The sequence below is a fragment of the Mytilus edulis genome, chromosome 2 (assembly GCF_963676685.1).
Source record: "Mytilus edulis chromosome 2, xbMytEdul2.2, whole genome shotgun sequence".
Taxonomy (NCBI): Eukaryota; Metazoa; Mollusca; class Bivalvia; order Mytilida; family Mytilidae; genus Mytilus; species Mytilus edulis.
The window spans coordinates 6,847,939-6,984,530 of NC_092345.1; the positions used below are offsets into that span (position 1 = coordinate 6,847,939).

General features: G+C 32.9%; 5 protein-coding genes across 6 annotated transcripts; 4 read left to right on the plus strand and 1 right to left on the minus strand.

Annotated features, from left to right (window-relative positions):
• Positions 1–4,037: 4,037 nt before the first annotated feature.
• Positions 4,038–81,173, minus strand: LOC139511315 (dynein beta chain, ciliary-like). The gene is made up of 49 exons (XM_071297956.1): positions 80,699–81,173; positions 78,160–78,347; positions 77,014–77,200; positions 76,113–76,212; positions 69,092–69,303; positions 68,587–68,820; positions 63,033–63,200; positions 61,649–61,765; positions 60,681–61,015; positions 59,946–60,328; positions 59,369–59,613; positions 58,757–58,942; positions 57,930–58,331; positions 56,112–56,281; positions 55,300–55,522; positions 54,882–55,085; positions 53,758–54,159; positions 52,675–52,920; positions 51,219–51,443; positions 50,278–50,496; positions 47,925–48,077; positions 45,425–45,658; positions 43,585–43,877; positions 42,734–42,890; positions 41,136–41,630; positions 40,143–40,337; positions 39,562–39,772; positions 37,763–38,039; positions 36,855–37,137; positions 32,808–32,981; positions 32,245–32,550; positions 31,668–31,835; positions 30,898–31,137; positions 29,707–29,868; positions 24,933–25,556; positions 24,540–24,701; positions 20,350–20,583; positions 19,473–19,733; positions 18,485–18,631; positions 15,636–17,096; positions 14,133–14,303; positions 12,028–12,150; positions 11,389–11,582; positions 10,212–10,488; positions 8,881–9,108; positions 7,902–8,213; positions 6,582–6,824; positions 5,110–5,298; positions 4,038–4,658 (listed from the first exon to the last, which is right to left on the minus strand). Exons 1-49 carry the CDS (start codon positions 81,053–81,055, stop codon positions 4,041–4,043), a joined length of 13,395 nt encoding a protein of 4,464 aa, XP_071154057.1. The 5' UTR covers positions 81,056–81,173; the 3' UTR covers positions 4,038–4,040.
• A 2,700-nt stretch (positions 81,174–83,873) lies between these two features.
• LOC139510424 (fibroleukin-like) lies at positions 83,874–84,854 on the plus strand. Its single transcript, XM_071297007.1, has one exon. It carries the CDS (start codon positions 83,874–83,876, stop codon positions 84,852–84,854), a length of 981 nt encoding a protein of 326 aa, XP_071153108.1.
• A 5,381-nt stretch (positions 84,855–90,235) lies between these two features.
• On the plus strand, positions 90,236–111,279 carry LOC139511351 (anaphase-promoting complex subunit 2-like). Of its 2 annotated transcripts, none has more exons than XM_071297998.1 (12): positions 90,236–90,339; positions 92,898–93,342; positions 93,713–93,818; positions 94,712–94,844; positions 95,563–95,845; positions 98,674–98,791; positions 99,764–99,939; positions 100,282–100,568; positions 101,745–101,907; positions 102,330–102,425; positions 106,246–106,475; positions 111,006–111,279. In XM_071297998.1, the coding sequence occupies exons 1-12, from the start codon at positions 90,265–90,267 to the stop codon at positions 111,213–111,215; spliced, it is 2,322 nt and encodes a 773-aa protein (XP_071154099.1). In that variant the 5' UTR covers positions 90,236–90,264; the 3' UTR covers positions 111,216–111,279. The 2 variants fall into 2 exon arrangements, with proteins under 2 accessions (XP_071154099.1, XP_071154101.1); XM_071298000.1 differs by lacking the exon at positions 90,236–90,339 and adding an exon at positions 90,470–90,507.
• A 14,445-nt stretch (positions 111,280–125,724) lies between these two features.
• On the plus strand, positions 125,725–128,163 carry LOC139510425 (uncharacterized). The gene has a single exon (XM_071297008.1). The coding sequence runs from the start codon at positions 125,725–125,727 to the stop codon at positions 128,161–128,163; it is 2,439 nt and encodes an 812-aa protein (XP_071153109.1).
• A 208-nt stretch (positions 128,164–128,371) lies between these two features.
• Positions 128,372–132,487, plus strand: LOC139511316 (sterile alpha motif domain-containing protein 3-like). Its single transcript, XM_071297957.1, has 6 exons — positions 128,372–128,726; positions 128,987–129,139; positions 129,415–129,514; positions 129,870–130,241; positions 130,570–130,756; positions 131,077–132,487. Exons 1-6 carry the CDS (start codon positions 128,398–128,400, stop codon positions 131,460–131,462), a joined length of 1,527 nt encoding a protein of 508 aa, XP_071154058.1. The 5' UTR covers positions 128,372–128,397; the 3' UTR covers positions 131,463–132,487.
• The last annotated feature ends 4,105 nt before the right edge of the window (positions 132,488–136,592 follow it).

The window sequence follows — 136,592 nt, forward strand, 5'->3', positions numbered from 1 at the left end:
AAAAGGCATACTATATATTGGTACATAAACTTTGGCAACCATTTGGTCATGCATGGTCTAGAAATGGAATTGATTAGCAATGGTGCTGTTAGTCAAATTGTCTTTTATTCTGTGTAGACATGTTGAACATAAGTCAACAGTTTATAGTATGGAAAGGCTGAAAGTTTTTCTTAGCGAGTTGCTCTTCATCAAGTTCTCATTACTTTTACCCTTATTTTCCTATTACTTTTCTAAAAAAATCTTTTGAAACTGACAGCACTCATTATAGAAGTTTATCTGGTTCATATATAGATTGTTTACTATGAAGTTTTGTGAATTTTATCAACCAACAAGACCTTTATGGCTAAATATAGAACATCAGTTTAAACTGCAGTGTTTATACGACCGCCAATTTTTTTTTGTTATGTTAATCTCAGTCTTATATGTCTTATTATGAGTAATAGGATAACTATATTTGTTATGTGCGTACTTTGCAAGGTCCTCATGCCCATCCAACAGTTTTCATTTGACCACAACCTCATTTCATGGATCACTGAACTAGGTAAAGTTTTGATGTCAAGTCCATATCTCAGATACTATAAGCAACAGGTCTAGTATATTTGGTGTATGGAAGGATTGTAAGGTGTACATGTCCAACTGGCAATTTTTTTTTTTTTTTATCTTATAATGGTATAATGTTGTCTGCATCGTTGTCTGAAGACCCATTTGGTTTAAGGACAATAGCTTCAGTTAGAGTTCATGGATCTCCATGAATTTTTTTGAAAAGGTTCAATACCACAGAAGGAAGGTTGGGATTGATGGTCCCAATGGTTTAGGAATTAGGGGCCCAAAACAAGTGTTTTCTAGTTTCAGGATAACTTGTAAGTATGCTCTGAAATTGTTTCACAATGTTTAATACCACAAGTAGAAGGTTGGGATTCAATTTTTGGGTTATGTTGCCAACAGTATAGGAATTAAGGGGACAAAAAGAAGCATGACAAAATGTTTTTTTTTGGATCATATAATGGTATTATGGCATCTTCGTCTGTGTTGTTGTCCGAAGACACATTTGGTTTCTGGATAAAAACTTTAGTGAAATTGAATGGATCTCGAAATTTTTTAAGGTTCAATACCACAAAAGGAAGGTTGGGATTGATTTTGGGGATGATGGTCCAAACCGTTTAAGAATTGGGGGCCCAAAACAAGCATTTTTCTAGTTTCAGGATAATAACGTGTATTAGTATTTCGATTTATTCTGAAATTGTACCACACTGTTTAAAAATACCACAAGTAGAAGGTTGGGATTCATTTAAGGGACCAATAGTTTATGAATTAAGGGCCAAAAAAAGCACTTTTGTAGTCTGTGGACAATTACTGGTGTTTAATTGAATGGATCTCTCCGACATTGTACCACAAGGTTCCATATCACAAAAGGAAGGCTGGGACAGTATTGCTCAATAGATTTGTAAGGTCTTTGATAACATTTATTCTGTCAGAAACCTATATTATGTCAAAAATTTGATCCCAATCCAAATTCATACAGTATCAAGCTTGAATATTGTGTCCAAGTTTGCCCCTTATTTTGTGTCAGAAACCTAAATTATGTCAAAAATTAGATCCCAATCCATATTCAGACAGAATCAAGCTTGAATAATGTGTCCAAATTTGCCCCTTATTTTGTGTTTGAAACCTATATTATGTCAAAAATTTGACCACAATCCAAATTCACAGTATAAAGCTTGAATATTGTGTCCAAATTTGCCCCAACTGTTCAGGGTTCGAACTATGCGGTTGTATCAGGCTGTGCTTAACAAAGCATTTTATTGTAGTTTCTAGACGATATCTCGTGTGTGAATGTAGGGATCTCTTGGACATTGTTCCACAAGGTTCCTTATCACAAAGGGAAGTCTGGGATTCAGTTTGGGGGTAATTTCTCAAACATTCAGGAATAAGAGGCCAATATATTTAATTCATGATATGTTTGTAAGCTGTACATGTGTGCCTGGTATGATACATCTGACCTTGACTTAATTTTCATAGTTCATTGGTCAATATTTATTTTTTGTCGAGACTGCAACAGCTTGACATAGGGATAGTGACCAGCGGCGGCGTTAGCTTACTCCTTAAAAGCTTTATATTTTAAAAGGTGGAATACCTAGATGCTTCATACTGTGTATATGGATGCCTTATGTTACGAAGTTTCTGTCTGTCGCATGTCCAATGTCCTTGAACTCATTTTCATGGTTCAGTGACTACTTGGAAAAAAAAAAGATTTTCTGTTATGTTAAATTATCTCTTATAAGTGATAGTTTAACCATATTTGGTTTGTGCGTACCTTGCAAGGTCATCATGCCCATCAGACAGTTTTCACTTGACCTCAACCTCATTTCATCGATCAGTGAACAAGGTTAAGTTTTGGTGGTCAAGTCCATATCTGACATACTATAAGCAATAGGTCTAGTATATTTGGTGTACAAAACTGGCAGGTGTCATCTGACCTTGACCTCAATTTCATAGTTCAGTGGTTATAGTTAAGTTTTTGTGTTTTGGTCTGTTTTTCTTATACTGTATGCAATAGGTCTACTATATTTGGTGTATGGAATGATTGAAAGGTGTAAATGTCTAACTGGCAAGTATCATCTCACCTTGACCATTCAGTGGTAAAAGTTAAGTTTTTGAGTTTTAGTCTTTTTTTCTAATTCTATATGCAATAGGTCAACTACATTTGTTGTATGGAAGAATTGTTAGCTGTACATGCCTGTCTAGCATGGTGGTTCATCTGACCTTGACCTCATTTTCATGGTTCATTGGTCAATGATTAGTTTTCTTGGTTAATGTTTAGTTTTTATGACAGTTGTAATAAAGCTTAATATTTAGATCAACATAATATCAATGACTAGTAAAGAAGGCGAGACATTTCAGTGTGTGAACTCTTGTTCTTGGTTAAATCTGCACCTTGGAAACTATAAGCAATAGGTCATCTATATTTAGTTTATTGAATGATTGTAAGATGTACATGTATTTCCTTTCGGTTTATACATCCTTGACTTAATTTTTTTGGATCATGTTAAGGTTGTAAAGCTTTCAATTCAATGGTTAGTAAAGAAGGTGAGACATTTCAGTCTGTTTTGTTTCTGTTGGATAGTTGTCTCACTGCCAATCAACCATGTCTCATTATTTTCTATGGATTTAGACACAACAATTAAATATAAGAAAGACAATTTTTAAACCATATTTCAGTTTCGAGATTGTGACACAGTGATGACTGCTGTACCCATATTTTGACTATTTTACCTATTATGTCTGTTTTGTCCACATATCGTGAAAAAAAAGAGGAATTTGATGCGACTGTCATACAAATGAGAGGTTTAGCGCTATAAAACCAGGTTCAATCCACCATTTCTACATTTGAAAGTGCCTGTACTAAGTCAGGAATATGACAGTTGTTGTCCATTGATTTGATGTGTTATATCATTTGATTTTGACATTTGATTGGGGACTTCATGTTTTGAATCTTCCTCGGAGTTCAGTATTTTTGTGATTTTACTTTTTTTTTAGGATATCAATACTTTCCCCAAAAACATAACAGCTATATCTATGCCAATACATGGGAATTTGGCCAGATGAGAATATATATCAAACATGTGTATATTTATTTATTAACATATTTAATATAAAAAATATTTACTTTTAAACAACTTAAATTCAACTGGTAAACAAATGTATATGAACACATCAGGAAAACATTCCAAAAACTGTAAACATAGAACTCCAAATAAATATGTAAATATTCTATTAATACTAGTAACTATTTGGCAATTTTGGAAACATATTCAATAAATAATGAGAAAATTAAATATAACAAATAATAAATACTGTTGAATAGCACCATTTTATATGGTTAATAGCAGTAAAAAAAATATATTGCATGCATGTGCAAACAAAGCAAAATTAAATTTATTTCCACTAAAATGATCCTAAAATTGACTATATAGAGTGGTAGTTTAACTCTAGTCAAGTGCTCAACATTCTGTCAACATTTGTATTTTTGTACATAGTGTTTAAACTTGAAGTAACAGAGCTACTCCTCCTAATGTCCATTTACTTGCTTTCTCCTTTGATTTGAGGTTGAATGTCCAAACATAAGTTGGTCCTCGGCTTTTTGTCTTGTATACTGGACATTCATATACATTTCTGGCATCCATACGATCTACTGGAATAGCTTTTATAAATATGACTGGCATTGGTGATGCCAATTCCTTCAAACGAGCCTCAGCTATCATTCCTGTCTGTAGGTCCCACCTGGCTCCTTCCATAAACAATCCATGTACATATGCTCCTTCACGAGGAGGACCAGCCATATCTTCACGATTCTTCTTAGTAACATCACACTGCAAAGCCATACGATCTAGTGGCCATTCATTCTTTCTTGCCATTTGCTGCATAATAGCTGTGAGGAATGATTGTGGGTTAAAGAATCCTCCAAGCCACACAGCAGCAGGTAATTGGAAGTCGGCAACCCAATTCTCTAATTCTTTAATTCTCAGCAACAGATCAACATACCAGGCAGTCAGACCAAACAGTGATGGGTAGGCTCTCTTGGCCCAGCTGGCTGGGATAGAATCCAAAAATAACGCATTACCAATATCTTCCATGGCAGCAGTTATTGTCAATTCTCCCTAAAATATATTAATTTGTTAACTTCCTTTTATATTTATACCTCAGTAATCAGTTTCTATATAAAAATAAAACAAAAACAAAAATAGGACAACAATTTAATCAAGAGACTCTGTTTTTAAACTAAAAAATATAAAATTATTTAGTACATGAAAACTGAAATATAAATAGAACCGTTGCAAAACATCCTGTCTGATGAGGTCAAACTGCCTATGTAAAGAATTGCAACAATCCAGCCTCTTTTTTTTTATCTGTAATCTTGCTTTTAATTTGTTTTTCCTCCACTATAAAGTTAAATTATAATCTGTGCATTTCATTTAATAATGGATTGCCATATATTGTGTAAAGAGATTAAAATGGGCTGCTGCTTAATTGATGTCTATCCCACATGCACTTTCAATCATTGGATACATAAATGAAAATAAGTTAATTCTATTGATGCCTAATGATTACCTTCAAACCAAGATTCAGTTCCTTTAATGATCTTCTAAGTTCACTACTGAGTACATTCATCCTTTCACATTCTTGGAAAGCAACAACAATGTATGGAGTTCTTTCTTCAACAGGAACTTTAGCCATTAATTCCAAAAGATTAAACTCCTCTGGTAACTTATCTAATATTTCATCCAGAATTCCTTTAATCTGTAAGTACACAATAAGAGATATAGCAATATGAAACTGTTCCTTGACTAGCATCATGGTGTACAAAAGACCAGGATATAAAAACGCAATTCTGTTAACTACTTCAGTAAACTTTTGAGATCAATCATGTTTTGAAACACAAGATGATTTTTATATTTAGAATTAGATGATTGATTGAATGGTGGTTGCTTATTGTCAAGTTTCAAATATTTCATGTATGTTCAGGGCGATTGAATTAGATGGAATGACTATATATTATAATGGTTGTAATTGGATACTGTTTGGAGGATGCAGTAAATAAAGCACTGATTTGTAAGTCAAGTGGAACTTCCAGTTATTCATTCAACATTCTGCCAAATGAATTTCCTCAGACATTATAAACAGGTTTCAGAAAATATGTCAGAGAGTGAATTTATACAAGAAGTCTTGAGTGATAAAAGTAAATACTTTGTCATCAGGCCATTAACTGAAAACATTTGTTTGGCAAATAGCCTATCTAACACTGTCCCAGGTTAGGGGGAGGGTTGGGATCCCGCTAACATGTTTAACCCCGCCACATTATTTATGTATGTGCCTGTCCCAAGTCAGGAGCCTGTAATTCAGTGGTGGTCGTTTGTTAGTGTGTTACATATTTGTTTTTCGTTCATTTTTTATATAAATAAGGCTGTTAGTTTTCTCGTTTGAATTGATTTACATTGTCATATCAGGGCCTTTTATAGCTGACTATGCGGTATGGGCTTTGCTCATTGTTGAAGGTTGTACGGTGACCTATAGTTGTTAATGTCTGTGTCATTTTGGTCTCTTGTGGACAGTTGTCTCATTGGCAATCATAATAGTAATACAGCCATAACTCCTTGATTGGGGGTATACAATGTACAATGCCAAAAGTTATTCAGAATTTGCTGAAAACTTCTACGAAATCCTATATCTGATTTAGGAGGAGTGCATATGGTTAAACAAAAGAGAAAATGAATACAACATTCACCACAAATCCTCTCTTTATTTAGCATGGGTATAACAGTTCTTAAGTAATTTCTTACTTTACCCGCTCTACTGACACCTGCTCCCCTCAATCTTCCTCCTCGGAACTTTTAAATAGCACCATGGAAATAAACATAGTACTGTTTCCAAAAAATATAGCACCATTCTATTATAAAATCATCCAAGATAGCACCAGGGTACCACAGTGCTTTAAGGCCCAGGGGAGAACACTGGATCCCCTTGTGCATTCCTTATGTTCTTTCTTTATTGACACCTGTTCCCCTTTAGATCCTATTTCTTACCTTCTCTTCTCTACTGACACCTGCTCCTGCTCCCGCTCCAGCATCTCTGGGTTGCATCTCAAACACAGTCCTAAACATGTTCTCAGATAAAGTTGTGAGAAACTCTATTTCTGCATTAGGATGAAGGCCATACAAGTATGGGCTCTCAGGTGGTAAACATTCATCTATGTAAGCATGGTAACCTTTATAATCAGTATTTGGTGGTGATGGAAATCCAGGAGCTAAAAATAACTCACCATCAAGCTAAAAAAAAAAAAAGGACAATGATAAGAATATACAACCATAAGACACCTTACCACACACACACTATACAATGTCAATGTTTAGTGAAACCTCAAATCAGGGTAAGATTAGCAATTTTAAAAATTCATCTCAAAACAAACAAGTGTATAGTACATTTCAATTTGACATTAAAAAAACATCATGGTTAACTACCTGAACCTAAATCTTAATAGAACCTGTGAATATACCTATTTCCCACAAACATTTCTATGTTCAGTAAACCTTGTTATGAAGGCAAAACTGTAATGTGGCATTAAAAACATTCAGACATATATTCACATAATAATGAACATGCATGTGTACAAATTTCAAGATGATGAACCTGGACCTTAATGGTAAATCCCTGTACCTGATATGGGATGCTTAGATAAGAAAGAAAACAAGAATCTGTCCATAGTACACAGATACCCAAATCGCACTATCATTTGCTATGTTCAGTGGACCGTGAAACTGGTGTCAAAACTATAATTTGGCATTAAAATTAGAAAGATCATATCAAAGGAAACATGTGTACTAAGTTTCAAGTTGATTATAAACTACCTTGACCAAAAACTTTAACCTGAAGCGGGAAGGACAAACGGATGCAGACCAGAAAACATAATGCCCATAAATGGGGCATAAAAACAATCCATTCATCAAAGTTATGTGTTATCTATAAAAGTACTAATGATAAAAAAGTTTTACAGAATATTGGTAGTAAGCATGATAATGGCCTGCAGTTCTTTTCACAGAATATATTACTATAATAAGTCAAAGTCAAATACATTCTTGTAAAACTTAAATACAATCAAATTTATTGTAAATATTTTTTTTGTGAAATGAATAGCTAGCTAGCTGATCATATCTTTACATTTGTATAATTTCTATGTTTTACTATGACTGATATTTTTCTATAAAAAAAACATAATCTAAGTCTATAAACTTATTTAAAGCTATTATACATACAATAAAAAATATCCAACATACATCTATTTATGATGAAAAATTCATGTTGTGTGTAAAATTCTTCTATGTCTCAGGCATTACTATTGTACTTACCATGATGGGATGCATATAGACCTCTAGATATGTCTTATCAAGTCGTCGATCCCAGTCATCTGTGATGTGACCACCATACATAATCTCACCAAACAAATACCTCAAATCTTCCCATGGCACTTTAGAATTGGCTTCTAAATAATTATACAGGACCATAGCACTAATGGTTAGATCTCCATTATTGAATGGATATGACCTGTTCCAGCCTTGCGGTCCAAACTTTCTCCTTTCACAGACAACAGCATGGAAATAACATAGGGAGAATAAAATAACCTTGAATTCTGTCTCTTTTGAACACATTTCCAAGCTTTCCTGTAAATAATTTTTAAAATCACTAAATATAAACAAAATCAAAACTGATGTTAAAAATTCAAACATTCAGGTCATTACCTAGATTGTTGAATTCCCTGCATGTTGTAAAATGTCAGCAAAAAAAACCCATTTTGATTAACAGCGTCAAAATCCAAAAATATGCTTACAATTTTAAGTCTCTTGTGCTTTTAAAAGTAAGATTGTGATCTTCAACACAAAACTGATCTACATTTTAGAGAACAAAATGAAAATAAAATTTCTCCTTATATACTTCTCTTTTTCAACAGTAGGAGTCTGAAAAACTAGAAATTAAAATTTGGTGCAGCCTACATTTTGTTACGTTTGACGTTCCTTTCTTGTTTCCTACCTCATTGTACTTATATGACACTTATGAAATCTTTTACAACAATGAATTGTGTTAACATTACATGGACTGATACAAATACATGTACAACCAGAAAAATTTATAAGGAAATTTATAAGGCATTAAGAAGGAGCTTTATCAATTCTGACATAATTATTTTTACCTTAATTTCAGTTTGCAATTACATATATATAAAAACATCTTTTTTGCATTCAATACAATATACAGGAAATTTCAACACACAATTAATTTTGATAGTAATCTTCCTAAAAAATCATATAAAATGCTGATGAAACTTTATACCTGATTAAAGTTATCTAAAGCTTTGTGAAGATTAGCAAACATTCCTGTTGGAGGTTCATTGGTGATTTTGATAGCACTCTCCAGTATTCCTTGTGGCATAATGTGAGATTCTGGTGTGCCCGCAGGTTCTGCACTAATAAACACACGATAATCAGGATGACTATTTTCACTATACTTCTCTATTTTCTTTTCTAAAGTAGGCAGCCACTTGGCAACTAAATGTACATTCTGAAAAGAAGTTTTTCAAAATAAAAATGTCACAAAAAAATGGAAAACAACATGTTTAACAATTTATTGTGTCCGAAGCGAATAATTGACAAATTGTTTTCAAGCATGTGTGACCAAGGATATTTTTTACAGTTTTAATCATTTTGAAATTACCTGAAAGGTAGGCTCCTTTTTTTTAAACTGTAGAATTCATACAAGATTCAAGTTATTAACAAAGATATATAAATATTGACACACTTGTAAATATGCACGAGTCAACTTCCACATACAGATGCAGGATTCATGTAGTTAGACTGTTTTAAGATGACATTTATTGTGTGTAACAGGTCCAAGAACACAATTATTTCGTAGTGCATATAAAAAAAATCCCACCTGCGCTTTCTCAAAGAAACTTTTACAGTGTTTTGTACTACTTTTGGGACAAATTATATCAAAATTATAGAAAACTTCATCGGCTCTAACTCAAAATATGGACAATTTTATGTTTAGGGCGTCTTTAAATCTTTTGACAGCTTCCGAAGTGCTAATTTTCAATCTTTTTCAGCTGGACCAAATCCCTACTTTCCTTTAAAATTCTGGACCCAATGTTTTTTACAGTGTAATTTCACCCCCCTACTTGCAATTTGAGGCATTAAACATGGAAAAATAAATTTGGAAGGGGTATAAAAATTAATGGCAAGTAACCCACTGTCAACACTAGGGACTATATTCGTGAACAACGAAAATCAAGGGACGACAATTGTGGTCTCGGACCAACACTGTAAGTTTCATAACATTTTGTTGAGGCACACTTAAGTTACAGAACAGATATAACAGATTTAGCAATTTTTCAATTAATAAAGTGGCATAATTCATTAAAGGTAAATGTGACACCACACAATTTCAAACTTGATCTTAAAGTAAGCATTGTGTATAAGTTTCATAACATTTGGTTGAGGCTTACTTAAGTTAGAGAAAGGAAAAAAAATTCAGCAATATTTATACTTATAAAGAATAACTCATGAACTTTATAGATGTGTCTTGTGGCACATGAAAGAAGCATTGTGTATAAGTTTTAAAATTCAGTGAAATCCATCCAGTTTATTTCAAACACTACAACTCACCTCTAAGACAACCCAATGCCCCTTTTCTGCGGAAAGATCCATAAATTTCTCTGCAACAACCTCTTGACCTTGTCCAAGGGAGATAATATGAAAGTTTTCATTATCTTCCATCCATCCAATCTTTTTCCCATGCATTTCTACATCTTTCAGTGGATTTACACCAGCAGATAAGATGAAGAACATTGGTGTAGCTGGACCCGATTCTTCAAATGACTTGGCAAACTCCACTCCAGCACCACTGGTGTATTTTCCTCCAAGTTTTTCTTCAACAAATGTTCTGTAAATACCAGTTTTATTAAATATATATTTTACATAATAATGTTCTTAATTTGATAATTTTGATATGAGCGTCACTGATGAGTCTTATGTAGACGAAACACGTCTGGCGTACTAAATTATAATCCTGGTACCTTTGATAACTACTTAATTGGCAAACATCAAATTTAGGAACGACTTGCAACAGCACATGTGGTCTATGCGGGATTGTCAAATATTACAAAAGTAATCAGTATGGATACAAATATTTTAGATCTGACTCTGAGCAATATGGATAACGTTTCACAGGGACATTTTACAGAATTGTGCATATTGGTTTGTGCATGGAAGCCTCAAGATCATTTTGCCAAATGGTATATAGTACAATTACTTGTTCTTCAGTATATATATATTTCAATAAACCTGTATATGCAAGTTCCCATACCTAACACTAATGAAAAATATTCAATTTCCATTATCACATTTTTCAATAAAATTGAACTTGTGCAAGCTTTTGATAAGACTAATCCTTCATTCAAATTTGATGGGTTTAAAAGATGAAAGGAAAGTGCTATCCTGGGAACAAACATAATTTGATAATATTTGTACAAGTCCCCTTTCCCTCAATTGCATCAACTCATGTCCAGTTATACTAATATTTGGTCTCATCTGAATTTGCCAAGATTTTAATGTTTCTGTATAATTGAGTAGTATTATTATACATGGATGAAGGCTCTTATATTATATTCAGATCCATGCAAATTTTTCGTCTGGTGTAATCCCTTTAAATAACTTGTCACTGAATTCAATCTAAACAGTTTAGAACCTAGCAATATTCATTAACTTTGACAAGGAGATTTTTTATTTAGTTCCCACTGTATCACTGAATTTTCATTTGCAGAGAATATAGTTCAATACATACGTAACCGCATAAGTCATTCTGTCAGGTCGTAAAGCCCTCATCATACATAGTTTCTGTAGAGATGTTTTATTTTTCCACTCCTGGGGGAACTTCTCCTTCTCTGGAGCTTCACTCTCTACAAACTTCTTCCATCTTTTAGCAGATCCTTCGATATCACGGTCTAAGTTGCGGAAATCATCCATTCCAGACATAGCCTTTACAAATATAAATAATAATCATTTCAGCACAACATGTCAATAGTGAGAACCCCTGTTCAATGCTTCATGTGGTTTCCAACACACCTTCACATTTTTTCCTGGAATAGTCCTTACTTAATCCAATGAATATGAAAAATATCATAAGAAATTCTTTTGACATCAATGTGCATATTGGATATAATATTTAGTTTTAAAGTTCATGTTGAAGTGATAACTGTTTATTGACATGGAAGTTGCAAAACTTCAGAATTCATTTTTATATCAATAACAGTTAATGTGTGTATCAAGTATTAAAAAAAAAGGTTGAACATAGTGATCAGTGAGTATTTTGGATTTAAGCATATTTATGCAACCAGTGCCAACAAAGTTTATATTTACTTATATTCTAATAATGAAAGATAACTTTGTCTTTTAGTAATTTGTAGTTGTAGAAATAACTCACTTTAATTCCTCCCCAACTGTTGTTACTCATGAAATCAACTGGTGATGTCACATTAGGAACAGCTGGAAATCTAAGAAGAAAGTCCAGCTCCGAAGTGCTTATTTCTTTACTGGCCAATAAAATCTATCAATAAATACATAAAAATCTCATAATCAGTACCGGTAATATTTAAAATATAAAGATAACCGACCAATTAGTTTTGAAATAAAAATAATAAACTTAAACTGGTCTCTGCTTGTAAAAAACATACAGAGGCGCAAGACCAAATATACTGAATGGCTTTAAAAACACAACACTCATTTTGTCGATTTTTTTTTACCAAATCATCTTTGATCCTTATACAACTACTATTCATGCTTATCATACTTCTTTCTCTTTTGAAAATATCAACATCTGACTTACCTATGGTTATTAAACCTACCGAATTATTGAGATTGCACAAATTTCAGAAAGCGAAATTTCGAACCAAAAAAAGATTTTTTCATTATTTTTTCTTTGTGAAACAGTTCTTTCAATCCTTGACCACACTTAAATCAGTTAAAAAATTTTGCATCGCCATATTGCAAAGACTGACGAATAAAAAACTGGATTAACTCATTAGAATACTGCAAACAGGAAAACGTGAACATGCTGCAACCAGACAATCTGAAGTCAGAAACTCTTCTTACTGTCCTCTCGACAATGATACTGGTAGAAGGGATTTGTTGAAGATCATCAATGACCAGATCAACATGTAGTGACAATGAAACGTCATTTGCAAGACAGACCTACGACCACAATGTCAACTGCTAATCAAATTGCTGAATGCCATTTTGCACAGATTAATGCCATAAATGTTTCCCATTAACTGAACTGCCAATGAATCAACTACAGAAAAACATTTAAAGCCTTTAAAAAAGATTCAACCGCATAATTGCCAAAACCCATTGTACTGGGTGGAACATCGGTAAAATCAGAAGGTGAAAAACAGAACCCAAAAAGTGCCGAACAGAATTTGTTAACCTTTCTGATAATCATTTTGGCGTTTGTTACAGGCAGTCATTGCTTTTGATGGTTACACATTCATTAGTAAGGGAAAAACCAGGGTTTCAGTGTATACCACAATAATTGAACGTTGAAAATGACGTAATCAATTCAACTTTTGACCTGGCATTTTTTTTAAACATTGAAGTAATGAAAGAACTTTCTGTTCATAAGTTTGTTTACAAAAAATTGAATATTTGAAAATTAGAATTACAAAAAATAATCTAGTGTTGCGTTTCTAAAGTTGGTCAGTATATATTTACTGAACAAATATTTTGCAATTATGAGATAAAACTTGTTTATTTTTCATATCCAAAAAGATTTATTCCCAAATGGAAGAAATGTGCAAAACCTTTGATTCAGTGAGTATACCTCTTATAGCAAAGATTAAAATCATTAGAAATGTCACACATAATATGGATGTTTGACATAATTTACCTCCACAAAAGTTGCAAGAAATCATATTAATTTATGTTATTTTTTACTGAAAGGTAAAAGTCTATTGCACTAGGTCAGATAATATGTATAATTTTTAAAATCAAAGCTGTTACTTTGTTATAAATCATTCAAGCCTTCAATTATCTATTACTTTTAAGTTTTATTGGTAGGGTGCAGTTTTATAAGAAATATAAATGATACTGGTATGAGGAAATTTGAGCAACATAACCGGGGCCAAATGTGGAGCAAGATCTGCTTACCCTTCCAGAGCACCTGAGATCACCCCCAGTTTTTTGGTGGGTTTGTGCTGCTCAGTCTTCAGTTTTCTATGTTGTGTTTTGTGTACTATTGTTGGGTTTTTATTGGTTACTTGGTTTTTTCTTTTCTTTCTCAGCTATGTTTATGTCAGTTTATTTTCAACTTATGAGTTTGAATGTCCCTCTGGTTTCATTCACCTCTCTTTGAAATAACTTTTTAAAAAGAAATTTGTTTTTATCCAAATTTGCATGGTTGTTTGGTCTCAAAAGCATCGGCCTGTAAATCCCTGAAAATTTTTCTATTTTTGCTGCAGAAAATCAAAGTCCATATTATAAGGTCAGATGTATTTGAAACTTAATTTTGGTAATCATGGATCAATTAATTACCTGGAAATTCATCTGAGCTGTAAAAATTATTTTATCTTTTTCAAATAATCCTCTTGCTGTATACAGGAAGACACAATGTGTAATACAATCTATCAAGTTGTCAACCCTGCCTTTAACCTCCTCATGTGGTTCTGCCTTATCTATGGCTTTCTCGAACACCACACTGAATGCCTGTTAAAATATAATATTATGATTTATTAAATGATATGAGCAAATAAGCCCAGATACATATAAATCTGTATGTGCAATACTGATGACATTCCACTGTCGATATAAATCCAGAGTTTATGTTGCTTTTTGAACGAATAGGGCCACTATGGGACGTTCACTTCTGGTTTCAATTTTTCTTAGGCCATTACTTAACTTTGGTGGTATCGTTATGCATAAAAACATTTGTATTATATTTTTTTAATCAAAATCACAAAATAAACAGATTAAATGATGCGCAATGTTTTGTAACGTCTTAAACGGAAAAAACAAGGCCAATATAGGAAAAAGCTGTATTGGCCAAGCTAATACAGAACGTTCTCTTCCGGTTTTTAATTTTCTTATAATCATTTAATAAAAGTGTTATCAACTGGCTGTTTCTGTATTGGCCCTGTTATAGATTCTCGATCAGCTGTATCGGCCAACAATACAGGTAACCTTGAATCTATAACAAGACCAATACAGAAACAGCCACTCAATAACACTATAGTCCTATAGGGAAAAAGTCAATTGAAAATCTGTGTTCCACAGAAACAAGGGGTATTTATAAAGTTTCCTAGTTGTAGTTAAACAGCTTCTAATATTGTCTTATATTGTGTCATAGTCTGATAGATCAAATTTATTCATTCAGTGTATGTTTACTTGTTTTTGTAAAAATGTCTTTTTGATTGAGTTCAGCAATTTTAATTGATATTTTATAGTGTGTCTTTATATGTTGTAAAATTGCTCTACTATTTCAGGAAAGGGTGAAGGTTGGCGCCTGTTTAATGTAAAACATTTAAACTTGCTGCATTTGTTTTGCACCTGTCCTAAGTCAGGAACCTGTTGTTCAGTGGTTCATAATTGTTTTCTAGTTTTTTATATAGATTAGATGGTTGGTTTTCCTGTTTGAATTATTATGCACTAATTATTTTGGGACCCTTTATACTTTGCTGTTTGGTGTAAGCCAATGATTTATGTTGAAGGTAGTACTTTGGCATATAGTTGTTAACTTTTTACACATTGTGATTTGGATTGAGAGCTGTCTCATTGGCACTCACAGCACATCTTCTTATTTCTATTTGCATTTATAAATTAATTCAGTGGAGATTCTTAGATATTACTATTTTGATAAATGGAAATTAGGTTAAAGATAAATAGCTAAGGGTATAGTTCTCTTTTTAAATAAACCTACACCCTTATATGTTTTATAATGATAACTAGTGCATTGGAGTGGATTCAGAAAGCACTGGTTTATGGAATAGATTTTAGAGTACCTTCAACTGGAACTAGTATATGGAATGGATTTAAGATTACCTTCAGTGAGAACTGGTACATAGGGTGTATTTTGTTGAGATCATTAAGTATGAAGTAGAGAAGAGATGCTCTAGCAGCAGCTGGTCTGTAATGTTCTCTAGCTGTGTTGATTTCTACTTCAGTCTTTTTAGCCTGAGCTGCCTTTATTTCAATCTCTGCTGCAGTTCTCTTAGTTGTTTCTAAATTCTCCACTAAAGCATAATCTCCAAGAAAGTTGCCTTCAGCTGCTGACAAACGAGCCAGTAACGAATCTTCTAATTCTTTGATGGTAATCTTAAACTGGTTCTGTTGCCTGGTAAGATCTGCTTTCAGCTTCTCTAAATCAGGTCTCTCCTTTCCAACAACAACAGCCAACAGCTGATCTTCTAATCCATCTTTGGTCACAGTAAAATTAATAAGTGTTGTCTGAGCTTGCATTTCTGGCTGATAATGTGGGTTAGCAAGTTTAGTCTGGATGACAAGTTTAAAGTCGGGATGATATTCAACCTCCTTGTCACCCATTTTAATAGCTCGTCCTTTTTTAATGGTGTTCCTACCAATGAGAGGATCCAAAACAGGATCAACAGTTTCTCCAATATTTTCTAGAAAAACAACATCTCCTGATGAAACAGCTCTTTCTAAGGCATCCAAATAACCTTTCTGGCCAAGACGTATGATTTTCAAGTTTGCTCCATACTTTGTTTTGATCCAGTTTGCTCCTTGAAGCTGAGGATCAATCATCAGAGGCCAACGTTCACAGTTGGATAGAATTGTGGCATTTTCTGATGACATTCTGTCACTGGGTAGACCTTCATTATTCCATGTAGCTACCTGTGCATCATCAGTCAGAAGACTTAGTGGGTCCAACCCTTCTGAGATAGGTATAGGGATTTCTAAGCTGTTTAAGAATGGGATCCAGTGACCATCCATTAAATCTAATCTGTACTGTTTAGTAAAACATCCAAAGTATGATACAAAAGCTGTGGTCAACAAAACATCCCCAGGCAATGTTTTCTCCTGTTCTCTATATTCACTTATAGATTCAGCCCATCTTACATTTTCAGATGCTAGACCTCCAACTAATCTGTTAGCTAAATCAATAGTCTTGCCTGTCAATTCAGCCTCTTGTTGACATCTTAGTTTCTCATTTGTTGCTTTCTCAAACTCGTCCGTCAACTTTTTAAGATCAGCCTCCAATTGATTGATTTTAGCTGTAATATGTTTAAGTTTTTCCTTTGCAGCATTTAATTCGGCATTGGCTTGAGCAAGGGCCATACGCTTAGGCTCTACAGTGCAATATACATTGTAATAAGTTACAATGTTGATGACCCAGGAGCAAAGACCAGCAGCAGCACCAGACTTAGATCTTATAAAATCAGGATTAAACTCAGGATCTTTCAGGTAAGGATCAACTGCTTTTAGACAATTCTCGTGAATGTTATCTTTGTCATAATTAATCAGGTTATCCAGGAAAGCATCAATCTGTAAAATAAAGAATAACAAGAATGTGTCCCAAGTACACGGATGCCCCATCCGCACTATCATTTTCTATGTTCAGTGGACCATGAAAATGGGATGAAATCTCTAATTTGGCATTAAAATTAGAAAGATCATATTATAGGGAACATGTTTACTAAGTTTCATGTTGATCGGATTTCAACTTCATCAAAAACTACCTCGACCAAAAACTTTAACCTGAAATGGGACGAACTGACGGAAGGACGAACAGACGAACAAATGAACGGACGCAAAGACCAGAAAACATAATGCCCATAAATGGGACATAAAAATGATTTAAACAGTCATGCTTCATATAAGTTAACATAAAACAAAAGCTAACAATAAAGAAAACTTAGATGTAATCAATAAAAAAAATCAGTGATTTTTTCACATTTCTAAAGAAACATTTGATGTCAAGTTTAGGTTGTTTTCTGTTGTATAATTGTATGAAATGGTGAGGATCTATGGACAACAATTTACCTTACATATCAGATCATGTACAGGTCTGCATATACACTCTTTTAACAAAGTTCTTAAAATATGGCACACTAAGAGCAAACTCTCAAAATCAAAGGGAATTCCCGTCATCCATCCAAAAACTGTATAGAACATACTATTTTAGACCGAGTCAAAATAAAAACTTATCATCCTGTTGATTCATTTATTTTCATGGATGAGGGAACTAGCATTTTCTTGGATATTTGATTTGTGGTTTTGTCAAAGTCTGCATACAAACCTATAGAAAATTATAATTTATTGAACATTTGAATTTGTTGTCCACCTGTACCCAAGAAATCAACAAAATTGGTGTCTAACAAATATTGATGAATCAACAGTATATCAAAATAAAATAAATGGAGAATGTGTTTATGGGCCACAGATGACCCCCTTGTAAATATGTACAAGTCAACTTCCACATACTGATGCAGGTTTCACGTAGTTAATACCAGTTTCAAAACATTTGGTGTGGTAAACTAAAGTTGAAAATGGAAAAGACAGATTTAGCAATTTTTCCATTTTTAAAGGGATGTAACTCAAGAACTGTAAAAGTGATACCACCAAGTTTCGAAACTTGATATGTAGTAATAAGCATTGTTTATACATTTTATAACATTTGGTTGAGGCAAACTAAAATTGGTGAACAGAAACTAATCTAAAAGACCTACAAATGGATGGGGTGGACAATGTTTACACTTTATGCTATGGCAGGGGCATAAAAAATGACTGAGCATGCCACCAAGAACAAAGCTATGCATATGTGCTACCATTTACTTTTGCAAATTATTCTTTAACCCAACATTTACCTTTAATACAGCTTTTTAGCCAAATGAAACAAAAATCTTCAAACTGACAGACTAACGATTACTTACCTTGTTCATAATAGAGCTTTTAGCTGCTTTCCAACTCTTGTCTTTTGGAATTTTCCCATTGGTAAATAACAAACACATGCAAGCTGAGGCTACATTAATTACAGCACCAGGTGGAGATCCAAAAGACTTCAATTCTGTCAAATTGGCCTGTCAAAAAAGAATTCATATGTTGAATCATTCTATCATAACTATCAAAGTTAGCTGTAAATAATGGTGTAGTTCATTGTACCTTCTTTCACGATGGAAAAAACTGTGACATAAAATCTGGATCACAATTTTAATTTTGTAATACTTTAAATTGTGCACATTGTAATGCACATGTGTACCAAGTTTCAAGTTAATGTGTGTGATCTGAACTTCATGTTAAACTACCTTTAACCAAATTTTACATCTGACCATGAACTGTGAAAATCTGAGTAAAAACTCCCATTTGGCATAAATTTTTAAAGTTATCATTGTAAACTAACATGCCCCATTTGATGATGCCATAACATGTGAAACTGATGATACCCCCACCAAAATACTTTACTGTAAATAGGAGTTTGTTGAGCATCACACAGTATCGCTGCCTGAAACCAAATTTCAGAAATCCTTGTAATGTTGTTCCTGATAATGAAAATATTCCACTTGGATGTCATGAGTAAAATAATGTAAATTTTCAGTTAACAGGAAGTTGCTGAGTGATGAATCTGAAAATGCATCCCACGTTTAGCTGACTTATATAAACTTGGATACCAAATTTCAGAAATCCTTGAAAGGTAGTTTCTGAGAAAGATGTGCAAAAATATTCATGGCACAGATAGAGTGACTGATGGACAGATAAGACAAAAGTAAAACAGTATACCCCAACTTTTTTTGAAGCGGGGGTATAATAAATATCTGTTGAAACTGTTATGATAGAAATGTCATACCACATTTTTTGTTCCTACAAAAGTAGTTTTAAAAACAGATTTTGTGAAACATTATACAAACAATTCATTAATTTTACCTTGTTCAAAGTATTTAGAGCTTCTACGGCAGCAGCTAGAGCAGGTTCAGCTTTGGACAGGTCAGCCAAACAATCAGTTTGTTTTTTGGACACTTCTTCATTGATTTTTGAAACCTTCTTTTCTTCACCATCAGCAATGGCCTTTTCTGCAGACACCTTTTCTGTTTCTGCTCCAACCACAGAAATTAGTTTGTTGGCATCTTCATTTTTCTGGGCAAGCTCTACTTCTTGTGAAGCCAATTTAGATTTTAAATCATCTACCTAAAGAGACATGAATATAAAAAACTGTTAAAACAAATGTTATAAAGATATAGTTAAGATACTTAGTAAAAGATCTACAAAATTGTTTAACTATTAGAACAGTTCTAAAATAGAGGATTTTTTTTTCTTCAAAAGGACCCCTTAAAAGAGTATATTTCTTGTAGGATGACCATGGTGAACTTTTGAACGAATGAATTCATTACCAAGTTAAAGACATCCCTAATCAGCAACTACAGGTTGTATTTAAAATACAATATAGTTTGGGGAAGTTTTATGACAATGTTAACATTAAAGAATGCAGTAATTTAATGGAGAGGAAAATGGTACATTTGGTATGGTAGTCAATTTCTCTGGATCCTATTTCATTTTGGGCCTTTCAGTCACATATTATGTTAGGAAGTTAGGAATGGTTTAGATCAGTAATGTGTCATCTGCACAAAATATGAACATAGTACCCTGACCATACATTTCTAGCAAATTGAAAAAGTAAAAAATATATGTGGTCTAATTTCATTTACTAAATTCTCACATAAGAAAGACTAAGCATATGCCTGGGAATACTTTTCAACCTTCAGTTTAAAACAATCCCCATCTCAGAAATCCTGTATCAACTTACTTGTTGGGCAGTACTCCTCAATTTTTCTAAACCATTTTCAAGCCTGACAATCTTGGCTTGTAGTTCAAGATTTTTCTTCTTCAGTAAATTTTGGTAGAGTTTAATCTGTTCCAGGAAACTTTTTGGTGTGGTATAATTATATCTTCTTTCATTCTGTAGGTAAGTCTGACTCATTGCATTCACAGAATTATGTACAAAACCCATGAACTTAGATATTGAAGTTCTCATATCAGGCTGAAATAATAAAATAAAATATAATGCAAAGAGCATTCAATGGAGAAACAGACTTATCACAATGTTTTCAATTTATCAAATAACCTTAAGGAAGGAATACATAATTAAGGCTTTTGCATAAATTAAACATACATGGTACCTAAGGAAGAAACTCTAGAAAAAGGTTTAAAACTACTCATAGAAGTAGTTTAAGAGACCTGTATACTCTTTTAACGTGTTGTCATTACCAAGTTGCCTTCCCTTGGTCTGATGTAAAATAAAATCATGGAACAGCAATTATATAAAATTGAAAGTTTGATCTTTTATTAAATGATTGAGTAATCAATGTAAGAAACTTTTATTAAATGCTTGAGTAACCAGTGTAAGAATCTTTTATTAAATTCTTGAGTAATCAGTGAAGAATCTTTTAAGTTCTTGACTGTTAAATGCTTGAGTAATCAGTGTAAGAAACTTTTATTAAATGCTTGAGTAATCAGTGTAAGAATCTTTTATTAAATGCTTGAGTAATCAGTGTAAGAATCTTTGATGAAATGCTTGAGTAATCAGTGTAAGAATCTTTGATTAAATGGTCGAGTAATCAGTGTAAGAATCTTTTATTTAATGCTTGAGTAATCAGTGTAAGAATCTTTTATTAAATGCTTGAGTAATCAGTGTAAGAAACTTATTAAATGCTTGAGTAATCAGTGTAAGAATATTTTATTAACTGTTTGAGTAATCAGTGTAAGAATCTTTTATTAACTGTTTGAGTAATCAGTGTAAGAAACTTTTATTAAATCCTTGAGTAATCAGTGTAAGAAACTTTTATTAAATGCTTGAGTAATCAGTGTAAGAAACTTTTATTAAATGCTTGAGTAATCAGTGTAAGAATATTTTATTAACTGTTTGAGTAATCAGTGTAAGAATCTTTTATTAAATGCTTGAGTAATCAGTGTAAGAAACTTTTATTAAATGCTTGAGTAATCAGTGTAAGAATATTTTATTAACTGTTTGAGTAATCAGAGTAAGAATCTTTTATTAAATGCTTGAGTAATCAGTGTAAGAATCTTTTATTAAATGCTTGAGTAATCAGTGTAAGAAACATTTATTAAATGCTTGAGTAATCAGTGTAAGAATCTTTTATTAAATGCTTGAGTAATCAGTGTAAGAATCTTTTATTAAATGCTTGAGTAATCAGTGTAAGAAACTTTTATTAAATGCTTGAGTAATCAGTGTAGGAAACTTATTAAATGCCTGAGTAATCAGTGTAGGAAACTTTTATTAAATGCTTGAGTAATCAGTGTAGGAAACTTATTAAATGCCTGAGTAATCAGTGTAAGCAACTTTTATTAAATGCTTGAGTAATCAGTGTAAGAATATTTTATTAACTGTTTGAGTAATCAGTGTAAGAATATTTTATTAACTGTTTGAGTAATCAGTGTAAGAATCTTTTATTAAATGCTTGAGTAATCAGTAAGAATCTTTTATTAAATGCTTGAGTAATCAGTGTAAGAATCTTTTATTAAATGCTTGAGTAATCAGTGTAAGAAACTTTTATTAAATGCTTGAGTAATCAGTGTAAGAATATTTTATTAAATGCTTGAGTAATTAGTGTAAGAAACTTGTATTAAATGCTTGAGTAATCAGTGTAAGAATCTTTTATTAAATGCTTGAGTAATCAGTGTAAGAATCTTTTATTAAATGCTTGAGTAATCAGTGTAAGAAACTTTTATTAAATGCTTTGAGTAATCAGAGTAAGAATCTTTTATTAAATGCTTGAGTATTCAGTGTAAGAATCTTTTATTAAATGCTTGAGTAATCAGTGTAAGAATCTTTTATTACATGCTTGAGTAATTAGTGTAAGAAACTTTTATTAAATGCTTGAGTAATTAGTGTAAGAAACTTTTATTAAATGCTTGAGTAATCAGTGTAAGAATCTTTTATTAAATGCTTGAGTAATCAGTGTAAGAATCTTTTATTAAATGCTTGAGTAATTAGTGTAAGAATCTTTTATTAAATGCTTGAGTAATCAGTGTAAGAATCTTTTATTAAATGCTTGAGTAATCAGTGTAAGAATCTTTTATTAAATGCTTGAGTAATCAGTGTAAGAATGAAATTTGATGGCAGCATATTTGGTCATAAGACATTTTGTGGTTGTTGCTATTTCTTGTTTAGTAACAACAAGTTTTAAGGATATTAGAGATTTTCAAGATAGGCTGAGGTGGGAATGATCTTGAGAATGTATTTCTTTGGCTACATAGTTTTTTTGTGGCTATCTAGTGCAAACTGTGATTTTTTTTGCTTTGGTAACATGATTTGTATTGGCTTCCTTGTTTTTGCAGTAATATTTTTATCTTTGTTAAAATATATTGAGCAATTTTCATAATGTTTGATGTAATAATATAATTTTTGTTCAAATGAGTTTTTTAAGTACTATATTATCTCTAAAACCTTTACCATTTTCCATGCATTTATTACTGTATCTGTAAATTGAGGAGGAAAAGAATTTGTAATTCTATTTGAGGAAAAGCTGCATAAGTATACTGTAATCAAAGATTTAAAATTTTTACTACTACTACTACCTTTCTATTGATCTCAATAATAAAATGCTACCTTTCTATTGATTTCAATAATAAAATGCTACCTTTCTGTTGATCTCAATAATAAAGCGCTACCTTTCTGTTGATCTCAATAATAAAATGCTACCTTTCTGTTGATCTCAATAATAAAACACCATCTTCTGAGTATTCTTTTTTGACACATTAAAATCTATCATAAATTTGAACCTTTAATTTTGTTTCTTTTTTATGAAAAACAAATTTACCAATCAATGACAAATGGGATGCAATTTTGTTTGTGTACCAAGGTCACACGTACAATTCATTTGTATATTTTGAACCTATCAAATTACATTAAATAAAATGCTTTGCTGAGCGCAGCCAGATAGGACCGCAGAGGTCTAACCATGAACAGTTTGGGCAGATTTGGAACCAATATTCAAGCTTGATACTGACTAAATTTGGATTGTGATAAAATTTTTGACTTACAATAGGTTTCTGACAACAACAAAAATGTGGTCAAAGATTTTACAATTTATTGAGCAATAAATCCAAAACTCAATACCAGCCTTTCCTTTGTAGTATGGAACCTTGTAGTACAATTTCAAAGAGATCTATCCACTAAAACACAAGTTATTGTCTGGAAACTAGAAAAATGCTTGTTTTTTGCCCTTTTTACTACACATTTGGGGCATTTAACCCCAAACTCAATATCAGGCTTGCCTTTGTTATATGAAACCTTGTGGTACAATTTTAGAGAGATCCTATTAGTTATCTTGGTGTAATCAGGGGTGTACAGAATTTTCAACAACGGTGTAAAATTCTGTACACCCCTGATTCAGTGATTACACCAAGATAACGAATTTATTTCTTATGAACAATTCCTTTACTCATTTTGAAACCAGGATGTAAAATTGTAAAAATGATGATGAAAAATTACCAGCGTAATATTTTTTCAATGTCCATGTTGCTGCACATTGTCAAATACTTTTTTACTTTATTTTTTAATAAAAATCAGAAAATGTTTGTGTCTTTTTGAGTTTTCATAAAAAAAAAAAAAATATTTAAAAAAAAAAATGATTTTTTTTTTCTTTTTTTTAGCATTTTCTTCTTCTTAATTATTATCTTTTTGAAATTCTATTTTTTTTTCTTTATTTTTTTTTTTTAAATTTTGGCAAAATTTTCCCAACCTTTCTTTTGTGGTATTGAACTTTCTTAAAAAATTTCATGCAGATTCATTCACTTAAACTAAGGATCTTATCCGGAAACCAATGTGTCTTCGGACAACAATGCAGACGACATCATACCATTATACGATCCAAAAAAAAATGTTTTCGGCTGTATAAAAATATACAAATAAAAATCATATTTGTAATGAGAAAAACAGCAAAAAGACTTATCTATGAATACATATATACATACTGAAAGCAGTTCTACTTCCTGTAAGAATCTTTGAGATACAGAATTCAGAGCTTCTACTGGCCATTCGTGGAACCAATCTATACATGTACAATTTGTTACAGCTGGAAACTTACGACTTCTCACCCTCAATGTTGACCCAACAGGGGAGAAACATAAAACCACCTAAAATAGACAGAAAAGTTATCTGTAAAGTAAAAGTATATATATACAATGAAAGAAGTTCAAAATTAATTTAAACTTTTTGGATTCATGCAACATTTATGAATCTTTTGTAGACAAAACATATTCAAAATACCCAGCCCATCGATATATTCATAAATATTAGTTCAATGTTTTTATTTATTTAGGTCTCATTTTTGTTTAATCAAATCTTGTAATCATATTGAATAATACCTTGAGAGTTTTTCTGACTTTATCAATGAAGAATTTCCAGCAGTTTTCCTTTGAATCTTCCATTCCAGTAGCTCGTACTTCATTCCTCATCCCATTGATAATATTCTCAATCTCATCATCTGGGAGAAGATCTGGAATCTCACCAGAAGCCAGCAAGTCGTTTATTAATACTAAAAACTTCTCGTCAGCAACTTGAGCATCAGTCATTAAGAACATCATACCAACGTTTTTCAGGCCTGTTTTAATATATAACTGAGCTATATCCACTTTAAGATCAGCAATACTATAACCCTTCCTCAGTGTAATCTGGAACACATCCAGACTACTTATAAAAGCTGCGAGTCTGGATAAACTTTGCTTTCCACTGCCACCAACACCTATCAACAAAGCATTACCTCGAGGAGATTCTAAGATTCTGTTGATCTTACATACATGGGACATTGCATCTTCAAACATAACCAGATTCATGATTGCATTCAGTTCATTATAATTATCTAAAGCTTCTGTTAATAACTTATTTAACTCTGGCCATCCTTCTACGGGCATGTACTTTGGATCTCCAATTCCTGTGGCAAAATGACAGAAAATATTGGGTTTCCTAAATAAGATCTCTTCATTCGTATCCTAAAAATATATGAATCATAATTTCATTGAACTCAGAATCATTATTTTTACAAATACAACATTTGTCTTCCAATGCAATTTAACACACAAGAAAGACTTAAGATAATTTTAAGTACATGTTTTTTTTTAAATATTTAAGGTTATTTTATAAAAGAAAGATTTATATTATCAACAGCAGAAAAAATAATAGGAAACTTGGTAATAAACATTTTGTACTTCAGATTTGTATTTTAGTTATCTGTGGATTGGATAGCAATCTCATGGACATTTACCACAAATTTCCTTTAATTCATTTACACTCCATGCTATTTTTCACAATTTGTGCATGAATACCAGAGCAAGGCTTCCAAAACGGTCATATATTCCAGACCATTGTATTATGTTCGGTAAAAGTCAGGCTGGGCAAAGCATGAAACGGTCATGCACTTTTTAGTTTTCAAGGCTTTCTTAAGAGGCCAACAAATTAACATAATTCACGATCTTTTGCTTTTAACAGCCACACATTTCTGGTCATAAAAGTGACATGATGATAAGTTACTATCGAAACAACCCCTACTGCAATACTTTCTAATTTTAATCAAGGCTAATAAGTTGTTGGACAGCTGAAATCTACTTGTTCATGTGACAGGTAAACTATTTTTTATTACCGGACATCGTATAAATTGATTGGTCTATTCAAAGTTATTTTCTTACATTTCAGCGGTTTTTATCTACAAATTGATTTAGTCCAAAAGATAAAAATTATAAGAAATAGGTTTTTAAACATGATTTGATAAAAAAAATCAAAAAGATTTAAATGAAAAATCGTCAGAACTACATTAGAGATGAACTAGAACACATGTGTGCATGTGCACAGGTGGGACATTTAATTATTCATCCTACAATTCTTCAAAAATGCTAAAATTATCATTGATACCTGCATATAACGTTCATTTCAAGTATTTTGTTGAAGAAATAACGTAAGCATACTCAGATTTTACGTATCCGTTTCTGGTCCATGTTTTACCATTGTCAAGTCAACATTCGGTATTAGGAAAATGTATTTTTAAAAACGAAAGTTAAGTTTTTGACAATGTCATTTTGCACAAATAAAGAGTATAATGCAGATATGAGCATGCTGATGTGCACACTTGCAAATGATGCACTGCCAATTTAACAGTTTACGTCAATTCATATCAAAGTAAAATTTAATATATTAATATAGTTTTTATTTAATCTAATGCCATGCAATCACTGGGATGGCCATCTGATTACCATACTTGCCTTTTGTGACTAAGTCTTAAGAGATTAAAATCGGGATTAGATATACAACAGGGGTCAAAATTAACTTATGAAGGCCAGTAGCCACCTGGGCTACTAGACTTGAAAATCAGTTAGCCCAGACAAAAAGTCAGTAGCCCACATAATTTTACTATCACCGGTGAAGCCCGCAAAGCGGGCTGAACTTCCTAGGTAGGGCTTGGGGGCATGCCCCCTAAGAAAATTTTGAAATTTCAGACTCAAAATCCTGCATTCTGAGCATACCACGAGGTGATTTAAATGCCTGGGAAAAAGTTATTTTTTTATTATCTTTGTTGCTGACTTCAATCAAATTTCATTAAAAAAAAAAATCATTTGCAAAATGGGAATCTTCATGCCCTGTGTACAAGAATTTTTTTACATATCTTTTAAAGACAACTAAAGAATTCTCTGTTCTGGAATACATGTAGATGATAGATGAAATATTTCATTTTATTTCTATAATAATCTTATTTATTAAATATCTTGGTCGATTCATTTTGCGTATTAAACTACGTACATTTGTAAACAAATGAACCCCCCCTTTTTTCGCGACTATTTCATGTATTCCAAAAGCGTTGTCATGAACTCGATATCTTCTCTGATTTTCTTTTTTTTTGTAAACTGTTCAGTTAGTAAGAAACATAAATCATTTTTAACTATAAATGTTATTTATTGTGGTCGACAATACTCTTCTTTCGTTTTTGAGCTTCATTCTCTGTACACCACGTGGGCTTTGAAAATTTAACTACAAAAGGTACTGTTTTCCCGATTCTTAGCAGCATTATATATATCATACTTTCTTTTATTTGACTGATATTACTTCATGACATGCTATTGTCATCTTCCCTGGCTTTCTTCGCTTTCTTGAAGCCAAAACCGTGATTGCTTTATATTGTTAATGACCATCGGAACACCTCTCTTGTTATCCTTGCAAGCATACGATACATTCCGACTTTAAATAGACGACCAATCAGTGACCTGAATTAACGTGAACTATATTTAGTCACAGGTAAACACTGATTTGACATCCTTGTTTATCGCGACCGCGACTTTGATGCAATACATTTTAAAAAGATTTTTCTTTTTGAATTTACATTTTTGTCCGTGAAGTAGCCAGTACTTGGAGTCACGGTAAATGGCGAATTTCAGTCAGTCAAGAACTTGTTTTCAATTCGCCACCTGGGCTACCACAACTGAGTAAAAAGATCGCCCAGGTCAATTTCTGGTCGCCATTGGCGACTGGGCGACCGTTAATTTTTTCCCCTGTACAATGTTCGGTTGGCTCAAATATTTTTTGTAAGCCCTGTAACAGAGTGAAATTATATAAATTGTATTTCTATAATTCCTATGAAAATTGAATAATATTATTGGTTAATATTTACTGTGTCAGAGGATACCCTGCTTGATTAGTATCTATATGCCTCCCATTCCTTGCACTTAACACAATATTAATTTTGCTGCATCAATAAATTGCCTACTTAAAACACAACATCTGAACAGTTGGGACAACATCCCTAATGCGCCTCGAAATGAGGAACTCAAAAGTCACGTGTAAAGAAAAAATCTCTGTGTAGTGATATTGGACATGTTTCTATTTTTAACAAATGACTGAACTTAATTATTTGTGGTGATTAGGAAAGTAGAGGAACATAGAATAAATGTGTAAAAACTATGGAGCTATTGAATGTGTTCAAAGTATTAAATTTTCAAAGAACTTATTGTGTTAAAAAGGGGATATTTTACCACAAGGAGCAGCATCACAAAAGGATGTTCGGGTTTGCTAATTTACGGAAAAAGTAATCTCACTTCGTACCCCGAAAATTTAATCACATTTGTGAAAATGTCATAGCTTCGAAACGAGCTATCATACATATCCAAGTTTACGATATGGACTGAGCTACAGGAAAAAACGTTACCATTACCGCCTATGTAAAAACAATTAAAGATATTGAGCCAGTTAATAAACAGCTGCGCCATGAGCGCATGATACGCCCGACGTCTTGTGCGGAAGTTTTATGCAATAATCATAAATAGTTTCTGAGAAAGTTTTAAGCAATAACCATTTATTGTTTTTGAGACACAGCGGGACATGTGAAACCCCCCACCCTGTTTTTTTTTTACAAATATCACTAAAATAAAATTTTGAATCAAACCAAAAAGTATACAGATCTTTAGATTAATATAATGAAGAAGTGTGTAAAGTTTTAAGCAATAATCATAAATCGTTTTTTAGATACAGCGCGACATGTAAAAAAAACCTCCCCCTTTTTTACAAAATACTCAAGAACTCAAAAATGAAATTTTGAATCATCATCAAAAAGTATACAGATATTAAGATTAATATAACTAAGAAGTGTGTAAAGTTTTAAGCAATAATCAAGAATCGTTTTTGAGATACGGTGCAACATGTGAAAAAAAAACACACCCCTGTTTTAGTTACAAAGTGCCGTAACTCAAAAAGTTTAAATCTTATTTTCACCAAAAAGTATACACATCATTTGACCATCTTAAAAAACAACTATATATAAGTTTCATGAAATTTAGATAAGTCATTCTCAAGTTACGGTGCAACATGTTTACGCCGGACAGACAGACGGACACTGGACATTTGTATACCATAATACGTCCCTTCAAAATTTGGACGGGCGTATAAAAAATCCAGTCAATGAAACGTAAGTGAAGCAAAGGAAATGAAATGAAAGTTAAATATGATATTTTGATACAATTGAAAGAGATTGACCAAAAGAAAGTGGTTTTTAATACACTGCTAGCATAAAGTAAATTTATGCACTTGTTGTTCAATGTTGATACTGTCAATAGAAAAGTGATACCTAACTATTTACATTTTAGCAACAATGCTATACTATACCTCAAAAGATCTTTTACAGATGTCTTTAATGAGTTTGTCAAATATTTCAATATCATTTTCATCTGCAAGCTTATCACCGTAGACACGTCCTGCTTCATGCATCCACAGACGAATCAGATCAATGTTTGTCTTTGCACAATCTGGCATAGCAAACAACAGACCCTGAAAAGTAATAGAAGTTAAAAGGCATTATAAAATTTTATTTCACTTTTTTTCATATGGAAATTAAATATGATGAATATAAAATAAGAAAATAGTAGGAATAAGGCTAATATGCAGTTTTTCATTTGTATTTCCAATTAGGCATATTTGTTTCTTCAGTCATTCAATTCCAGAGAAAACCAACTAGAGTAGTTTAACTGAAGAAGTATATTCTGTGACAAAAGAGGAAATAACGCCCCTTTGAAACTATTAAATAGAGAAGAAAGCCAAATTCTGAAAACTGTACATAAGCAGTCACAATAGAAAGTTTATATTGCTTGTGCAAGAGAGTGCAATTTTCATTTAAAAAAGACAAAATTCTGGTATTAACCTGCATACATTATGCCCGTCTTAAGGATGTACTACCTATAATGGTTTACTTTTTAAATTGTTATTTGTATGGAGAGTTGTCTCATTGGCACTCACACCACATCTTCCTATATCTAATTAATAAATCAAGAATTCAAAATTGATACTTTAAGCTGGAAGAGTATTAGTTAAGGATTAAAGTAAGCTAAAAATATTGATAGGTCATGGAGCTCCTTTTCGATATTTGATTTATAAAATATGGCGGGAAAAGGCTGACTCGGACTTTTACCTTATATTAGCATTGAAACTATTTGGGTTTCAAAAAAAAAAAAGAAAGAAAATCAAGAATCTGCTTAAATTTTGTCAAATGACCTTTTATGAGCTATTTAGTCTTATGTTAAAAGATAAGTAGGTGTTATGGGGCAAAATATTTTACCTTGTATCGTATGGAAAAAAATGAAGTGGTCTGAACATTTGACATCTATTCCAAAACCTCACCTAAGTACATCCTTAAGTCAAAACCCTGTCTTTCAGTGGTTGACTTATGTGTCTGTCTGTCTACTAAAATCTACTGCATTTAAACTCTGTTGGAGGGTCGACTCATTGGCAATCATACAACATCACCTTATTTTCTACTTAAAACATTGATCTATGAACTAATTTCATTTTTTAGGTACTCACTTGAAATATATTAGAAAGGTCTCTTAGATTGAAGACATAGTGAAATTTGATGGCTGTTGGTAAGAAAGTTGTTGAAACTTTTGCATGAAGTGCCAATGCTCCATTAACCAACAAAGTTGAGTATTTCTGAACAGCTGCTGGGAATCCACTGATATTCAGATGTTGAGACAGAATACTGGTGTAGATGGTTTGTAGAGCTTCAACATTCGGAAAGTTGACGGAAAATACACAAAAATGTCTCTGCAATAAAAAACAAATTTTCTAGTTTTCTTTACTAAGATTATAATGATCTTAAATGTAACACACATGTAAATAAAATAGTTCTGTAAATAATTTGCTATTTTGAAAGGTCATTACAAGAGAAAAAAAAAAGACCTATTTTGAAAGGTCATTATAAGAGAAAAATAAAAATCAACATAAAATAATGTCGTGCACACTGAATAACACGCTACACAGGTTATTTAAAGAGTGCACCACATTTTTTATGTTATTTCGAATAGACAGAAAACATATTACAGTCATTCCTTATAATTTAATTTAAAAAACATTGATGACGTCACGGTCACACGACAAAATTATGTCTATGAGCTGATCGACAAACACTGTCAGCCAATCAGAAGACATGTTACATCCAAAATTAAATTATTGCTAAACAACTATAGGTGCCATTTTTTTTATATTTTGTTTAGTTAATTTATCAGGATATGTTTTCAACTTTTTAAAACATCTTATCATATCTCAAAGATACATATCAATTACATATGCTATACCTGTAGCCTTGAATCTATTGTAAAGCTACCAGCTGTAGGATTCATACAAGCAACATACTGTGTGTTATGAATTTCCTTCAAAGTAAGCTTGGCTCTGTCATACCAATGACCATGGTCAATGTGTTGTCTTATCAAGGTGTGAGGCTGTACAGTAAAATAAACATCAACCTGAAAACAACCAAATATTATACAGTCAATGATAAATCTCATATCTTACAGGAACTTTTTATTAAAATCTCAAATATAGGTGAGTGTCAAGTACAACTGGAAAAGTAAATTCAAAATTTGTCTTTATTGTTGGTTCCTCTATTTTAAATATTTCTGTTTTCATTCTCAATTCTTATGTTAACTATCTTCTTAAAGTTAATCAAATATCTTCATGGAAATGATATGTGTCAATATTTATACAATTACATATCATTTAACATTAATTAACGGTGCATAAGTGGTTCACCTGAAACTGACCAAAATACAAACTATTAACAATTTGTGGTTGGTGCTTTTAAGACCAACTTTTTTGTGCCAGGCAAGACAATATATCTTCTTTTTTTTTTGTAAATATCTTATAAAACTTTACCTCAGGCATATTCATATCATCTACAAAGTAAATCAACCTCCTTGTTCCAGGTGGACCATAGTTCCTACCAGCTTTCTTCTCTAATGGCTTTTCTAATATTCCCTGCAACATAGCTGAGGTTGTGTAGAAATTGAAAGGGACATTAGCCACCATAAATTCATCTGGCAAGCTTGATAGTTTAGCCTGCATTAATACAGTCTTGCCTGTACCAGCTGTTCCAACAAGCATGACTGGCCTCTTTTTCTCAATCAACATATCTAAGAAAAACTTGACTCTGGTAGTTTCTGCTGTGTGGACTAAGGCAGCCTGGTCAAAGTAAAATATTGCATATTAGTTAAATATTTTTTCATAGATCTTGAAAAACCACTTGTTTCAAAATTAGGATGCCAGAAAAAAATTACTTCCCAGAAAAAGTAGTTGTTTTTGTCATTTTCTCTCTTTTGAGTTAACAAAATGAAAAAAAGTTGTAAGAATTACCTTTGTGAATGACTTATCTTATTTCAATACAGAAAGAGTAAACAAGTCTCTTGTAACTTTTTTTATAAACAGTAATCATATATTACCTGTAAGGGCAATTCTGGATCCAATTCAAACTTCACAACCTTTTTGGTCCATGGTTCAAATTTGTGTGTTTCTGCATCTATATAATAATCAAACACAGTTCCATGGCCAGGAAACTTAATGTGTTTGAACTCAGTCACCCACCATTTAGTGAATTCTACTCTATAGTCAACAAGCTGTGAAAAAAAGTTGATAGCTATTATCATAACATAAGTACCGATCCAGTTGTAGATATTGAAAATTTATGGAATGGGCGGAGTCAATATTCATGAGATTGCGACAATTTAGACTTCTATGGGTTCTGATTGGTTAAAATTCTGCGTTCTTTCGAGTGTCTCTAGAATTTAAATCAGGTACAAGCAATGAAAGTGAAAAATTATGATGAAAAAAGTGACAAAATGGCAGATAATAGATGGAAATAGAAACATTGTAGCAAAACTGTGAACAGAAGACTTTTAAAGTGAAAACTATAGGGATTCCCCATACCATGTTCGAAATGGATGACATGAAACTGGATTTGCAATGTTTATCATTGCGCTTTTCTACTGACATCAAAATAATAAAAGATCCGAACTTTAACTTTGTCAAGATTATTCTTTTATGAAAGCTATACCAATGAACTTGTTGTATAAATATATATGTACATGGTAGTAAAAGTTTGGGCAGTGAAAGTCGGAAGGAAAATACCGGAAAATTGTTGCATAAAAAAAGGCTGTTGTTCCAAGAAGAAACTATTTCCCTTTGATAATCACGGTAGAACTAGTTCATAAAAGAGATTTTTAACTACAATTGTTCAATTCTGAAGTCATGGATACTTTTGTAAAGTTTTTACATTAATGGATTCGTTAATAAAACATGAAAAACAAGAATGTGTCCACAGTACACGGATGCCCCACTCGCACTATCATTTTCTATGTTTAGTGGATGGACTGTGAAATTGGAATAAATTCTCTAATTTGGCATTAAAATTAGAATGATCTTATCAAAAGGAACATGTATACTAAGTTTCAAGTTGATTGGACTTCTACTTCATCAAAAACTACCTTGACCAAAAACTTTAACCTGAAATTTGCACTATCATTTTCTATGTTCAGTGAACCGTAAAATTGGGGTCAAAACTCTAATTTGGCATTTAAATTAGAAAGATCAGATCATAGGGCACATGTATACTAAGTTTCAAGTTGATTGGACTTCACCTTCATCAAAAACTACCTTGACCAAAAACTTTAACCTGAAGCGGGACAGACGGACGGACGGACGGACGGACGAACGAACGGACGCACAGACCAGAAAACATAATGCCCCTCTACTATCGTAGGTGGGGCATAAAAATCAAGTTTACCTTTGTTTACCTCTATTTACACCTGTACAGTTAATAAATGACCAGAGACTCACACAAAAATAAAATAAATAAAAAATTCAGAATTTAACAAAACTTTTTTATTTAACTTTTATTGATGAATATTAAATTTTTACATAGATATAGCATATGTTAGTAAACATGTTTATTTCATCAGTGATTAAAATTTTATTCAGCAATACACAAAAGTACAAAAGAAATGAATGCAGTAGTCAAAGGGTTAAGTCTTAATTTTCTACGATAGCAAGGTACACATTTTCCTAGTAAACCAACAGATTTTTTTTTGTACATTGATTAGGCCGTTAGTTTTCTCTTTTGAATTGTTTTTACATTTTTCATTTCAGGGCCTTTTATAGCTGACTATGCTGTATGTTCTTTGCTCATTGTTGAAGGTGGTGTGGTGACCTGTTGTTGTTAATTTCTGTGTCATTTGGTCTCTTATGAAGAGTTGTCTTATTGGCACATCATCTTTTTATACTTACCATTGATATCGATGATTCGTATTACTTTCATTAATAAATATGGATATGTATTCCTATTAAGATACAATATCCCTTCCTCATTAGGTCTTTCCACTTTTCTGTGGAAAGGCCAATGTATTTCTTCTGATTATTATCAAGTCTTTCCACTTTTCTGTGGAAAGACTAATTGTACTCTTCTGATTATTATTAGGTCTTTCCACTTTTCTGTGATATCGAACAGTTTATGCGCTTTTCAAATTTACCCTGCGTAACCGAATACTTTTCTTTGTAGGAGTTATCTCCCCAAACACTGTGTTCTTGTGTCCACTACTCCTTCGCAACCGTATAAGATTACTACAAATTTATTTTATAAAATTGCTCGTTATATTCTTTGCATGATTTGTCCTATTTTGACCGAAGCAATATGAACGCTCCATATGAGAGTTATTTCCCCTTATGCATTTGATATAAGTGATGTGCATTTCTATCTTGTAAACCATAAGTGATAGAGACCTAGGATCTTTTGATTTGAGGTCCTTGGTCCAAAAATTGAAAATTAGGTAAAGGTCAAAGTCATATTCTAATTTTTGAATTTGGCTTATTTTTTAACTTATTCCCAAAAACTGTACAAGATATCAACAAATATTTTTACTAAATTGTTAGTTGCGACATGTCGTAACACGTTAATTTTGATTGCAAGGGTACATTGAACAAAAAAGGGAGTTTTCTCTCCTCATTGTATTTAAAAATATGCGTATGGTGATAAAACTCATTCACCAAATATAATTAAGACCTATGCCATGGTCTTTTGATTTGAGGTCCTTGGTTTATGACCTTGAAATTGATATCAAGGTCATAGCTTAATTTGACGTTCCAGATTTTAACCTTTGCTTTTACCTCATATGTATACATGATAAAGCCATGAGACTTTTGGCAAAAGGTATCAAACCATTTAGCCTTGAAAAAAACAACCGGAAGTGACCTTGTATAAACCAGAAGTAGCTATTTTTTGTACTTTATTAATATAAAAGTATATAGAACCAGATATTTTTGGAATCAGTGTCAAGTAACAATTCAAATACTATCGGAAGTAGCATTTTTCAAACCGGAAGTAACGATTTATCTCCCTTATTTAAAAAATATTGAATAGAAACCATATATTTTTGGAATCCGAGTACAATTAGCTATCATTTGACGATTGAAATAACATTTTAAACTTAATATTATCACTTTCATATCAAAATCCATTGTTTTTGGTGGAAAGGCCTTCAATTGTTCTCTGAACAATTGGTTTAGAGAACAATTGGTTTTGAATTACTTTTTTTTTTCTTCCGCCTAATTTTGTTCTTGCGATAAATATTTGTTTCGCAATATGTCGCTTAGATATTTGGTATATGATATTGAACAGTTTATGTTTATCTTGTAAACAATCAGTGATAGAGACCTAGGATCTTTTGATTTGAGATCCTTGGCCCAACAAAATGAAAATTAGGTCAAGGTCAAATTATAAATTTTGAATTTGGCCTATTTTCACTTATTTCCAAAAACAATATAAGATATAGACAAATTATTTTTATAAAATTGATAGTTGTGACATGTTCTCACACGTAAATTTTGATTGCAAGGGTACGTTGAACATAGAAGGGAGTTTTCTCCCCTCTTGTTTTTTAAAAATACATGTATGGTGATATAACTCATTAATTAAGACTTATGGTCTTTTTACTTGAAAGTCCTTGATTGATGACCTTGAAATTGATCTCAAGGTCATAGCTTAATTTGACATTCTAGATTTTGACCTTTGCTTTTACCTCATATGTATACATGATAAACCCATGAGACTTTTTGCCATAGGTTTCAAACCATTTAACCTTGAAAAAAGTGACCTTGTGTGAACAGGAAGTAGCTATCTTTTGTACTTTATTAATATAAAAGTATATAGAACCAGATATTTTTGGAATAAGTGTCAAGTAAATATTCAAATAGTATTGGAAGTAACATTTTTCAAACCGGAAGTAACAAATTATCTCCCTTATCTAAAAGATATTGTATAAACACCATATATTTTTGAAATCAATGTACAATAATCTACCATTTGACGATTAAAATGACATTTTAAACCTAATTTTACTACTTTCATATTAAAATACAGGGCTTTTGGTGGAAAGACCTTCAATTTTTCTCTGAACAATTGGTTTTTAATTATCTAATTAGTACCGTCTTAATGTTACCTGATCCTGGAACATGACACTTCCAAATGCCCATACACAAGCAAACACAAAATACAGCTCATACACTTCTTTATGGCAGTCGGGTGGAGTGTTTTCGGGTGTCAGTAGACATTCCAACAGATAACAAAGCATCTGAACCTGACTGATCTCTGGGACTGGCGTCACCTTCTTAAACCTTACACGAAGGGTATCTAGGCAAACTGGTACATACTTGTCAAACAAGATAGTCAGGTTAGCTCTCTCTGACTGGACCTCTCTTGTATCAATCCAACTTTGAACATACCTAGTTTTTGTTTATAAAAATGAATATTGATTAAATAAATAATAAATTCAATATTGTACTATTTTGTACTAAAAATAACAATTAATAAAATGCGAAGTTGATGATTACCCAGACATGCACCTGAACTGTGAAAACTACCTCATGATCATTTTAATTGTTGATACATTCTTATAATATAGTGTTGGTTTATTATTAGCAGAAATCCATGAAAACATGATCTCGGTCTGATTAAAATGACAACAAAGGAATGTAGTTAATTGCTAAGATACTACCTTTTTGTCAAAAATATTTGACTCATGTCAATATCTCTTGTAACCAGTAATATTTTTCAGATATTTTTTCAGAGCAGCACTTTTCAATTGATTGAAAAAAACTTTGAAGGCAGAAAATTTGTAGTCAAAATTCAAACAAATCATAACTGAACCAGGGTCAGGATGTTGTGTTAGCATCTGACGGATGATATTTGATTAACTTGATGAATGTTGATTTCAAATTCAAGGGACAAAAAAGTTGACCTTTATATCCTGTTCTTTTTTTTTGAGTTCTAAGATTTTACAACCAAAACAAATAAAGGAATGTTATAACGCGTAAGTTTAATGGTAGTATTTCTAACTACACTACTTACGGATTCCAGCCAACATCAGCTGCATTGATAAACAAGATTCCTGCCCTTGACACAGTGGCTGGTGTTGCAGTCTTTAAGTGACTTATCTCAAATAGAAGTCTCATGCTTGGAGTCAATGTAATTCTTTCATTACTGGCTAACGTCAATATTTTGTTGTCATCCATTACTGTATTGAGTGATTCAATCCACATTGGATCAATGTCTCCATCAAGTACGATCCACTTAGGATTGTCTGATGGCATGTTAGCAAGATCTCTCATAAGCACAGAAAATAAACCTATAAATAAAGGATACAGGTGAGATCTCCACATAACTTTCATTTTTATACAAATTTAAAATCAAATGTTAGAACTAGGTCTGAACACTTTCACATACATTGCCAAAATAACTGTGTACTTGAATACATTTGAATCTTTTTTTGACTGATTAGGATCTGGGACATCCAAAAATTCTTTAAAGCACCATAAAAAAATGAAACCACCGCATTTCTCTGAAAAACTAGTGTTCCGATCTGAACCCTTTCGCCGATGAGTCCCGGTTTACCGGGATTCACGCTTCAGACAGCTGACGATGAGTCCCGTTTTACCGGGATCGGAATACCTCTTGTATGTTTCCCGCTTAAAACAGTGCAAACATGAGTTATCTTTCTTTGATGAATACCCGGATGAAAGTGTAAACACTGCGCTTCCGTTTGTTGAAAACCGTGTCAAAATCAGAGGAAATTTACGGAATTTACGAGAATTTGAAATGAGGGAACATTTTTTTTGAAAGAATATGGAAGAATTGAAGCCAAATTAGTATACTTTTTTAACATAAAATGTCGTTTTAAGTACAAAACACTTGGAATGGACATCGTTCAGTGTGAGGAATTTGTACAGCCTCATAATTTTTTTCAAAATTTTGCCGTTTTGGGTTAGAAAATTACGATTTGGGGTCAAAGAGCAGAATTTTGAGAATTTCACCTAGAAAATGCCGAAAATTTGAAAATTTGAATATTTTAAGAAGAAAAAATTATTAAAACATGAATAAAACTGTGAACATGGTGTTAGTGAATGAAATAAATACACAAATAACTACAAACAAGATTTTATTGACATTTATTATGAAGATTTCCCACTTGAGTAATAGAAGCCAGGGAAGCCATCGTCTCAGAGTAGCTTCTGTCTGGGCAGCAATCGGTGAAAGGGTTAATGTAGATTTTAAATTTTGACTTCTTCTTAACTCTTAAAACATTTTTATTTAGGGGCCAACTTAAGTCTGCAGGAATTTCTTGCTGTGTCGAAGATTCATTGGTGGCCTTGAACTGTTTTCTGCTCCTTAGTCAGGTTGCTGTCTCTTTCATACAATCCCCATTTTCATACTCAATTTCTTTAAGAAGGGTGTCTTGTTTCAAGTTTTTAAATGCCATTTTCATTTCTATAGATCTCATTAATTTTCTTCATTACAACTACACTTTTAAAGAAAGAAAAAACAAGAATGTGTCCTAAGTACATGGATGCCCCATCCACACTATCATTTTCTATGTTCAGTGGACCGTGAAAATGAGCTAAAATCTCTAATTTGGCATTAACATTAGAAAGATCATATCATAAGGAACATGTGTACTAAGTTTCAAGTTGATTGAACTTCAACTTCATCCAAAACTTCCTTGACCAAAAATTTTAACTTGAAGTTGGACGAACAAATGGACTAACAGACAATCGAACGAACAGATGGACGAAAGGATGCAGACCAGAAAACATAATACCCATAAATGGGGCATAAAAAATGAATGAAACAAACTTAAACAAAGAACTTACCATCTTTCCATTCCCTAGTAGCTGGGTTGATAATACCAAACAGTTCATCATTTGTCACAGATTTTGGGTCCAGATCTAAAGCTGTTGGTTTCTTCCCCTGATTTCTGTAGGTTTTAAACAATGATCCCCAAACTTTACTTTTTCCAACACCTGCTGCTCCTAAGTCAAACACAGAATGACGGACCTCAAATAACTCCTGCAGTTGTACCACCTTATCAAAATAAAACATTTGCAATTATTATAATATCAGGTCAAATGAAAGTAGTTATGTTACATATTGTGAATGTTTGATTAAGTTCATTTAATAACACAATATTTGATCTCAAATTTTGATTAGGAGTTACTTTTTTCTTTTTTCTTGTGTAGATTTATTTGATTTTCACATTTTATCTGAAAATTGTAAGGATTGTTTTTCTTAGTGTACATTATTGTGATTTTTTCTTGCCCTATGGGTAACTGGTTTGGTGGTTAATTGGGATATTCAGTGTGTATGCAATTCTCATTTTCGTTTCTACATATATTGTATAATCAGTAACATCCTGATACTTTAGCTAGAATCTGTGTATAAATCTAATATGAACCTTGAGGATGAAGTTCTCCTCAGGTTGTAACTTCTGATCAGTAATAGCTTTACGGATTTCTTTTTCAAATTCAGGATCTCTTTTTCTTGGCACATTGAGAGCTGGAAACAAGTCTCCAATCAGACCCATGAAGATTGGTACATCATCAGTGACAATCTTAGGAATGTTGAAATCTCTAAGTGCTCTCATCAACACCTGTAAAATGGAATTAAAGGCATTGTTGCAAAATAATCAAACTTTCTGTATAAATGCAAATGTTTACTGTTTCGAGACTTTTATTATTATTTGAACTCCAAGTTTGAATAAACTGATCTTGGAGACTTGTTTTAAGAGTATATTTAGCCAATCATAATTGTAAAAGTTTTGATAAGTCCATATAAAAGAAAGACCACATTCATTAAAAATGTTGTAAATATGATTGAGCCATGAAGATCTTTTAAAAGTTGAATCACTTTCTCATTTCAGCAATAGATTAAACAAAATGTAGCATAGTTTTTTCATGTTTGCCTTTCAATATTCTTACCCAATATGATATCATTCTAATTTTGATATCAATATTGAGAGGGTATCGACCGAATTCTTCATTTAAATAATGTAAACTCCTTCTCCATTTAAAATCCACTACACCTAGCTATGTTATAAATGAACTTTTTCCAGGATGTCAATGCTTATATTTCCCCATATTTCAAAGCCATATAAAAGATTTGGTTTAACGAGTTTGTCAAAAAGTTGACAGCTAATAGAGATTATGTTTTCTTCCTTTTCCTTAGACATTGTACATTGCTTTATAAGCCTTTTTTGCAACATGAAACTCCCAGAGAAACATACCCATAAATAATTAAAGTCTATAACAATATCAATATTTCAGATATTGTATTTAAATATCAAATTCTCTTGTACTAAAGTATTGAAGTCCCAAAATGTAATGGATGGACATTTATGATATAGAAATGCTGCAAGGCATGGACAGTTTATTGAATTACAAGTAGATACCTGATCTTCTGGCCTACCAGGATCTCCTCTCTTCAATGAACCAGCGACTACCAAGACAGATTTAATAGCTCTTAATCCCCAATCATAATGGTCTTGTTTAGACAACAGTTCTTTACATAAACTGTACAATGTAATGAACTTTCTGGCTAAAAGTCTAGCTTCCAGAAAACCTTCTGCTACCAACATGATTTCACAGATTAGTTCAAAGTCAGGAACACACATGGCACAAGGTCTGAACAAGGCTTTCAAGTTTTCTGGTAGTTCTGTTCTTCCAGCATAACCTGGGTTCATGGTTATGAACAACCCAACAGTCCATTTAATACTAATGTTCTCTCCTTGGAAGTTAAACCTCAGTTTCTTTTCTTTGATAGCATCCTGAATGCTCTTAACCTGAACAGCAATGACGGACAGGACTTCTACTGCAATACGGTTAAACTCATCAAAACATCCCCAAGCACCAGACTGGGCCAAACCTTTGTATATGTTACCAACAGACTGAAAATACATATTACATTTGGAAAATGCTGTGAAAATTTCCAGTTAAGGAGGCTCGAGGGTATAAAAATTTCAGAAAAAAATCAAACATTTGTTTTTCATTACAAATTTTATTTATTTCATTTTGTAGTTGTTACTTTATCATATGGTACAAAAATCATTCAAAACAATCAATTTGTGTTGGCCCCAGATGACTTTCAAAATGTATACATCATTGAAAAAGTTCCAAATTATCTCCCTTTGGTGGAAAAATGCCATTTTTTGGCTCTAAAATTGAAATATCTTTTTCAACTCATCGGTGAGCTATCTTTTTTAATATAATTTCCATATAAGCTGTACTTAAACTAAATTATTGTAAAATTTTAGCGATTTCTGTAATAAATTTCTTTTTTTATTTCGATATTACCTTTATTTCTCCTATTACTTCAACAGAAAAAACACCTTTACAAAAATGTATGCCTCTTTCGAAGGCAGATTGTGAGCGCAAATGAACGGTGACCCCACTTTTTTATTTTATTTTTCTATTAACTATAAGATAAAGTTCATTTATAGAAAAATATAGAGAAATCCTATATAAATGATTTAGACCCGCGAACCCCCTTAAAAAAAAAGAGTTAAATATTCATTCAAATGATACTCTTTTTCTATACCTCCCTCCAAGCAAAATACAAAGAGTTTATTTATACAAACAAATTAGATACAAGAAATAATAAAAACAATTTCAAAGTTAGTTGCATTTCCAGATAGGTTTAGTGAACATCTTTGGTGTGTTTAAAGGCATCGTCACTTCCTTCCCATGTTGAATATGATGCTATATTGCACAAACTATTTCTCAACTTAAATGCTTATAATTGATAATCTACACGGCTGTCATTTATAGGGAATTGTGATTAAGAACCTATTTTAAGAAACAGATATTATTTCTAGTACACCCTGCATAATGTTTATCACAAAGACTCTTGATGAACTTAAATAGTGCAAATAAATTATTTGATGGCTATCCTACATCTTTCATCAAAGATCTTGAGAATTACAAATGTTATGATAATAGGACAAAACTGCCTACATAAATACTGAAGGGTTATTGTTATTTACACAATTACCTTGTAGTCCATTTGTTCTGAGCAGTTGAAGACATAAACCATTATACCAAGAGCTCTCCCTAAATCTTTTGTGGTTTCAGTTTTACCAGTTCCTGCAGGACCTGCAGGGGCACCACTCATCACCAAATGAAGGGATTGTGTTAATGTTATGTAACATCTACAATTAAAAGAAATAACTTTTTGGGCATGTATATAAAAACAAAAGTGCATAAACTGAGGATTCTGAGAAATAATATACAGTAAATTCAGAAATTATTGCGATTTTGTCATTTTGGACTAAATTGTGATTTTACTTTTTGATATATTGAGTACAAGAATGTGTCCCCAGTACACGAATGCCCCACTCCCACTATCATTTTCTATGTTTAGTGGACCGTGAAATTGGGGTAAACTCTCTAATTTGGCATTAAAATTAAAAAGATCATATCATAGGGAACATGTATACTAAGTTTGAAGTCGATTGGACTTCAACTTCATCAAAAACTACCTTGACCAAAAACTTTAACCTGAAGCGGGACAGACGGAAGAAGGAACGGACGGACGGACGAACGAACGGACGCACAGACCAGAAAACATAATGCCCCTCTACTATCGTAGGTGGGGCATAAAAATGAGAAGTTAAATTATTGTGAGTATACTAGCTCCTGTCACATTTTTTGCAATAATGAAAACTTTGCAAAAATTTCTGAATTTACAATAGGCTAGATTTAAATTTTGACTTTAATATATACTTATACAAGAATAACATTCATTTGTCCTGGGCTATCACACAATATGATGCCCTGAATTTTAGGTACACTTACATGCTGAAAATTAGATCAAATACAAATCCTAGTAAAATTGTATCTTACCTATCTGTCAATGGTGTGATGACAAGTCGGGGAGTGTTGCCTAAATATTCATGGGAGTATCTAAACTGAGCATCACAGATGTTAGCAAAGCAATCTTTCTCATTGTCATCCCAACGATGACGTAACTGCGACAGCCAGGCAAATGATTGAGAACTGTCCACCTTGTTGGCTATCATTTTTGTTATAACATCTCGAGCATGTACATCAATAGTACAGATAGTCATAATTTTCTGACGATCACCTTGGGACAGGTTTCCAATTAACATGGTTATGAGATTGTTTAGCTGAGCAATCTGCAATTAAAGTACATACAATTATAGTTTTAAAAAAACTCAATGCTTGTGTGTAATTATTTAAAATTTATAAATACTGGATACTACATATTGGAAAAACAATGTATATTACTGTAAATTCAAAAATTATTGCGATTTTGTAATTTTAAACTTAAATACGATTTTATTTTTTGCGACATTGAGAAAAATCATGTTTAATTTATATAAAACAAGAATGTGTCCTCAGTACACGAATGCCCCACCCTCACTATCATTTTCTATGTTCAGTGGACCGTGAAATTGGGGTAAAATCTCTAATTTGGCATTCAAATTAGAAAGATCATATCATAGGGAACATGTGTACTAAGTTTGAAGTGGATTGGACTTCAACTTCATCAAAAACTACCTTGACCAAAAACTTTAACCTGAAGCGGGACAGACGGACGAACGAACGGACAGACGGACGAACGGACGCACAGACCAAAAAACATAATGCCCCTCTACTATCGTAGGTGGGGGCATAAAAATATGAAATGAGAGTTTAAATTATTGCTATTATAACCCTGTCGCATTTTTCGCAATAATAAAAACATTGCAATAATTTCTGAATTGACAGTATTCTGATGGCTCAAGGAGTTGGTTGCAAAAAGAGATCTGATTTGCAGAGGTAACAAAATCTGTCATTATGAAATGTTATGCAACAATTAGGTTTCAGAACACAAGTGTTTTTCAGGTATCTGCCAAAATAATATGTGACAGAAATAATAAGAATGCAATTAATAATATTACAAGTCAGACAGATCCTATGTTACAAATAACAAGAATGTGTCCTAAGTACACAAATGCTCGATCCACACTATCATTTTCTATGTTCAGTTGACCCTGAAAATGAGGTAAAATCTTTAATTTGGCATTAAAATAAGAAAGATCATATCATAAGGAACATGTGTACTAAGTTTCAAGTTGATTTGACTTCAACTTCATCAAAAACTACCTTGACCAAAAACTTTAACCTGAAGCGGGAGGAACGGATGGACAGACGAACGAACAGAAGGACGCACAGACCAGAAAACATAATGCCCATAAATGGGGCATAAAAATGGAATGCAACTTAGATCAAATACTACCCAATTACTTAATATACCAAAGGCAAGAACAAACACATTTAGAAGATCTTTTTCATATTCTGGCCCAACTTTATGGAATAAACTACCAGAAGCACTAAGACACATGTCAAACATAAATACTATTATTATCATTATTATTATTAAAATCATGAAATTCTGACAAAGACATGTTGGTTTTATAGATAAATGAATAAGATATATGGGCATTGTCAGTTATAACTCACCTTTGAAGTAAATAATTTATTTAAAGAACCAATAAGTTTACATGGATCTATATGAATTTACAAGCTCTATGTCTATGAACAACATCAACTTAGAAACTTTATAAGAATCCATTATCTAATTTAATAATAAGGACTTAGGTATCGTCAGAATCAGCCAAACTTCCAAACCATTCATTTAATCTATAAAAGGATTTACAAAAGATTTAAAGTTTTATACCTGTTTCTTGCTATAGTCTTTCAAAGCATTTTCATATCCCTCTTCCAACCTGGCAAATGATATGTTGACTTCTGTTGTCCACCAAATTTGAGTGCCACATAATGCCACTTGAGCTGGAAAGTCAAATAACCACTGGTCTCTTGGTTTTTCCTCATATGATGAAACAGATTCACACATTTCATACATAATAGTGCTACACATTGAATTCAACAATCTCATTAACCATGCTTCTACCTGAAAATTGAATTGATCTTCATATAAAAATGTTCTTGCCAAAAATAAAACTGATATGTTGTTCACTATTAAATGGTTAAATATTTTTTTCAACCTATCAATTTCTTTATTTTCTTTGTTTAATTGTAAAAGACCAGACTTTTCAGAAATTTCATAGATGCCAAATGGAAGTAAGGTCATGGATAGTAAAATTTGCAACAATAAAAGTCAACTAGAAAAGAGGAAGGACATTGCTAGACAATTTTGTGTGCGTCAGCAAAGATATTTACGATAGTACAAATCAATATAATACAAAGTAATAAATGTTCATGGGGTACCGATTTTCGTAAATTTTACACCAAGAATTAATTCAGGATAAGTCCTATGTATATATCAAGGGTCATAATTTAAGCAAACCAAATTTTTCTATGTATGGCTGACAAATAATGATGTGCTACTGGGAATCAATTTAGAAGAAGCAAATTTTACCCAAGTATTACAGTCAATTCCACTTAATTGCATACCGCTTAATAGCATACTTTTCTCCTGCACAAAACCATTTCCCATTCATCTAATGTTAAATTGTCCGGTTATATGCATAGCCTTACAAGTAGCATTTGGTTAATTGCATAGAAAACAAGAATGTGTCCCCAGTACACGAATGCCCCACTCGCACTATCATTTTCTATGTTCAGTGGACCGTGAAATTGGGGTAAACCCTCTAATTTGGCATTAAAATTTAAAAGATCATATCATAGGGAACATGTATACTAAGTTTGAAGTCGATTGGACTTCAACTTCATCAAAAACTACCTCGACCAAAAACTTTAACCTGAAGGGGGACAGACGGACGAACGGACTAACGAACGAACAGACGGACGGACGCACAGACCAGAAAACATAATGCCCCTCTACTATCGTAGGTGGGGCATAAAAATCGCCAGCTAGATATGCTTACTTAAAACTGAAAAGATTTTTGACCGAAAACAGTAATTTGGTAAATAAATTTTTCTTGAATGCATCATAATTTTCGTTATTATTTCACATTTACTTCAGTATTATTTAAATAAAGTTTTAAAACAGTTTCTTTCGTGCTATATGATTATAAAAAAGGCCTCGATGTGTACACAGGTAAAGTTTCCCATATTCTATTTTAAGCCTCGAGGTCATAAAAATGTCAATCAGCTGATTGTTGTAAAAACACAACCATTATATGATCGTCTATCTCAAAAGGTGTTAATTATTAATTGGATTTCAAACATTGTTCATAGATCACATTTTTGGTGAATTTGTAAAACAATAACGCCTGCTAATTATCGATCATTATCCAATGTGTAATCTTGTAATTCGGCTAGGGTGATCTACATTTATGTTTAATATTACAGGGCATTTATATATGGTTGAAGAATTTTATACATCAATCTTTCATTTTTAATATATTTTTAAAAGAACATTAACTTCTAATTATTATATTTTCTCACTTTCAACACTCATGTCCAGCAAATAACCCGTGCAGGGCCTCATTATCTGTTAACTGCTTTGCATATACGAAACTAACGAGGTTAAAGTAACAGTGTTACATCACTGTGTAATCGGAAAATACTGCATATCAAAAGCAGTCAATTACAGATTTATTGTTTAAAATGATTATAAACTGTGTAGTATTGTTAATTAAACAGTTTGTTTAAATCAAAGCGTAACAATGTTATTTGTACATCCGGGTCATAGAAACAAATCTATATTTAGAACAATTTTATTTTCGTATCTCAGGTAAAGGAAAAGTCGGCACATAAATAAACTAAAACAAAATGTGTATTAATAAACTTTATTGAAAGAATACACAATGAAATAAAATGTATGACACTAGAAAAATAGCTTTTATTAGAATAAATAAGCATTCAATATGTTGTAAGTGGATTATGGACGTTCATCTTTCTTCAGGGATTTCCTTTACTGATCTGCACTATCGATGTTATTTAACTCCGTAATTTGGCATTTTGGATAATAGCATACTCCGCTTTATTGCAATATTTCGTCTGACAAATAGGCTATGCAAATAACCGGAATGTACTGTACTGTAATAGTTGTTAAAATCCTAGCAAAACAGATGTTTCTTAGAAATGTTTTTTTCAACAAAGATTTTACAGCATTCTGGGAGAATACAAGTTTTTACAGTACCCATTCATAACTGTGAAACAGCACACATTTATTTATATTTCAATTGAATAAAATCACATTCAAAGATCTGACAACAGTGTTAAATCAGTCAATTTTTTAAGTTTCTTACCTGTCCATTTAAATCACAAGTTTTATCCAGAGTAACATATTCTCCATCTTTACTATACATCCCTACAGCCATCTTCAGAACATTTCCTTTGTCATCCTTCTCAAATTCTAACTTTGACATGCTATCAAATAATTTAGTCAAATGACGGGAAACCTGCAATAGAAATATACAAATAAAGACATGATTTATTTTATTATTAGAAACTAGAGGTATCCACTCGTTTTTACCCTACCACACAATTACCATATCAGGTGTTGGTTCACTTGAAAGAATTACAATTAGAGACTATTTCAAAATTAATGTATCTAAACCACAAGTTTTAAGTACTGCAAGACATATTAGTCAGTAATAATAAAAGAAACTAGAGGCTCTCAAGAGCCTGTGTCGCTCACCTTAGTCTATGTGCATACTAAACATTGGACACAGATAAAGTCATGACAAATTGTGTTTTGGTGATGGTGATGTGTTTGTGATCTTACTTTACTGAACATTCTTGTTGCTACAATTATCTATATCTATAATGAACTTTGCCCAGTAATTACAGTGGAAAATATTTTCTAAAAATTTACAAAAATTTACAAAAATTTATGAAAATTGTAAAAAAATTACTATAAAGGGCGATAACTCCTTAAAGGGTCATTTGAAAATTTTGGTTATGTTGACTTAATTGTAGACCTTTTTTGCTGAACATTATTGCTGTTTACAGTTCATCTCTATCTATAATATTCAAGATAATAACCAAAAACGGCAAAATTTTATTTAAAATTACTATTTTGGGGGCAGAAACCCAACAAGGGATTGTCTGATTTGTTTGAAAATTTCAGGGCAGAAAGATCTTGATCTGATAAAAACAATTTTTTTCCTTGACAGATTTGCTCTAAATGCAAAATGGTTTCAGTGATATAAGCCAAAATCTACATGTCACCCCTATGTACTATTTTTAGCCATGGCAACCATCTTGGTTGGTTGGCCAGGTCACGCCAAACATTTTTCAAACCAGATACCCCAATTATGATTGTGGCCAAGTTTGGTTAAATTTGGCCCAGTAGTTTCAGGAGAAGATTTTTTAAAAAGAATACTAAAATTTTTGAAAAATGGTTAAAAATTGACTATAAAGGGCAATAACTCCTTAATTAACCCTTTCCTCCATAGAATTTTTTTTTTACATACTTGATTCGCATAGGATGGTTTCAATAAAAAAAAATCATCAAGTTTAAAGTCTTAATGCATTGGGAAAACAAATATTTCATCCATGAAATTCCAGTCGTATATTCTCATGAATATCCTTTTTATATTAGATACAGATTTTTATTAAGTCTGATACAGATTTTTCGTAGGAGAATGTTTTAACTGATGCATTACACAGGCGTCAAAAGGCGTCATTATGGAGTAAAGGGGGTGGCGTCAAAGGCGTCATTGTGGAGGAAAGGGTTAAGGGGTCAACTGACAATTTTGGTCATGTTGACTTTTTTGTAGATCTTACTTTGCTGAACATTATTGCTGTTTACAGTTTATCTCTATCCATAATAATATTCAAGATAATAACCAAAAACAGCAAAATTTCCTTAAAATTACCAATTCAGGGGCAGCAACCCAACAAAAGGTTGTCGATTCATCTGAAAATTTTAGGGCAGATAAATCTTGACCTGATTAACAATTATACCCATGTCAGATTTGCTCTAAATGCTTTGGCTATTGAGTTATAAGCCAAAAACTGCAAAATTTTCCTTAAAATTACTAATTTGATGGCAGCAACCCAACAACAGGTTGTCTGATTGGTCTGAAAATTTCAGGCCAGATAGATCTAGACCTAATAAACAATTTTACCCAGTGTCAGTTTGCTCTAAATGCTTTGGTTTCAGAGTTATAAGCCAAAATCTACATTTTACCCCTATGTTCTATTTTTAGCCATGGTGGCCATCTTGGTTGGTTGGCCGGGTCACGCCACACATTTTTAAAAATAGATACGCCAATGATGATTGTGACAAAGTTTGGTTAAATTTGGCCCAGTAGTTTCAGAGGAGAAGATTTTTGTAAAAGTTAACGACGCCGGACGACGATGGACGCAAAGTGATGAGAAAATCTCACTTGGCCCTTCCGTCCAGGTGAGCTAAAAGGGAGACTGAATAAGAAATGGTAGAACATCATTGCTTAGTTTCTTATTATATGTTCCTTATATTTTGCATTTTCTCATATTAAACATGTTTTGACATAATAGAAGATGTTTTAACAACATGAACAAGTAGCCTATTGTATATCTTGATGTAACAAGTCATTAATAAATAGATATTGAGTGATAAGAATTTTATATAATTCTAATTTATGGTGAAAATTTAATATACAATGTACTAACCACTGGTGGATTGTTTCCATTAGAGAGAATATCTAATAGATCAGCTGATGACACAAAGTAAAACCTTGGGAATGCAAGTCTCTTAGTTTCTAAATACTCGGCCAAGGCTTTCTCACACAGGATCAGATTTTCTTGCAAAGTCTCAAGTTTTTCATATAAATTAGGTTGGTTAGTTGCCTCTACTGTATTCTTAGTAGTTTCCATTTTTTTCACCAGTTCCTAGAAATAAAATCAACATGCCATAAAATACAAACTAGTACTTATAAATCATGATCAGATTATATAAATGTAAAACATTCTTAATATTTCTTTTCATGTTATAACAAATCAATTGTGGTATCAGGGGCGGATCCAGCCATTTAAAAAAGGGGGAGTTCCTAACCCAGGACAAAAGGGGGGTTCCAATTACATGTCCCCATTCAAATGCATTGATCGTCCAAAAAAAAGGGGGGGTTCCAACCCCCTGAACCCCTCCTCTGGATCCGCGCCTGGGTATAAAGAAAAAAGTTTTATTTTCACTTAGTTATGCTAAATATCATTTTTCTCAGCTCTATAGAATATGGTCTTTAAAAAAGTGCCTCCCAACCCCCATACAATTACTGAATTAGTTATCGAACATCCATGAACCAATGATCCATGAAAATAAGGTCAATGAGAGCTCACCTTTCAATCATCAACACTCAAAATATAGTTTATAATGTGACTGACAAAAGGATCTATTCATGAAAGGCTTTTTTTTTTGCATTGAAAATAGGGCCAATAATGGTCTGTAAAAATAGCAATGAGGTATATCCATTCACACCAAAAGTAATTTTTCAATGGTTTCCTACTAATTGCTTGTATGTTTTTTTTTCTAAATTAGGTGGAATTTTCAAACTTGTAGGGCTACCATAAAGTCAATGATATTAGTCATACACTCATAATCAGTAAATCATACACACCTTAAAATCAGTATCAATACCATCAAATCTTGCTGAATCTTCTGGCAGTTGACTTCTTATATCTTCTGAACCAATAAAAATACTTTCTAAATGAGACCATGTTCTTTGTACTTCCATCCAAACAGAAATCACTTGATCAGCTGTTGATAACTTCTTCTGCCATGTTGATACTTCTGTGAGGAAATGGGCTATATACTTTGACGACAACATGTTCTGTAACTGGACCTGTTATGGCAATGAGGATAATTAATTGAGTGTTTAAGATTACAAGGAAATTTAACAGTAACTTGGACAGATTATTAGCTTAACTTAATATTTTAGGAGTGCTTTATATTTTTTAATTAATGGAACATGCAAAACTGTATTACAGGTGTAAGGTGTGGGGTTTGTTAATCAAAACCTGGTTTGACTTAACTAAGTCTGTTAAAAAGCTTAGTTGCTCCAACAGTTTACAGTTTCCTAAACATTAAAAGGCCTTCCTCCTAGAAGTCATCACAATATTAACCCTTGTTGTGCGGGGGCCGTAATATTACGGCCGTACCCAGACCACCGTTATTTTGGCATCAATGGCTCTCCATACATTTGGAGGTCATTGTAATCAAATGCCATTTAATTCGTAGTGTATGCACGTTTCCTCGATCTGACACTATTAATTGTCATGCTTCTCACTTTAAATATTAATTTTGAGCTCAAATACAACCTTCAAAATTTGATATCAGAAAAAAATGTTTTTTTTGGAGGGGTGTGCTTACCTTCGAGGTCTGAAACACGGAGTTAAGAGGACTGAAACCTTGACAAATACTGTTAACCTAAAGGCACATAAAAACTGATCATGTTTATTATCAAAATACGCCAAGGAAACGACTACTTCTGGTTGCAAGTCCAGTTGAAGTTCAAAATCGGAAAAAATCAGAAATTTTGTGAATTTTGGTGCACTTTACACTGATGAACCCAGATCAGTTTCACTCCGAACTAACAACTGTTGTGTTAAATGTGTTCACTGGGGTCCACTCTACATGAAAAATGAATGCATCTATTAGCATCTCTCGGACTTACAGGTCGAGAAAAAGAACGAAAAAACATCAAAATTGACGCTTTTTTGCACCTGAGGACCAACTTTGTTCAGTTGACCATGAAATTAGGGTCAAAACTCTTATTTGGCATTAAAATTAGAAAGATCATATCATAGGGCACATGTGTACTAAGTTTTAAGTTGATTGGACTTCAACTTCATCAAAAACTACCTCTACTGTCGTAGGTGGGGCATAAAAACGTTCCATAATTGTTGTACTACTAAACACAGGAATAACAGAAAGACATTGTAAATAGGCTTCAGATCAAATGTAAGACAACAAGTGAAGTATTTTATGTATTTTTTATATCATATATGATTGTTTATCATACTTTCCAAATATCCCATTTTTATTATTTTAAAGTTCAATTAACCTATTTGTACCTGATTATCCTCGAGAGTTTCTATGAGTTCTTCACTTGTCTTCAGCATTGTGATTCCCGTCCTTGGATGAGCATCATGTTCAAATTCCATGGTAGTCCACGTGACATCTAATTCTTTCAACACCTTCTCCATACTCATTTCTTTAACTGCCTTATCTACAATACCTCTTACTTCATCTTCATAATTGTGTAGGTTTAAAGACAGTAGATCTGCCAGAGTAGTTTTCTCATCCATTGAAAATCTCACCTAAAATAGATATTACAACTAAAGAGATTGATTCATAACATCTTAAAGTTGAACAAACATTCAAATGTTTATTCTTACTAGGTAAGTGCTGTGAGGCAAAAAGTAAGCAAACTGTAAGAATATTTTGAAAATGTGTGATTTTTCAAGGAAGATATACGTTGCCTGCCATCCCAAAACTATACAAGCAGAAATGGCTCAGGCAATGTTTTGGTAAGGAATACCTAAAAATCACTCAATTCTAATTAACTAATTGCAGGTGCAACTTTACACGTCCTGCAGAAAAAAGATTGGTGGAACTCTCACCCATTGCTTTTGAATCTCTTTTTTACTTGTATGTAAATCTTTTAACAAACTAATGGTGTAACTCTCCTTTTAACACAGCACAGCGATTTTTGTCTGTATCAACACGAATCAAACAGGAATGCATATTTGATTCTGAATATTATAATTTAAATTAGGTTTGAACCAGGGACCTCTGGCTACAAAGTACATTTCTCATACAGTAATATCTTTTCAAAAGCTCCTACATAAAGCTACAACTACAATTTTTAAATCAAGTTTGATGCAACATAAATAAAAAAATTTACCTAGCAATGAATATGAAAATGTATAGAAGGGACTGATTTTTTTTTCATTTTAACATTCAAGTCCAAGCCATCAGTTTATACTGTTACTGGGTGTAAGAGCAGCAGCCCCTTTTGTGGCTTAAAAATTCATTTTTATCTTTTCAACAATTAATAAGAATTGTCATTAGCAATTAAAAATCAAACAGATCAAAATTATTTCAGACGTGTAGGTTTTTTTCATATGCAAAACAACATATTTCAAAATTCTAACCTTAGTAGCAGACATAAGCTGCTGCCAATGACGTTCTCTGATGGCAGGATTTTGCAATTCACCAACAGCTCTGAGAGAGGTCAACATATTCTTCACATTGTCTTCCACACCTGAGTAGGAGTCCCAGGCTCTCATTTCTTTGTCCAAGGTACGAATGTCTTTAGAGAATTTCTTGCAGTCAATATCCATCTGCTCAACATTGATGTCTTTCCATTGAGTAGTCTTCCAATCATCGAAGCAGCTTTTTACAATGATGATGTAATCCCAAAGAGTTTTTAACATAATCAGTTCTTTTCTACACTGTTTGAGCTGCTTAAAATCTGGTATATGGACTTCAAACAAACCTGCAGAATCTGTCAGTTGAGACATTTCTAATTCCATAGCAGCAAGAACTTCATTGTACTGTAAAAAGAACAAAGAATATTAAAATAACTCTCACTAATAAATTCTTCTTTGACCAAAATAATAAGAGAGTAGTTTTAATTTATAACAAATATCAATGGAACCCTAATTTCAAAAACAGCAGCAGAGGATTTTGAATTTATTTAACATTTATGAAGTGTTTATCATTTTGTTTTTCCCTCCACTCTAATTCAATAAAATAATTTAAATAATTTTGACTGCAGCTCAAAAATGTCAACTTTTGGTTGAAGTATACCTAATGAAGGTTATTCAACAAATGTTTTTTCCATACTTCAATCAGTAGCATATACTTATATGTTTCATGCAACTTTTTTATTCAATTCCTTATCAGATAGACAGAAAAATTCAGTGTCCATAAAACCAACAATATTACATGTGTTGTGTTGTTTTGTTAAGTAAGTAGATATCGTAGATATGGTATGAGTGACAATGCTCTTCCAAATGTAACATTTAGATAATTTTTCTGTATATTTTTGCCTTAAATTAATGAAAGTATGCGTACAAGTTTTACTGTAACTGGTTACTGCTATCTTAAAACTGGTGTTATTCTAATCTTTATCCTGTATAAGCTCACTTGAAGTTGAATATATCAGAATTTGTAAATAGATCAATGGAAATCATTTTTTTCTAAATTTAATTATGGGTATTTGTTTTTGTGGTTTTTGTTTATCAGATTGTTTGCTATATTAAGCCTTAGTTACCTCATTTAGGATAATGTAAGGCTGTTCACATGCATATCTAAATGGACCTATTCCTCTGAAACTTTCTCTAAACTTGTGTTGGGTAACATCAAATGAAGCAGTATGACGCCTGATATTTGCCACTTCTGTGGCCTGCAGTGGTGCCACTTGTTGCTTGACTGTAATGGAAATTTTCTTTGTGTTGTTCCACTGTTCTGGCAGCTCCTAAAACAATTAAGATTAATAAACAGATATAAGGTACTTGTTTTAGGAATATTTTGATAATAAATATAGTTTCAGCAGCTTATATTCTTCAAATATATATTCAATACATATACAAGACATGGAATAAAAGTCAATGAGACAGCAACCAAAGAATAATAAGCATCAATAACAAACATCAACCAATGACACACATAAATCTAAAAAAAAAGCTGACCTGTAATTGGAGATGAACCTCCTCTGGCAGTTCTTGCTCAAATGTTTTTAGTAGTTCAATGGTTTGTTTAAGTGGCTCAAACATTTCATCAGTAGCCTGCTGTCTTTCCTTAACAGCATACAGATAACCCATACAATCTACCATTCCATTGTAGTCTCCTTCTTCTATAGGAGTAAGTAAGCCTGAATCAGTGCTTTGTATAAACTTAGATAATTCCTTCAAACTGAAATATAAAAATAGCTATATTTTTAGAAAAATATAAACATAAGGAGTTATGGTATGATTGCCTGAGAGACTAATAGAAACCTAGGACAAGGATGTTAACCACCATAGGTCATCACACAGTTCTCAACATAAGCGAAACTCATAACATATAGCGAGCTTTCAAAGGGACAAGCATGCAAATGTTTATATAGAGAACAGAGTGTACAATGTAGAAGTTAAAAATACAAGTATGGTCTTGTATTTTTTCCTTCTCTTTTAGATGTGCATAAGTTTCATTAAAACAGGCCGTGTGGTAACCTTGATTGTACTACAAACATTTAAAGATAGGAACAAAATTCAAAAGATGCTTTGAACAAAAACAAGAGATTTATATTTGCTATAGGCATGCAGAGTAATCTATTATATTTCAAAAAGGTATGCGGTATGGGCTTTCCTCATTGTTTAAGGTCATACAGTGACCTATAGTTGTTAATTTCTGTGTCATTTTGGTCTCTCGTGCAGAGTTGTCTCATTGGCAATCATAACAAATCTTCTTTTTTATATTCCCATTTGACAAGTTTATTTAACAAAGATAACATATGACATACCTGTTTGTTACATGATCTATCAAGTGCTGTTTAAACATGTAACTCCATCTTTTAATTGTGTTCAGCAAAGCTTGTTTGAATGGTTTGGAGTTAACTCTAAACCAGGAATCAAATAACTCAGTTGATTCAATCTCTTGAGCTTCTTGGTAGATGTTCTCAAAATTGTCAATCTGGAAAATAAAGAGAACCAATACACTAGGACTTAATAAGTTGGACTGAGCTTATAGTTAAATAGCCACTATATGTATTCGTTAAACAGGAAGTGGATTAGCAATGAGTGTCAAAATGCATCATATGGTATAGCATGCTGATTCAAATAATAGAAAAACAAAGGATATGGGGTGTCCGTCTATGACAAAAATCAGTACATGCAAAGCAAAACACACAAAAAGCAAAAGAACAGTGCTTTTATTGCTATTTTCATTATAAGGTCACAGCGTAAAAAAAAAACACTGTTCAAAGCTAGATAACAAATCTGAGGAAGCACTGATTTGTAGTTAACCCTTTCACCGATTGCTGCCCAGACAGAAGCTACTCTGAGACGATGGCTTCCCTGGCTACTATTACTCAAGTGGGAGATCTTCATAATAAATGTCAATAAAAACTTGTTTGTAGTTATTTGTGTATTTATTTCATTCACTAACGCCATGTTCACAGTTTTGTTCATGTTTTGATAATTTTTTCTTCATAAAATATTCAAATTTTCAGTATTTTCTAGGTGAAATTCTAAAAATTCTGCTCTTTGACCCCAAATAGTAATTTTTTAACCCAAAACGGCAAAATTTTGAAATTTTTATGAGGCTGTACAAATTCCTCACATTGAACGATGTCCATTTCAAGTGTTTTGAACATAAAACGACATTTTATGTCAAAAAAGTATACTAGTTTGGCTTCAATTCTTCCATATTCTTTCAAAAAAAATGTTTCCATTTCAAATTCTCGTAAATTCCATAAATTTCCTCTGATTTTGACATGGTTTTCAACAAACGGAAGCGCCATGTTTACACTTTCATCCGGGTATTCATCAAAGAAAGATAACTCATGTTTGCACTGTTTTGAGCGGGAAATATAACAAAGGTATTCCGATCCCCGTAAAACGGGACTCATCGTCAGCTGTCTGAAGCGTGAATCCCGGTAAACTGGGACTCATCGGCGAAAGGGTTAATGAGAAAAATACGACAAAAATTTCAAAAATAGCCCTTGTGTGTATGAATAAACAAGTATTCCTTGAACACAATGTTGACACAGAACATTGATTTGTTAAAAAGAAGGGGGATTAATGTAAAAACATATCATATGGTAGAACCTGCTCACATAAATGTAAACTGTGGATTCATTTGTTTTTGTGGATACCTATTTCAGTGGATTGAGGAAAAAATATTTTCTCATCAAGTTCTAATTTCTAGGGACATATGGACCAACAATAGATCAACAGAAATGTCCAATTAAAGATTTTGAAGAATATGTATGTAATAGCATGCACTAGATCACAGAAATATTGTTTTAAACATATTTATTTATAGTGGATTGGGAAACAAGTTTTGTAACTTATATTAATCCCTTTCCACTTTGCGGGTGCGAGTGCTGCCTTGTAGCGGCATTAGCCTACTCTTTTTTCAAAATCTACAAGGGAGTCTTTTATGTGCAAGAGATATTGCTCTATCTTAACACGGGTCAGCCATTTATCGTCCCCTGTTGCATTTTTGCTCCTTAATCTGTTATAGTGCTGGTATAATTATATGTAAGAAATCATAAAAATGCAATATCTCTGGTACATTGATTTAATTATTGATGATGATTAAGGAAATACTACTTTACCTGTTCCTTGAACTGTTTTAGAGTAGGTGGTGATTCAGGGATACTTTCTTCCCCAGCTGCCTCTATCTCCTCTGGTGTCAACACATGATTATACAATAAAAACTGCTTCATAAATTCATTCCTATCATCAACCCATAGGTATGCATAAACATCAAATGAGTTTCTGTACTCTATGGCTTTACTCATAACACTATTCATCCTCTCCATCAACTCATTTCTCATGTCTGATAGGTCAACCATTTGTTCAAGATCCATTTGGTAATCTTCTCTGCCAGTATGAAGAGCTAAACGGGGAATCAATGCTGCTTGTCTGTAAATATCTGTAACAAGTCCTTCTACAAGCTCATAGAATCCACCCTCTGTATTATAATCTAGTGATGGTTTAAATATCAATTCTGGAACCTATCAAAACACATATCTAATTGTCAAAGATATTTTGCTACGAACAGATATGTTGAGCACTCACACACATATCTAACCCTGTCACATTCTTTATGTGCCTGTTACAAGTCTGGAGCCTGCTTGACAGTGGTTCGTTATATTTGTTTTTTGTAAATCATTTTGTTAAAAATTAGGCCATTAGTTTTATTTTGGATATTTCAGATTGGCAGAAAGTTGTTTGTCTATCAGCATATATACATAATTTTGTCATCTACATTTTTAATGATTTACTCCTCAAAATTGGAATTAGGAATCAAATTATAAACAATGAGGGACATTTTTTTTATCTGTCTATTTGAAACAACTTCAAAAATGTGGTGCATACATTTAAAAACAATTGTTAAATATTTCAGATAAATCATCAGCTTTAAGTCTAATTTTCATACCTCTAGTTCTAGCTGAGCTTGAAATAAAGGACCAATGTTGTTCTTTGGATCAGTATTATCCAGTAGGAAATTCATGCTACAATAAATAGTACTGACAAATCCCTCCACTATCATATCATCAACATATTCTACATACAGTTCCCAAACATCAGAGTCAGAATCAACTTTGAAATATTCCTTGTTTTGCTGAAATAAATGGAAGAGAAAACATTGTCATTTTCAAATGTTTACTCAACATTAGATGTATATCAATTTGCCAAGTTCTTCAGAATTTATAGTATAGGCACTGCAGAAATTATAGTATTATAGCTTTTTGGTGCACACAAAACATCTGACCCCTAATATATGAACATTTTATTTGGTAAAAACATGAGATTTTTGGCCAGATAAGCTTCAAATGAATAAATGGTAATTTGTATATGTGACTAACATGCAAATTCAGGATGATAACATGTTAATGAAAATTAATATAACCTGTATTAGACTAGACTTAATTATAAAGTGGTATCTGATCAAATGCATCACCTAATCCACATAAGACCAGCAGTATATTACTACTAGCAGGGTTAGTTTTACTTTTATGACAATTTTTGCACTTAACAATTGATATACCTGCAACAACTGGTGTATTTTGGTTCCAATGTCAGATATATTAGCGTATCTTTTTTCAAGTCTGTCTTTTCTATCATCAAGATTAAGTAGTGTTTCATGCTTGTTTTCATAGCGTGCAAACAAAGGTGTCTTACTCCATGATGACATCAAATTATTAATTTCTTCAATATTATTCTTTGCCTTATGTACAGAAGATTCTAATTCATTGACATGATCTCTGGTCATCTGAATATATTCCCAAACTCCTGCAAGAAAGAGAAAAAATAAAGTATTCTGTGGCATGTTCTAATGAAGTTATTTAGAAAACCTAGAAATACATTCACATTTTCTTATTTGATTAATCTAGCCTCATTTAACAACTGTTGATTCATAAATGTGGTTCTTAAGGTATTACAGAAATATATTAAAAGGTAATTCTATCAACCTGTGATGTTTTTACTGTAATAAAAACAATGTATTACTTTGTCCAGAATATTTAGCAAAAATCACTTTCAAACAATAAAAAAAACTCTATGACCTCCCTTTACAATCAGTCTTCCCCTGTAAAGACTACTTTGTTTATATTATTAACACAAACCTTCACTTTCCCATGTTAAAGTTGTTTCGGCTTGTTGAAGTATAACATCTAGTTGTTTTAACTGGCCTTCAATCAATGGGTATTCTACTCCCAAGACTTTATTACGAACTTTGTTGTAAAGATGAACAATTAAATCTAGATTGGTGACATATTTCCAAAACATATCGTTCTGCTTAAACAGATCTCTTGCTGACTCTGGAATTTCCTCCACATCAGCCACTTTTAAGTACTTCACCTCTCTTAAAATGGCTGTTAACTTGGCATCAAAGTTCACGGAAATCAGGTCTGTATTTTGATTACGAAGGAGAAGTGGCTGACTCATATTGTGTGAACAGGATGCCCCAACATTCTGTGCCCAGTCTTCATAAATTTCTTGATTCCATCTGAAAAAGAAGAAAAATCTTCCCTATCTCTTATGGTGTGTCATTTTGACTGATAAGTATTTTTTTCCATACTGCTAATTTTTGCAATTTTTTTTCTCTCTCATTTCTATTATAATTTTCAATATAGTTAACAAAACTGTAACTTCAGAATTGTCAATGTTCAATGCACTGTGAAATCAGGGTCAAAATCTAAATTTGGCATAAAATTCAAAATGTTGGGACTCACATTGAACAATAAAAAAAAGAATATACTAAATGTGACCACAACTTCATGATACAGTACTTTATTTAGTTTACCACTTTAACTTGACACTGGACAGACTGAGTTAACTTAATAAATAAAGCTACATACCCACTTATAAGATTAAGCATTTCTTCAAACTTAGTAAACACAAGTTTTGCTGCTCCCCCTTGCATGCAGGGATGCTCCAATTTTTTAAACTCGTGCATTGGTGCAGTAATTCTCTTCCTGAGTTCCTTGGCCCATCTTAAGCTTCCAGCAATTTTGGGCATGTTCTTATGTAATGTGACATGTCCTTGCTCCTTCATCTTTGCTATCTGTTCATCATAGATCCCCTTAGCAACATCTAATTCTTTCATCACTGTTTCAACTATTATAGGATATTTCCCATCAAAATTACATTTGATATCATTTCTCTCCAGAAGACCTCCCATTATTTCTAACAACTATTAAAAACAAATGCAATAAGAGTATTAACAAATATTTTTTTCTCAATAAAAACAATTGAATTATTTATATTACAGCTTTTCAACACATTAAAATCATGAAAAATTATGTAGTGTGTCTTACCAATCGTCCTCTACATGTCTTATCTGACTTAAATTATATTTCCCAAGCAATGTCTCTTTTATTGTTTCTGTATCACAACTTCCAGTCCAACAACTGTTTTCCAAAATACTTTTCAATGCGATTACCTATAACTACTATTTTCTCAAATGTGTTTAATCCATACATTTTGGTAAGTTCTCATGTGAAAAGAAATTTAAAAGCTAAAAAGACTTGCTTCCTATGTTTACTGTTACATGATTGTCTAAAGAACGGAAGACATTGACATAACAACAAGTAAAAGAGACCTAACTACTTGATTCAAGAAAACCTGTATGAAACGTCACAGAAATTATTTGAAGTTTGAAAAACAGATAGATACCTAGTCTCTAAGAAATGCTTCATGATAAGAAAAATAAAGTTCTGTGAAAAATATAATGAGAATGAATATAACTGGACAAATAGTTTATATTATCCAAGAAAATTGATAAGTAGCCAAATGTGATAGACACAATTCTTATGCACACTTCTACCTTAAACATGGCTTCTGAAGTACAACAATCATCAAATGCTTGGCACAGTATTGTTCCTAATCTTTTATCAAAATCTGTAATTCGGTTGAGGAAACTTTTGTAATCATTCATGAATGCCTATAAAAGAATAATACAAGGTAAAGTCTATCTATCAGTCATACATAGTGCATTTTATTAAATCAATTCAATTTTATTTTTACATACTTAAATACATAATTATGCAAACTAAGCTTGCAATGTGATTCTAATCTTGTCCCACTTGTGTAATACTTGTAAGTTGTCAAGGTCAGTTTCCTCTGTTCTCAAAGGCGACTATAAAATATATCTCTAAATGTTTTTTTTGTTAGCTTGATTTCCAGTTAAACATAAAGTAGTAAAATATTAAAAATAATGCATTACAACTCCCGACAGTTCCTTAAATATCTTACGTATTCTCCATCCCTAAAATATTGAACATTACCTTGTCATCTTCCTGTAAAAATAAGTAAATATACATGTATACACACATATAGAAGAAATTGAAATTCAATTAAATGGATTACAGAAAACATTATAATAAGAAGTGGTGTACATGCAGTTCAACGGAGACATAGACTTCATGTTTGTTTTGATCTGATGATCGATTTGCAAGTCTAAAGATTAATCCTGTGTTTTCTTGGCTTTGAAAACTAAAAGAAAAGTTAATTTTTGAAACTTTGCTACAAGCTTTTCATGTAGCTTGCTTTTAAATTTTGAGCTCAGAAGAAAGTTGCATACTTTTACCATGAAAATTGTAATCAACAATCCTTAGACAAACTAGAATCTTCTATAGAGTTCTTTTATCAAAAGAGATCTTAACATTAATTTGGTTTGTACCTTATGAACAGGGGGAGGGTTTGACCCCTCCATGCTGATCCCAAATCAAGAGCATGTAATTCAGTACTTGTCATTTGTTGCTGTACATCATATTTGATGATGGAAGTTTTTAACGACCTTGACTGGCTATACAACCCTTGCATTGTCGATCATCATAATTTTTTTTGTTCAATATTTTATACTAAATTCAGACAGTTAGTTTTCTTGTTAGAATTGTTTTACATATGTCTATTCTGTTATTTTTTTTTTAGCTGAATGACTATGTGGTATAGGTTATGCTCATTGTTGAAGGCCACACAGTGACCCATGATTGTAAATTTCTATGTCATAAATTGGTTTCTTGTGTGGAGATTATCTCACTGGCAATTATACCACATCTTCTTAATTTTATATCATATTACTGAAATATACAGCAAAATTAGAAATGCAATCTTTAACCTAAAACTAAATTAAGAATTGAAAAGTGCAATATTAATTGTTAAAAATATATATATATAATATATATACCGTAATTGTTACTACAACTCACTGTGTTATTTGGATCCATAGGATCATAACTTCTCTCTGCAAAGACTTTAAAAACATCATTAAATTCTTCATATATAGTAACAACATACTGACTAAGCTGTCTCCCCTTTATGTTACCAATTTCAACCTTTTCAAGCTTCAGGAATTCTACAGCGGTTTCCATTAATTCCTTAAAGAAGAAAAACATAATTTCCTCTAGACTATGCATGAGAATGATGATAGGCACAAATCTTTGAACATTCTTTAAAATAAATTACAAACGAAAGTGAACCAACGCCTGGTGAGTCTGTAGTACGGTAGAGTCCATAAAGTGGATACCTCGCCGGGTATGCAGGGTCGTTATGATAAAAAAAAACATAAAATGTAGAGAGTCTTATAACAACAACACTTTAGGGACTGCTGCAGAAAATTTATTGATCGACATGTTTCAGTGCCTAGGGCACCGTCATCAGGATAAAAACAATACATAAAATCATGCTAAATAACAAAATCGGGTTGTTAAAATTTAAACGTCACAATGTTACAATGATAAGTAACGTTATTAATACATTTTTTAGCAACTGAAAGTGAAAGTGAAAGTGAAAGTTCATTGTAAGTATGTAAGTAAACTATAACTAGAGGCTCTAAAGAGCCTGTGTCGCTCACCTTGGTCTATGTGCATATTAAACAAAGGACACAAATGGATTCATGACAAAATTGTATTTTGGTGATGGTGATGTGTTTGAAGTTCTTACTTTACTGAACGATTTTGCTTCTTACAATTATATCTATAATGAACTTTGCCCATTAGTAACAGAGAACTATATTTGGTAAAAATTTACATAAATTTACCAAATTAATGAAAATTGTTAAAAATTGACTATAAAGGGCAATAACTCCTTAAGGGGTCAATTGACCATTTAGGTCATATTGACTTATTTGTAGATCTTAGTTTGCTGAACATTATTGCTGTTTACAGTTTATCGCTATCTATAATAGTTTTCAAGATAACCAAAAACGGCAAAATTTCTTTAAAAATTACCAATTGGAGGGAAGCAACCCAACAACCAGTTGTCCAATTCATCTGAAAAATTCAGGGCAGATAGATATTGACTTGATTAACAGTTTAACTTCTTGTCAGATTTGCTCTAGATGCTTTGGTTTCATAGTTATAAGCCAAAAACTGCATTTTACCCCTATGTTCTATTTTTAGCCGTGGCGGCCATCTTGGTTGAATGGCCAGGTCATCGGACACATTTTTCAAACTAGATACCCCAAAGATGATTGTGGCCTAGTAGTTTCAGTGGAGATTTTGTAAAAGATTACTTAGATTTATGAAAAATGGTTAAAGATTGACTATAAAGGGCAATAACTCCTAAAGGGGTCAACTGACCATTTTGGTCATGTTGACTTATTTGTAGATCTTACTTTGCTGAATATTATTGCTGTTTACAATTTATCTCTATCTATAATAATATTCAAGATAATAACCAAAAACAGCAAAATTTCCTCAAAATTACCAACTCAGGGGCAGCAACCCAACAACCAATTGACCGATTCATCTGAAAATTTCAGGGCAGATAGATCTTGACCTGATAAACATTTTTATCCCATGTCAGATTTCCTCAAAATGCTTTGGTTTTTGAGTTATAAGCCAAAAACTGCATTTTACCCCTATGTTCTATTTTTAGCGGTGGCAGCCATCTTGGTTGGTTGACCAGGTCAAGCCACACATTTTTTAAACTAGATACCCCAAAGATGATTGTGGCCAAGTTTGGATTAATTTGGCCTAGTAGTTTCAGAGGAGGAGATTTTTGTAAAAGATTACTTTAATTTACGAAAAATGGTTAAAAATTGACTATAAAGGGCAATAACTCCTAAACGGGTCAACTGACCATTTTGGTCATGTTGACTTATTTGTAGATCTTACTTTGCTGAACATTATTGCTGTTTACAGCTTATCCCTATCTATAATAATATTCAAGATAATAACCAAAAACAGCAAAATTTCCTCAAAATTACCAATTCAGGGGCAGCAACCCAACAACCGATTGACCGATTCATCTGAAAATTTCAGGGCGGATAGATCTTGACCTGATAAACATTTTTATCCCATGTCAGATTTCCTCAAAATGCTTTGGTTTTTGAGTTATAAGCCAAAAACTGCATTTTACCCCTATGTTCTATTTTTAGCCGTGGCGGCCATCTTGGTTGGTTGACCGGGTCACGCCACACATTTTTTAAACTAGATACCCCAATGATGATTGTGGCCAAGTTTGGATTAATTTGGCCCAGTAGTTTCAGAGGAGAAGATTTTTGTAAAAGATTACTTTAATTTACGAAAAATGGTTAAAAATTGACTATAAAGGGCAATAACTCCTAAACGGGTCAACTGACCATTTTGGTCATGTTGACTTATTTGTAGATCTTACTTTGCTGAACATTATTGCTGTGTACAGTTTATCTCTATCAATAATAATATTCAAGATAATAACCAAAAACAGCAAAATTTCCTCAAAATTACCAATTCAGGGGCAGCAACCCAACAACCGATTGACCGATTCATCTGAAAATTTCAGGGCAGATAGATCTTGACCTGATAAACATTTTTATCCCATGTCAGATTCCTCAAAATGCTTTGGTTTTTGAGTTATAAGCCAAAAACTGCATTTTACCCCTTTGTTCTATTTTTAGCCGTGGCGGCCATCTTGGTTGGTTGACCAGGTCAAGCCACACATTTTTAAAACTAAATACCCCAAAGATGATTGTGGCCAAGTTTGGATTAATTTGGCCTAGTAGTTTCAGAGGAGAAGATTTTTGTAAAAGATTACTTTAATTTACGAAAAATGGTTAAAAATTGACTATAAAGGGCAATAACTCCTAAACGGGTCAACTGACCATTTTGGTCATGTTGACTTATTTGTAGATCTTACTTTGCTGAACATTATTGCTGTTTACAGTTTATCCCTATCTATAATAATATTCAAGATAATAACCAAAAACAGCAAAATTTCCTCAAAATTACCAATTCAGGGGCAGCAACCCAACAACCGATTGACCGATTCATCTGAAAATTTCAGGGCGGATAGATCTTGACCTGATAAACATTTTTATCCCATGTCAGATTTCCTCAAAATGCTTTGGTTTTTGAGTTATAAGCCAAAAACTGCATTTTACCCCTTTGTTCTATTTTAAGCCGTGGCGCCCATCTTGGTTGGTTGACCAGGTCATGCCACACATTTTTTTAACTAGATACCCCAAAGATGATTGTGGCCAAGTTTGGATTAATTTAGCCCAGTAGTTTCAGAGGAGAAGATTTTTGTAAAAGATTACTTTAATTTACGAAAAATGGTTAAAAATTGACTATAAAGAACAATAACTCCTAAACGGGTCAACTGACCATTTTGGTCATGTTGACTTATTTGTAGATCTTACTTTGCTGAACATTATTGCTGTTTACAGTTTATCTCTATCTATAATAATATTCAAGATAATAACCAAAAACAGCAAAATTTCCTCAAAATTACCAATTCAGGGGCAGCAACCCAACAACCGATTGACCGATTCATCTGAAAATTTCAGGGCAGATAGATCTTGACCTGATAAACATTTTTATCCCATGTCAGATTCCTCAAAATGCTTTGGTTTTTGAGTTATAAGCCAAAAACTGCATTTTACCCCTTTGTTCTATTTTTAGCCGTGGCGGCCATCTTGGTTGGTTGACCAGGTCATGCCACACATTTTTTAAACTAGATACCCCAAAGATGATTGTGGCCAAGTTTGGAATAATTTGGCCCAGTAGTTTCAGAGGAGAAGATTTTTGTAAAAGATTACTTTAATTAACGAAAAATGGTTAAAAATTGACTATAAAGGGCAATAACTCCTAAACGGGTCAACTGACCATTTTGGTCATGTTGACTTATTTGTAGATCTTACTTTGCTGAACATTATTGCTGTTTACAGTTTATCTCTATCTATAATAATATTCAAGATAATAACCAAAAACAGCAAAATTTCCTCAAAATTACCAATTCAGGGGCAGCAACCCAACAACAGATTGACCGATTCATCTGAAAATGTCAGGGCAGATAGATCTTGACCTGATAAACATTTTTACCCCTGTCATATTTTCTCTTAATGCTTTGGTTTTTGAGTTATAAGCCAAAAACTGCATTTTACCCCTATGTTCTATTTTTAGCTGTGGCGGCCATCTTGGTTGGTTGACCGGGTCACGCCACACATTTTTTAAACTAGATACCCCAATGATGATTGTGGCCAAGTTTGGTTTGATTTGGCCCAGTAGTTTCAGAGGAGAAGATTTTTGTAAAAGCTAACGCCGGACGACGACGGACGCTGGACCCAAAGTGATGAGAAAAGCTCACTTGGCCCTTTGGGCCAGGTGAGCTAAAAAGAAATTAAAATAAAATGATTTTGTTGTGAAAATGTTTGTTAAAATTATTCTGCCAACATGTGTTTGTCCTCTTGCATCGTGGAAAGAATAATACAATAAGTTGTCAGGCTGTGTATAGACTGTATAGGTTGTGTGGTCTGAATCTTCATTTAACTTTCTTCCCCAAAATAGACGACATTTTATCAGCACTTGCGTACCATTTCGACTGGCTTCCCTTGGCCAGAGGTACTGCTTCCAATCGCGTCAGGAAAGCTGTAAAATGTAGACTAGTGATATTTATACATTGTCCTTTACTCTCGGCGACCGAAACATTTTACAGCTTTCCTGACGCGATTGGAAGCAGTACATCTGGCCAAGGGAAGCCAGTCGAAATGGTACGGAAGTGCTGATAAGATGTCGTCTATTTTTGGGAAGAAAGTTAAATGAAGATTCAGACCACACAACCTATACAGTCTATACACAGCCTGACAACTTATTGTATTATTCTTTCCACGATGCAAGAGGACAAACACATGTTGGCAGAATAATTTTAACAAACATTTTCACAACAAAAACATTTTATTTTAATTTCTTTTTATAGTTTACTTACATACTTACAATGAACTTTCACTTTCATTTTCACTTTCAGTTGCTAAAAAATGTATTAATAACGTTACTTACCATTGTAACATTGTGACGTTTAAATTTTAACAACCCGATTTTGTTCTTTAGCATGATTTTATGTATTGTTTTTATCCTGATGACGGTGCCCTAGGCACTGAAACATGTCGATCAATAAATTTTCTGCAGCAGCCTCTAAAGTGTTGTTGTTATAAGACTCTCTACATTTAATTCTTTAAAATAGTTTGTAAATGACCTTAAGATGAAGAACAGCATATCTAAAGGAAATCCAATAGTAAACATTACCTCCTATAAACAGGTGCCATTGTTATGAACGCTGATTTTGTAAAAAGCTTTTGTAACACTTTTGATTTAATGTTAAAAGTAAGTTTCAGTTTGTGTAAGAAAAACATATATAATAAATAATAGATGCTCCTTAACCAGGCAAAGAAACAAATGCAATCAATGTCTTTTTTAAACACTTTAATACTATAGACCTTCAATTTTTAGATTAAAAAAAAAAAGTGTCTTGGCCTTTTTATTTTTGTTCAGATTAAATTATTACCAGTATAGTCACAGCCCTCTCTGTAAACTTGTCATATCTTGCAAAAACCAATTTGGGAGCAAACTCCCATTCTCTGACTTCCATATTTCCACTAAAGTAGGTCTTCATTTTATCTCTGTGGTCTTCATAAGCTTCTCTGTATGAGTGGAGTATGTGTACAGTTTTCTTTATTTTATCAATACTTTCTTCCAGTTCTCCTTTAAATATTTCTGCTGGATCTAAATAATTCCTTGCCTGAAATATGCAATTACATTGTCTTATAGTTATTGTCTATTAAAATCTGTCCTTACAAAGCAGAAAGAAGTTGATCAAAGCAGATTTTATCAATTAAAAAAAATCCTTCCTGGTTTGTCTACCGTACACTGATAGATGGGTGTTTTGTTTTAAATGAAAAAAAAAATTGGAAAAGGGTGATGTACAAAATTCAGAATCAAAATCATACATGTAAATATTAACATGCAGCACAATCGAAGCCATGATAGTATGAATACAATCATAACAATACCTGGTTTATGATCATATTACACATTTCTTGTAATAAGACAATAATCCTCGCTGGAGTGTTGTAGTATTGTGAATGTGTCCATATGAGACAGACAGTATGCATTAATGGTGCCAAGTAGGGCTCACATTCATCAAATTCTGCCTGTTCAAAATCTTCAAACTGATGTCTTATTGGTCTAAGGTACATGTTGATGTCTCTAGCTTCTTCCAAAGCTGAAAGGAAAAAGAAATCAAACCATTGTCAGTGTTGTCATCCAGCCATTTTTAAGCTACACTCAGACAATTTTTTTTTTTTTTTTAATCTCATATCAATATTTGTTTCTTAAAACTAGCTTTTGTAAGACATTAGGAGACAACCATCACAACTTCGGATAAGTAATTTTAGCCTAAAAATGACTTGCGTTTAAAATATAAAATGTCTCAGGTGCATAGCTCCCTGTACACCAACAAGCAGTTGCATGCACATTGGTATGCTGAAAAAAAATGGGCCCCAAAAAATATGAATGAAATGTTTAAAGCAAACACATATATATGTTGTCATTTTTTAATTGATGAAATGACATTAAATTATAACGGCATTTGGATTTAAAAAAGAGAGTTATATTTACATTGAGATTGAGAGATCATGGAGATGACAAAGCTATTAAAAGATTTGAAATTATTATAGCTCTTGTAGTTTCAAAGCACATTTTACAGAGCACAGTGTATCTGTTGAATTACAGTCAAACCTGAGTAAACCGGACCCTGAATAAACCAGTTTCCTGTCCATTCCGAACGATAATTTAAAAGTCCCATTTTTTCCCCTTCTAAGTCTTTGTTAAAATACCCTTTGTAAACCAGCCCCTGTGTATTCCGAATTCTGGTCTTATGATGCAGTCCCAATACTCTTAATTACATCAATTATTACCTGTCAAAACCGGTTTGTCTAATTAATTTCAAATGTTCAATATGCAATCAAAACATATTTGTTAATACAATTAGCCAGGTGTTAAAATGTGAACTTACAATCGTACAGTAGTGATTATTAAAACACTATAAACATGTGAAATAAACTAAAAGACATGCCGAATATATCTCAGATTGAACTTGCATTGTAACTTGGATTAATTTTTTTTTCAAATCGAGGAGTAAGAAATTTAAATCATGTTTGCAAAATCCTGTGTTTCCTGTTGTAAACACCTAAACCAATGACCCTGATAATGAAGAACACCCGGATGACAACAATCAATGGGCATTGTACACTGAACGACACTGTTTCAATTGTGATGAAATTTTGTTTGATAATATTCTGGCTTTTTAATCAGTCATTCTGAAGTCGGAAATTAACGATCATGGAAGTAATCAAAGAGCAGATTGCTCTGAGTGATACGATTGCCACTGTTTTCATTGATACATGTATTAGTATTATTTTCATAAACAAATTCAACTGCACGGGTACAAAGCTTGTAAAATGTAATTTACGTAATCTGAATAGTTATTCAACTTTAAAAGTAGCCAATCCTTGATACAAGTGTATGAACAATGTACCTAATGAATGTTTTATTTTTGTACTATCAATTCCAAGTTTACTTTCCACAGCAGTCACTGAGAGTGAGAGAAGGTATTTCACTTCGTATCTTATCACCTATTTTCCTACGTGAATTCTAGGTGGAACCCCATTCCTAACTCTTTAAATATTTAATTTCCTTTGGGTCAGTGGGCATGACTCCTTTCCTTACACATTCCTCTGTTTAAATTGCGATCGGTTTTAATATAATACGATGTCTATCGACGGAACGAGTTAATTTTTCTCGATGTATTGACGTTTGATGAAAGTTACTTACGGAAGGGAGACAACTCGAAGCGATAACATGGAAGACTCCATTTTGGCTGAAGGGGTGTTCTAGTTACACCTTTACATTGTCGACTACATTTATTTTAATCTAAATGATGCATATGATTTAAAATTATGCAACAACAATAACCCTCAATAGCAGACAGACATAGAAGCATCTCGTGAGTTCTTCAGTGATTTTCCTGGTGTTTAGGGGAAGGGTCCTGGGGCCCATGCAATAGGGAAAAAAATTATGGTTTGGGAAAAATATGATTGGTCTTTACAACGGCGGGCACACGGCATAAGCCGTGTGCGCCTTGCTAGGGGGGTTTGGGGACGACATGCCCCCCCAAGAAAATTTTGAAAAATAGGTGCAAAATCCTGCATTCTGAGAAGGATTAACTGCATGAATTGTCTACAAAATAAGCTATCTTTTTAAGGAAAAGGATTAAAAATAAAAGTTGAATGTGTCTGAGGACACATTTGCATGCACTCAAGCTTTGTAACTTTACTCTTGAAAGGTAAAATTCAACCTATCCCTTCTGATTCTATTTATAATGATGAGAATCTATAGAAATTTAAAAAGACACATTTGAAATCTGAAGCATTTATTTTTTTGTTTTATTTAAAATTCCAAGTTTTCCTTCATGTTTGTTTTTAAACATGTCAACTAGTTGTTCCAGTTCTGTATCTGAGAGTCGGTCTTTTCCTTCTTTCACTTGTTTCATCAGAAGGAAGTAGAAACGACTTGTTGAATCCAAAAGCTTCCAGTTTCCGGCATTTATTACCGTCCGCCGCCTTTAGCTTCTTTGTGTAATATTTGGAATTATGAGACATGATCTACGTTCATTTTGTTTACATTATGTCTCATTTTTTTGCTTTGTCATTGAATTATTCATTCGGATGTTTCAAGCGCAAACGTGACCAGAATATCGTAGATTGCAATGCAATCCTAAAAAGATTGCAAACCAATCATCGTCTTAAGTGAACGATAATGATAACTCCCGAAATACCCCGAACGCTCAGAGATTTGTCAACAAAATAATACACGATACGGAGATACGACAATAACAAAATCTCGCGACGATGTCCATATACGATTGGGAATTTTAGAGCTGAAAATTGGGAAAAAAAGAGCATATTTCTCTTTGGGAATGGGGCCGAAATTCGGCCCCAAAATGAGGGTTGGAAAATCACTGATTCTTAATTAATCAATGGAGTGGGGAACCCAGAGCAACCATTCAATCTGATACCCCTTCAAGTCAAAAAAACTATATGCATGCGCATACTTACCTAAACAAACCCTAGACTTGTGATTTGTAGCAAGGATGTATATTAAATGTTAATTAAACGACCTCCATTTCTTCATGGAAGTACAATATCAAATATCAGTTTCATAACGGTGACATATAAGAAAACTCCACTTCAGTTCTTATATGACAGAAATAGATTTATTGATCGGAATTCAGAGAACTCTCGCATGTTATATAATGTATATGTTTGCATTTTGTTTGATTTCTCATGATGAGGGCCTCAGGGAAGATTAATTATATAGCTAACTGTGTAACCCTCTTAAAATAAAGTATTGTTGTTGTTGTTATCAAAACTGGGGAATTCCCTCTGACATGTTTCTAAATTTATAAAAACACTAAATATAAATACTGCTTATTTCTGATTTTCCGTGTTGTTAAAAACATGCATACAAGTCAAGGGAAATATCGAAACGTGAAGATTATGAGAAGAACATTATAGGACAGTTGTTTAAATTCAATCCTTTTGTTTTTTATACCATTTAAAGCAAGACAATCTCAAGAATCTGAGATGTTCCTTGATGTTTACAATAAAACGGTTGACGTGAGGGCATGGCCCTGAGTCAATGGTATAAGTCTACAGATTGCTTAAAAGCAATCGTATCCCAAAAACGAAACTCTCTTGTCTCAATCCAAACAACGCGAGTATAATGATGCAATTGAAAACAATGAAAAACAAAGTAAACGTGAAATTAATAAGTCGGAGACTGATGCTTTTGAGGTCTCTTTGACATACAAGAATATGTAAAACACGGTTAAAATATTATTTTCTTTAATTTAAGGAACAACCCGTTTCTTAAACTTTTATAGCTAATGAATATGAAGATTCAAAATAACAATCATACCAAGTTATTATGTTATTGCATTTTGTATATTAATTTATCAGTTTATAATTTACAATCAGACAGAACTTTAACATGCAATACTTGTATATGGGACGTAACAAGTCAATTACTTCAGGTCAAAACGGAAACCTGAATAAACTGGCTCACTGTCCAAACCGGCCTTTTTTCATAGTCCGGGCTGGTTTATACAGGTTTAACTGTACCTGCAAGATATTGAAAGGGGTCTGTTGGATGCTACAAAAAAATGTAGAACTGTTATTGAGCTGAACGAAGTGATAAATCTGTTTGGAATAAAATGTACCAATTTGAATCAGATTTATCCGACCTGAAAATATGCCGAGGCAATGAGGTCAACAGACCACAAGAGCCAATCTGTAAATCACCCTCCAAACACACCAAAACAGTATTGGAAAGCTTTTAAGTTTTAAAAAATTATATTTTGCGTTTATAGCAGGGCTTCCAAAAAGTATTTGAGCCAGCCGGACATTTTATATCTGATCCCGATTTTAATCCCTTAAGACTTAGTCACAAAAGGCAATTGTGGTAATCAGATGGCCATTCCAATGATTGACATTACATTAAAAAAAAAAGATTTTAAACTTTACTTTGATATGATATGAATTTGATGTTCGGATGTTACTGTTAAATTGGCAGTGCATCATTCAAAGTGTGCACATCAGCGTGCTCATATCTGCCTTAGACTTTTTATTTGTGCAAAAAGACATTGTCAAAAACTTAACTTTCGTTTTCAACCGTATGTTGACTTGACAATGGTAAAACATAGACCATAAACGGATACGTAAAATCCGTGTACGTTTACAAAGCACGACTGAGAGAAGAAGCTCTTTCAACGTTATTTCTTCAACAAAATACTTGAATTGAACGTTAGATACAGGTATCAATGATAATTTTAGCATTTTTAAAGAAATGTAGGATGCATTATTAAATTTCCCACCTGTGCACATGCGCACACATGTTCTAGTTCATACGACGTAGTTCTGACGAATTTTTTTTAAAAACCTTTTTAAATTTTTCATCAAATCATGTTGATAAACTAATTTCTAATAATTTTAATCTTTTGGACTAAATCAATTAGATACAAACCGCTGAAATGTAAGAAAATAATTGTGAATAAACCGATTCACCTGTCACCTGAACAGGTAGATTTCAGCTGTCCAACTACTAATTAGCCTTGATTAAAATTAGGAAGTATTGAAGTAGGTGTTGTTTTGATAGTAATTAATCATCATGTCACACTTATGACCGGAAATGTGTTGATGTTAAAGGCAAAAGGTTGGGTCAAAAAGATCGTGAATTATGTAAAAATGACCGAAAAAGTCTTGAAAACTAAAAAGTATATGACCGTTTCATGCTTTGCCCAGCCGAACTTTTACCGGACATTATATAAATGACCAGAATATATGACCGTTTTGGAAGCCCTGGTTTATAGACCAGATGATAATGTGATCTTATTTCATCTTAAAATTCCAGTTCAAGTTTTAATAAAGAGCTGCGCTTCAGTGCATGATATGCCCGTTGCTCTTTTAACTTGTCTTTTATGCTCTAAATGAATTTATATGATCAACTAGAAATATATATACAAATCAAAAGGGATGTTACATTAATATATTCACCAAAGTTTCATAAAATCCCCCTTTTTTAAGTATAAAAATTCATTACTTAAGAAAACGTAAAATCTAAAATTTATAAAAATGGAAAGGGAGCTTATGTCAATAGATATAAACAATTTATCAAAGTTGCATAAAATTTTGTGAAAGTGTTAGTTATTGTCCCAAAATTGGAAAATCCCCCCTTTTTTAAGCATAAAAATTCATAACAAGGAAATGTAAAATCTGAAAGGAGTAGGTCCGGTAAGGACCAATTTTGGCCTCAAATTTCAGGTTCAGAAGCATTCTACTGTCCAATAAATAACTAAAAGTTTACATTTTAACAACTTTGTAAAACTGCTATATTTTGGGGCCAAAAAGGGGTCTTACTGAACCTACTCCTTTATAAAAGTTGAAAGGGAGCTTACATCAATAGATATAAACAATTCACCAAAGTTTCATGGACATTGGTGAAAGCCTTTTTGAGTTATTGTCCGAAGTGTTGAAAATCCCCCTTTTTTTATGAATAAAGCCCCATAAATCCAAAACTTAAAATCTGAATTTTATAAAAATTGAAAGGGAGCTTACATCAATAGATATAAACAATTCACCAAAGTTTCATGGACATTGGTGAAAGCCTTTTTGAGTTATTGTCCGAAGTGTTGAAAATCCCCCTTTTTTTATGAATAAAGCCCCATAAATCCAAAACTTAAAATCTGAAATTTAAAAAAATTGAAAGGGAGCTTACATCAATAGATATAAACAATTCACCAAAGTTTCATGGACATTGGTGAAAGCCTTTTTGAGTTATTGTCCGAAGTGTTGAAAATCCCCCTTTTTTTATGAATAAAGCCCCATAAATCCAAAACTTAAAATCTGAAATTTATAAAAATTGAAAGGGAGCTAACATAAATAGATATAAACAATTCACCAAAGTTTCATGGACATTGGTGAAAGCCTTTTTGAGTTATTGTCCGAAGTGTTGAAAATCCCCCTTTTTTTATGAATAAAGCCCCATAAATCCAAAACTTAAAATCTGAAATTTATAAAAATTAAAAGGGAGCTTACATCAATAGATATAAACAATTCACCAAAGTTTCATGGACATTGGTGAAAGCCTTTTTGAGTTATTGTCCGAAGTGTTGAAAATCCCCCCTTTTTTATGAATAAAGCCCCATAAATCCAAAACTTAAAATCTGAAATTAAAAAAAAACGAAAGGGAGCTTACGTCAATAGATATAAACAATTCACTTAAGTTTCAGGGAAATTGGTGAAAGTGTTTTTGAGTTATTGTCCAAGTGTTGACGACGGACAATGGTATACCATAATACGTCCCGTCTAAAAGACGAAGGGCGTATAAAAAGCAATTGACAAGTGAAAGATTTTTTCATTTAAACAACTACTGGCAGATCCTTATACAAGCTCGAAAAATTTGTTATATCCTTACCTGCAATTACATCCCTAAATATATCTTTAAATACTGGATAATAACTGCTTTTTATCTTTTCTAAGAGCTCTGCCATCTTTCTAACTTTTGGTTCTTTCAGCTAAAAATGTAACATCCATAAAAATTTAATGTATGTTTAGTCAGTTTAAATCTTACATGAACATATTTGGATTTTAGAATCTGAATCATGTCTTTATACTGGTATTGGATTGATTTTTTTTTAAATACCAACATATCCAATAGAACATCTTTCTAATTCATTATTACAAACTACTATTGTTTTTGACTCAGTAAGGGGCAACAGAATTTCATTTTAAGTTGTGATTAAAAATATGCATTTTATGTGTACACATGTTTTTGGTTTGAATTTGTTTATTTGAAGCTAGAGAGAACAGCTGGTGTTAGCTGATCTCTAAAGTTGTCAACAGTGGTGGTTTCCATAACAGTATGTGGTAGTAAGTTCAATTGAATAATTGTTGGCGGGAAGTATGCCCATTTGTATGTTTCCTTGGAAGTTTGAATGTGTCTGTATGTCTGAGTATGGTTTTGTCTTGTTCTACTGTCTGTTTTATCAAGAATATGCGATGGAATGGCTACAAGACAGTGTATTACTTTATAAAATAAAAGAAGTCTGGTTTTTAAGCGTCTCACAGCTCAAAAATTGAATCCCAGATTGCATCTAAATGTTATCTGCAAAATCAACAAAGTTTCTTATTGATAAAATATGGAAAAATGACAAACAATAGTTTCCAAATTTTGCATCGGACAATATTTCTTAATCACAAAAAGCTTCTGGCATAGTTTTATAAAATTTTAGGTACTTTTGTTAAAGTAATAAATCTCTGAAAGAACAAAAGAAACCCCAGGCAATATCAAAATATTCAAAACAACTAAGTCTAACCTGATCATAAATACATTCCAAGTTTGTTGCCTTAGTTTTCCAGAACTCTATCTCAACAAATGGTGTTGGATTAAGACCTTCCAGGAGAGGTTGAGCTGAATCTCTCTTTAAAACATCTCTTATCTGGTGTGTCCAATCAATGACCATGGATTCAATAGAATGAATCAGTAATCTATCAGACTCAATTCTGTTTAATAAAACAAAAGGAAATGAAACATTTCATTCATGTTCTGTAAAATTTGGTATTATTAATATTATCAAAATGGTAAACTGCTTAACCTTTTGAGTTTGAACTATTGGTTAATTCATTGGATCTAGTTTTTTTTCAATTTTGGTAAATGCAATTCATTTTTTACTTATACTTATTTGAGTTAGAAATGCAAGCTATTATCCACTGAGACCAATCATTTATGTAAAATTGCAAATTAGTTTGATTATTATTTGGACACCTGAAACTGGACATTAACAAAACTTTTCTAAGCATCAGCGATGAAACCTGTTTTGAGAAGTAGAGAGAATACTTTTAGATTTTATTTCTCAGAACGGCATAGTAATTGCTCACCAATTTCGTTATTGAATCATTTCGGCTGGGAAGTTTGTTCAAATTGGAAAACCCAAACAAATATGTGATGTCTTTTCTTGGACATGTTGTTTGCTTTCCTAATACACTGTGAATATTGTCCTTTTAGTTTTACTAGTACTGTCATACATACTAATTTATAAGTCAGAGAAACAAAAGCCTGAATTTATATGTACAAACATGACAAATGATCACTTCCAAGACAGTAATTGACTTTGCCTCCATTAACTAGAAATGTTATGCTGATGTGATGTTGAAAACCTAAATGAAATGCTTCAAAATAACATATATACCTTAATAAACATTGCAAACCAGTCTGCACCAAAAACTTTTTCAACTACTAGACCGAAGACCAATATTCTGACATTTTTCTTATTGGGTCAAACAAAGTTTTGCAAAAGCTTACTAGTCTGAATGAAATTTTACTAGTCTGGGGCATCGGACTAGTGGCTAACTGTGCAGACTGGCAAACAGATACAAAACACACAAATATATGCATCCTTGGCAGAAGACTGAAAGTACAAATGTATGTACATGTAAAGCTAAAACTCTTACTACAAACTTACTTTTGGTCATCAGCCTCTTCAATCTTTTCAGCACCAACAGGTAAAGGTAACAATGTTTTGCCTTTGGTCTGACCAGTTATAACATACACATCTGTTTTTAAAGTATGAACATGTCGTACAACATCGTCTGATACTACTTTGGGCCATGATTCATGATTCCTTTCATTTGATAACAATGGAAACAACACCTGCAATAGTAAACATTTGTTTAAATATTTTCAACAAATTTAGGTAACTGAATCCCCAAAAATGTAATCTCTTATCAATCAATAACTAATATGGTATTAAAGGCATTAGGGCTGTAAACCATTTAGGCTACAATGTATGTCTTCCCCACCCTGAAACATGGTTTTAGTGATGGGTATGTATTTTCTTTTGGTTTACCAATGAAAAAGCCATTTAACATGTTTAAGTTTTGAACTGTCACATGATGCAGATTGTCTTTGAATTATTTTTGTACTTGGGTTGCTGTCACAAATCTTTTAATTCATGTCTGCATAGTCGCTAGATACCACAAAGCAGATTATTTTAGCTTGTGTAAAACTTTGGGATTTTCATTGAATAAGTTATACAAGATATTTTGGCAGTAATAATTTTGGTGTATCCAAAAATTTCATCTATACCTTTGCATGTGCACTTTAAGTTGGCAGAATTAATTTGGGCGATTTTGTTACATGCACGAAAACAAGCGAAAATTTACACCACACTAAAATAACCGGCTATACAGTATACGTAGTTCACTGGATATTCAATTTTCTTTTTAAAAAATAACTACAGAAGCCCTTAGGAAATGGTATGCTAGCTGAACCTAATATCAATTTTTAAAGTCAATAAACCTTGCATCAGTCATCCTTAAGGCCATGGAAAATTAATTGTTGGTTTCCCCATACATGGGAAAATTTTAAAGACCCGGCAGGCAGGCTTTTTTTTTTTTTTGGTAATCATGCATAATTATCTGTGCATTGGAATTCAATGAACTTGTTCCCAAAGTTAACAATATCTCCGACACACATCCCTCCTTTAACTTGGAATGGTTGCAATTCAAGACTCACTTATTTCGAACTGCTGTTAAGGATTTCTTGTAGGTTTTATATAATTTTAATTGACTGCATTAGTGTTAAACTGTATTGTATATTTTAGGGTACATGCATTAAAAATTAAAACAAGAATGTGTCCTCAGTACACGAATGCCCCACTCGCACTATCATTTTCCATGTTCAGTGGACCGTGAAATTGGGATAAAAACTCTAATTTGGCATTAAAATTAGAAAGATCATATCATAGGGGACATGTGTACTAAGTTTGAAGTCGATTGGACTTAAACTTCATCAAAAACTACCTTGACCAAAAACTTTAACCTGAAGCGGGACAGACGGACGGACGCACAGACCAGAAAACATAATGCCCCTCTACTATCGTAGGTGGGGCATAAAAAATTAAATGACCCAGCGGTAAAAAAATGACCCGGTCAGTTTGGGGAAACATTCAATTATTTTTCAATGGCCTAATCTAATAAGTATATAAAATAAATCAATTCATACAATTTCATATCATAAAAAAAAATCTATTGGCTTATGATTCATGTGATTAGAATTTAGAAGCATCAAATTATCTTTGATTTGAATTCAAAACAATTATGATTGCATCATATAACATATCAAAGTCATGTTGGTTGAAATATGATTTGCCACTAATCTTATCGGTTTAGTATGAGTTGGCAAAGTAATAAATTCAAGAACCATGATACTATTATATAAAAGTGTCTCTGCTTATAGTGAGTTATACATAAAAAGAAATTGGTTTATAATTACAAAAAAAAAACTTTTTACATGGCTATGTGTAATCCCAAGATTGCTGGTTTTAGATCCATTCACGCCCAATATACTTTCACACCTCAAATGTTCGCCCCCTAGAAAGGTTTGCAACCAATTTTTATTCAAATTCCTGTTGAATTATTAGACCTTTTTTTTTTTTTTATATGTATTGTATTTTAGTACTAAAAAAAATATTTTCCTAAGTAAACATTGGTGATTAACTACAAATGTTAATTAAATTGTTTTGAACAACTTGGTCCCTTTAATTGTTCCCACTTTATTTTGAAACATTGAAAAATATAGCAATACACTAATCAAAACGTAGTTTTAAGACTAATTCAGTACAACTTTGCCACAAGAAAAACATCAGAATCTAGCTATATTTTGAAACAATAAAAAAAGAAAACTATTTACAGCGATACACTTCACTAAAATCGATTACAAAACTATTAATTAAACAGGAAACCCATCGGTCAAAAGGGTGCAAACGTGTATGGTGGGAACAGACTTTGGGTGCAAACATGTATGATGCAAACATTAGGGCCTGAAAGTGGGCAAATGTGAATAGGCAAGAACGCATTTTTGGGCAAAAAGACCCAGGTTTGATATTGCTCTGTCAAGTCAAACTTCCGACGGTTGTTTTGCCAGACACTGAAACAGCTTTTGGACGTCAGAGAAATCCGGACTATAGGCCAAGTGGCATAAGATATACATGGAAGAGATACCTCATCTACAAAGGCTGATAACTGTTCTAAAGGAGAATATGATATATCTCCATACAAAAGGTTATTTCTCAGGTTTGCATCTTTTCCAAGGCTTTCCTTGTTTTTCTTCACAAAATAGCAAGCCTTTCCTCTTGGTTTTCCAGGAAATTCAACCAGCGCATTAAGTGCACCAGAAGGCTGGGCAATGACTAATATTCTGTTGTCTGCTTTGTCAAAGAAATCTATGAACAATTGTTTTGTTTCTTCCAAACTGAACAATTTGGAAATTTTGTCAGGCTTGATGTTTAAAGACTTTAAAGCATATTCCGCTTGGAATTCTATGCGAACATCGTTCAGGCCGAGATCTTTAACAGACATGACTATAATTCTTCAGTCACTATCTGACGCTTTCTAATTTTGACGGGCTTTCCACTTATTCATTTCTTTTCCACATTCGTTTAACCCCGCGTTCATTTCTGTCGTCTGCTATTGTAGGTGGCGCTATGGGTGGAACAAAAGAATGCGCGATGAATCTGGGATCGTGCCAGAGAACGCAGGATTAAAAAAAAAGAAATATATAAATAATATAGCCGATAAAACACCTTTTTTATTCTAAAAGAAATGACATTGGAATTGAAATTCTTGAAAAATATCAATATGTAGGGTTTTTTTTAATAAATGATTAAATAATATTAGAAAATTCAACTTGACTACTAAAAAATGATAGGCCGAGTTCACTTGAAACTCTAGAGTTAACTTAACTTACTCGGGTTTCAACAATACGATTTTACTTGAATCACTCGAGTTAACCCCTCGTACTCTAGTTCCAACCCTCATCGAGCCAGGGTTAAACTCGAGAAACTCTTGAATGACGTCAAATCAATGAGAATATTTTATTTTTTTATGCTTGGTCAGGGCCTTAATTACCCTAGAGTTACTTAGAGTTATTCCGAATATCAACTCTTGTGCGTTCACGTGATAATCTATCTGAGACTACTATAACGTTATAGTAGTCTCAGTAATCTATTAACTCTGAAGTCGATTGTAGAGTTTCAAGAGTGAGCTCGGCCTATAATATTAGACCCTTTTTAATCACGTGTCATATCGTTCTGAAATTAGACTTTTGCACTTAATGTACCTGAAAAGATACTACTTCGTTTAAACTACATGCACACAGAGACACACGGTATATATGTAAAGCAAAATATTGTCCTTTGGCTTCATGAAATATTGTCTGTCGGACAAAATTTCATATAAAATATTGTCCACTGACAGTATTTTATAATGAAATATTGTCCTTGGCAATATTTTATTATGAAATATATATAGTGTCCTTGTCCATGGCCTGAAATTTTGTCACCTCCTTCAGGACAATATTTCACTATGGAATTCTGTTCATGACAATACTTCACTATGAAAATTTGAAGAATACTGGCTTTGAAATCTTTTTTAATCGATTTTTTACACAATTAGAAAAAGTACACAAGCATGCATCATGCACATTTCTAGATTTATAATTAACTAAAATGGTTTTGTATAGTTAGATATTTATATTAATACTAATATATAGTGAGTTTCAAATTTGCATAGATACTTTACAAATGGTTTATTATAGAATAAAGAATTGTCAAATTGAAATAGATATAGGAAGATGTAGTATGAGTGCAATGAGACAACTCTCCATCGTATGATTGTATTATATTATACTGTACAAATACATGTATAAGTAATGTACCGACAATCACTTTTTTTGTAAATATATACATAAAAATTCCTATAGACCTTCTCTAACATGAGTATATATTGATAACCTCCCCTTTATGAGACAAAATTCCATGACAATCTGTCTATGAAATATTGTCTCAATACTCACAAGATGTATATAACCAAAATATAACATCCCTTTAACAGGACAACATTTCATAGTATTCATCGTACATGTGAAATATTGCCTCAATTCACACAAAATATAACCTCCCTTTAACAAGACAAAATTCCACAGTATTCATCTGTGAAAATTGAAAATTTGTCCTTCTGTGAACATTTTTCCATAGCCGAGGACAATATTTCATGATACATAGTTATGAAATATTGTCTTGTGGTACAATATTTCATAGGACAATATTTTGCTTTACATATATATGTCTCTGTGTGTATGTAGTTTAAACGAAGTAGTACTGAGTCCAACAGAGATCATGATGCTAAATCATATTCCTGACAGACTAATTTTCTTAATAAATCAATTAAAATAGTTCTGGTATAAATCTGTCGCCAACTTTCGTTGTATTCAGTTTTATCAATTCTTATATGTTAGGAGTTTCTATTATTCACTTTGAAAATATCATTGTCATTCAGACTCTCTCTGGATTTGAAATGTTAAATTGAGGTACTTCCATAATATATAGAGGAGGTGCAACATTTAAACAACACCTCGATTTGGCAAAAACATTTAACAAAAAATGCAAAAATGCTGATAACAGTTAACAAAGCGGGTTGAAAACAGATAACAGTTTAAATTGATATTAGATAACAGTTAACAACACCTTGAAAAGGCCAAAACAGGTTAACATAAAAAGGTATTGCCCCCCCCCCCTTCCCCATCTATATACAAAGCGGGATATTTTGAAAGATCAAATATTTATCATTAAGAAGAAGATTGCCGAATTATATATAATCATATGACAATGGCAATATTTTCCAATGAAATTACCACTCGTTATAACATCTATTTCATTCGTTTAACAATAAAATAATATTATTTTGTACATGTTGAATCCATTATAGCTATATGATAATAATTATATACGTTATGCAATGACTCTAATAGTATGTCCGCCTTTTATTGTTATTCTCTACATGAATCCTTTAGAAGATATATATATTGCCTTTCTGATTGATTTTTAATGATAATTGAAATATTTACTATCAACCATAACTAACGATGAATGAATTCGGAAATGGACATGTTGTGGTGATAATGAAACTGCAATATGCTGATAATGTTTATTTTAATTTTAAATTCATTGTATCAACATTATGATATAGTTACGATTTATTCAGATAATAAATTATATGATCAATGTTTCCCCAAGTAACATAATGATTCGAATATGTTATTCTTATCATAGTTAATGTAAAATACGTTTCATTTGCAAACTGCAAAAACAAAATTTGTATCATAATATCAGTGAAAATTATGTCTTATATAACGACAGCATCAACCTTTGCACTGTTTATACATTTTGTGGCAAGCTTTGAATTGAATTCACAAAAATTTGACAAAGAAACAAACACACGAATAATTGCAAGTGGCCCATCAATGGTGACAAAAAAAGCGAAATCTGGATTCGAATGTGCTATCGTGTGTACAAATGATGGTAACTGCTGTTCCTGTAGCTATAACGAAGACTTAGAACAATGTCAGCTTTCTTGTTCATGCAGTCCTACAATGGAACTCCATAACGGATCATTTACATTTATAAAGACTCCTCGACCAGTTTTCAGTGCTCCCGTAGCGGACTGCAGTGAACTGCCAGCTGGAACAAATAGTGGAGTGTATTGTATTCAGCCTGATTTGAAGGGACATGAAATGGCGGTTTACTGTGAAATGGACATTGATGGTGGGGGATGGACTACAATTCAGAGAAGATATGATGGCACTGTGGACTTTGATCGGTTTTGGGAGGATTACAAATCTGGATTCGGGGACATAGCTGGTGAACATTGGCTTGGGAATGATAATTTGAATGTCATTCTTCGACAAGCATACTTCCAAGTGCGATTTGACCTTGAAGACTTTACAGGAGATACATCGTATGCTGTGTATGATGCAATAGATGTTGGGGATGGGAGTACAAACTACAGCCTCTTTCTGGTAGATTACAGTGGGGGGCAAGCAGGTAATGCAATGGCGGATTTGAACCCCACATGGGATCATATGTTTACAACTCGTGACAGGGACAACGATTTAAGCTCAGACTTTAACTGTGGTATTAGAAAAAAAAGTGGTTGGTGGCATACTGCATGTACCTCTGCCAATATCAATGGTGGATATGGAGAGATGTATAATAATACTTCGAGCATGCACTGGAAAACATGGAAAACAAATGCGCTTAAAAAAACAAGAATGATGATAAAACCAAGTGAAGCATCTAATGGATTAATTGGTATTGGTTAATAGAAAAACTTACAGAATCAGACTTTTTTTATGGGATAATTTGGTTTGCTTTCAATTTGATTGATTAGTATTTGCCGCATTTATGGCAGATCTCCGGTCTAAATTGGTAGTGCATTTTCATTTTAATAGACCGATTCCACTTCCCCCCCTGTGTGATATATCTGTTTATAATCAATCAATAAAACTCGTTGCTTTAAATATTATACTGAAGTGATTTTGTTATTCTAAATTGAAAACTACGTTCAAACCAATGATTGCGTTGGATAAAAACCGCAATTCAGTTATACGTGTGCATGTAAAACATATTTCGTTGTAGAAGGGTCTAAAAACAGCACCGAAACAACATTTTCCAAAAGACCAAAAAAGTGAAAAAGTATATTTAAACAAAACGCATTTGACTAACAGGTAGAACAACTGATGTTCTTTAACCCTGCTAACTGCCATTGGCGATTGCCAAATAAAATTGATCACAAGAGTAACAAAATGGATCTTAATATAAATTTAATACTAAACAGAAAAAAATTACCTTGCGGCCACGATGTTATGCCACAAACATACGGTGTCAATATTTTTGTTAGTACACGAGATCCGGATTTCGACAATAAATGTCTCTTCAGTGATGTTAGGGATCGAAACGGTATTTGGAAGTCCATATAAAAAGTACCCTCATTTTTAGATATACTGTATATATATATATACACACGAGTCTAAATTGAAAACTACGTTCAAACCTATGATTGCGTTGGATAAAAACCGCAATTTTTATACGTGTGCATATAAAACAAATTTCGTTGTAGAAGGGTCTAAAAACAGCACAAACAACATTTTCCAAAAGACCAAAAAGTGAAATATACTGCTGTAGGTACATTTATAGATAGCTATATATATATATATATATATAGGAGAATGGTATGAGTGACAATGATAAAACTCATTAGTTAAATCAATATCAAAATTTGCATAGCTTCAAACAATCTGTATTCCTTTTTAGCTCACCCATCTTAGCTTTTCCCATCACTTTGCGTCCGGCGTCCGTCGTCGTCCGTCGTCGTCCGTCTTCGTCCGTCGTCCGTCGTCGTTAACTTTTACAAAAATCTTCTCCTCTGAAACTGCTGGGCCAAATTAAACCAAACTTGGCCACAATCATCATTGGGGTATCTAGTTTAAAAATGTGTGGCGTGACTCCGCCAACCAACCAAGATGGCCGCCATGGCTAAAAATAGAACATAGGGGTAAAATGCAGTTTTTGGCTTATAACTCAAAAACCAAAGCATTTAGAGCAAATCTGACGGGGTAAAATTGTTTATCAGGTCAAGATCTATCTGCCCTGAAATTTTCAGATAAATCAGACAACCCGTTGTTGGGTTGCTGCCCCAAAATAGGTCATTTTTAGGAAATTTCACCGTTTTTGGTTATTATCTTGAATATAATTATAGATAGAGATAAACTGTAAATAGCAATAATGTTCAGCAAAGTAAGATCTACAAAAAAGTCAACATGACCAAAATGGTCAGTTGACCCCTTAAGGAGTTATTGCCCTTTATAGTCATTTTTTGACAATTTTTCGTGAAGTTTTGTTATCTTGTACAAAAATCTTCTCCTCTGAAACTACCGAGACAAATTTAACCAAACTTGTCCACAATCATCATTAGGGTATCTAGTTTAAAAAATGTGTGGCGTGACCCGGCCAACCAACCAAGATGGCCGCCACAGCTAAAAATAGAACATAGGGGTAAAATGCAGTTTTTGGCTCATGACTCAAAAACCAAAGCATTTAGAGCAAATCTGATAGGAATAAAATTGATTATCAGGTCAAGATCTATCTGCCCTGAAATTTTCAGATGAATCGGACAACCTGTTGTTGGGTTGCTGCCCCTGAATTGGTAATTTTAAGGAAATTTTGCTGTTTTTGGTTATTATCTTGAATATTATTATAGATAGAGATAAACTGTAAACAGCAATAATGTTGAGCAAAGTAAGATTTACAAATAAGTCAACATGATTGAAATGATCAGTTAACCCCTTTAGGAGTTATTGCCCTTTATAGTCAATTTTTAACCATTTTTCGTAAATCTTAGTTATCTTTTACAAAAATCTTCTCCTCTGAAACTACTGGGCCAAGTTCATTATCAGGGGCGGATGCAGGAATTTTCGAAAGGGGGGGGGGTGCTAACCCAGGGAACCCAGGGAACCCAGGGCAAAGGGGGGGGGGGGGGGTTCAAAACATATGTCCCGATACAAATGCATTGATCGGCAAAAATAAGGGGGGGTGCGCACCCCCGGAACCCCCCCTCCCCCTGGATCCGCCACTGATTATAAATAGAGATAATTGTAAGCAGTAAGAATGTTCAGTAAAGTAAGATGTACAAACACATCACCATCACAAAAACACAATTTTGTCATGAATCCATCTGCGTCCTTTGTTTAATACTCACATAGACCAAGGTGAGCGACACAGGCTCTTTAGAGCCTCTAGTTTTTGTTGCTGTGCAAGCAACTGACTCTTTACAGCGGTAGAAACCAGATCATGGCAGTCACTTATCATGACAAGTTAGAAAAATGTATTGCGGCGGGTTATATAATTATTTTTTATCGCCAAAACGACATAAATAAATGAAATAAAGTTAGTCTGCAATCTTTTTTAAAACAAGTTGGATCTTTTGCTAATTGATCTTTATCAAAACTATTCCAGAGATCACATAAAGGTTGACATTTGTCAGAATATAACATGTCAAGGTTAAAATTACCAAGCTCATTATCACATTTAAAAATGATAACATCTTATACAGTAATTAAAAAAAACTATTCGGAAAAAGTATTTGCAGGCGTGCACTAAAGGTTAATACACTACCAACTATTTATTATGATTTAAGTTCACCTCTATTGTCTTACATGTTATCTGCTGGACGGAATATCTGTTGTTTATATGATGGAAAGAAGACCAACGCCGCCGGAATTTCTATTAGTCGTCGATAAAGTTTATACCAATCAGCTTCAAATATAGCCTGGGGTCCTGGCTAATCTTGTCAGTATGACGCGCAGCTAGATTGGGCCGGATCCCAGGCTACTTCAAATAAACTATCATAACACGATATATAAAAAAGAAGATGTGGTATGATTGCCAATTAGACAACTCTCCACAAGCGACCGAATAACACTGAAATTAACAACCATTGGTCACCGTACAGCATTCAACAATGAGCAAGGTCCATACTGCATAGTCAGCTATAAAAGGCTCCGAAATGACTATGTAAAATAATTCAAACGAGAAACTAACGGCCTAATTTATGTACAAAAAATATATAACACATAAACAAACGACATGTACAACCACTGAATTACAGGTTCCTGACTTGGGACAGGCACATACATACATAATGTGGCGGGGTTAAACATGTTAGCGCCGGGGATCCCAATCCTCTTCTAACATGGGACAGTGGTGTAACAGTACAACATAAGAACGAACTATAAAAATCAGTTGAAAAAGGCTTAACTCATCAGATGAATAAAAATACAAATACTACAAATACAAGTTAGCATTACAATGACAATTCCGACCCATATATACCTGGCAGTTCTTTCTCTTGCGAGTACAGCTGTTTCCTGTTATTTACGAGGGTATGAATGCTCCCAGGCTTGTTTTCGGCTACCATTAGCGTCAAATTGGTTACTATTGGCTTTACATTGTATCATAGTTCAAATTATTCGTTCAGTGTTTGTTTTAACCTGTGTTAATTTGTCTTTTTATTGTGTTAGGCCATTTTAATTGATATTTTAGTGTGTCTTCCTATGTTGTGATGTTACACTTTTGTTTCAGATAAAGGTGAAGGTTGGTACCTATTTAAAAGTTTAAACCCGCTGCCTTTGTTTGCATCTGTTCTAAGTCAGGAATTTGATGTTCAGATTATGTCGTTTGTTGATGTGTTAATTTAAACATATTTTATTGTTCAAAATGACATAAGGATCAGACACAAGTTTTACAACTTAGTAGCGTCTTCTCCGAATGATGTGTTTCATAGGAGTTTCTCGTTTCTCGTTTCTCGTTTTTATATATAGATTGGACCATTGATTTTCCCGTTTGAATGGTTTTACACTAGTCATTTTTTGGACCCTTTATAGCTTGCTGTTCGGTGTGAGCCAATGCTCCGTGTTGAAGACAGTACTTTGACCAATAATAATTTCCTTTTACAAATTGTGACTAGGATGGGTAGTTGTCTCATTGGCACCCATACCACATCTCCTTACAACTAATTCAGGTGATATGGGGATCTTCGCCATTTTGGATTGTATATAACGGAGAACCTAAGGTCTAGATTTTCAATCAAATTAGCAAAATTTGGTGAGGAATGCAGATCACTTATAATGTGAATTTTCATTTAAAAGAATAGATTTATAATATTTCAACTGATACATATTTTTTTCAACAACTCGGAAATAGTGTATTTTCTGATAGAACTTTGGCAGGTGTCATCTGACCTTGACCTCATTTTCATGGTTCGGTGGTTATAGTTAAGTTTTTGTGTTTTGGTCTGTTTTCCTCATACTTTATGCAATAGGTCTAATATATTTGTTGTATGGAATGATTGTAAGGTGTACATGTCTAGCGGGCAGATGTCATCTGACCTTGACCTCATTTTCATGGTTCAGTAGTCAAAGTTTAGTTTTTGAGTTTTGGTCCTTTTATCTAATACTATATGCCATAGGTCAACCATATATTTGGTGTATTGAAATATTTTATGATCTTTATTTCAGTTGGGCTTGTTTTATTTGAGCGTGACCTCAATTTCACGGTTCATTGTACAGTGTTACGTTTTTGTGTTTTGGTCTATTTTTCTTAAACTATAAGTAATAGGTTAACTATATTTGTTGTATGGCAGCATTGTTAGCTGTACATGTCTGCCCGGCATGGTCCATCTGACCTTGAACTCATTTTCGTGGTTTATTGGTCTCGTTTAGTTATCTTGGTTAATGTTTAGTTTATGTGACAGTTGTAATAAAGCTTTATACTTAGGTCTATCAACATAATATCAATGATAAGTAAAGAAGGGGAGACATTTCAGTGTGTGCACTCTTGTTTTTATATAAGTTGGTATTTTTTAAACTTTATTTTGAATTAAAAAAAAAAGTTTGCAGGTGGAAAATATAGTATAGATATCAATAAAAAAAATCACACGGCAAGTACACCACTCCTTGAAATTTTCTCTTCCAGACAATATGATGAAATTTTCTCTTTCCAGACATATGATGAAATTTTCTATTTCCAGACATATGAAAATCAGTAATGATAACTGTTTGTTACATTGAAATCGAAAATTCAGAAGTTGAAAACTATTTTTAACTTTTTTTTGTATTCCAAACCGTTCCCGGAGCCGTAGCAATAATTTTTACCCAGATTGGTCAATAAGCCAAGATGGCGGCAAATGTTGAACTTGTAAACAGAGCTTGGACTGTTTTAACAGACACTTTGACACCTGGAGAAAAAAAAGTAGCAATTCTTTTTAGAGTTAAAATATTTGCCATCCTTTTACTTAGGGGTCAATTTACTTTACGGTGTTGGTAAGGTTTCGGGGGTAAGAGCCGGTGTTATCTGGTTTAGATCTGGTTATGGTTGGGGTTTGTTTTCTAAAATATAAATCTGTCTGTATCTGTAGTGGTACGTGTAGAATCCTTTTTAGGCTTTTATACACGGTGGAGAAGAGTGCTGTTGTTATGGGCAGTGTTCTTGTAGAGCGGTCTTAAATGCTTCTACAGAACATGCATGCACAACTTGTTGGTTCCAGTGAATAGTTGTTTCCACAAAAAATTAATGTTTGTACTGTGGTTTGTTGCCGGTAGGTCGTTTCACCACCACACACCGCCAAACACCACTGAACACCCCAAAAGTTTATTATTTTGTCTTTTAACGTTATAAATGTGACTTAAATATAACTTTCAAGTTATTAATTCAACAAATCACAAGATTTAGAGTTCAAATATTAATTGTTTCTTCTTCTTCTATCTCTATAATAGTTGTACCAATAAGGCCAACTAAAATTAATTAGTAGATTTACATCCAGATTTTAAAAAAAAACTGGGGTGGGTGGGAGGATTTTATTTTTTAAATTTTATTTCATACGAAACCCTCTTGTGTCCAGTTATTAATACCGCAGGGCGTATAGGCAAGTGTTAAATAAGCTTATATCATGTACATAATTTTTCAAACTCTTGAATAAATATCTCTGATTGGCAACCACTGTTATACATGTAATTACAGCTTTAGAAACTGGCCTATATATAAACATAAAAAATGTAGAGAAACATGAGAAATGCTCTCTTCAGTTGGACTATACCAACACCAAATTCATTTTGCTTTCTAAGCCATTGTGTGTAGTAGTACAAATGTAGGCAACACATGTATTATGAGTACAGAATAAAATGAAAACTCAAACAGTGTTGAAAGTAATAGGTTTGGTGCTAGAGCAAGATATTGTAAATCATGAACTTAACCAAAAAGAAGTTGTTGTTTAATAAATATATTGAGGGTATTGGGACAGAGGGTGTTTGCTGTTTATCAACAAAAAACGACAGCCATATAAGGTAAATGTAAAGGCTTGCTGTAATGACATGCGTATGATTGTAGACTTTTGTTTTAGCTCAATTACATACGGTCATAAATCTAACAAGTTAGTGCTTATGTCAATTTCTTTAATCCCTTCATGATTTTGTACCAATGTGTTCCATGACTCTTGCCCTTTGGATATGCCCTTTGGATATCATTCACAGTCCAATTTTCTGACACAAAGTAATTGTATAAATAAAAATAAAAACAGTTTTCTAATCATTTGTGACACACTGCCATTTGCGTTCTTAGACACAGCTTTTTACTCGTAATCCGAATATTTCATGCCTTTCTCGTATTCAATCTCTATTCTCGGTAGATAATGATGTCATCATAGAGCAGCAGAATATGCCGACTTAATCATTTGAGATAACTTGAAGGAATACAACACCAAAATTTGAAACAGGAAGTTTGAATGCAACGAAATTATAAATGGTTACCGGTAACGGACATGAAAAAAATTCGGAAATCGTAAATTTTTTAAATAAAAAAAATCGGGGCGGGACGATTTCAGAGGGGCGGCTGGGATGAAAATCTATCAATTAATTTTAATTGGCCTAATAAGAAAAGAGACTTATGTCAAAATCTAACCGAGAACAGAGATCGAAGATACTTCAACTTATTACTTATTATGAATACATTTGAATTTTATCATTTTAATAAAATACACAATGTAATCTGGAAGGTGATGAATCCAGAGACATTTTTCCTTGTATTGATTATCGATTTTAACACAAAAATGATGCCTATAAAAATCTACAAATTGTTTAATTATAAGTGATTAATAATTTGTTTTATCGTTTTATTGTATAATATCACAGTTTCTCATAGTGGTTGGTGGTTTTTGGGGTGTTCGGTGGTGAAAAGACTCACCCGTTTGTTGCTAATTGATACTTTAAGTCCTCTGGTGTTATTGTTTACTTGACGTTCAATAATATTGCCATATGTGTGTGTTAAATATATCATAATGTAATCGTTCTTTACAGCGATATGGTCTAGGATATATGACCCTAAAATTATAGTTTGGTATTCTTTCTATTTAACACATCATACATGTCATAGTTGAATTATGGGGACCCAGGGGTTGTGGGCTCCCTTTATGTACACATACTATGATGTAGCTACAAATTTATTATGACAATGTACATACATTGTAATTTTAATTGTTACCTGTTATACACCTTATCACTTAAGGCTTCATTAAAATTTTGGCATCATAATACAAAATATCTGAAGCCACAATGGAAAAATGGTTGTTACATATGCAAAATATATGTTCAGACTGGCACAGATCTAAAAGTTGTTTAGTTTGCGAGCAATCTGTGGAAAAAAATTCAATGTAAAAAACAATTACATTACTATTTGAAATGAAAAAGTTTTGAGTTGATACAAGGGTGTCATATATATTCAACCTTTATCTTACTTTATTTATTTGAATTTTTCAGACTTCCCAGGCATATATCAGTTCAGAAGTTGAATTCCAGAATGCTGTTGAAATTCTATGCAAGCAAGATTTAGGACACATCATAGAGGAATGGTTTCTGGATACTTTACAAGAAGATTTGCGACAAAAAGTTGGTCCACAGTTCTGGAACTACTTTTCTATACAGCCAAGTGAAACAGACCAACTTCTTGAAGCAGTTGAATATTTACATAAAGTGACAATGGACTATCTCCCCTGTATTCAAAGACTTGAATCCACAACCCAAATAAAACGTTGGAGGAAGTCATCCACCTTATTTAATACATCCTCATTGACAGAAGCTTTCATACTTCTAATGAAATCAACATTGTTTTCCATTTTTCCTAGAACTTTCCAAGAAATAGTGAATAAATTTTATTCAGATGCATTTAAAGTGTTTCATCATACAACAACTGAACCTGATCAAGGTATACATGTACATGTTGTATTTCTAGTCCTTAACTGTTTACTGGCAGCATATATATGTCATGTATATAGATGTTATTATAAATTATCTTTGATAATCTCAAGGAGATTGATTTTCTTGCTTGAGCAAAAGTGAGAAAAGCAATCTCATATCACTCAACTAAACTGAGAAAGGAAATTATCAATCAGTAAGATAAAAGGAAAATTTCATAAACTAGCAATAAAGTTAGATACTTTTTATTTAAAAATCCTTTATTTTGCAATAGTACAATAATTCATTTTTCCTTTTTCTTAAATTTTCTTGGAGAACTAAAGGGTATGTGTCTTTCATTTAGAAGCTTAATCTCTTATCATTTACTTTTTGTATTGTAGACAGTGAAGATGATGAAGAAACCAGCTGTAAAGGGTGTGAACAGCCCTCAGAGACATGCTTATGTCAACACATAATGTTGAACTTCCATAATCTTAACAGAAAACTGTAAGTGTAAACAGTGACATGCTCAGGTTCACACATAATGTCTTACTAAGTGTAAACAGTGACATGCTCAGGTTCACACATAATGTCTTACTAAGTGTAAACAGTGACATGCTCAGGTTCACACATAATGTCTTACTAAGTGTAAACAGTGACATGCTCAAGTTCACACATACTATCTTACTTCCACATATTCTAAACAGAAAACTCTAATTGTAAACAGACACATATTCACTTCAATAAAGTGATATCATTACTGAATAATCACTTACAAAAAGTCTCAGGATCAATGATACCTTGACACACTTAAAAACCATGTGAGCTATTGTAAAAATTTGAAGTGCATTGTCATGATCCCTCTGTTCCTCTGTTGTAAACATTTAATAAAATCTTTCCTCTGAAACTACAAAATGTTACCAAACTTTTCTAAACTGTTTCTTAGGGAATCGAGTTTAAAATGGTATCAAGGAATTTGAACAAACAACAAACATGATTGATGTTGGTAAATAAGAAGATAAGGGTTAAATTCCAGTTTTTGCCGTATATCTCAAAACCTATTAAAAGCAGTAAGAGTAAAACTTAAATATTAAATTTTCTTCAAATGTTAATTTGAACAAAATTGGTAGTTTGTGAGTGGATATTATTTTTAAAACTATTATAGAGAAAAACTTGAATTATAAAATCATGAAGTCAATAATGTGTACAAATATTAAGCCACCCATGCTGAAATTGCCAAGTGCCCCCTTATAGCAGCTATAGCTCTTGATTGATGATTATTAACCCTATAGAAATTATACCCCTGAGTGACTATTTTTGCTCTTTTTTCATTTTTGTCACAAATTTTAATAGGAACATTTTGAAGTTGAGACTAATTGTTTACTATTTGAATATTTCAGAGATGACATTGGTATCCTAGAGAGAGTGTCTGGAACAGCTGTCACAAATATTGTACATGAAAGAATAAAGACATATGTAGAGAACTCCTGCAAAGGGAACTTTGAAACATCTTATATTGATATATTGGAAACAGTATGTTATATAGATAAAAAGACATAGAAAACATATCATAGACAAGAGAGACAATTACCCAATCAAAGAGCAGAGAATAGGCAAAGGTCACCAATAGGCCTTTAACACTTTGCGAAAATCCTTCACCCTGAGGCGACCTTCAATTGACCCCTTAACAAAAATGTGTACTAGTTCAAAATAAATGGATGTCATACTAAACACCAAAACATATAAATGAACTAAAACTAATAATCATACAAGACTAACAAAGGCTAATGGCTCCTGACTTTGGACAGGCGCAAAGGTATGACAGGGTTAAAAACGTTTAGTGAGATCGCAACCCTCCCCCATACAGCTAGGGCCACACTTAAAAAATTTTAGGTTTGCCCAAACCCTGCCCAACATTGAGACAGTGTAGGTATGCATTTTCTTTCTTTTTTGGCAAAGAGAAATTTAAGTAGCAGATGTTTATTAGTCTTCATGCCTATTTGAATAAAAAAAAAAATCACATCAGGGCAATAAAAGATTTTTTGAGTAGGCAGCATTTCTGAGAGTTCCTAACTTCCTGGTTTTTCACTTTTTTTGGTGATACATTATGGTAAAAGCATGAATTGTCTAGTTTGCAGTAAACAAGAAAATACTATTCATTGATATTTGTGTAAATATTTACAATATGTACTACATGTACATGTACTGTATTAAAAGTTAAACTAAACAATCTTTTTCTTTATGTTGACAGTGGTTAGATACAAAAGTTCTTGGTTGGTTGCACCTGGTTTATTCGGGTAACAGAACACACATATACTCTGACTGTATTGATGGATTCAAAGGGAGACTACTCCATTTCTTGTATGAGTCTTTTGCAAACATTCAAATTGAGCAGCTCTTCAATATAATCATAGAATTTCCTGAATCTGAACCAGCAATATTAGATCTTAAGATGTGTTTAGAGAAAACTGATGTGAGGACCCAGTTGGTAACATCACTGAAATCAGCATTAGAAACCAGACTTTTACATCCAGGTGCGAAACATCAGGCATTTTCCTGCATCAGTTTAGGACTGTAAATATTGAATAACAAATGATAAAGCCCTTTTTGGTAAAAAAAAAAAAAGGGGCCCAATTTTGTAACTTTTAAAAGCTATGGTGGTTAAAAAGGTTAGCCACTATTTCAAAATTGCTTATTTGACTGATTGAATTACCTATGTTTATTTAAGGAGGCTCACAGGTACAAAATTTTCATGTTTTTTCATTACAAATTTTATTTATAACACTATTAGTATAACTTTATGATATGGTACAAAAATCTACCAAAAAAATTGATTCAGTTTGGCCCCAGATGACAATTAAAATGGTTTTATCATTGAAAAGCTCCAAATTATCTCCCTTTGGTGTAAAAATGTAATTTTTTGGCATTTTGAAATTGAAATATCTTATTTAACTCATCGGTGATCTATATTTTTTATTATTTTTTTCAAATAAGCTGTACATAAACTAAATAATTGTAAAATTTAAGTGATTTCTGTAATTTGGTTTTTTTTAAAGCAATTGCTTTTATGCCGTCGCGTATGGCCATCTTTGTGACCCAGATCAGAGACTCCGCCCAGATCAAGCCATAGTATTTTGTTAAACAGGCTCCTAGTAAGTCATTCTTTAACACCTATGTATGTTTTCTAATGCAATAGATAGCTTGAAACTTTAAAAAAAAGTTAGTAGATTTAAGAAGTTTCAGAATATGTTCTTGTAGATGTATTTTTGTATTTAAAGGGTCAACCATTTGACTATCAAATAACATAGAAGTCCGCGTGAAAAAAAGTACATTTTTATAAATGCGATTCCGTTTTCCGCCGTTCGTACGATGTTTCAACAAAATATGGATTCATTTCAGTTGTTGATTTAGTATTGAAAATTTTACTGAATTATCTCCTAATAAATACGGTTTTATATGTTTAATTTGTGTTTCTTTAAGAGGTCAGGTGCTCTTGTTCATTCATAAAATTACCGTTCATTCATACATTTATCGTAAAATCATAATCACTACACAGGTTAATGCGTAGTGTCAAATTATTACCTGTAATCTAAAAATAGACAAACTTTATTTGCGCAAATAATTTAGCGGAACGAAACCCTTGTTGAAAACACATAACGATAAGTTCGTTTTCCTTTTCTGTCAAAACTCCGTAATATTTATCGATCACCTTACTAATGAAATGGACCCGTCCAAACGTAGTAGATGCCAAGTCGGTCCAGATGAAGAGATATTTACAATTTGGAATTTTCTAGTTTATTAATACATAGATTGAAAAAAAGTACGTCTTTTTAAATATCATGATCAAAACTAGGTTTGCATAATAAATGTCAGATGAAACCATTATCCTTGTCTTTTCAGTGAACAAGTCTACTACGTTTGTTGACACTCGACGGTCCACCGTGTTAGCAATTTTATTTCACATGTTTTCGAAATATTGAAGATCATTTTTCGCAATGTTTCCTGAAAATTGATAAATATCAAAGCAACGTAGAGCTGTTTGTTCTTGTTCGTATAATAAAATTGAGAATGGAAATGAGGAATGTGTCAAAGAGACAACAACCCGACCATAGAAAAATATACAACAGCAGAATTAAGGTCACCAACAGGTCTTCAATGCAGCGAAAAATTGCAGCACCCGGAGGCGTCCTTCAGCTGGCCCCTATACAATATATATACTATTTATATGGATAATCGACCTCCCTATGGATAGAAACAAGTGCCTGTGCTCGTACCGCATCAGAAGGACACATATCAACTGAGCAATAATGTTTGGAACTTAGTTTTAAAAATGATGACAAAGTAACATTATGAAAATATTTTTATTAAGCTGAAATATACATTTATTCTTTACATGTTTATGTCTTGTAAGATATTTTATTTCTTTACCGTTTTTTAACATTTGCGTCTGGAAAGTTGAAATGTTTTAACTTAATCATTTGTGTTAATGGTTAAATATAAATTAATAATAAAAATTGTTTAAATTAAATCAATAAAGGAAATTATTGCCAAGGAAGTTACAAACACTACCAGGGGATAATCCATGATGATTTCTTTTTGAGTTATATGTTTCAGCACATGTATATTTGACCCCAACTTTAGCCTGGTAAACGTGTTGTCTCCTTGTGAAATATAAAACATATTAAAAATGACTTTCTGCTAAAGTCTTTTATTTATATAAAGTTAAAACCTTCTTACTTTAAACTAGACAATACTCATGTCAGGTTTAATTCTTGTATATATGTGGATGAAAAATAAAAGTCCCCAAACATTAACATGGCAGCAATTGCTTTTACAGCCTTTAAGGCTTTGATTTAATTTCCGTATTACCTCTATTTCTCCTATTAGTTCAACAGAAAAAAGGACATTAACAAAAATGTAAGCTTCTTTTGGAGGCAGATTGTGAGTTTAATTGAAAGGTGACCCCATTTTTTAATTTCATTTTTCTATTAAGTATATGATAAAGTTCATTTATAGAAAAATACAGCGAAATCCTTTATTAAAAATAAAAATTGATTTATAGCCCCCTTTACACCATGTCAGCACATATGAATTTTGTCAATCAGATATATTCTGTTGAAAATGTTTCTCGATTAAAAAAAGAATTTCCTTTTAGGGTATCAATGTATGCAAATAAAAATACATCAAAATAGTCATTTTCAAACTTTAAGAAATAAATCCGACTTTGTTGAAAAAAAGAAAGATTACTTATTTTTCTATGATGCCTTGTAGAGTAGCTAAAATACAATTATTTTATCCTTTCTAAAAAATGAATGAATTCCATTGTTTTGAATATTCATATAAACGATTGATTCTTTTCCAGGTGTAAACACATCAGATATATTAACAGCTTATATTGCTGCTATCAGAGCTCTACGAGTTTTAGATCCAGCTGGTGTTATCCTAGAACTTGTTTGCCACCCTGTCAGAAAATACTTAAGGTATGATATATAATTAAGTATTCCCAAAATAACTGTCCCTAGGAGAGTTTCTTACAAAATTTATAATTTTTGAAATACTAAGGCTATTCTACCTCAGGCAAAGATTACCTTAGCTGTATTTGGCAAAACTTTCAGGATTTTTGGTCCTCAATGCTCTTCAACTTCGTACTTAATTTGGCATTTTTATTTTTTTTTGGATTCAAGCGTCACTGATGAGTCTTTGTAGACGAAATGCGCGTCTGGCGTATATACTAAATTTAGTCCTGGTATCTATGATGAGTTTATTTTCTAGCTAGGTAACAAATAATTTCAGTGATAATTATTTTTCCCCTGTTCAGAACATATCTTAAGTACAGCTAGTCTGCAGTTGTTCTTGAAGTTGTATGTCATTTTTTGGCTGTTTTTTCAGAGTCTGAATTCCAATAGTCCCTACTCCTTTTGTGTGATTAAACATGTTACAAAACAACTCTAGGTTGCTGTAAGATTTTTAACAAGGAACAAAAGCCATACAGTGACATACTGTATAGAAGGCCATAAAAAACAGAAATGACAAAATAAGAAACAATAAAAAACCAGAAACAACAATGCCTGAACTTTTAAAAAAAACCAAAAGTAAAGCAAATAGTAAAGACAATCTACAATAATAACCACTAAATTATTTATTCCTGATTAACATGCACTTGCAGAAAATTATTGGATTAAGCGTGTTTGTGACCTCTCAACCCTCCTCTAACCTTGGACACTGGTGTAACAACACAACATAAGAACAAATTGTAAAATTCAGTTGAAAAAAGCTTGACTCATCAGGGTGACCTATGTTAGTTCTGAATGGTTCTGTGATGATACTGTCAGGTACCAGTTCTCTAACTACTAATTATATACCATTGATATTCAGGTCCCATGGTGATACTATCAGGCCAGATATGCCAGTTCTTCAATTACTAAATAAATGTATATATCATTGATATTTAGGTCCCGTGATGATACTGTCAGATGTATTGTTTCTAATTTAACTGACGACGGAAGTAATGAGTTGTTAGATGAGCTGATTAAGGGACAGCCATTACTACTGGATGAGACAGGACATAGTGATAATGAGGATGAGGATTGGGAGAAATGGATGCCTGATCCCGTGGATGCTGATCCGTGTAAGTATACCATTGTAAGTCAAGGATTGGGTTGAAGGGTGCCTGACGTTATTCATCAAAATTAGTCAAATTTTTTATTGTCTAAAAGAATGTGTACATCTTATCTTCATGCACCAAAAATTTATGTCATTTGGCAAGAGATTTAATGGTTTATTGTCATGATGATACCCCCGTTAAGACCCTCATTTATAGGTGTTTAGAACCTGATATTACTAGACTTTAAATTTTTCTCTTCTCATATTTCATAACTATTTTTCACAGTAAAAAACAGGAATATGTATGATGTTTTACACTGAATTTTCTAAATTTAAAAAAAAACAAAACTTTTTATGTCTTTTATAGCTACCACATCCAAAAGTAGAAGAGCTTCAGATATTATAAGTATGCTGGTCAACATTTATGGTAGTAAGGAATTATTTGTGAATGAATACAGAACATTACTAGCAGATAGAATCCTCACTCAATTTAATTATGAAATCGAGAAGGAGATCCGTTACTTGGAACTACTTAAATTAAGATTTGGAGAGACACAATTACACTTTTGTGAAGTCATGTTGAAAGATGTAGCTGATTCCAAAAGATTAAACACCAGAGTTACTGAAGCTAGAAATAAAAGTGGTGAAAGAGGGGTGAGTTAACCTATCTTAATATTTTGTAGACCGTAAGAAAGTCTGGTTTATTGTGAATCCTCTTGCTATTAAGTTTATGAAGGTCTGTGGTAAACCAAAGACACACAAAAATAAAAAATATTTTTTTTATTAGGAAATAGAATTTTTACGAGACATTTGAACCTATGTCACATTTTTGTTCCTGACCTTAATCATTATCTGGTTCAAAATAGATAATTTATACAAAATGTAGATTACTAGACAAAATTATTGAAAATACTAATAAAAAGAAAGTATAAGACTCCTCTCACATTAAGACAAACACCACCATCTTGCAAATATGTAGGGCTGTTCTATGCTTACAGGCCAAAGCTGTATGAATACTTCACACTTTTCTATGCTTACAGGCCAAAGCTGTATGAATACTTCATACTTTTCTATGCTTACAGGCCAAAGCTGTATGAATATTTCACACTTTTCTATGCTTACAGGCCAAAGCTGTATGAATACTTCACACTTTTCTATGCTTACAGGCCAAAGCTGTATGAATACTTCACACTTTTCTATGCTTACAGGCCAAAGCTGTATGAATATTTCACACTTTTCTATGCTTACAGGCCAAAGCTGTATGACTACTTCACACTTTTCTATGCTTACAGGCCAAAGCTGTATGAATACTTCACACTTTTCTATGCTTACAGGCCAAAGCTGTATGAATATTTCACACTTTTCTATGCTTACAGGCCAAAGCTGTATGAATACTTCACACTTTTCTATGCGTACAGGCCAAAGCTGTATGAATACTTCACACTTTTCTGTGCTTACAGGCCAAAGCTGTATGAATATTTCACACTTTTCTATGCTTACAGGCCAAAGCTGTATGAATACTTCACACTTTTCTGTGCTTACAGGCCAAAGCTGTATGAATACTTCACACTTTTCTGTGCTTACAGGCCAAAGCTGTATGAATATTTCATACTTTTCTATGCTTACAGGCCAAAGCTGTATGAATACTTCACACTTTTCTATGCTTACAGGCCAAAGCTGTATGAATACTTCACACTTTTCCTTAGTGTTTTGAGTAATTTGTTTCTTTTTCCTAAAAGACAATTGAAGATCTACTGGTAACAGCATACATACTTTGTGAGTACTGGGTTCTCACCAGAATTTTAAAATGTAAAAGTTGTTTTGTTATAGGAAATTGATGTAAATGCAATGGTTTTATCAGCCCAGTTTTGGCCAGCATTCAGGGAAGAGAAGATAACTCTCCCAGAAGTGATGCAGGAATCACTGAAGGAATACACAAAGAAATTTGAGGCTCTAAAAGGAAATAGAACATTAAACTGGAAACCACATTTAGGTATGTCAGCTTGTGAAAATAACCTTTAAAATTTATGCAATAATCTGTTTGTTTGAAAGTTCTTGTAAGAATGTTTTTTTTCTCTCTCAGTATATTGAAAAGTTCCAATGAACTGCATGATAGTATACCTATCTACTCAGCCAAACATACAAACATATTAAAATAATTATGATTATTATTTACAAAATCTTTGAATATATTCCAGAATCATTTTGGCAATATTAAAACATGCTAAGACAGGAAACAGACTGCTTCAGCTTTGTCCAAACAAAGTGATCTCTGAGAGACCAATACAAAACTCTCCAAAATTTGAGATGAAACAATTGAACCTACACTAGTACTATCAGTAAAATTAGTTTAGTTTCAGTAAACAGACAATGTTTAAACAAAAATTGTCAGTTAGCAAAATTATTTGTTTTCAGGTCTTGTTAACATTGACATAGAGCTTAAAGATAGAACAATCAACTTTAATGTGTCTCCGGTTCATGCTGCCATTATTATGCAGTTTCAGAAACAAGGTATGTTAAGTTTGTAATAATAAAAGAGAATTGGGGTAAATATCAATGAAATTGCAGCAGATAATTATAAGTTTACTTGAAATAGTAATCTGGAGGTGAAAAATAAGATGGATCAATAGTTGTATTATTTTTGACTGATCTTTTTTGTCTTGTGTATATTGGAAAACCTGTAATTAGGCCACACCAAATTAATTTCTTGTTCTACGGATTTTTGGACTCCAAAATTTGGGGCGAGCGAGCGATTTGAAAATTTTAATAAAAAAATATTTAATTTGAAATTTTTTGAGGCGAAGCTTGAAAAGTAAAGGCGAGCGATTATATTTTTTTTTTGTAAACATAAAATAGTAGGTTTTGACAATATTAAAACTTGATTTATAACTTGTACTTTGACATTTTTTAATTTCTGAAGTATTTTTTCCCTGTTCACCAAGAAATAATTAAATCTGGTCTATGTATGTGTGACTGACAATGATACAATTCTCCATCCAAGTCATAATCAGTTTGGGGGCAACCCCTTAATTTTATAAATATCCCTTTTACATGTTTTATGATGGATCATATAAGTTATAATATATTTGTTTGTACAAAAGGGCTCATATTTTCTCAAAGAACTATATATCTATCAATAGCTAGTATTAAATGGTCAAAACATGTCCAAGAATTTTGTAATATTCCTGGACTTTAACCATGTTAAATTAACACATTTACTTTATCAGTTTAATATTATTCAAAATAAGTGGACCCCTCTTTTAGAAAAAGTTGTTTAAAATATGATGTAACTCTCCCCTTTTTGAGTACAAAATTCTAAGTTTTCAAAGTTTTTGTATAAAAAAACTATACAAATTCTTGGTATTTCTATTTTCTTTTCTACATCAGTAAAATGACCCCTTGTCTGAGGGAGGGTTGTTCTCAACCTGACAATAACAAACACAGGTCAAAGTACGGCCTTTTACACAGGGCTTTGATACAGACCAAACAGCAAGCTATAAAGGATCCCAAAATTATTAGCGTACACAATTCGAACAGGAAAACCAACGATCTAATTTATATATTCAAACGGGAAAATACCAATGAACAACATCAACAAACTATAACTGCTGAACGACAGGCCCCTGAATCAATCAGGACAGGTGCATAAACATGCAGCGGCTATAGATAGTTTTGTTTTGCCAGCATACAATATAATTGCAGTTGAAGGCAAATCCTTCAGAAGTTCTTTGTACATTTTGGTCTAACAACAAGTTTTCAAGTTTTCAAGTTTTTTATTTCTCAAGACCCTTAACCAGGGTATGTGAACAAATACAATTGAATACAATTTAACACAATATAACAAAATAGGTTGATTAAATGAACAAGTTAACATGTATACATGATATACATTTCCAAATATATGGAAGACGAACATATTATATAAACAGTAACTTCAATCATTTTACTAAAGAAAGTATGATTTTACAAAATTTTGCAGCTTTGAATATTACATTATAATTGACTGAGTTAAACAAAGCATGAAATTTATCAACATTTGGATTTGTAGTGAATTCTTTTGGCAATAACATTTTCCTCTCGTTTTTGAAATAAGAGCATTGGAATAAATAATGAAATTCATCACCTAATGAGTTACAGTCACAAATATCACAAATTCTATCATCTCTTGCTATTCCCCAAAACCTGCCCTTTTCAACTGGCAGTTTATTATTAACACATCTAAAATTACATAAAGATTTCCTTAAATCTGTAGGAAGTTCTATTAAATATTTTTCAAAACAATGCTTTCTTTTAAAAATTCTATAATTGAGACATTTAGGTGATTCATACACAGTAGCACACCATTTCTGCTTAAATTGGTCACATAACCTTTGCTTTACAATCTTAGCTAGGTTGACAGATTTAGACACATTTTGAGTTAACCAATATTCAGAACAACCACATTCATTTAGAGTATTTTCAACACAACGTATCCATTCTGAATGGTACATATTTCTGTTATGCATGGTGTATAACAATTTATACAAAATAGATGAAATCTTATCTTGCTTACTACACATGAATCTTTTCCATAGACCAATCATCCTACTTTTAATAAATACATCAATAGGATATCTACCTAGTTCTCCATATATAATACAATTTGGAGTTGACTTCTTAACATTTAAAATAATCTTATAAAATTGTAAGAATAAAGATTCAACAGTATTATTGTTACTATAACCCCACACTTCACACCCATATAACAATATAGGTGCTACCATTGTGTCAAACATTTGTAATTGCAAATCAATAGGCAATCCTAGACTTCTACATTTTCTTAACATACTGTACATGGCTTTTCTACCTTGTTCTAACAATTTATTCTGGTTATTTTTAAAGGAACCGTTATACATAAATATAATACCTAAATAAGCAAAATCATCAACAATATTCAAAACCTCCCCATTCAGTGTAAATACAGGTTTATCAGTGGATTTACGTTTCCTAAATACAACAACTTTTGTTTTTGTAGCATTAATTTCAAGTTTCCAAGTCTTACAATATAAATACATGGAATTAAGTGCAGCTTGTAACTCAGCCTTAGATTTAGCAAGTATAACAGTGTCATCAGCATATAATAATAGATACAATCTTAAATAGACAGAAATTTCATCAGTATCAAGAGCAGTATGAACAGCATTACAAACATCTGACAACCCATCATATGCATTAGATACAAACTGGACTAAATCATTAAGAAACAGCGAAAAAAGTACAGGCGACAGGTTTTCTCCCTGTCTAACACCAACATTACTTTGAAAATAATCTGACATTTGACTACCCTGTCGTACACAAGATTTAGCATTTTCATACATAGCATGTACAATATTAAACATTTTACCATCAATACAGTTTTGCAGTAACTTATTCCATAAAGCTGTTCTATTAATGGAGTCAAAAGCCTTGCGATAATCAATAAAGGCACAATATAGTGGTTTATTCTTGTGTAAGTACAAATCAATTAAACATTTAAGATTGAATATATGATCATAAGTTCCATAATTCTTTCTAAAACCTGCCTGTTCTTCACAGAGAACATTCATATTTTCAAGATAAACATTAAGTCTGTTATTTAGTACAGCTGTAAAAAGTTTACCATAACAACTAAGTATTGTAATCCCCCTGTAATTGTAACAACGGAACATTTTGGATAGGGAATATAAGTAAGGGGGAAAGAAACCAATGTTGATATCTTTTTATAATATTTTCAAAAAAACGGTGCGGGAAATAGACATGTTTACATTTCAGGATGCGGGAAGCGGGAATATAAAAAAAATAAAAAAATTCTGTTTTGAAAAAAATAGGTGCGGGCGGGTCCGTCGAACAAGGAATCAAATTGGTGTGGCCTTACTGTAGATTCTTTATTAAACCTCAACATACCTGCTTTTACAGATTTCATGGTTAACAGTGAACCACAAATTTAAATGTTCAACTAAATTTAAATTTCTATAATCTTGTATGCAGACTTATTCCTCTATCCATGATAATAAATACACATGAAAATAAATACACATGAAAATAAATACACATGAAAATAAATACATAAAATAAATACACATGAAAATAAATACACATGAAAATAAATAAATCGGCAATAGTCATGATTCACTACAAACAAGGCTGATAAAATTTTCAGTTTACGCATATTGAGGCATGAAGAAAGAGTCTTTAGGGAAGCCATTAAATTCTGAGAATGATGCATTAGGCCAGGTACTTTAGTTATATAATTATTGACAAACAGTTTCTGCTAATCATAGTGAAGTTGAATTTTAATCTCTTGCTTTTAAAGAAAAATGGACAGTGGAAGATTTGAGCAATGAGTTGCAAATGCCGGCAACAGCATTGAGAAGAAAGATAGCCTACTGGCAAACACAGGGTCTACTCAAGGAGGAAACAACAGACACGTTTCTCTTGGTGGAAGAACATAAGGGCCGCACACATGATGTTATTGTTACTGACGATGATGAAACAGAATCAGCCATGGCCTCAGCTCAGTCACAGAGGGAGGAAGAATTGCAGGTTAGTTATTCCATAACATGTTTAAATTGTGTTAGGTCTCATTTTAGTCCTGAGTGATAGGACAAATTACAGGTTAATCATATTCTTATTACATTTGAACTGAATTTTGTGAAGTCTTTAGTAGGAGCTATTGAATGTAAAAATATGGTTTTACCTTGCTTTTATTCAGAACTCACTATCAACAATTTAAATAGTAAATCAAAGGGTATTCAGGGATCAAAATTAACTTATGAAGGCCAGTACCCACCTGGCCTACCAGACTTGAAAATCAGTTAGCCCAGACAAAAAGTCAGTAGCCCACAAAATTTTACTATCACCGGTGAAACCCGTGAAGCTGAACTTTCTAGGGGGGTTTGGGGTATGCTCCCCCCCCAGAAAATTTTGAATTTTAGACTCAAAATCCTGCATTCTGAGCATACCTGGAGATGATTTAGATGCCTGGGAAAAAGTTATTTTTTTCTTATCTTTGTTGTTGACTTCAATCAAATTTCAATTTCATTAAAAAAAAAATCATTTGCAAAATGGGAATCTTCATGCCCTGTGTACAAGATTTTTTTACATATCTTTTAAAGACAACTAAAGAATTCTCTGTTCTGGAATACATGTAGATGATAGATGAAATATTTCATTTTATTTCTTTAATAATCTAATTTATTAAATATCTTGGTCGATTCATTTTGCGTATTAAACTACGTACATTTGTAAACAAATGACCCCCCTTTTTTCTCGACTATTTCACGTATTCCAAAAGCGTTGTCATGAACTTGATATCTTCTCTGATTTTCTTTTTTTAGCTCACCTGTCCCGAAGGGACAAGTGAGCTTATGCCATCACTTGGCGTCCGTCGTCGTCCGTCATCCGTCGTCTGTCGTCGTAAACTATTTCAAGAATCTTCTCCTCTGAAACTACTGGGCTAAATACTTTCAAACTTTAACTGAATGTTCCTTAGGGTATCTAATTTATAAATTGTATCCGAAGTTTTGATCTATCAACAAACATGGTCGCCATTGCTAAAAATAGAACATAGGGGTCAAATGCAGTTTTTGGCTTATAACTCAAAAACTAAAGCATTTAGAGCAAATCTGATAGGGGTAATATTGTTTATCAGGTCAAGATCTATCTGCCCTGAAATTTTCAGATGAATCAGACAACCCGTTGTTGGGTTGCTGCCCCTGAATTGGTAATTTTAAGGAAATTTTGCTGTTTTTGGTTATTATCTTGAATATTATTATAGATAGAGATAAACTGTAAACAGGAATAATGTTCAGCAAAGTAAGATTTACAAATAAGTCAACATGACGGAAATGGTCAGTTGACCCCTTTAGGAGTTATTGCCCTTTATAGTCAATTTTTAACCATTTTTCGTAAATCTTAGTAATCTTTTACAAAAATCTTCTCCTCTGAAACTACTGGGCCAAATACTTCCAAACTTAAATTGAATGTTCCTTAGGGTATCTAGTTTGTAAATTGTATCCGAAGTTATGATCTATCAACAAACATGGTCGTCATTGCTAAAAATAGAACATAGGGGTCAAATGCAGTTTTTGGCTTATAACTCAAAAACCAAAGCATTTAAAGCAAATCTGACATGGGGTAAAATTGTTTATCAGGTCAAGATCTATCTGCCTTGAAATTTTCAGATGAATCAGACAACCTGTTGTTGGGTTGCTGCCCCTGAATTGGTAATTTTAAGGAAATTTTGCTGTTTTTGGTTATTATCTTGAATATTATTATAGATATAGATAAACTGTAAACAGGAATAATGTTCATCAAAGTAAGATTTACAAATAAGTCAACATGACGGAAATGGTCAGTTGACCCCTTTAGGAGTTATTGCCCTTTATAGTCAATTTTTAACCATTTTTTCGTAAATCTTAGTAATCTTTTAAAAAAATCTTCTCTGAAACTACTGGGCCAAATACTTCCAAACTTTAACTGAATGTTTCTTAGGGTATCTAGTTTGTATATTGTATCCGAAGTTGTGATCTATCAACAAACATGGTCGCCATTGCTAAAAATAGAACATAGGGGTCAAATGCAGTTTTTGGCTTATAACTCAAAAACCAAAGCATTTAGAGCAATCTGACATGGGATAATATTGTTTATCAGGTCAAGATCTATCTGCCCTGAAATTTTCAGATGAATCAGACAACCTGTTGTTGGGTTACTGCCCCTGAATTGGTAATTTTAAAGAAATTTTGCTGTTTTTGGTTATTATCTTGAATATTATTATAGATAGAGATAAACTGTAAGCAGGAATAATGTTCAGCAAAGTAAGATTTACAAATAAGTCAACATTACGGAAATGGTCAGTTGACCCCTTTAGGAGTTATTGCCCTTTATAGTCAATTTTTAACCATTTTTCGTAAATCTTAGTAATCTTTTACAAAAATCTTCTCCTCTGAAACTACTGGGCCAAATACTTCCAAACTTTAACTGAATGTTCCTTAGGGTATCTAGTTTGTAAATTGTATCCGAAGTTATGATCTATCAACAAACATGGTCGCCATTGCTAAAAATAGAACATAGGGGTCAAATGCAGTTTTTGGCTTATAACTCAAAAACCAAAGCATTTAGAGCAATCTGACATGGGATAATATTGTTTATCAGGTCAAGATCTATCTGCCCTGAAATTTTCAGATGAATCAGACAACCTGTTGTTGGGTTGCTGCCCCTGAATTGATAATTTTAAGGAAATTTTGCTGTTTTTGTTTATTATCTTGAATATAATTATAGATAGAAATAAACTGTAAACAGCAATAATGTTCAGCAAAGTAAGATCTTCAATTAAGTCAATTTGACCAAAATTGTCAATTGACCCTTTAAGGAGTTGTTGCCCTTTAAAGACTTTATTCACAATTTGTTCATCATGTTGACTTACTTTAAAAAATCTTCTCCTTTGAAACTGCTGTATCAATTTCAGCCAAACTTAGGCTAAATGAGTTTCAGAGTATCTAGTATAAATTTTATATTTTATTTCCTTGTATGTCAAGAAACATAGCTCCTATGGCTAAAATAGAACATAGGAGAAAATGATTATTTTTTTGGCTTTTGAAGAAAATAGGATGATCCAAAAAACATTTAAATAAATTGAAAAGCCAAAATAATCATTGATGAGAGATTTAACCAAAAGAATTAAGGTGAGAGATTCAGGCTCTTGAGAGCCTCTTGTTTTGTAAACTGTTCAGTTAGTAAGGAACATAAATCATTTTTAACTATAAATGTTATTTATTGTGGTCGACAATACTCTACTTTCGTTTTTGACCTTCATTCTCTGTACACCACGTGGGCTTTGAAAATGTTACTACAAAAGGTACTGTTTTCCAGATTCTTAACAGTATTATATATATCAGACTTGCTTTTATTTGACTGATATTACTTCATGACATGCTATTGTCATCTTCCCTGACTTTCTTCGCTTTCTTGAACATGTTAAAGCCAAAACCTTGATTGCTTCATATTGTTAATGACCATCGGAACACCTCTCTTGTTATCCTTGCAAGCATACGATACATTCCGACTTTAAATAGACGACCAATCAGTGACCTGAATTAACGTGAACTATATTTAGTCACAGGTAAACACTGATTTGACATCCTTGTTTATCGCGACCGCGACTTTGATGCAATACATTTTAAAAAGATTTTTTTTTTAATTTAAATTTTTGTCCGTGAAGTAGCTAGTACCTGGAGTCACGGTAAATGGCGGATTTCAGGCAGTCAAGAACTTGTTTTCAATTCGCCACCTGGGCTACCACAACTGAGTAAAAGATCGCCCAGGTCAATTTCTGGTCGCCATTGGCGACTGGGCAACCGTTAATTTTTTCCCCTGGTATACTTATTTATGTTAATGTCCCACTTATTATGACCCATCTAGGAGCATTATGTTTTTCAGTCTGTGCTTCCATTCGTCTGTCCTTTTGTTTGTCTTTTTGTCTTGCTTCAGGTTAAATATTTTGGTCAAGGTAGATTTTGATGAAGTGTAAGTCCAATCAACTGGCAACTTAGTACACATGTTCCTTATGATATGATCTTTCTAATTTTATGCCATATAAGAGTTTTGACCCCAATTTCCGGGTCCACTGAACATTAACAATGATTGCACGAGTGGGGCAACAATGTACTATTGTCACATTCTTGTTATACATCTGAGATGCTCAAAAGAAATTAAAGAACACATTATCAGAGATCTCCATGACCTTTTTCACAAAAGCCCAACGTCATTGTCAAATGAACCTTGCCATAATTGAATAACTTTCCTATGATTGAAACGTATAGTGAAAACTTGTTTTTATATTGAAATTTAAATTTTAATCATTAATACTGTGCAATGAAACTGGCTTGCCCTTATCTGTAACAATGTAAGAGAGTTACTGAAATTTAGATTTTCAATATCAGATAATGGTTTTTTAAGTGCCTTTTTTGGTATCATCTATGTTTTATTGGAAAAGCCGATATAAAATACCAGATTTTAAAATACCAGATTTTATAACTAACTCTAAGAACTATTATATTTTTACATTTTTTTCAGGTTTTCTGGTCGTACATCGTGGGAATGTTGACTAATTTAGAAAGCCTTCCATTAGAAAGAATACACACAATGTTGAGAATGTTTGCAATGCAAGGACCAACCACTATGGAATGCAGTACACAGGAACTTAAAGGATTTCTAGATAGAAAAGTTAAAGAGCAAAAACTATTATATGCAGGAGGTGTTTATAGGCTACCAAAGTCAAGCTGAATAAATTAAATCAATAAAAAACTTGTTTGTATCATTTGAGAAAATACTTTTTTAACCTCTGAAACATTAGTGTCACATTTTTTCCCTCATACATATTACAAATCATGGTTAACCCACCACATTTTTGAGCCTGTCCCAAATCAGGAGCCATTGTAGGTCTTGTACTTTTTATGCCCCACCTACGATAGTAGAGGGGCATTATGTTTTCTGGTCTGTGCGTCCGTTCGTCCGTCCGTCCGTTCGTCTGTGCGTCCGTTCGTCCGTTCGTCCGTCCGTCCGTCCGTCTGTCTGTCCGTTCGTCCGTCTGTCCCGCTCCAGGTTAAAGTTTTTGGTCAAGGTAGTTTTTGATGAAGTTGAAGTCCAATCGACTTCAAACTTAGTACGCATGTTCCCTATGATATGATCTTTCTAATTTTAATGCCAAATTAGAGTTTTTACCCGAATTTAACGGTCCACTGAACAAGGAAAATGATAGTGCGAGTGGGGCATTCGTGTACTGAGGACACATTCTTGTTTTACTTTTAATTCATTTGTATGTATTTTAGTTTAGTATGATGTCCATTTTCACTGAACAAGTACACATTTTTATTTAGGGGCAAGCTGAAATCCACCTGGGTGTAGGATCTTTTCACTGTGTTGAAGACCAATCGGTGGCCTTCATCTATTATCTGCTCTTTGGTCTGGATGTTTTCTCTTTGACATTTACCCCACTCCTATTCTCAACTTGACACATAATGTGAACCAAATTTGTACCTATAAATATGGAATTTATCTGTAGAAAGATATATTTATTGCAAAAATAGTATGCAACATTTTCGCAGCAAGGGGGATGAGCTTTTTTTGGAAAATGACGCAGTCATTGTTCCATAACTGCCGACCTGAACTTCATTACATTGCTCTGCCTAACGCGCTTGGTTTCGTATTTCCTATTTTCCAAACAAACTGGAATCTGCTTGTGTTATCATTATGCATCATTGTGTAGTATTAAACCAGCCAGGACCCAGTTTACACTGGTTTTTGCTTGTATTCCACTACACTCGAACAAAGTGTTGTAGTTTGACGGGAACCAGTTTTAGAATTTGTAAACTACAAAACGTAATCGGTTATTGTTCATTCCGTTTTGGTGTTTCATACCGACTTATATGGTTTGAATAAGCTTAAGACCATTCAAACATTAATGTGATAGGTATATTAAAGATTGTTTTACAAAAGGATTGAACTGTTTTACTTTCAAAGTCGTACTATAGGGATATCTGTCATATACGGATTTCCACTCTCACCGGTTAATTTCTTCTTTTACACGTGCTTTGGAAACTTCCTGTTTAATCGCAAGTTTTAAAATTGTTTTTGAGTGAATTAAACTTATTTTAACAATCATGAAGCGTTCCAGAATCATTTTAAAGCAGTTTCTTCTTCTCTTTGATGATGGAAAATAGGTTTTCTCAAGAAAATACCGCAAACGATCGCAGAGGAATTGAAACGTACAAGTCAAGTCGGCACCTGGTTAAATTGGCATCTAGTCAAATCGGCACCTATTCGACGTCAATTCGGCATCCAATAATATTTGATATAATATTTTCTATTCAATTAATTAATTACTGTTACCAAGTACATAGTGAATATGTTGTTGTGTATTTTGGTAAACCACGAAACGAAAGTGAATATGTAGTGTATAAAGGTAAACAACGAAGCCCTTACCAAAGCTGTTGTTTTAACAATTAGACAATTTGTGTAATTGTAAAAACAAGTCAATTATTAAAATAAAATGGAAAACTATGAGTCCCTTTCAATAAATCAATCTTTCATGCCAAATAATTAGCAAATATAAGGTGTTTGTTTTTAGTAAAGTTTAAACAGCATTAAACCAACAATCCTGTAAAATGCTCAACTGGTTAAAATAATGCAGAAAAATACACAATATCTCATGTATTAGTCCAAATAATTATGACGTCTGGCAAGGCTATTTTATTATTTTTCTGGGACGCCTCCCTACGACGTTCAGGTGCCAATTTAACTAGGTGCCAGTTTGACTAGAATTCTTTGACAAATGTTTGAAACTATCTGAGTTTCATTAGACCTTTGATAGCAGTAACAAAAAGATTATTTACTTAATATTTTGTGGGAGAAGGGGGTTCAGACTGTGTGGCATCAGGTCTGTTTGTGCCCAATACATTTTCGCACCCTACACGTTCGCACATTCACACTCTACTCATTCACGCCCAATTTTAATTCAAATTCAAGTTGAATAATTGGAAAATTATGGTTGTTGTTTTAAATTGCTTTGGTGTAAATACTGAATGTATTTATAGCTTGGTATGAGTAAAACATTGAAGATTTTAAAGGAAAAAACACAAAAGATAATTGTTTTTAACAGCTTGGTCCCATTGATCTGAAACAACGAAACAATAAAACATAGAAACCAAAATATAGCAATCCACTAATATAACCAAAACATGATAAAATTTATTCAACACGCAGAAACAAACATAGTCAGAATCTCACTTCATTTTGAAACAAGTCAATGAAACAAGTTATAGCAATACACTAACCAAAACATGATTAAGAGTTATTCAACACAAAATAAAACGTTGACAAAATACCACTTTATTTAGAAAGGATTATTATTATTTTTAGCAATACCTTATCCAAAACATAATTAAGATTTATTCAACACAAAAAAAAAATTGCTGTCTCACTTTATTTTGAGACAATGACAACAATTATACTTATAAGAAAACACTTGCTTACATAGTTATTAAACACAAAACCAATTAAGATTGGGTGCGAACATGTAGGGTGTGAAAGTGAAAGGGGTGAAAATGAGTGGGCGCAAACGTGAATGGAAGCGAACGGACTCAGATTCAGACTATGTACCAGTGAGAAATATACAAGCCTTTCTACGGTATTTATTTGTACAATTCAGCTAGTCTTGACCTATTCATTTGTCTTAAAAAACCAGCCAGTTGTCACCTTCACTTCACACACACACACATATACGAATATCAATTATATGCTTACGATACATGTTGCATTGTTAAACTAATTACGGTATGTGAAAATCAAGACTTGCATAAAAACTATCCCAATATTAGAGACAGTGGCGTCATTTTTCTTCAGAGCTTTCAGCTCTTTGATTTAAATAAGAAACAGTAACTAAATTGTGCATTAAAAAAAATAGAAATGGTAACTTTATCTGTCTTGGCAGTTTAATTGCTGTTGCAGCATCTAAAGAGAAAAACCTGCAAACAAAATAAATAAAAATGAAAATAAGTATGTGATTACTAGCTGATAGAACTCCAATCAAATGCCAACACTAACAGTGTGGCATTCAGTGAAAAAGCACAACTTCTCAACAAAACACATGCTCTTACTATAGCTGTTAATCATGTATAAATATATTGATATGATTAAACCAAATAGATCTTGCATTATTTTAACCAAAACAAATTTAATAAAACTATAAAGATATGGTATAAAACAACATCTCATATATGTTTGGAATATGTTTTTGTCCTTCTGAACACATAAATGAAATATGAAAATACATGTGTGTTTATGATCATTTCGGAACAGAATGTGATTTATGGTGACCATTCTTTCTAAACTGTAATTGGTAGCATTTTTTTTTTATCAAATCATGACAAATGAAGAATAAGTTTCAAGTCTCTCTGGAATAGTTGGACCTGACTATTTATGAATATGACTATACTATTTTATCGGTTGGTCACAAAATACACATATTCATGTACTTTTACAGAATGTACATCTTTGGTTTTGAGTGATCATGGTACACAAAGGTGTAAAGAGAGAAACACTTCAAAGAGACTTAAATTTATGAAGTGATATTTTCTTTTTGTGTTTATGTTTTCCAGATTAATTGTTATTCATATAAACATTTTTACAATAGTGTGTCTAATGTAAAAATGAAGACGTGGTATGATTTCCAAGGAGACAACTCTTCACAAGAGACCAAATGACACAGAAATTGGCAACTAAAGGTCACCATATGGCCTTCAATAACGAGCAAAGACCATACTGCATAGTCAGCTGTAAAAGGTTGCGGAATTACATAATGTAAAACAATTCAAATGAGGAAATTAATGGTCTAATTAATGTATAAGAAATGAATGATAAAAACAAATATGTAACACTGCAACAAACAACAAACACTGAATTACAGGCTCCTGTCTTTAGATTGGAACATACTGAATGTGGCGGTTTAACCTTGTTAGCAGGCACCCAACCCTTCCCCTTACATTGGACAGGGGTGTAACAGAACAATATAAGAACAAACTATATATAGCTATGAAGATCAGTTGAAAAAGGCTTTACCCATCAGATGAATACAGATAGAAATACATTGAACAAAAACACAGAATGGTCGAGGCCAGTTACTTATGCATCCCAACAACAAAAAGGCATTGAACTACAGATCTGAGAGTACTCACAGGTACTGACAGCTAGTTCAAAGCCACTAACAACTAATAAAAAATCATGCATCTGAGACTAAATTATCAATGAGACACATCAAACATCTAATAGATTTCGTTTAAAGACGACATAAACATTCAGAGAAAGTATGACCTTGTGCGCATGCAATGTCATGAAACAGGTTACGACAGATTATAGAGCCGGGTATGTACATGTGTAACTTACAATACTATTTAGTTTGCTTTTAGTTTACTGGTAACACCATCAATAATAATACCAATAAAACAATATTCAAAGATCAAACCATAGTTTTGAACTAGTAACCTTATAAAATAAGTTTATTTAATCTCCGTAAAAATGAGAATGTGCTAGTTTGTAATAAGTTTTCTAATACAAAGATAATGTTCATTAAAGTCAAAAATGTCACAACAGACAAGGTGATGTTTCTCTGGCCCATCTTACAATGATTATATATATCACTTGTTCGCAATGCCCTTGTCTGTTGTGACGACACTTTATCCAATCTATTTTAAATAAAGTATGATATTTTGTCCTTTTTCAAAAAGGATTTAACCTCTCTGTCTTGAACCATACCGAGGTCTCCCATAATAAAATGGCCATAGGGATCATATCTTAAATTCAACGATTCACAGCTTTAAGTTAGAGGATCCGATTATTATTTTTTTCCAATACAAAGATAATGTTCATTAAAGTCCAAAATGTCACAACAGACAAGGTGATGTTTCTCTGGCCCATCTTACAATGATTATATATATCACTTGTTCGCAATGCCCTTGTCTGTTGTGACGACACTTTATCCAATCTATTTTAAATAAAGTATGATATTTTGTCCTTTTTCAAAAAGGATTTAACCTCTCTGTCTTGAACCATACCGAGGTCTCCCATAATAAAATGGCCATAGGGATCATATCTTAAATTCAACGATTCACAGTTTTAAGTTAGAGGATCCGATTATTATTTTTTACATTGACGTCTGATGTTACTGACGATTAATTAAAAATCAGACTTCTGCTAGATTTCTTGTATATGTACGACTGATACGGTGCTTTTTGTCCGCGATTTGCTTTTTGTCCGCTTTTGCTTTTTGTCCGATTATTTTGCTTTTTGTCCGATACTTTTGCTTTTTGTCCGTTGCTTTTTGTCCGTTTTGCTTTTTGTCCGATAATTTTGCTTTTTGTCCGATACTTTTGCTTTTTGTCCGTTGCTTTTTGTCCGTTTTGCTTTTTGTCCGATAATTTTGCTTTTTGTCCGACACTTTTGCTTTTTGTCCGTTGCTTTTTGTCCGTTTTGCTTTTTAGCTCACCTGGACCATAGGACTAAGTGAGCTTTTCTCATTTTCTCATTATTCGTCGTCGTCATTAATTTTTACAAAAATCTTCTCTTCTGAAACTATTGACAAAATTAAAGCAAACATGGCCAAAATCATCCTTAGGGTATTTAGTTTCAAAAAAGTATCCGATGACCCCGCCCAATAATTAAGATGGCCGCAATGTCTAAAAGAAGAGCATCGCATAAAATGTAGATTTTGGCTTATATATCTGAAACAAAACCATAGAGACAATCTAACAAGGGATAAGAACATTTCGCCTCATAAAATAATGTGGACCAGTCAGAACTTTTCATGTGGGACAATATGAGCTCTTAATTTAAAAAAAAAGTGGGACAATCGGGAATAAGCCCTACAGACTTGAACAATTCTAAAATAAACACTGTTGATGTATCTCTTTTAAATTTTCTATTAAAAAGTGTTTTACATTTACGAATGCACTATATTGTATCTGTATCTAAAATATTAAACGCATTTATTTCGTGATAGAAATTAAGTAAATGCTTAAGTAACCATTTTATTACTTTTCCCCCTCTTTTCGAGTTTGTCAAACAAAAATAAACTACTTTGTTGAAAATGCTGTTGTGTTAACCAAAGTTTCCTTAATCTTACTACTTGAATAACCTCGAACTTCCTGTCATTTGGATATAGTTGCTAAATAATTCCGAAATGTATGGATTAATACAGTTTATCTAAATAAATAGCTACACATGTATTACGTAAACTTTATGATAGTGTTCCAAAAATGAAGTTTGTTTGTTTGTTATATTTGTAATATTTGTAATGTTTAAGAAAAATAAAGTTGTTGGAAATATGACGAAAATATTACCAGACTTAAAAAAGTTTTTTTTTAACTGAAATGTTGCAAAATATTTTGGAGCGACTGTCAATCGGCCATTCGCATATAAGTGCAAATGGTGACTATATATTATTAGCGGGAAGAAGAAACTGTGCGTTTAAGCAATAACATGTCGTAAATGTGTGCACTTCCACATGTAGCAAACGCCGACACCATTTAACATAATGATAAAACTATTCAAACGAGAAAACCATTGATTTACAAAACACTATACGACAAACAAATACAGAAACAAACAACAACTATTGAATTACAGATTGAAACTCCGTTCCTGACTTATTCGTATGATTATCATATATAATATTTAGCGCGGTTAAACATCAATTTAGAATTTCAATAACGAAACCATCACTCAAGGATTATTTGATTTGATAAATTTCTAAACTATTCTAAAGTTTCGAGCATACAAAAAAGAAGATGTGGTATGATTGCCAATGAGACAACTATCCACAAAAGACCAAAATGACACAAACATTAACAACTATAGGTCACCGTACGACCTTCAACAATGAGCAAAGCCCATACCGCATAGTCAGCTATAAAGGCCCCGATAAGACAATGTAAAACAATTAAAACGAGAAAACTAACGGCCTCATTTAAGTAAAAAAATGAACTAAAAACAAATATGTAACACATAAACATACGACAACCACTGAATTACAGGCTCCTGACCTGGGACAGGCACAGATTTAAATAATGTGCCGGAGTTAAATATATTAGCGGGATCCCAACCCTCCCCCTGGGACAGTGGTATAACAGTACAACATAAGAACGAACTATAAAAATCAGTTGAAAAAGGCTTAACTCATCAGATAGACACAAATACAAGTGGACGTGGCCGGGTACTTATACATCCCGACACAAAAAGTCACAATGAACAGATCTGAGAGTACTCGCAGTTATCTGACAGCTATTTCAAAGCCACTAACAACTAATAAAAAGTCATGCCTCTGAGACTTAACGTTCGTTTAAGTCTTTGAATATCCCATGTATTCTACAAATTGGTGTACGTACACCATTGCTCACACGTTTTAGGATGACAGACTAACTTACGACCAGAATGAATAAGAATTAGTCTATATAACAAGATCTAAAATATTTCTAGTGTAAAAGACTTTAACCTCGCCACATTATTTATGTATGTGCCTGTACCAAGTCAGGAGCCTGTATATTCAGTGGTTGTCGTTTGTTTATGTGTTACATATTTGTTTTTTCATTTATTTTTTTGACATAAATAAGGCCGTTAGTTTTCTCGTTTGAATTGTTTTACATTGTCTTATCGGGGCCTTTTATAGCTGACTATGCTGTATGGGCTTTCCTCATTGTTGAAGGCCGTACGGTGACCTAATGCTGTTAATGTCTGTGTCATTTTGGTCTTTTGTGGATAGTTGTCTCATTTGCAATAATACCACATCTTCTTTTTTATAAGAATGCCAACTCCTCACACGTACAATTATTACTTCATTTTCTTTTTTTCACTCATCTAATTATTATATCTATTTTAATTCAATATTGTATCCATTTAAATGTATATGAACGCTTACATATATATAATTATTGCGATATCATATATAAGAGAGAGGCAAAGTGTACCAAAGGATAATCACACTAAAAAGGGTTGAAACAAACCAACAAAGCCGCAGCTGAATGAAAAACAACAAGATACACAACATTCCACAAAACAAATGGTCCGAGAACAATTAATTCGTAGTGCATTTCTTTTAGAACATAAATGAAAATTTTAAAAATCCCACCGGCGCTTTCTCAATGAAACTTTTACAGTGTGTTGTACTAATTTTGGGACAAATTATATCAAAATTATAGAAAACTTCATCGTGTCTAACTCAAAATATGGACAATTTTGTGTTTAGGGTGTCTTGAAATCTTTTGACAGCTTCCGAAGTGCTAATTTTTAACCTTTTTCAGCTGGACCAAATCACTACTTTCCTGTAAAATTCTGGACCCAAATTTTTTTACAGTGTAATTTCACCCCCCCCCCCCCCCTACTTACAATGTGAGGCATTAAACAAGGAGAAATAAATTTGGAAGGGGTATAAAAATTATTGGCAAGTAACCCACTGTTATCACTAGGGACTAATAACGAAATCAAGGGACGACAATTGTGGTCTCGGACGAAATCATTGAAATTTAAAATCTGAGCAACAAGAACCAATGCAACTGTGATGATGTATGGTTAACTGGAAGAGTAAGATAATCCTGCTCCGTCCATTAAGTTTTAAAAAGTCATGTATTAAACTCAAACTCTCGAACACGTTGTCTTGGAAGATCTTTATTCCAAGGGGGTCCTTAATAGTTGCTTTTTGATAATCCTATAAGGAGTTTATAATTTAACTCCTTGCGAACACTTTCATAAGGAACGAAAATTCCCATCTGCATCTTTTTGAAAAGATTGCAAATATTGTTTAAATTAAATAGGGTATCCCATTTCAAACCCAGCGTCTCGGAAAATCTCATTTTAGGGCACTAGACAATGATTAAATGTAGTAATTCGATAATAATACATGGATTTCTCGCGAAAACATCGTTAAGGCGAAATTTAAAGTTTGTCTTGGCTGATTGAAGAAATTTCACAATAAAAACTGAAACGCAAAAACGCAAAAACGCATAAAGATGTTTATTCAGGACAATAACTTATATAAAACAACAGCAGAAATACATATAATGTATCACCAATGGAGGTTGTAAAATACTGTAGGTGATACTTAAACGTAATGTTCTATTTATTTTTTTTTTGTCGTTAAGGGGACTGGAGGGTATTAATCCATTATTTTTTAAATATACATGTAGGATTTTGCTTGTTTTTCTATAGATGAACTTTTATCATATACTAAATAGAAAAATCAAATAAAAACATGGGGTTATCGTTCACTTAAGCTCACAATCTGCCCTCGAAAGAAGCAACCATTTTTGTTAAGGTACTTTTTTTTAAGTTGAACTAATAGGAGAAATAGAGAGAGATATATATCGAAATAAAAAAAGAACTAAATTACAGAAATCGATTTAATTTTACAACTGTTTAGTTTACGTAAAACATATTTGAAAAATATCTATAGGTCACCGATGAGTTGAAAAAGACATTTTAATTCTAATGCCAAAACAAAATGTCATTATTGCACTAAAGGGAGACAATTTGGAGCTTTTACAGTGATATAAACATTTGAAAAATAAATCTGAGGCCAAAATCATTCGATTTTTTGGGTTGATTTTTGAGCCAATTCATAAAGTTATAACTAATAGTGTTATAAATAAAATTTGTAATGAAAACAAAAATGATAAAATTTTTGCTGAAATTACCCTCGAGCCTCCGAAAGAGCAAGTATTGCACAAAAAAAAAGGAATCATCCTTTAACGGAAACAACTCTTGAAATCATCGGCTATTCGTCGATGACTAAAGGCTATTTATTTCTGAAATCTAAATTTTGTTTTGCTGTTCTGAGTGTTCAAGATGTTACATGCAGCTAAAATATTGGTAAAACATTTGAAAAAATACTGATCTGTATAAAATTTACACAAAAGTAAACGAATGAAAGCCACTGGAATGCAGTCCAGGACTCGGATAAATAACCACATTTAAACAAGAGTGCACAACTGAAATGTCTCGCCTACTTTACTCATCATTAATATTATGTTGATAGCCCTAAGTATAAAGATTTATTACAACTGCCACATAAACTTAACATTAACCAAGATAGCTAAACAAAGACCAAATGAATTATGAAAATGAGGTAAAGGTCAGACGAACCATACCAGGCAGACATGAACAGCTAACAATTCTTCGATACAACAAATATACTTGACCTATTACTTATAGTTTAAGAAAAACAGACCAAAACACAAAAACTTAACACTGTGCAATGAACCGTGAAATTGAGGTCATGGTCAAATAAAACCTGGGAGACTTATATATAGATCATAAGATATTTTCATGCACCAAACATAGTGACCTTTGGCATATAATATTAGATAAAAAGACCAAAACTCAAAAACTGAACTTTGACCACTGAACCATGAAAATGAGGTCAAGGTCAGATGATATCTTCCCGCTAGACATGTACACCTTTCAATCATTCCATACAACAAATATTGTAGACTCATTGCATAAAGTATGAGAAAAACAGACCAAGACAGAAAAATTTAACTATAACCACTGAACCGTGAAAATGAGGTCAAATTCAGATGACACCTGCCAGTTGGACATGTACACCTTACAGTCCTTCCATACACCGAACATACTAGCCCTGTTGCTTATAGTATCTGAGATGTGGACTTGACCATCAAAACTTATTCTAACCTTTGTTCACTGATCCACGAAATGAAGTCGAGGTCAAGTGAAAACTGTCTGACGGGCATGAGTACCTTGCAAGGTACGCACATACCAAATATAGTTATCCTATTACTTATAATAAGAGAGAATTCAACGTTACAAAAATTCTGAACTTTTTTTTCAAGTGATCACTGAACCATGAAAATGAGGTCAAGGACATTGGACATGTGACTGACAGAAACTTCGTAACATGAGGCATCTATATACAGAGTATGAAGCATCCAATTCTTCCACCTTCTAAAATACTAAGCTTTTCAGAAGTTAACTTACGCCGCCGCCGCCGCCGCCGCCGGATCACTATTCATATGTCGAGCTTTCTGCAACAAAAGTTACAGGCTCGACTAAAATGACAGGTTATATGAACTGAGTGGCAATAAAAGGACAAGTCTAACACTTGCTTTTTAAAAAAATTAAATCTTTATTTAAAATGGTCATCTTTAAACAAACAAAAATTGAATATGAAAATTTACAATTCCAACAATAGATCGATATTAAACAGAAATGTTTCATTATCATTTTTCGGCTACAATTGGTATATGAACCATCCAAATGTCAAAATATCAACATAGAGTATTTACAAAGAATGTTTCTGTTATGTTGTGCAACTAAATCTCTACAGCAAATGGTAGTGACAACACTAGATGTTAATTAGGATCCAGCGAAAAGCCAGGCTTTTGTCCACGAAGGTAGCAAATTGTCGGTGTGACTATCGCTGACGGCTTTTGGTAACACACGATATGGTTGTTGGTCATGTTGTTATCACCAAGGGAAGGTCATCGTGCTCTTAATTTCCACACAAACTGATATAGCTCCAAAGGTATAACAATGAACACCAATGGACACTCATGTCAATTGGAAGGCCACGCGGAATCAATATCGGAGATGTTAAAGACAAATGCATCGGTCATGCTGGGCTTTTGTTGCTTAATGTCTAAATGGACATGGCCTATAATTAAAAGATCCTTTTGCGGAATTTGTGGATTATTTGGTCAACTGTATACAGTCTTCGAGCAATTGCATCCTGGGAAAATCCTCATTAGATAAACCCCAATTTGTTTGTAGTTGGTTGTCAGAAAGACCTGGCATATAGTCTTATATTTATTGAACTTACTTACTTAAAATAAGGGATACACTGAAAAAATTACCTAGTAGAGACTACTAGTTTGGCTAGTACTTCTTTAAAAGTCCCTAGTAGATTATAAGAGTACTAATTAGACTAGTATGTTTACTATCGTGGATGCATCATATTACCAGGCACCAGCTGTGCAACTGATAACAGGATTTCCCGCCGGACGATATCATATTCGCGTGGCTTCTGTTGCACATGAAGTGAAGACCGCAATCAAGTATACAATTGAGTATTATCAGCCTGATTCATTGAGATTTTTGGAAAGCCGTAAGTATTATAACTAAATGGTATGGTATTTTATAGTATTAACTTGTTTTACACACAAAAAAGATCCACAGCATCTCGTATTTTCACGTAATTGTACATCATAAGATGGTCAACTCAACCTTGAGAAAAACAAAGCACCAGTAACACGTGGAACAAGCTTAATCTATAAAAATTAATCAGTTTGATTTGCAAATATGTCTAGCAATGATATTTTTTTAATTTTATGTGTTATATGCTTCAATTTTATCAAGTTTATTAAATGTGCAACACCGATGATTGACCAGTATTAGTCTAACACGGTCAGACGGCACCCCACAGCCGGGCGCCATTTTAATGACCCATATTTTGGGAACGAGATGCGCGGTAACATATTCTGTCTCTTTTATTTTTTTATGCTTTGTTTCTCTTTATATAAGAAAACTAATTTCAATAATAGTTATAATTCTTTTTAACGTTCACCATAGAAAACCGTAACTTGAATCCGAAACGTTTTAAAATTATATAATTGAAGACGCCTCGTTATGAAATTAATATGGCTGCGCCCATGGAGTGTAATATAAACCCACCAAAACTAACAGATATGGGATGTTATTACATGGTATATCTTCAATAATTACTTATGAAATATAATATGAAGAAACATTTTAAAGCACAACAGAATTTAATTATGACATACATGTACCATGAAGATGTACACTTGCATCGTGATATTATTTACATGTAGCATGATGGATTATTATTTTTTTTAATAAGTTTTTCTGCTTTATAACACATGATGTCACCAAATTTTGTATCCCATCCCAACATGATTTAATGATTTAAATAACTATATATTTATATAAGATCTAAATAAAATTAATAAATGTCTACCACCCCACAACCTCAATGTGCACTACAAATCTCAAATGGTATATGTATGTGTCACAAATTTAATTATAGGATATACATGTATGTACTAAATTTTCTTATTCTTTCCCTTATATGTAGGTTAATATGGGTAAACATGATAAAACTAAAAGGAGGGAATATTTGAAAAGAAGAAAACAAGTAAAAAAATTGAAAACCAAAACCAGAAATGATAAAGAAAAGGAGCTTGAAACTTGTAACATTAATGTGACTACTCTATGTGCAGAGTCAATTGACCCTAAAGATGTTAATTTAGGCTGCAAAAGGGAAAATAAAGTGTCACTCCCTAAACCTGGGACAGAAAGTTCTGTAGGAAACTATAACTCAACCTTTAGTTCAAGTTCATGTAGTTCTCCATTTAAAGTGTCATTATCAGAAAATGAAAGTTGCAAGTATGCAAGCAGTGTTAAGTCAAATCAGTCCTTTTCATGGGAAAGAACAGAGGCTACAGATCCTTTGATAGTTCGATGGAAAGAATACAAACTGTTACAGTCAAGATTAGCTAAAATAAGAAGACAAAAATTTTGAAAATTATGCTAAATGAAAATACTTTATACATGCCTCTGGGACAAGTTATTTTTTTTGCTCTCTTTATAGCAGTATATTGCATTTTGTATAATATAAAATTAAAACATACATGAATGACACTCGTTAAACTCTTTTACTTGAAATACTTATTAGATGTAGGAAAATGAGGTATTAGTGCCAATGAGGAAACTCTCCATCCAAGTCACAATTTATAAAAGTAAACCATTATAGATAAAGGTACAGTCTTCAACACGGAACCTAGGCTCTCACCGAACAGCAAGATTTAAAGGGCGTCAAAAATTACTTTAGTAAAACCATTCAAATGGGAAAACCAACGTTAACAGTCTAATCTATATAAAAATAAGGTTTTATCTAAATAAATTAAAAAAGCAAAAACATCACTTAAATATACAGTGTGTATCTATATGTCATGGTGACACATAAGAAACCAAGTTACATACAGTAGAGTTCCAGTAAATAGATATTAATTAATATAAATAGCATGTGCATGAAGTGTTATGGAATTCTGTATAATTTCAGGTTCAGAAAAATCACCAGAATTCTTAGAACAGAATTGTCACTTTAATCAACCAGTCATCAACATAAATGTTACATACTTGTATACATGTACAAATCATGATTCTTTTTCTAAAAGTCTAAGAAACTCATATGCATTTTTGATACAGTTTTTTCAAAATGTTTTTATGCTCAAAATGCAACCAAGAAGTAAGATTTTTTTCGAAACTTATAAGCCACTATCGCTTCACACATGGGCATGAACATGGATTCTTCTTAACATGTTCTATTGAAGGGTGTGAAAAACAGTATCAAAATGTTGATTCTTATCTTAAACATGTAAAAAGAAAACATAAAGAGTTTTATCAGACCCACTTTTCAAAATTAAGAGAAGAAAATAGAAGTGCTGATATTGCTGATTGTTTAATGGAAGTTCATGAAAATGAAGATGAACTGATAGATGATGCTGGCAATAATGTTGTTGACACTGAATTCTCTCAAATTGATTTTAAGAAAAATATTGGTATATTTTTGATACAACTTCGTGAAAATTATAAGCTTCCAGCAAAAGTTTTACCTATCGTTGTTAATGAATTCCAATCAATGATAAATCATCACCAAGCAAGTGTATCACATTCTTTAAATAAATTAGTAGGTAATAATGAGTTCAATGCTATCCAGGTTGATCAGTTTAAGCAGATTCTTAATGAAAAATCCGAGATTGAAAATGCCCTTAGCAATCTTGATTCTGAGTATAAAATTAACAAGTTTGCAAGATTTCATTTAAATTTTGTTAAACCCATTGAATATAAACCAGACAGGAATCATATTGAAACATACCAATATGTTCCAATTATAGACACATTACAGAATTTATTATCACATGATGATGTTTTTGCATATGTGATGAACAATCACAAATCCACTGATGGCATTTTGAGAGACTTTTGCGATGGTAATATATATTCAACTAATCAATTTTTTATTGACAACCCTGATGCACTTCAAATCATGTTGTTTTTTGATGAATTTACTGCTGTCAATCCTCTTGGTCATCAAGTTAAGAATTATAAAATAGCTGGTTTTTATATGCTTCTTGGTAACCTTCCACCCAAATTTAGGTCCCAATTGCACTGCATTCAGTTGGTAGCCCTCTGCCATTCTACAACACTGAAGCATAATGGTTTTGAAAAAATCTTGGATCCATTGATTAATGATCTTCAATCCTTAGAAACCAATGGTATCACTGTCTCTAAACATAATGTTGATCACCATTTTTATGGAACTGTTAGTGTTGTTATTGCTGACAATCTTGGTGCCCATGGTATAGGGGGCTACATGGAGTCATTTACAACACTAAGGAATTGTCGATTCTGTTTCATTGACAAACACCACATGCAAACCAAACATGATTGTTCAAATTTCCACATGCGTACACCTGAGATGTATAATAACCAAGCAAGACTTGTACAAGCTGACCCTGCCTTAGCCAGTGTTTATGGAATTAAGCGTTCTTCAACATTGAATAAACTTGGACATTTTCATGTTGTCGGTGGAATGCCATCTGATATTGCACATGACTTGTTTGAAGGAGTTGTTTGTGAAGTCATGACAAACGTTATAAAGTACTGTGTGGTTGAGGGTTTCTTTAGTCTTGCAGAATTGAATGAGGAATTAGCAAGCCTTAAATTTTCAGAGGTGGATAAAAAAAACAAACCTATTAGGGTAAACAATGTCCTAAGAAATTTCAAAGTTCATCAGTCAGCTTCCCAAACTTGGTGTTTTGCAAGAATTCTGCCCTTGCTTGTTGGTCATAAAGTTCCTTTGAATGATCTTACATGGGAGTCATTTCTGTTACTAAGAGATATGCTATTTTATGTATGTGCACCTGCTTTGGACCCTGGCCATCTTTTGTCCATGGCAGATGTTATAAATGAATTTCATGAATGTTATCGCACTTGTTTCCCTGATGTAACTGTGAAACCTAAATTTCATTATACACTGCATTACCCAAACATGATCAAACAATTTGGACCACTTCTTCATCTTCAAACCTTGCGTTTTGAGGCAAAGCATAACTACTTCAAGGAATTGGTTTATAGGTCAAAGAATAGGAAAAATATGTGCAAGTCATTAGCTGAAAGACATCAATACTATATGAGTTCATACAATACGGGTGGGAAATTTCTGTCATCAGGTGATTGTGACTCCACAGGTGGGTCTACTGTACCTTTAGTATTGTTGGATAATGAATTTCAACGTCTTTTGGCAGGTGTTGTACAAGGAGATGAAATATTTCTATGTAACTCAGTTAAAAGTCTTGGAATAACTTATTGGAAGAATACTTGTATAGTGATAGGGTTGCAAGGTTTTTTGTGTCAATTTAGCAAGATTTTGCACTGTGCAATAATTCATGGAAAACCCTTCCTCTTATGTCAAAAACTTAGAACAGTTGGATTTGAAAGGCATTATCATGCATTTGCTGTTGAAAATACAGGTCATTGTGAGGTGTACAAGGTTTCAGATGTGCCAGAAACTAATCCTTTAGGTATCTATGACCACCCAAATCATGCCCATAGGTGGAAGTTGGTTGTTCCAAAGTATAAAGTGATTGTATAGGTTCTTCTATTAGTATTTTTCAAATGATGCTGCACAATAACCCAAAAGCTAGAGTATCTGCGAGTTAATTCCTGCTGGTCTGAATGGTTTATTGTATATACATGTACATTTGTATGTGTATTATACTGTTACATAAGCTAGTAGTTTTTACTACTCTGCACCTTAAACTGCAGGTAGACGGTACAGTTTTTGATGTGCACATTGTATGAAAATGAAAACTGTCAAGATTCTGACATGCCACCTTCACCTACTCAACCAAGTACACCATGTAGACCAGGGACACCGTCTATAAATAGTAGACCTCAGACTCCAGTCAGTAGACCTCAGACTCCAGTCAGTAGACCTCAGACTCCAGTCAGTAGACCTCAGACTCCAGTCAGTAGACCTCAGACTCCGGTCAGTAGGTCACAGACTCCTGTTGATAGACCGCAAACTCCATCTAGTAGAGCAGAGACCTCCAGTAGGCCTGATACATGTCAATCCCCTGGTGGAGGAGATCTGACATTACCTTCATTGAGCAGACAAGATACTCCCAGTACTAGCTCAGCATCCAAGTACTCTAGGTAGGTATATTGCCCTGTCAGCTGTATGTCTTTTCATATATAAAGCTGAGAATGATGAAATAAAGCATGTTTTTATGTACCCTCAAAACTTATACAATGTAATTCAAAAAAACTACTTTTATGAAAATATAATGATATTATCAACAAAATATTTCATGCAATCATTTACTTCTTATTTAAAATTGTGTTTCAAGATATGTTTCAAAATAAATTGCTGTCAGTTTATGAAAAGATTTCTTTATATGATTTATTTTTTTCAGCAAAACTTGGTGCAGACAGTATAAAATCTCAAAACCACAACTGTCTAGGTCTGTTCTGTCAAAACTTGAAGCAAAGGAGGAGCTAACAACATCTGAAAGACGCCATTTCCTGGATGTAATATACAATGATGTGACAAAGTATGCTGGAGGAATGTAAGCTATTAAACTTTATCTGAACAGTGTAACTGTACAAGTTTGAATTCAACAAAAAAGAAATCTTTGATAGGACTAAAACTTCAAAGCAAATAACATTAAACATAATATCTTATGAAACACAAATTTACAAAAAAAACATTGGCTTTTAGTGCAAAACACATATTTAAAAGAATTATAGTCTTATTTGTTCCATGTATGGTAAAGATCGGAGATACATGCATTTATACAAAAGCTTAACAAAAATAATTAAAATTATTTATCTTATTTTTTAGGTATCCAACATCTGAAATGTACGAAGATGTAGTTGATGGGTTGATAAGGGAATTTCCATATCTTTTGACATATGGTGGATTGCCTCCTTCATCAGCAAGAGTAAGTGCCACACATTTATGAAATTTATAGAATATTATCATTACTTTATCCAACACTAAGTATAGTAGTCACTAGCTCAAATAGAAATAACATATTCAGATACAATAACATAGAACTGTTGGGCATCTGTCTATCGGTCCAAACCTTAAAAGCATTGTCATGTCTACATTTCTCAATATATTTAAGAATATATATGTCCGATGTTACTAGCACAGATGTATTGAATAAGTTTGAAATTTGTTTTTTGTGAGAGACTTGTACGTTAATTCATTCTAAAAAAATTAAACTGGGCTCAAGAGGGGGATATTTGAATGCTGTTCTTTTATTGATATTTAATTATTTGAAATATTTAAAGGAGTTCTGGAAGGACAAAGTTCTTTACAAATTTGGAAATGCAAGAAAGCTGTTAGACAAAAATCATCCGGATGTCAAGTTAAGGAAAAAGAAAGTAATAACCGAGGAGAAGAAGTCAGAAGGAAACAAAAACAACTTTACCTGGGGGTTAGGTAGATACCTTCCTGACATTCCAGATACAGAAGATGAAACATCTTTAGACATACATACAAAATGGCTTCAAAGAGAGTATAAAAAAACAGATCAAGACTTGGAAAATGTCAACAGAAAAATGGACTTAACATTCCCATACAGGCGTAGGCAAATAGTGGAAGACAAAATAAGTGTCAGAGATCTGGTTGAGCTTTATCCATGGCTTACATCCAGACATGAGGTAGGAAAAAAATATTGTTTTAAATTTAAAAGATGATTGTAAGAAAACTATTGACTATTTAAGGCAAACATAACAAAGATAGAATTTAAAAAGTACAAATAATAAACAAGCAGGACAATCTTGGCATTGAATTTGATCTGGTAAATGTGATATCATGTAAAAATGTTAATGATTATGCTTCCATCATTTTAACCCTATATAGTTAACAACATGAATTTAGTAGCACACACCTTTATTATGTTTGAAAAAAATCTTAATGTAACTATGAATGAAGATTTTACAAAAAAATATATGCATATGACATAATGTGTTTCAATATTGATTGCAGCTTTTGAAAGAATTCCAGCGCCTTGAACCCAATACAGATTCTAATGACCTCGTTGAATTGCTCACAGAAGGGCTTCAAAAATACAGGAAGGGCATTGTTGGCATAATGAAGGCAAAGAAGAAACCAGATTTTCTGGTTGCAATTGATGAGGCAGCCAAACACTATAGAACTGAAGGACAGAGAAATTGTGAGTTGAGTGTTTAAAATTGTTACTGCTTAAGGATTTTTCACTAATCTTATGATATTTCACTACACAGTGAAGCTTTGACTATCTTTGAATAATATATATGTTTCACCTATTTCTTTTATAAAAAAAATGTATGTTAAAGTGTTTGAAAAATCCAACAGTATTGGAGATGCCAAGCATTGACTCTAAACACAGTGATATCTTTATAACAATTTCTTTCATTACAGATCTTGTATAGTTGAATAATCAGATTGTTTGAATTTGTCTTACATATATATGCGTTTATGTGCAAACATTAACAAAGTTTTTATATGTTTTAGATGCTGATGATTGTATGGCCCTTGCTGGTATGGCTGTGTTGTTTAAAGAAAAGGCTGCAACCTTGTTTGTTAAAGAAAATGCAGAAAATCAAACGACGATGGCTATTAAAGTACACACCCATATCATGACAATGGATACAGATGCTTTCAGTGTCTTTGCAGAGGATACTGAAGTGTTCAAATGTGATTCTTTTTTTGAAGCATACAGTGGCCTATTAGCATGTATTTATGTGTTGAACTTGGCATACCCTAAAGATCTGGAAAAGTCATTCCTCTTTGTTCAAAACATCTTGTTAGGGTTAAAAGACAATGAAGCAAACACAATAGACAAACGTATTGTAAATGTGCTTTCTATGGTCAATGGAGAAATTAAAAAAAGACAATAGGTCAATAAGTTTTAGATACTGTTATATACCAGTATCATGTATATGTGAGAAATTCATTGTTTACCATACATATGTTTTTATGCAAACAATAGAAAACTGTGAAAATTTAAACTGTAAATATTAAAGAGGAAGTAGGTACGAAAATCACATTTTTTTGTAAAGGTTTTTGTACATTAATTATATATTATAAGGAATGTGTACTTCATGGTCACATGTGATGAATAGTGATAAATTTAACCATTGCTTAACATTTATTCATTCACGTCAAAACTGATATAAGCAAATATTAGAATTTAATAGATAAGGACTATAAAAAAGTTCATGATTTGACCTGATCCTGTTTATTAAGCTCAAATAAGATTAGACGAAGTTTCATATAATGTAAAATATGCATTTAGGAGCAAATGGTGAAAATGATTTAGATCCTAGTGCAATATGAGATGGGTGACATGTATTTAGATCCTGGTGCTCTAGAGGGGTGACATTGAGTTGGATCTGTTTGCTCACACTAAAATTTACAGTGCTTTAAAGAAATAAAAATAACATATCATGCTTAATTAACTGTTGGCTACATGTATACTTAATTCTTGACAATTTAATTTTATTCTAAGTGTTTTAAAATGTAAACTTCAAGTAGGAAGACATAGAATAATTGATAAGTCTTACTTTTTTTTTTTTTGTAAATAATACTTGAGGGAGAGTTTATTCATTTTAGTTATGCAGGGAGAGCTAATTGATTCAAACAATGATCGTGCGTTAACTAGATGGGTTATTTAACTTATACATTGTATATCTTTAGAATTGTTAGTTGAATCTTCTAAATACAAAACATTGATAATATTGATTAGGGTAGACAGCTTATAAATGTTTTTTTTAATATGAATTTAAATGACGTCTTTGTGGTAAATTGGGTAAATTTTACCTATTTGTTTGTTGATGATTGAAATTACTTTGTATTGTCTAATCAAATGTATTGTACAGTTATGTTTTTATGCATCTTATTGAAATAAAATATGTAGGATTTATTTTCTTTTTTTTTTTGCTGAACTTCACACACTGACAAATTTAGTTAAATAATTGTTAAGTGTTCAGGCCTAATATGGATAAATTTAAGGAGAGTGTGTGAAAGAGAAAAAAACAAGAACAAGGAGTGTAAAGAAATGGTTTTGTCTTTATTGACATTGAAGGTCAATTATCACTACGGAATGCAACACGTTTTTTATCTGCATTAATTGGCAAACAAGGTTTAAATTCAATTAATTTTTAGGATCCTGTGACCTATTACTGAAGTTTTTGTCTGTTGTCTTTCGGTCATTGTTGTATTCATATCGATCAAAATTTTACATTCACATTATGTTTTCTGAATTGAAAGATCACTTATACATACAGGTACCGTAGAAGCTTTTAACAAGAAACTTGAAATTCCTGTTGAATTTAATGATCATACATGGAGAATGGTTTAATGGCCTCAGAGCCCCTTTGAATGGAAATATTTGGTTGATTATGCAGTGAAAAATTGAAGCATGACTTGAGGGCCCCTTTTATGGCAGTCAAAGTCCCCCCTTTAAAAAACATCTGGATTTTCAATTTGGAACATGATGCCTGTACATTAGGGAAATACCTATATGAAATTGCACTGCTATGTCACAATACATACTAATTAAAAAAAGGATTCCTAATCTGTACCATAACTAGGTTAGAAATGTACCATATTAGGACGATCTGGTACCTGTACTTATAGCTAGTAAAGTTACTAGCTGAAGGAGGTATTCCTACTAGGGAATGTTTGTAGAGTTACTTAAAGCTAGTAGAATAACTAGTCTTACCATGTATTTGCCACTAGGAGGACCTAGTTATGTTACTTAAAGGTAGTAATATTACTTATTCAGAATAGTAAACTCACCAAGCAGCCTAGTAAAATTACTAGGGACTCACGGTGTTATTACTAAGTAGCCTAGTGAATTTACTTTGGAGGCCTAGTATAGTTACTAGGTAGGCTAGTAAATATACTTCTAGCCTAGTAATCTCATGGACAGTAAGTTTACTAGTTTACTTAGTAGAGACTACTAGGTATTTTTTTCAGTGTAAGCCAACGAGTAAGTCAGCAAAGGGTTAGGGAAGTACCTTGGTATATAAAAAAGTCGAAATAAACAATTGCCCGCTGGCCAAGAGATTCTCCACGTGGGGTATGATGCCAGAGGTAGAAGTAGGCATTGCCTTAAAAAATGCACAGATCACTTAGGCCCAAGACCCGTACGAGTTTGACAACAATGAATTAAAAGGGTAAGGTGGTACCTCTGTTTGCAACGAAGTCGAAATACACTTTAATAATTGCCGGCTGGCCAAACTAAAAGATTCTCCACGTAGGCCATTTTACCAGAGATAGAGGAGGTCATTGCCATACAAATTTCTTATAGCACTTATGCCCTAGACCCGTACGAGTTTGACAATAATGAATCAAAAGGGGGAGATGGTACCTCTGTTTACAACAAAGTCGAAATAAAGTATTGCCGGCTGGCCAAACTAAGAGGTTCTCCACGTAGGCCATTTTACCAGAGATAGATATGGTAATTGCCTTTAAAATGGCATATAACACTAATTCCAAAGACCTGTACGATTTTGCCTGCAAGGGGTTAAAAATAAAAGGTGTTACCTTTGTTTACAACGAAGTCGAAATAAACCTCTACCTCTGGTATAATGATCCACGTAGAGAATCCCGGAGTTTGGCCTACCGGCTACAGTTATTTTGACTTTAATGTGAACAGAGGTACCACCTCCTCATTTTAGCTCTTTACTGACAAACTCGTACGGGTATATGCCACATAAGTGCTATAGGCTATTTTAAAGGCAATGACCACCTATACCTCTGGTAGCATGGCCCATGTGGTGAATCTCGTAGTTTGAACAGCCGGCAATATTTCATAACGACTTTGCGATATACTAGAATACTCTCCTTTCCTTTTGCTGGCATAAGTGCTATAAACCATTTTAAAGGCAAGGCCCACCTCTACCTCTGGTATCATGATAAACGTGGATCATCTTTTATTTTTGGCCATCCGGCAATAGTTTATTTCGACTTTGTTATATACCAGGGTACCCTCCTTACCCTTTGCTGACAAACTCGTACAGATCAATGGAATAAGAAGTATGGGCCATTTTAGATGCAATGTCCACCACTACCTTTGTTATAATGGCCTATGTTGAGAATTTCTTTGTTTGGCCAGCCGGCAATAATTCATTTCGACTTCGTTGTAAACATAGATACCACCTCCCCCTTTTAACACTTTGCTGAAGCACTGGTACGGGTCTACGGCATAAGTGGCCATTTTTGAGGCTATGGCCACTTCTACCTCTGGTATCATGGCCCATGTGGAGAATCTCTTCGTTTAGCCAGCCAGCAATAGTTTATTTCGACTTTGTGATATACTAAGGTACCCCCCTTACCCTTTGCTGATTAACTTACACGGGTCTGGGACATACGTGTTATGGCTATGTTAGAGGTAATGCCTACCTCATCCTCTGATATAATACCCCGCGTATAGATTCTCTTAGTTAGGCCAGTCGGCTTAATTTATATTTTCGTTGTAAAAAGAGGCATCGCATCCCCCCTTTAACCTTTTGCTGACAAACTCGTACAGGTCTAGGGCGTTAGTTTTATCAGCCATTTAAAAGGCAATGCACACATTTAACCTAGGATTAATGGCCAACTTGGAGAATCTCGTACTTAAGCAAGCCGGCAATAATTTATTTCGACTTCTTTGTAAACAGAGGTTCCAACTCCCTTTTAAACCCTTTGATGATACCGCGTACTTCTCTAGGGAATAAGTGATTTAGGCCATTTTAGAGGCAATGACAACCTCTACCTCTGGTATCATGACCCACGCGGAGAATCTCTTAGCCATCCAGCAATAGTTTAGTTCGACTTTATTATATACTAGGGTACCAACCTTACACTTTGCTGACTAACTCGTACGGGTCTAGGTCATACGTGCTCATGGTCATTTTATAGAGGCAATCCCTTCCTATACCTCTCATATTATGGCCCGCGTGGATAATTTCTTAGTTTAGCCAGCGGGCAACAGTTTATTTCAACTTCGTTATATACCGGGCTAATTCGTCCCCCTTTTAACTCATTGTTGACAAACTCGTTCGGGTCTATAGCATAAGTGCTATGAGCCATTTTTAAGAGAATGACTACTCCAACATCTAGTATAAGGGCGCACCTAAAAATGTCTTAGTTTGGGCAGCCGTCACTATTTTTGGTGGACTGTGTGATATACAAGAGTATTCCCCTTACCCTCTTCTGACCAACTCGTACGGGTCGAGGACATAAGTGCCATGGCCCATTGACCATTTGAGAGGCACTGCCTACCTATACCTCTGGTATAATGGCCAACGTGGAGAATCTCTTAGTTTGAAGAGCTGGCAATAATGAGGTTTATTTTTACTTCGTGATATACCGGCGAAACTCATGCCCCTTTTAATTCGTTGCTGATAAACTCGTGTAGATCCAGGACATAAGTGCTATAAGCCATTTATAAGGGTTTGACTACCTCTTCTTCTGGTATAATGGCCTACCTGGAGTATGTCTTAGTTTAGCCAGCTTTCAATAGTTGTTTTTTAGACTTAGGGATATACAAGAGTATTCCCCTTGCCCTCTGTTGACCAACACCTACGGGTCTAGGATATCAGTGCTTCGAGCCATTTTAGAGGTAATGCGATATATTGTAAAAGTCATGAAATTTCATGTACAAATCATTTATAATGTGAGTATGGTCTGTATTTAACTCCTAAAAGGACATGGTATTTTGAAGTTCAAAATGAAACCTGCCAAAAATATACACATTTTATATCGGACATAAAGCAAAATTATCGGACAAAAAGCAAAACGGACAAAAAGCAACGGACAAAAAGCAAAAGTTTCGGACAAAAAGCAAAATAATCGGACAAAAGGCAAAACGGACAAAAAGCAACGGACAAAAAGCAAAAGTTTCGGACAAAAAGCAAAATAATCGGACAAAAGGCAAAACGGACAAAAAGCAACGGACAAAAAGCAAAAGTTTCGGACAAAAAGCAAAATTATCGGACAAAAAGCAAAAGCGGACAAAAAGCGAATTGCGGACAAAAAGC

What these genes read in the sequence shown, in the direction of transcription:
- LOC139511315 (XM_071297956.1), bottom strand. Translation starts at nt 81,055, where the DNA reads ATGTCTGTTAAAGATCTCGGCCTGAACGATGTTCGCATAGAATTCCAA. An exon ending in GCTGATGTTGGCTGGAATCC is followed by an intron (nt 37,138 to 37,762) that starts GTAAGTAGTGTA and finishes AACAAAAACTAG; the next exon opens with GTATGTTCAAAGTTGGATTG. An exon ending in CAGCTCAGATGAATTTCCAG is followed by an intron (nt 12,151 to 14,132) that starts GTAATTAATTGA and finishes ATTTATTGATAG; the next exon opens with ATTTTATTGGCCAGTAAAGA.
- LOC139510424 (XM_071297007.1), top strand. Translation starts at nt 83,874, where the DNA reads ATGTCTTATATAACGACAGCATCAACCTTTGCACTGTTTATACATTTT.
- LOC139511351 (XM_071297998.1), top strand. Translation starts at nt 90,265, where the DNA reads ATGGCGGCAAATGTTGAACTTGTAAACAGAGCTTGGACTGTTTTAACA. An exon ending in TCCCGTGGATGCTGATCCGT is followed by an intron (nt 99,940 to 100,281) that starts GTAAGTATACCA and finishes TGTCTTTTATAG; the next exon opens with CTACCACATCCAAAAGTAGA. An exon ending in AAACTGGAAACCACATTTAG is followed by an intron (nt 101,908 to 102,329) that starts GTATGTCAGCTT and finishes ATTTGTTTTCAG; the next exon opens with GTCTTGTTAACATTGACATA.
- LOC139510425 (XM_071297008.1), top strand. Translation starts at nt 125,725, where the DNA reads ATGTTTTTATGCTCAAAATGCAACCAAGAAGTAAGATTTTTTTCGAAA.
- LOC139511316 (XM_071297957.1), top strand. Translation starts at nt 128,398, where the DNA reads ATGCCACCTTCACCTACTCAACCAAGTACACCATGTAGACCAGGGACA. An exon ending in ACAAAGTATGCTGGAGGAAT is followed by an intron (nt 129,140 to 129,414) that starts GTAAGCTATTAA and finishes CTTATTTTTTAG; the next exon opens with GTATCCAACATCTGAAATGT. An exon ending in AACTGAAGGACAGAGAAATT is followed by an intron (nt 130,757 to 131,076) that starts GTGAGTTGAGTG and finishes TATATGTTTTAG; the next exon opens with ATGCTGATGATTGTATGGCC.